The sequence below is a fragment of the Bufo bufo genome, chromosome 4, assembly GCF_905171765.1.
Source record: "Bufo bufo chromosome 4, aBufBuf1.1, whole genome shotgun sequence".
Taxonomy (NCBI): domain Eukaryota; kingdom Metazoa; phylum Chordata; class Amphibia; order Anura; family Bufonidae; genus Bufo; species Bufo bufo.
Window position 1 is genome coordinate 553,477,048 of NC_053392.1, and position 127,869 is coordinate 553,604,916.

The 127,869-nt window shown below is 44.4% G+C and overlaps 1 protein-coding gene and 1 pseudogene across 1 annotated transcript; both read right to left on the reverse strand.

Annotated features, from left to right (window-relative positions):
• Window positions 1-39,759: 39,759 nt before the first annotated feature.
• On the reverse strand, window positions 39,760-82,749 carry LGALSL (galectin like). The gene is made up of 5 exons (XM_040430117.1): window positions 82,531-82,749; window positions 67,663-67,734; window positions 58,925-59,013; window positions 57,683-57,860; window positions 39,760-40,585 (listed from the first exon to the last, which is right to left on the reverse strand). The coding sequence occupies exons 1-5, from the start codon at window positions 82,561-82,563 to the stop codon at window positions 40,442-40,444; spliced, it is 516 nt and encodes a 171-aa protein (XP_040286051.1). The 5' UTR covers window positions 82,564-82,749; the 3' UTR covers window positions 39,760-40,441.
• A 7,623-nt stretch (window positions 82,750-90,372) lies between these two features.
• On the reverse strand, window positions 90,373-90,905 carry LOC120999310 (annotated as a pseudogene).
• Window positions 90,906-127,869: the final 36,964 nt, after the last annotated feature.

Genomic DNA, 127,869 nt, shown 5'->3' on the forward strand with positions numbered 1-127,869 from the left:
AACCTTGGTGGTCCTGATAGTTTCCAACGTTACTGAGATGTTTTTTACACGCCACAGTGGGGGGGGGGGGGCATAATGGTCTGGGGTGCTTTTTCCTTCAGTGGAACAATGGAGCTTCAGGAAGTGCAGGGGCGTCAAACGGCCGCTGGCTATGTCCAGATGTTGCAGAGAGCATTCCTCATGACTGAGGGCCCTCGTCTGTGTGGTAACGACAGTTTTTTTTTTTTTAACAGGACAACGCTACAGTACACAATGCCCGCAGGACAAGGGACTTCTTCCAGGAGAATAACATCACTCTTTTGGCCCATCCTGCTTGTTCCCCTGATCTAAATCCAATTGAGAACCTTTGGGGATGGATGGCAAGGGAAGTTTACAAAAATGGACAACAGTTCCAGACAGTAGATGGCCTTCGTGCGGCCGTCTTCACCACTTGGAGAAATGTTCCCACTCACCTCATGGAAATACTTGCATTAAGCATGCCGAAACGAATTTTGGAAGTGATAAACAATAACGGCGGAGCTACTCATTACTGAGTTCATATTTGGAAGTTGGATTTCTGTTTTGGGGGGTTTCGTTTTTTTTTTGGAGGTGTGGTCCTAAACTTTTGATCAGCTGAAAAACTGCCTGTTTCAGTTTATTTGTTGTTTTCATTAAATTGAATGCTCAAAAAATGTTTTGTCTCACTCCCATTTCTTCTTGTTGCATGTTGAAGCTCTACTTGGAACCTTGTTAAGATCCAGCCATGCTAAATATGATTTTTTGCCATTTTTCAAGTGGTCTTAAACTTTTGATCAGGACTGTACGTCCTATCTGCACATGCCCCATGCAGATAGCACATATATACACATGCAGGCGGCGTTAATCGCAGCTCTGGGATTAAAGCTCCTGCTCCTGGAATCTAGCAGGAGCAGGTCGGGTCCCGGCTGACAGACACAGCAGGGACCCTGAGGAGAAGACAGGAGCGGTTTATTACCGTTTCTGCCTTCTCCTGTGCCGGGAGGAGAGCGCTGAACGAGAGCATGGTTTAGTGTCTGGAGCAGGGGCAGGAGCAGAGCTGCAGGGTCTAAGGAGACTCTGATCAGCTCTGCCTGTGTGTCATGCCCCCACAGGGGGCTGTTTTCTCCTGTAACTGGGGCTCCTGTGGATGCTCCAGTTACGTTGGAAACAGTGAAAAAAAAAGTTTAAAAAAAAGTCAGTGCCCTCCAGAGGTTTTTTAATGACCTCCTGGGGGACGTATTATGTGCCAAAAAGAAATTAAAGCATAAGTAAAAAAAATATATAATAATACTAATAATAAAAAATACAAATACAAAATGCAGTCGCTAACAGAAACCATCACCATAGTCGCCCCGTTCTCTCAAACCTATATATGTTATATATGAAAACGATCGTCACAAAATAGGGGACCCATTGCAATTTTAAAAATAAAAAGCTATAATTAAAACAAAAATTACTTTTTAATAATAATTAGCAGTTTTCCTCCAAATGAAACAAAAAAATAAAATAAAAACTCTAAAAAAACATTCTAATTAAAAATTATTTTAGTAGTCAAACAAATAAAAAAAGCTATGGTTACTAAACCACCACGTGCGCAAAATCACAAAAAGTTGCCTGGATATTTAGGCCTTTTTTTTGCCTGGTCATGAAAGGATTAACTAGTAAATGCTAGGAATTCAGGAGCAGAAAACTCCTTCAACATGGACACAGACTGGACAAATGTCTTCCTGATCAAACAAGCGTTCCAATATTTTTAACTATAGGGGTGCTTGTCGTCCGATAGACGTACAGGTGCGGCTGTTTAAGATGATGAGGATGAGGATGCCACAGGCAAAGCAGTGCTTATACTGTTAGAAATGCTGTATACAATGATTTTTGTATTTCTTCATCCAGCACTGTAGACTGTTCCTTTACAGTCCAGACAGCAGTATTAGGCTATCCCCATCTTCTAATGTAATGGCATGTCACTGTTTCCTCTGCATCAGAACTGATCTGAGTAGAGCGGGGAGGTTCCTGGGAGATTTGCAGCTCACCTTTTGTTTGTTATGGTAGTGGGAGAATACATGTTTGCACCCCCTGATCAATATTTGCTCATTTGCACTGCTTAAAGTGTAAATCTTTGGCCTCTTGCACACGAACGTTGGGTGCCCATGGCCGTATTGCAGCCCGCATACGGTGGGTCAGCAATACATGGGCACCGGCCCGTGTGCACTCCGCATCACAGATGCGGACCCATTCACTTGAATAGGTCCACAATCACGGAGATGCGGAACGGAAGCACGGATCAGAACCCCACGGAAGCACTACAGAGGGCTTCCGTGGTGTTTCTGACCGTGCCTCCGCACCCCAAAAAAATAGAACTTGTTCTGTTTTTTTTGCGGTGCGGACGGATCACGGACCCATTCAAGTTGAATGGGTCTCGATCCATCCCAGCCGCCGCACGGACGTTGCCCGTGCATTGGGGACTGCAAATTGCGGTCCCCAATGCACGGAACGTATGCACAACGTTCGTGTGCAAGAGGCCTTTCAGTTTCAACCATTATCAGGCTGTGTTCACACCAGCTCCCACTGCTGATTCTGTGCATGCATGCTGGTTTCCTCGTCAAACGGTTGAACCCCGGTGACCCCACCACAATTCAGTGGTGACCATTGGGCGCTGTGGGTGTACACTGTGCAACAGGTCCGACACAGCGCTGTGGCTTCTGTTACAAAGGGAAACCCAATGCAGATGTGAACAGAGGCGATCATGAGGCTTAATAGTATTCACAAAACCCTTCGTTAGTTTTATTATTTTTATAATTTTATTATTTAACAACTTTAAAGCAACCCTCCAGTTCAGTTTAAGACATTAAGATTAACAGGAGAATGAACAGAAAACTTACATGGTGCCCTCCTTTTCATCTGCAGATTCGCAGACTCCTGGGCTCCTTTTCTGCCATCGAAGATGGCGGCACGTCTTCTCAGACTACCTGGAGCTCATTGTTCATTTAGTAGCACAGGGCACTTCCTGTTTGTCCAGCCCTGCTCTTGGATTGGCCAGCACTGCTCACATGAACAGTGCTGGCCAATCCGAGGGAAGCAGGAAGTGTCTTGGGCTACTAAATGTACAGTGTGCAGCAGGTAGTCTGAGAAGATGTGCAGCCATCTTGGACGGCAGAAGAGGAGTCTGAGAACTGGCGTATCTGCAACTAAAAAGATGAAAAGGTAAGAGTTCTGTTCATTCCTCAGTTAATGTTAATTTTGTTCTTGAACTGAAGGGTTGCATTAAATTATGGTTTCTTTTTTACATTAATCAACAGAAAAATATGTGACAATGTGCACAGTTACACACCATTCATTACCACTAATAGACCCTCTACATGGAATGACTTTTCTAGACACTGATGGAGAATAGGTAACAAAAAGTCATTCCCAACAATCTGAACATCAGGATGATCCTCAAAGTCAACAGGGGAAAACTCTTTGTAAGGCCTCATGCACATGACCGTTGTTTTATTCCGTGTCCGTTGTTCCGTTTTTCGTGATTTTCTGCGGACCCATTGACTGTCAATGGGTCCGTTGAAAACTCGGCTAATGCACCGTTTGTCATCCTTGTCCGTGATCCGTGGTTCCGGTCCGTCAAAAAAATATAACCTGTCCTATTTTTTTCACGGAAAACGGTTTGCGGACCTATTCAAGTCAATAGGACTGTGAAAAAACGCGGAGGCACACAAGATTGTCATCCGTGTCCGTTTTTTTGCTATCATTTGCATGGCAAACTTGACTTCATGTCTGGTGATCCTCTAAAAATAAAGGAAGACACACGGAAACAAAAACGGATCACGGAACAACGGAACCACATTTTGCGGAACGGAACACAACAACTGTCGTGTGCATGAGGCCTTAATAGCAGCACAATATGTGACATTTACACAGGGCATTGCTGTCTGGTGTGTGAGCCCTCACTTCTTGCCAGCCCAACGAAGGGCGTTGTGATTGTGCCCCATGTAATTGTAGATGTCCCTATTCATTTTGTGCCTGAGGTGGTCATATTTAAGACACATAAGCCCCACAGGATATGCCATAAATGTCTGATAGGTGGAGGTCCCACCTTTGGGACCCACATGTATTACAAGAACAGAGCTCTGCATGCCCGGCCACCTCTCCACCCGTAGTGGCTGTGCATGTGTACTTGGCTCAGTGGTTAGCACTGGTTCCTTGCAGCGCTGGGGTCCTAGGTTTGAATTCAACCAAGAACAACATCTGCATGGAGTTTGTTTGTTCTCCCCAAGTTTTGTGTGGGTTTCCTCCGGGTTCTCCGGTTTCCTCCCACACTATTAATGGTACACACTCAGATTGGGTCACTGTCACTAGTGGGGTACCTCAGGGGTCAGTATTGGGCCCTATTCTCTTCAATATATTTTTTAATGATCTTGTAGAAGGCTTGCATAGTAAAATATCAATTTTCGCAGATGACACTTAACTGTGTAAAGTAATTAACACTGAAGAGGACAGTATACTACTACAGAGGGATCTGGATAGATTGGAGGCTTGGGCAGATAAGTGGGAGATGAGGTTTAACACTGATAAATGTAAGGTTATGCACATGGGAAGGAATAATGCAAGTCACCCGTACATACTAAATGGTAAAACACTCGGTAACACTGACATGGAAAAGGATCTAGGCATTTTAATAAACAGCAAACTAAGCTGCAAAAACCAGTGTCAGGCAGCTGCTGCCAAGGCCAATAAGATAATGGGTTGCATCAGAAGGGGCATAGATGCCCGTGATGAGAACATATTCCTACCACTTTACAAATCGCTAGTCAGACCACACATGGAGTACTGTGTACAGTTCTGGGCTCCTGTGAACAAGGCAGACATAGCAGAGCTGGAGAGGGTCCAGAGGAGGGCAACTAAAGTAATAACTGGAATGGGGCAACTACAATACCCTGAAAGATTATCAAAATTAGGGTTATACACTTTAGAAAAAAGACGACTTAGGGTCAATTCACACGTCCGTAATTTGGGTCCGCATTAGTTCCGCAATTTGCGGACCCATTCACTTTTTCGGGATCCGTTTTTTCGGGATCCGCAATTTTGTTCCTGGAAAAAATAGAACATGTCCTATTCTTGTCCGCAATTTGCGGACCAGAAAAGGCATTTTCTATTATAGTGTCTGTGATGTGCGGATCCGCAAATTGCGGATTGCACATTGCAGGTGTCCGTGTTTTGCGGATCAGCTCAATGTCAGATTTTTTTTCAGGACCCATTGAAAATGAATGGGTACAGAACTGGTCCAGATCTGTTCCGCAAAAAACGGAACAGATCAGGAAAGAAACAACGGACGTGTGAATGGACCCTTAGGGGAGACCTAATTACTATGTATAAATATATCAGGGATCAGTACAGAGATCTCTCCCATCATCTATTTATCCCCAGGACTGTGACTGTGACGAGGGGACATCCTCTGCGCCTGGAGGAAAGAAGGTTTGTACACAAACATAGAAGAGGATTCTTTACGGTAAGAGCAGTGAGACTATGGAACTCTCTGCCTGAGGAGGTGGTGATGGTGAGTACAATAAAGGAATTCAAGAGGGGCCTGGATGTATTTCTGGAGCGTAATAATATTACAGGGTATAGCTACTAGAGAGGGGTCGTTGATCCAGGGAGTTATTCTGATTGCCTGATTGGAGTCGGGAAGGAATTTTTTATTCCCCTGAAGTGGGGAAAATTGGCTTCTACCTCACAGGGTTTTTTTTTGCCTTCCTCTGGATCAACTTGCAGGATAACAGGCCGAACTGGATGGACAAATGTCTTTTTTCGGCCTTTATGTACTATGTTATGTACTATGTTACTATGTATGTTACTCCAAAGACATACTGATAGGAAACTTAGATTGTGAGTTCCATTGGGGGACAGTCTGATAATAAAGTCTGTAAAACACTGTGGAATATAGTAGCGCTATATAAGTACATAAAAAATTCACTTCTATGAAACTTCTGACAATAGCAGAGTAAGTGTCCTCAGCTTAGAACTCACAGAAGTGAATGGCAAGAACAGTGCCCCCCCCCCCCCCCCCCATTCCTAGCAACTTCTTTGCAACCCTCTCCTCCAGTGCAAGCCCCATTCCTGCTAAAGATTGCTCTCTCAGACCAGGTCTAGCAGCCGCTCCGTCCGTTTTCTACAGTGTCTCTGTATATAATGTCATTGTATAATACTGTTGGGGGGGCCCTGACAATAAAATCTTTTAGTCCTCCTCCTGGATGGGCCGCTTCTGAGTTTGGGTCCCAAAGCAGCCGCTTCCCCTCTAGCTACGCCCCTGCCGATGGGAATGCGCACACCCCTGCCGATGGGAATGCGCACACCCCTATCTCTGCATTCTCACATGGGACAGCTTTGTTTGCTGAAGCCTGGACTCTGCAAATCCCCACTCAGCTCCAGACATAGCACCTGGGGCCGTAACTCCCTGTCATTATTCCCCATGGAGAAGAAGCAATGAGGGAATCCACCACCAGCCAGCAAATAGTAGAACAAATACTAACACACAAAGTAAACATTATTTACACTAAGCACATTAGAACAGCTCAATATTCACACAACACACAGTGCAGCAACACAGCTGTAATGTTATAAAGACACAGTACACATTAAACGGTTTTTATATCAATTATTGCAACTAGAGAGAAAAATGCATTCCGGATTTTTACTTGGTACCATCTATTTTTAATAGGAGCCAAGATTTGTATACTAGAATGCCTCTATAAGGCCGCTCTCAGACGAGCGAGTATTACGTTCCGGACTCGCAGAGCAGTTCCCGTACTGAACTTCCAGCACTGCCAGGGGTCGCATAGTATTATATTGATTTATGATGCTATGTAACCCTTACAGTTCTGGAATATATTGTATAACACTGACAGCATTATGATGGAAGTTCAGGACGGGTGCTGCACTGCGAGTCCGGAGCGTGACACTTGCACGTCTGAAAGTGGTCTAAAGCAGTGGCGTAGGGATCGCCATAGCAACCATAGCAGTGGCTATGGGGCCCTACGCCACTGGGGGCCCGTCCGGACCGCATTCATTTTTTTATTTATTTTTTTTATTAACACACACAGGCAGCCAGGCCCGACCGCCCGCCCAGTGTAGTGGGTGGGGCGCGGGCGGTCCGCGGCTCGGGCCTGGCTGGGGGGAAGCCAAGGAGTAGTCAGGTCAGGACTGGAGCAGGCGGGCCCGGGGCGCACTGCCCCACGAGCAGAAGATGAGGTAGGCGGTGGAGGGGGCCGGAACGGGGGCGTACCTGTGGGTTGGCCACTCTGTGAGGTCTGCTGTAGTGTGAAGTACCTGCAAGGATGTCACAGTCATGTGATCAATTACAATAGGGGCGGAGTTTAGTGTGGAGGGGATACTAAAGAGTGAGTGAGTGGAGGACCTGTGGTGATGTCACCCGGAGGCGGAGCCAGGCACCAGCTCAGGAAGGAAAGATTTCCTCCTAGTAACTAGAGGGAGGAGGCGGACTCAGGCGGTGGAGGGGGCCGGGGGTGTACCTGTTGTGGAGCTGGAGGGACTGGCGCCAGTCAGATTCGCGCTCTCTGACTGAGATTGAGTGTGAGAGAGGAACCTCAGTCTCGCACTGCTACTGCTGCCAGCCTGTGCCTGCCTGCGCTATACTGGACTGGTCCTCTGCTCGGTGCTCCTGCCTCCTCCTCAACTGGTCTCCACTCCTGCCACTCCAGTCTGTGCCTGCTGTAACTCTAAATAAAAGTAAGAAGTCAAAGTGAATTTAAGAAAGTGAGAACTTATGATTTCTGAGATACTTAATCTAAATTCTGAAGTTAAAAAGAGCTGCCTGCAGAGTGGGGCCCCCAAGAGAAGCAAGGGGCGCTCTCCTTATCATTGCAGGTCTGCAGGCAGCTCTTTTTAACTTCAGAATTCAGATCATCAGACTCTCACTAATTACAAATTTACAGCACACACCCTGCGCCCTGGCCTGTAGTGTCCACCATCAGACAGGGGAGGGAAGAAACCCCAGAACTAGAGTGTGCCCCCCAAAAGAAGGAAGGGGCGCCCTCCTTATTACTGCTGGCATCTCTTTTTAACTTCAGATCATCAGACTCTCACTAATTACAGCACACACCCCTGTAGTGTCCACCATCAGACAGGGGAGGGAAGAAACCCCAGAACTAGAGTGTGCCTCCCAACTTGGAGGGCACACTGACACTCTAGTTCTGGGGTTTCTTTTCTTCCCTCCCCCGTCTGATGGTGGACACTACAGGGGTGTGTGCTGTAATTAGTGAGAGTCTGATGATCTGAAGTTAAAAAGAGATGCCAGCAGTAATAAGGAGGGCGCCCCTTCCTTCTTTTGGGGGGCACACTCTAGTTCTGGGGTTTCTTCCCTCCCCTGTCTGATGGTGGACACTACAGGCCAGGGCGCAGGGTGTGTGCTGTAAATTTGTAATTAGTGAGAGTCTGATGATCTGAATTCTGAAGTTAAAAAGAGATGCCAGCAGTAATAAGAAGGGCACCCCTTCCTTCTTTTGGGGGGCACACTCTAGTTCTGCGGTTTCTTCCACCCCCCCACCCCCCTCTTATATGACAGACTAAGGGTACTTTTACACTTGCGGCAGGATGGATCCGGCAGGCTGTTCAGCCTGTCGGATCCGTCCTGCCGCTATTTCACTGGACCGCTGCTCTGTCCTCATTGACTATAATGGGGATGGGGGCGGAGCTCCGGAGCAGCACGGCACTGCGCGGTGAGAGGCCACCGGACGAAAAAGTCGGACTTGCAGTACTTTTCGGCCGCCAGCCTTTTACCGCACACTGCCGCGCTGCACCGGAGCTCTGTCCCCGTTCCCATTATAGTCAACGGGGATGGAGTGGCGGCAAGGCGAAATAGCGGCAGGACGGATCCAACAGGCTGAACAGCCTGTCGGATCCGTCCTGCCGCAAGTGTGAAACTACTTGCAAGTGTGAAACTGCTCATGGCGGTGGGAGATCTAGGATGGGTGTTTGGGTGGGAGCTCTGGAAGGGGTGGTGGGAGGCCCGATAGATATGTAGGGGTTGGGGGGGGGCCCATAATTTTTTTTTGCTATGGGGCCCATGCATTTCTAGCTACGCCCCTGGTCTAAAGGATCTGCTGCTAACATCTTGGTGCCAGATACCACAGGACACCTTCAGAGGTTTTATGGAGTCCATGTCTCCAGGGGTCAGAGCTGTTTCGATGCACAAGTTGAACCTGTATTACTGTACAGCAATGGCGAGACGAAGCGCACGGCGTCATAGCTACCAATGACGCCGTGCGCTCCTGCACTAAGCAGGATGCCAGTCCGGTATCTCACGTACCATGTTCCATGGACGTGGGAATTAGGCTTTAGAGATTTAAGGAGAAGACATTTGATGGAATGATGGAAGGCTCAGCAGATGAGACCCCTCCATGCATGGGGGATGCCGGCTGTGTAATACCTATCCACAGTGACTGAGATTGGAGAGAACTCAAATCCCAATCATTTAACTCCTCAGATGCAGCAATCAGTAGCGACCACAGCATCCGAGCGATTAGTCAGAGGGAGCGGGCTAGCTCTGACCTCTGATCCCTCCCAACTCCCTCCCCTCCGTGGTGAAATTGTGAAGTGCTGATCAGTTGCTATGGAAGCCTGGGGCCTGGTTATGTCTTTCAGGTCTGCCATTGTAAACTGCCTATTACAGCAAAATACCCATAGGCTGCAATAGTAAACTACTGCAGTCTATAGTATAAGCGATTGAATGAGCTCATGTTCAAGTCCCCTAGGGGGACTAAACATTAAAGAAAAAAAGTTAAAAAGTTTTTAAAAATATTTAAAAAAAACAATTTAATTAAAATAACCCCCCTTTCCCAATTTTATATATAAAAATAAATAAACAATATAAAATAAACATAATCGGTATAGCTGTGCCTGCAAATGTCTGAACTCTAAAAATATAAAACTATCCTGCACAGTGAACGCCATTACGGGAGGAAAAAATGCTCGAATCTCTGTTTTTTGGTCACCTAATCCCAGCATAAAAATTTTCATAAAAAGTTGCATCCACTCCAAAATGGTACCAATAAAAAATACAGCTCATCCCGCAGCAAAAACAAGCCCTGATACAGCTCTGTAGCTGTAAATATAAAAATGTTATAGGTGTCAGAATAAGGCAACACAAACCAATCTTTTTAAGTAGTAACGCATAAGAAAAACTATATAAATTTGGTATCACTCTAATCACACAATGAAAGTAATGTTATTTCTTACTGCAAAGTGAACATTGTAAAAACAAAACCCCAAAAACAATGGTCGAATTGCAGGATTTTTCTTTCAGTTTCACTTCAGAAAGAATTTATTTCCCATTTTTCCAATACATAAATTGGCAAATTAAATGTCATTAAAAATCACATGTCCCGCAAAAAAAAAATCAAACTGGCATATGACTATGTGAATGGAAATGTAAAAAAGTTATGGCTCTTGGAAGACGGGGAAAACAAAACGAAAGCAAAAAAGTGTAAATAGTTTTTGAAGCCAAGGGTTTAAAGGAGGATATAACCTGTACCTCCTTACATGCAGACTAATCCTAGCCCTTTAGCCCAAATATCTCATAGAACCTCCTTCCCTAATTTATAAAAAAAAACTGAACAAAACTCCGGAGTATCCATATTGGGGGTTATGGAATATGTAGTGACTAGGGATGAGCGAATCGACTTCGGATGAAACATCCGAAGTCGATTCGCATAAAACTTTGTTTCAATACAGTATAGAGCGAGCACTCCGTACAGTATTAGAATGTATTGGCTCTGCTGAGCCAAAGTTATTACTTCACGAAGTCTCGCGAGACTTTGCATAAGAAATTAATTTATACTGTAAAAAAACATTTCCCAAATTCTGGTTTGGTTCCAAGTGGTACTGTAAAAAAACATTTCCCGAACTCCGGTTCGGTTCCAAGTGGTACCTTGGAACCGAACCCGAGTTCGGGAAATGGTTTTTTACAGTATAAATAATTTCTGAAGTTATTATGCGAAGTCTCGCGAGACTCCGCAAAGTAATAACTTTGGCTCAGCAGAGCCAATACATTCTAATACTGTACGGAGCGCTCGCTCTATACTGTATTGAAACAAAGTTTTATGCGAATCGACTTCGGATGTTTCATCCGAAGTCGGTTCTCTCGTCCCTAGTAGTGACATTCATAGAGAAGCTTATACCTATTTTAGCACCTCCTGTAGTAGAATTGGTCTATATTTCTATCTACAGAAGTCCCAGAGGAAGTAAGTTTGTGAGCTCATTGCACCAGGGATGGGGACACAATTTTGCTAGCCACATCATCCACGGCGACAAGCCACGTTATCTGTAATCCTTGAGAACTGTCAAAAGTCTGAAATATATTGAGCTTCCCAGAGTGAAGTATTAGGATTGTGCAAGAAGAGAACATCATCATATACCTACACACCTGATGGTTGATCTGGAAACCAATGAGGTCAAATACCCAAATATAGATCGTCAGCAAGCAAGGGGGAGAGCAGGCAACTCTGCTTAGTGTCTCCCCAGGATAAATGTCTCCAAGTCCATGGGTGGTAGTATAGGAGTGGCACCCACTTCAAGAAATTAGGGGTGATGGCAAAGCCTTTCAAAACATCAAAGAAGTAACTGCAGCTTTAGAGAAAGCAGAAGACTATGTAGAACATGCCACACTCTGGACCAGGGACAAGACAAGCTGTCTTGGTGCTCAAGGGTAAAGGCTCCTAAACCCCTCCCTTGAGGTTCAGTAGGGATAGCCAATACCCCTGCACTCAGATACCTACATGTGCAGTTTTTAATAAATTTAATCAGCTACTCTTCTCTATAATGAAAGGTGCCTGGGGCAGGACTGTTGGTGCCCAAGATGGTGGTTTTAGCAATCATTCCTTCAGGGGCAGACTGGGAACTTAAAGTGGTCCTGGAAAAAAACTAAAAGTGGCTCTATGTTGTAGGTGGGTCCAAATTTACAGAAGGCAGGCAACACAAGTAGGCAATGAAAACACATGCAGGCGGGGACAAGAAAAGTAGGGGGGGCCAGCAATACCATAGTGCAGCATAGAATACCGCCCCAGCAGAACCAAATACCACAGTGCAGCACAAAATACTGCTGCCCTCACCACAGTATTCAACAGTTGAATTCAGGAGGACACTTGTGGACACCAGCCAGATGCATAAGTACCTGATGCTCCTAGCATTAATTAATGCTGAGAGCATCTGATCGTTATGTACCCGGCTGGTGGTCATGAGGAGAGCTCAAGTGGCCCCATGGGCATTAGCCCACCAGGAAACTTCCCTGTAGGGTCTAAGGCCAGGAAGATGAAAAATCATTTGTATTGCTTTATTTTCAAATCCATGAATTGCACCTTTCCCCCTCAAAGGTGTTCTAGGCAACTTCATGTCCTGCCTCTGGTCTGGACTTTTCTTACAATAGTTGGTCCTATACAAGTTTATTCCCATTCACTGATCTTCTGAGGAACAGAACATGTAGGAGTTTTTTTGAGAGTGCATCTGATCATCTGGGACTTATTCCAGATAGAGGTGTCCCCGACTGACTAGTGGTCCACAGGGGACACCAACCTCAGGTTTCCTTGTATTCAAATTCACCAGCTTATTTGATGCAGTTCATATTGCTGGGCTCTGGGTTTGTCGGGGAACCAGGCACCATGCAATGTTGAGCTGATTGCCCAATGATGTGCTCCTGTCTGACCAGCCTTGAAGCCCTATTAGCGATCATCTGGCAGTGTTATACTGAATCTTTGACATGTTTAGAATTCCTGGTTTGCCGTCGGCAGATCACACGGGGTAATAGGCGCTCTGCTGCCAGCGAACAATGAGACAGTATAGGGACGAGCGATGCATTAGCGATCACTCATCCCTGTACTGAGGAGGAGATTGATGCAAGTAATAGCAGTAGTCTCCTCCTCTAGCGAGCAGGCAATTGACTGGAGGGAACGCTTCCCTCCCGACAATCGCCTGGCCGATCTGTCAGTGTAATAGTACCTTTAGTTCAGAAAACCCAGCGTGCTGACAACTTGTGATAAGACTCATGTGTCAGCTATGCACCCTGTCATCACACCCTGTGATTTGCGGTATTTTACGGACTGGGTTGCTTGGGAGTTGTATCGTGTTTACTTGAAATGGTAGGCGTGTAAAAGCAAAACCAAAAGCTCCTCACTAATTCTTTAATTGAGCATTAGGCACATAATCTGGCTCCACCTGATATAATCACTACTTAAGTGTTATCTTTTATATACTATGGTGCATTGTACTGTCAGCTACAGAGTATCACAACTTCTGTATTATGTCTGTGTGTCTGCTCATTACTGTCATAGATTTGTACACTTGAAATGTAAAAAAAAAACATCTGGACTAGTTCGTATGCTTAAAGGAACAATCCAGTCAAAATCTGTATGCCATCTCCATGACTGAAAGGGGTATTTTGATTTTAAATGATTCCCTAGCCACAGGGGCCCCTAATAATGAATGGAACAGCAGATAGGGCGTGCACACTATCACTCCATTCATCTCGATGGGACCTGCCGGTAATAGCAGATTATTGTATTTGGCTATATCTGCCGGTCCCATAGAGATGAATGGAGTGGCAGTGCGCATGCCCGATCTGCTGTTCCATTAATTACAAGGTGCCATGTGGGGTACAGGTTCTCATAATTAGTTGGGGTCCCAGCAGTACAACCACCACCAATCTAATAGTTCTCCCCAATCCTGTGAATAGGGAATAACTAGTGATGAGCGAAGTGAGTTTCGGATGTTACAACTAAGTTCGGTTCCAAGTTTTAAAGTGGTTTTCCACTGTAAAAATCAACTACCGAAGTTATTCAACAAAGTCACGCGCGACTTTGCAAATAACTAACTTCGGCTTATCGGAGCCCATACATTTTTATACTGTACAGAGACGAAGCTCCGTACAGTATTAATCCAAAGTTTTGAACTAAGTGACTTCAGATGGAACATCCAAAGCTCGCTTCGCTCATCACTAGAAAAAACAAACAGTCACTATACTTTCACACAATTTAATTTCATTTAAGGCTACTTTCATACTCGCATTTGGTGCGGATCCGTCATGGATCTGCACAAACACTTCCGTTCAGATAATACAACCACATGCATCTGTTCAGAACTGATCAGTTTGTATTATCTGTAACATAGCCAAAATGGATCCATCTTGAACACCATTGAAAGTCAATGAGGGACGGATCCGTTTTCTATTGTCCCATATTGTGTCAGTGAAAACGCTGTCCCAGCGTTTTGGTGTCCGCCTCCAGAGCGGAATGGAGGCGGAACGGAGGCAAACTGATGCATTCTGAACGGATCCTTATCCATTCAGAATGCGTTAAGGGCAAAACTGATCCGTTTTGGACCGCTTGTGAGAGCCCTGAAATGGATCTCACAAACGGAAACCAAAATGCCAGTGTGAAAGTAGCCTAATAGAAAATGGTGTAATTAGCAAATTTCAAAATCATTTTTATTTTAAAAAATCTGCCTGCATCCACCTGAAAAAAGCTATAAAGTCATGGCCACTAGGGTCTCTCTCTCCCACCTAATTAACAGTCCACTGCCTGTTGCCAGGCAGGATCCGTAACAGAGACTCAGGAGTCAGCCAAGAGGGAGTTGGGGGTGTCAGAGCTAGCTGAGATTGTGAGCCTGATAAAAGAGCTGCTTCTACACAACTTCTGAACATCACAGGAGCCTCCTGCCTTTCTGTGTGACTCATCCATTCTTTTCAGCTTTCTGAGCTCCCTATAGTTGGAAGTAAGGGAAGTCAGGTGACTGCATACAGTACTGGCAGAAGCAACCCCTGCTTATAAGAGAAATGCATCTTGCTGTGTATATGAAACAGGGAATAATATGACTCAGAGACTTTAGAGAAGACCAAAAAACACTTTGTGCAATCATAACACAGATATGATTGCACAAAGAAGCACAACCGTTATACAAACATTGTTTTGAAAACTCAGATGCGCTTTAAAATAATAAGAATGCCCCTTTAATTTTCTTCTGTCCAGTAAGGGCACATTCACAAAATGGATTTTTGCTGTGTATTTCCGCTCATGTTCAAGAAGGGGAGCTACAGTAGCTTAGGTATCTATTCACAAGCCAACATACTGAACACCCTCCCAACCCTAAAAAGTAAATTGTTGTAAGGTGAGATCAGTGAGATCACAGCACTACACATGCTCAAAGTGACCGTTCATGGTGCTGCTTATGACCACATCACTGCCGAAGCCAGTCATTGGCTGGAGTGGTGCATGTGACCATGCCCATGCACCACCCAATGTAAACAATACGGGGACCGGAAGATGAAGACAGTGGAGGACCAGAGTAGTGTGGAGTAAGTATAAATCTTCTTTTTCAGGAGGCAGGCTGGAGGCATTACGTAAAATGTAATTATTACTGGAAAACCCCTTTAACCACCTCCGGACCGCTGTACGCAGATTCGCGTTCCGGAGGTGGCAGCGCTGCGCACAATCACGCATATACGCGTCATCTCGCGAGACGCGAGATTTCGCTCCAAGCCGGCCCGCGCATGCGCATCGCGGGCCGGCAAAATTCAAAGAAGAAGTTCGTCACCAGCCTGCCAGCAACGATCATTGGCTGGCAGGCTGGCGATTTTTAAAAAATCCAATCAAAAGTCATATAACAGATCATATTAGTAAATATGATCTGTTATATGGCTTGTCTGCTCCTCTGCTGGTCCTTTTCGTCGGTTGGATCCAGCACAGGAGCAGACTGAACTGTAAGTACACCAAACACTTCACTGTAGCCCCTGATCACCCCCCTGCACCCCAATTAACCCTTTGATCGCCCCTGTCAATCACCAGTGAAAGGAAAAAAAGTGATCAGTGTAAACTGTCACTTTTTTTTTTTCACTAGTATTGGCTGTTAGGTTTTAGGGATAGTTTAGGCCCCTTGGTTAGGTAGTTAGCGTCAGTTAGCGCCCAGCCCACCGCACCGCAGTCACTTTTATTCGCTGAATAGCGTATCGCTAATCAGCATTTGTACTTTTATAGTATCTGTAAGTGATCAAAACTGATCACGGTCAGATCTATAATAGTATTAGTGTCACTTTAGTTCGCCCTCCACCCAAAACGCAGTGTTTGCCCGATCAGGCCTGATCGGTCGCCCACACGTGCGTTCACCCACGCCCGCCCCACCGCAGTGACAAAAAATATATATTTTTTGATCACTGCACATTCATTTTACACGCACTGCGGCGATAAAAAAATCAGTTTTGATATTTTTTATCAACCGCAGCGGCCTCCGGTACTTCGCTAGCCTCCCCTTTGTAAGACAGGCTTGCTTTTTTTCTTGGGTAGTCTCAGGGAATACCCCTAAATTTAGTAGTCCAAAATGTCAAACAGGGGGTATTCTTCTGAAGAGGCCTACAGGATTCTGACCCAGTCGGATGAGGAGTGGGAACTCTCATCTGATGAATCTAGCGGGTCAGAATATGAACCTGTGGAAAGCAGTGGCTCTCTGACCCAAAGTTCGGACGAGGAGGTGGAGGTCCCTGGCAGCACCAGGCGTACCCGGCCCCATGTCGCTAGACCACAGGTTATGCAGGATCCGCTTCAAGAGCAGCAGAGTGGGGCTGTCGCTGCCGGATCACGTGGTGAGGCATACACCAGCAGCGCAGCCCTCCCTGGACCTAGTACCAGCACTGCCGTACAACATGGTGACGTGGCGAGCACCAGAAGGGCAGTTGAAGCTGGTACGGTGGCACGTGCACTAGTTACCCCGTCGCAGCCACCGCACAGACAGGCCCGTAGAGCCCCTAGAATCCCTGAGGTGCTGGCAAACCCTGATTGGCAGTCACCAACTTCAGCCGCACCTGTAGTTCCCCCTTTCACCGCCCAGTCTGGAGTTCGGGTTGAGACGGCTCAAATCGGTTCGGCCCTGGGATTTTTTGAGCTGTTCTTGACTGCGGAGCTCTTGGACTTAGTCGTGGCAGAGACCAACCAGTATGCCACACAATTTATATCCGCCAACCCGGGAAGCTTTTATGCCCAGCCTTTCCGGTGGAAACCAGTCCAAGTTTCCGAACTTAAATTTTTTTTGGGCCTTCTCCTCAACATGGGCCTGACAAAAAAGCATGAATTGCGGTCACTTTGGTCAACGCACCCGATTCATCACATGCCCATGTTCTCTGCTGCTATGTCCAGGGCACGATTTGAGGCCATTCTCCGTTTCCTGCATTTTAGCGACAACACCACCTCCCGTCCCAGAGGCCACCCAGCTTTTGACCGGCTCCACAAAATTCGGCCCCTCATAGACCATTTCAACCAGAAATTTGCAGATTTGTATACCCCCGAGCAAAACATCTGCGTAGACGAGTCCCTAATACATTTTACCGGGCGCCTTGGCTTCAAACAGTACATCCCAAGCAAGCGTGCCCGGTATGGGGTCAAATTGTATAAGCTCTGTGAAAGGGCCACAGGCTATACCCACAAATTTCGGATCTATGAGGGAAAAGATCAGACCCTGGAGCCGGTCGGTTGCCCTGACTACCTGGGGAGCAGTGGGAAGACAGTCTGGGACTTGGTGTCACCCTTATTCGGCAAGGGGTACCATCTTTATGTGGACAATTTTTACACAAGTGTGGCCCTCTTTAGGCATTTGTTTCTAGAACGGATTTGCGCCTGTGGCACCGCGCGAACTAGTCGCGTGGGCTTCCCCCAACGGCTTGTAACCACCCGTCTTGCAAGGGGGGAGAGGGCTGCCTTGTGTAACGAAAAACTGCTCGCGGTGAAATGGAGAGACAAGCGTGACGTTTACATGCTCTCCTCCATTCACGCAGACACGACAATCCAAATTGAGCGAGCAACCCGTGTCATTGAAAAGCCCCTCTGTGTCCACGACTATAATGCGCTCATGGGAGGGGTGGACTTCAATGACCAGATGTTGTCTCCGTATTTAGTTTCCCGCAGAACCAGACGCTGGTATAAGAAGGTGTCTGTATATTTAATTCAATTGGCGCTGTACAATAGTTTTGTTCTCTACAGTAAGGCTGGGAGAACACGATCTTTCCTCAAATTCCAGGAAGAGATCATCGAGAACCTCCTTTACCCAGGAGGTTCCGTGGCCCCATCCACCAGTGTAGTTAGCCGTCTACACGAGCGACATTTCCCCAGTGTCGTTCCTGGTACCTCAACCCAACCGTCACCCCGAAAAAGATGTCGTGTCTGTAGCAGGAGTGGAATAAGGCGTGACACCCGCTATTTCTGTCCTGACTGTCCTGACCACCCTGCCCTATGCTTTGGTGAGTGTTTCCGGAAGTACCACACACAGGTACACCTAGCATAGGGATTGCATCTCACAGGACAGGCACACAGGGCTATTAGGGCCCTTTTACTCTCAGCTGCTGCAAACCTCTCCTTTCACCTGGGATAAAGTGCATAACGTACTTCGCCACATCTTTGGGCGATTTGCGCTTTGCACATTGTCCCATGGGGAAGGAGAGGTTTGTTCTATAAAGGTAAAAAAAACTAAACAAAAAAAAAATTACCGGCCAGGTTTTTTCTTTTTTGTTTTGTTTTTTTTACCTTTCAGGTGGACCAACCGATCGACTAGCTGCAGCACTGATGTGCATTCGGACAGAAGCATTGCGCTGCTGTCAGATTACACGCAAGTCGGTGTATGCGGCGCTGCAAGACGAGATTTCTCCTCTGCAGTAAAAGATATGTTTGCCGAGGCATATGAGCTGAGGAGGTGGCGGTGTTCATATACTTTGGCAAACACTTTGTATATATAAAAAAAAAAATCCCGGCAATGATTTATTCATCCACATCGATTGATGTGAATGGAGAAATCTGGTTTGCCAGGGCATACGAGCTGAAGTGGGTATGGATGTTGGGCGGAGCTCCTATGTCCTGGCAGACGCCTTTCCCCTCCTTTTTCTTTTTTTGGCAGAGATTTTTTCATCCACATTGATCGATGCGAATGAAGAAATCTGTGCCGTTCATTTTTTTCTTTCAGCCCAGAGGCTGAACGGAAAAAAAAAATCTCATTACCCGTATGCTCAATATAAGGAGAATAGCAGAAACTCCTAATGCTGGGCATACATGTAATGATTGCGGAGACCCTCAAATGCCAGGGCAGTACAAACACCCCACAAATAACACCATTTTGGAAAGAAGACACCCCAAGGTATTCGCTGAGGGGCATATTGAGTCCATGAAAGATTGAAATTTTTGTCCCAAGTAAGCGGAAAGGGAGACTTTGTGAGAACAAAATCAAAAAAATCAATTTCCGCTAACTTGTGCCAAAATTTTTTTTTTTCTATGAACTCGCCATGCCCCTCATTGAATACCTTGGGGTGTCTTCTTTCCAAAATGGGGTCACATGTGGGGTATTTATACTGCCCTGGCATTTTAGGGGCCCCAAAGCGTGAGAAGAAGTCTGGTATCCAAATGTCTAAAAATGCCCTCCTAAAAGGAATTTGGGCCCCTTTGCCCACCTAGGCTGCAAAAAAGTGTCACACATCTGGTATCTCTGTATTCAGGAGAAGTTGAGGAATGTGTTTTGGGGTGTCTTTTTACATATACCCATGCTGGGTGAGCTAAATATCTTGGTCAAATGCCAACTTTGTATAAAAAAATGGGAAAAGTTGTCTTTTGCCAAGATATTTCTCTCACCCAGCATGGGTATATGTAAAATGACACCACAAAACACATTCCCCACCTTCTCCTGAGTACGGCGATACCACATGTGTGACACTTTTTTGCAGCCTAGGTGGGCAAAGGGGCCCACATTCCAAAGAGCACCTTTCGGATTTCACAGGTCATTTACCTACTTACCACACATTAGGGCCCCTGGAAAATGCCAGGCAGTATAACTACCCCACAAGTGACCCCATTTTGGAAAGAAGACACCCCAAGGTATTCCGTGAGGGGCATGGCAAGTTCCTGGAATTTTTTATTTTTTGTCACAAGTTAGTGGAAAATGATGATTTTTTTTTTTTTTTTTTTTTTCATACAAAGTCTCATATTCCACTAACTTGTGACAAAAAATAAAAACTTCCATGAACTCACTATGCCCATCAGCGAATACCTTGGGGTCTCTTCTTTCCAAAATGGGGTCACTTGTGGGGTAGTTATACTGCCCTGGCATTCTAGGGGCCCAAATGTGTGGTAAGGAGTTTGAAATCAAATTCTGTAAAAAATGACCTGTGAAATCCGAAAGGTGCTCTTTGGAATATGGGCCCCTTTGCCCACCTAGGCTGCAAAAAAGTGTCACACATCTGGTATCTCCGTACTCAGGAGAAGGTGGGGAATGTGTTTTGGGGTGTCATTTTACATATACCCATGCTGGGTGAGAGAAATATCTTGGCAAAAGACAACTTTTCCCATTTTTTTTTATACAAAGTTGGCATTTGACCAAGATATTTATCTCACCCAGCATGGGTATATGTAAAAAGACACCCCAAAACACATTCCTCAACTTCTCCTGAGTACGGAGATACCAGATGTGTGACACTTTTTTGCAGCCTAGGTGGGCAAAGGGGCCCACATTCCAAAGAGCACCTTTTGGATTTCACAGGTCATTTTTTACTGAATTTGATTTCAAACTCCTTACCACACATTTGGGCCCCTAGAATGCCAGGGCAGTATAACTACCCCACAAGTGACCCCATTTTGGAAAGAAGAGACCCCAAGGTATTCGCTGATGGGCATAGTGAGTTCATGGAAGTTTTTATTTTTTGTCACAAGTTAGTGGAATATGAGACTTTGTATGAAAAAAAAAAAAAAAATCATCATTTTCCACTAACTTGTGACAAAAAATAAAAAATTCTAGGAACTCGCCATGCCCCTCACGGAATACCTTGGGGTGTCTTCTTTCCAAAATGGGGTCACTTGTGGGGTAGTTATACTGCCCTGGCATTCTAGGGGCCCAAATGTGTGGTAAGGAGTTTGAAATCAAATTCTGTAAAAATGACCTGTGAAATCCGAAAGGTGCTCTTTGGAATATGGGCCCCTTTGCCCACCTAGGCTGCAAAAAAGTGTCACACATCTGGTATCTCTGTATTCAGGAGAAGTTGAGGAATGTGTTTTGGGGTGTCTTTTTACATATATCCATGCTGGGTGAGATAAATATCTTGGTCAAATGCCAACTTTGTATAAAAAAATGGGAAAAGTTGTCTTTTGCCAAGATATTTCTCTCACCCAGCATGGGTATATATAAAATGACACCCCAAAACACATTCCCCACCTTCTCCTGAGTACGGAGATACCAGATGTGTGACACTTTTTTGCAGCCTAGGTGGGCAAAGGGGCCCATATTCCAAAGAGCACCTTTTGGATTTCACAGGTCATTTTTTACAGAATTTGATTTCAAACTCCTTACCACACATTTGGGCCCCTAGAATGCCAGGGCAGTATAACTACCCCACAAGTGACTCCATTTTGGAAAGAAGAGACCCCAAGGTATTCGCTGATGGGCATAGTGAGTTCATAGAACTTTTTATTTTTTGTCACAAGTTAGTGGAATATGAGACTTTGTAAGAAAAAAAAAAAAAAATCATCATTTTCCGCTAACTTGTGACAAAAAATAAAAAGTTCTATGAACTCACTATGCCCATCAGTGAATACCTTAGGGTGTGTACTTTCCGAAATGGGGTCATTTGTGGGGTGTTTGTACTGTCTGGGCATTGTAGAACCTCAGGAAACATGACAGGTGCTCAGAAAGTCAGAGCTGCTTCAAAAAGCGGAAATTCACATTTTTGTACCATAGTTTGTAAACGCTATAACTTTTACCCAAACCATTTTTTTTTTTACCCAAACATTTTTTTTTTATCAAAGACATGTAGAACAATAAATTTAGAGCAAAATTTATATATGGATCTCGTTTTTTTTGCTAAATTTTACAACTAAAAGTGAAAAATGTCATTTTTTTGCAAAAAAATTGTTAAATTTCGATTAATAACAAAAAAAGTAAAAATGTCAGCAGCAAAGAAATACCACCAAATGAAAGCTCTATTAGTGAGAAGAAAAGGAGGTAAAATTCATTTGGGTGGTAAGTTGCATGACCGAGCAATAAACGGTGAAAGTAGTGTAGGTCAGAAGTGTAAAAAGTGGCCTGGTCTTTCAGGGTGTTTAAGCACTGGGGGCTGAGGTGGTTAAAGGTGTATTTTAGCTTTTAGATATTGATGCCCTATCTTCTGAACAGGTCATCAGTATCAGATTGGTAGTAGTCCGACATCCAGTACCCTCATTAGTCAGCTGTTTTCGGAGCTTAGCTGCAGTACCCTACACAGCCACTACACAACAGATAGGTCATCAGTATCTAAATGCTGCAATACCCTTTCATTTCGATATGTAATTCTGGACAATGAACACAGTTAATATTGGATATTCCAATAAAAATATCCCATATGTTTTTGAATTAGCCGAATACAGAAAAATTATTAACCCACTGAAACAGAATCTAACTGGTTATCCTTACTGTATTAAGCCAGCTATGTTCCCGATAAAATACCTTAATATCATTCGGTCTAATAGGGTCTCAAGCCACAAATTCATGTATAGTCTAACACCAGAAGAGTCTTCTTATCCGCCGGCAAGATAAAGGTTTGAATACAAGATGCCCGATCCTTGTTTCCTACAACATTGGCCACGAGGAAAGTTGGGTAGCCGCCATACATAAAAAACTGTTGGTAGAGCCCATTGACATTATTCTGATATCAATGGGCAGCTTTAGATTATGAAAGGGGGCGGACTGGCTATCGACCCTACAGTAAAATTTATCGGTGGGAAGATGCCTAGTGGGCGGCCCGAGTCCTATTAATGGCTGCTAGCCAGGTACATAATTATCTGATGCTCTCAGCATTAATTAATGTAGGAGTATCCGGCACTTTTGCACCTGACCACAAGTCCCAGGTGTCCCTCTGAATTTAACAGTATCGCTATCCTCAGGACAATGATACAGTTGAATACTGCAGTGGGGGGCAGTATTTTTTGCTGCACTGTGGTATGGCTGGCCCCGTCTACTTCCGTTGTCGCTGCCTACTTATGCTTGCCCTGTCTACTTGTGTTGCCCAACCTTCTATCAATTTGGATCCGCCTACAACATGAGGCCACTATTATATTTTTTTCAGGGCCACTTTAAGATCCAACCCTCTTTCACATGACTGGTCCTACCATGATGTGGTAATGGTGGGGGACCTCCTCCTGATCACTATGCCAACCTTTTTTTGATCACCTATTATTGATGGGGGGAAGTGGCCAGTAATGCAGTAATGACGATGGCTCCTCCAGAGGGAGAGACGGTCTTTGTAGCAGTTCTCCTCTCTGGCTAACAGAGGAAGGTTCAGAGTGGGGTCCCCCCAATTACCTTCATATTCCAATTGGTTGTCTAAGGCAGACAACCCCTTTAAGCTGACTGTCCCAACTACTGCAGCCATTTAGCCCAAGTATTTGGTGATACGTTATATGTAGGTGGTAAAATCAGACACAAACCTTATATTTGAGAAGAGGTTCCCCCACAACAGGCAAAGAATACCTCCATGTTTATAATTAGAAACTGGGGAAGAATGTTTTGTACTAGCAAAGTATTGGGTGGATTTGCAGAAGAGTAGAAGATTATCCTAGTATTAATTGAAGAGCAGGAGAAGACACTGAATCACAAAAACAATGGATAATCCTTGCACCAGCATTTGGGTAGATTGTAAAAGTGAGAAGCAGAGAATAGAAGATTACAGTAATTAAGGGACAAGACAACTGTTTTCGTTTATAGCTTCTGAGCAGCACAAACAGATCCATGGTGAAAAATGTGCCAACATGAGGTGGATAACAAAAATTAAAGAGCAGCTGTCAGCAAAATCGATCTTATTAAAAAAAAGCATACTGCTTGGTAGGGTTGATCCTGCAAGTTGAAATGGTGCATGTCTTGTGAAAAGCAGTTCCTTGGCGCACCTCACATTACCATTGATGGCCACACACCTCAGTGCACTGAAGCTCTCAATGCCATTTTTCTCAGGAACGACGCAACAAATTTTCACAAGTTAAAAATCCGGGTCAACCCTAGCAAGCAGTATACCTGATTTAACAGGATTGATCCTGCTGACAGGTATTCTTTTAGTTTTGAAGCCTTTAATGGGTTTTCCAGGATTACTGTGGTTTTTAACAGATCTGCTCATATTTCTTCAATTTAGACTCTCCTGGCCTTTTTTACGATGAAAACCAATCCCTCTGGTTTGTTTCTATCCTGTATGCAGTACTTCATGTTGTTGTCTCCAACCAAACCCATGGTGAGGAGGTCCAAAACTCTGGAACAAAAGGTCAGAAGTGCTAGCTTAATGCATGTGCTCCTTCAGCTTTTCCTGCCTTTTTGGCTCTTATGGGAAAGGGAAGGTTACTAGTGTACAGACCACCAGGGGGTGGATTTGCCATAGACCCTACAGGGAAATTCCGCAGTGGGCCAATGCTGACCAGGTACATAATGGGATCTCAGGGGTAATTAACGCTGTGAGAATACAGTACTCATGTACCCAGCCAGCGACTGCACATGCCCTCCTGAATTCAACTTATGTGGTCCGCACCTCATCTGCTAAGCCCCCTGCTCCAAAGACAACTGGAGGAGGAGGACAGAAGATGGACACCACAGAGGGCCAGCTTTTGGGGCAGTATATTGTGCTACACTGTGTTATTTGGTTCTGCTAGGATGGTATTTTGCACTATGGTATTTTTGACCCTGCCTACTTGTGTTGGCCTCGCCCTCTGATAATTTGGACCTGCCTACAAAAGGTGGCCACTTATAGTTTTTTTTTTTTTTCCATGGTCACTTTAAGTTCTCAGTCCACCCCTGCAGACCACAGACTTTGTATGGACCAAAATGACCAAAGCTAAGGAGGTACAGCTCTCAATTTCATTGCTTCTGTCCCTTCCTTTCATCGATCATCGTGACGTGTCATAGGTTTATAGGAGATAACATTAACAATTAAAAGTCCACAGACCTGTTACATTCCGAATCTATTCAACATGTTTGCAAAATACAAAATTATCAAGCCCACATTAGAAGAAACTAGCTGATGATCTTATGTGTAGATGGCCATTCGATGGCAGATGTTGCTGTAAAGAAGAATCGGGCTTGTTGGATTTCAACATGGAGGGGCACATTTACTCTAGAGTTTGCGCCTGATTTTAGGTCTTATTTTTTTTAGATATAAACAGATATGTAGAGAAATCAGGCGGCACTCACCAAGAATGTGAAGTAATATTTCTTTATTCCATGAATAAAAAGCATTGGGCGGACCACACATTGCAGGCAAACACTTGTGGCGACAGCCGTTTTGCACCGCAGTGCTTCCTCAGGCCACTAACGTGATGACGCTCGTGAGTCACCTCTTATGCGCCAGGTCAACTAGTCGGGATTAACGAATACCGCCGTAGGTGAGTCGGATATCTATAATCCATACAAATTACAAAACAAGATATATAACAAAAAATAAATAAAAAACAAGCGCATAACAATTACAATGTTTACAAGAACACGCTCATATCATATTTATCATTCAGGCCTAAAGGGCCCATTGCTCCTGTGCGTATAATCCAGCTAGCTTCTTTTCTCCATATTAAGCGGTGTCGATCACCTCCTTGTGGGGGATTTTGGACAATTTCAATACCTGCAAAGCTCAATGCCCTGCTATCTCCATTATGAATTGACCTTACATGTTCTATGAGTCTAGGGCACCCCTTTCCTGTCACTATGGAATTGACATGTTCCCTAAACCTGTCACACAAGCATCTAATAGTTTTACCTATGTACAAACCGGATTCCAAAAAAGTTGGGACACTATACAAATCGTGAATAAAAACTGAATGCAATGATGTGGAGGTGCCAACTTCTAATATTTTATTCAGAATAGAACATAAATCACGGAACAAAAGTTGAAACTGAAAAAATGTACCATTTTAAGGGAAAAATATGTTGAATCAGAATTTCATGGTGTCAACAAATCCCCAAAAAGTTGGGACAAGGCCATTTTCACCACTGTGTGGCATCTCCCCTTCTTCTTACAACACTCTGGGGACCGAGGAGACTAGTTTCTCAAGTTTAGAAATAGGAATGCTCTCCCATTCTTGTCTAATACAGGCCTCTAACTGTTCAATCGTCTTGGGCCTTCTTTGTTGCACCTTCCTCTTTATGATGCGCCAAATGTTCTCTATAGGTGAAAGATCTGGACTGCAGACTGGCCATTTCAGTACCCGGATCCTTCTCCTACGCAGCCATGATGTTGTGATTGATGCAGAATGTGGTCTGGCATTATCTTGTTGAAAAATGCAGGGTCTTCCCTGAAAGAGATGACGTCTGGATGGGAGCATATGTTGTTCTAGAACCTGAATATATTTTTCTGCATTGATGGTGCCTTTCCAGACATGCACGCTGCCCATGCCACACGCACTCATGCAACCCCATACCATCAGAGATGCAGGCTTCTGAACTGAGCGTTGATAACAACTTAGGTTGTCCTTGTCCTCTTTGGTCCGGATGACATGGCGTCCCAGATTTCAAAAAAGAACTTCGAATCGTGACTCGTCTGACCACAGAACAGTCTTCTATTTTGCCACACTCCATTTTAAATGATCCCTGGCCCAGTGAAAACGCCTGAGCTTGTGGATCTTGCTTAGAAATGGCTTCTTCTTTGCACTGTAGAGTTTCAGCTGGCAACGGCGGATGGCACGGTGTATTGTGTTCACTGACAATGGTTTCTGGAAGTATTCCTGAGCCCATTCTGTAATTTCCTTTACAGTAGCATTCCTGTTTGTGGTGCAGTGTCGTTTAAGGGCCCGGAGATCACGGGCATCCAGTATGGTTTTACGGCCTTGACCCTTACGCACAGAGATTGTTCCAGATTCTCTGAATCTTCGGATGATGTTATGCACAGTTGATGATGATAGATGCAAAGTCTTTGCAATTTTTCGCTGGGTAACACCTTTCTGATATTGCTCCACTATCTTTCTGAGCAACATTGTGGGAATTGGTGATCCTCTACCCATCTTGGCTTCTGAGAGACACTGCCACTCTGAGAAGCTCTTTTTATACCCAATCATGTTGCCAATTGACCTAATTAGTGTTATGCTCAAATTTACTTTTTCCAGCCTCTTATTGCTACTTGTCCCAACTTTTTGGGGATTTGTTGACACCGTGAAAATTGGAATCAACGTATTTTTCCTTTAAAATGATACATTTACTCGGATTAAACGTTTGATCCGTCATCTACGTTCTATTACAAATAAAATATTGACATTTGCCATCTCCACATCATTGCATTCAGTTTTTATTCACAATTTGTTTAGTGTCCCAACTTTTTTGGAATCCGGTTTGTAAAAGCGGCTGCAATTACATTGTATGAGATAGACTACAAACTTACTTTTACATGTGATTAGAGAATTGACTCTATGCTGTGACCCTCCAAAGGTCAACACATCCCATAGGGGGTTAAACCTGCAGTAGGAGCAATACCCACATCTACGATTCCCTTTTGGGGTCCAATTCCCTAACCACAAAAGTTATATAGCTGGCGGAAAAAGCGGTCCGTTTATTTTGGACAGTCAGCTCCTTAAGATCATATAAAGAAAGCAACCGTGTCCCGAGGGGGGGTTAAGGATTTACGAAGATATAGAAGGTGCCGAATTTACAGTGGAATGGCATTCACTGTACTTAGAGTTTTCTACCCGGATTCTTGAAACAGTATTGAAAAGGAATGAGAAAGAATATGAAAAAACTAAAGAGGAATTGTCCCGGGCTAAGGTGGAGTTACAAACAAGACTCTCAGAGAACCAGTTACAGGCCATCAATAAAAGGACAGATATGAAATTAATAGTCATTTAGGCAGATATAAAAGAGAGACAAATTTTTGAGAGATAAACAAGACTACGAATCCGTAAAAAACAAAGAAGAAAACGCAATCCACGTCGGATGCGGAGTGACTATTGGACCACGGATTCGGACTCTAGAATCTTGGATGATCCCTCTACTAGCCGGACCGCAGCAGAGACTGGTTTGAGTGGTCAAAAAGCACCTTTAGGAGAAACATCAGAAGGGGTAGAGGAAAAAAGGAAAATAAGTACAAAACAAAGCTACAAAAGAAAGCAGGTTTCTTGGAGACGATAGTAGAGGAAGATGATGAGCAGGGGGAACATGTTATTGTAGTGAATCTAACTGGGCACAAACTGCCACCGGATTGTGTAAAAGTCCTAGAGAAGGGACTAAACTACAGCCTGGTGGAACAGTTTGTCCCAGTTACCTTTAAGGTAGATCTGTTCAAAGCAGTCAGGAAACTCAAACTTAATAGACTGTTTAATAATATACCAGAAACGAATGCAGATAGAAGGGAAAGAAAAGAGTGTGAAGTTCCAGCTAGCATAGGCCCGTTGGGTTTTAGTACATCAGCAGGGTTTAATGAGACAGAAGCATCATTTTTGGAATTGATGACAGGCTTGGACTTATCAAAAGCTCCTCCAATTGTACCGAGAACTGAGTTTGTGGGAGGGGTCGGGGCCACTTATTGTCCCCTCTTGCCCGCCGGGAGTAGCATTGACATTTTTCACAATAAAATGCTGGAGGGAATAAAGGCCCAAATTTATCCACAAATACATAAGAACATCGATAGAGGGGAAGAAAAGACCTTAAAATGGCTACAATCCCATGATGATATAATAGTGAAACTGGCAGACAAGGGGTGAAATGTGGTCTTGATGACCAGAGATTATTATGTAATGGAGGCCGAGAGGCAATTGGGTGACAGTTTTGTTAACGAGGGTTTGATAAGTGATCCTACTGCGAGATTCAGTCTCGGTTGAGAAGCTTGCTGCATAAATACGTAAAGTGTAATATGTTGTCCAAAAGCAAAGCAGAAAAGTTGTTGCCATTGTTTTCTTCCAGGCCCTCGTGGTATTTCTTACCGAAGATCCACAAGTCACTGACCCACCCCCCTGGGAGACCTATTGTCTCGGGGGTTGGGTCAGTGACTGAATCACTATCCAAATATGTTGGCTGCTCAGGCCTGTCCTAAAATATATACCTTCTTATCTTAAGGATGCGGGGGATCTACTCCTGGCGCTGAGATCCTTCCAGTGGTAGGAGGGATTCCATCTGGTATCACTGGATGTAGAAAGCCTTTACACCAGGATTCCCCAAGATGAAGGCATTGAGGCAATACATTAGGGGCTTATGTGCACTGAAAAAAGTGAAGTATTTAGGGTACACCAGTCGCATGTACTTTTGCAAATATATTTTTGGCTAGGTTTGAGGACAAGTTCATTTACTCTGTCGATAATCCTTTTGTTTCCTGTATTCGACTGTACCTGAGATTTGTGGACGATGTGTTTTATTATTTGGTCCGGTTCTGAACATCAGTTCACGGACTTTGTAGACTATCTGAATACAGGTAACAAGATGAACATGAGATTCACTCGTCAGTTTGGAGGCCACAGGCTGGAGTTTCTAGATGTATTGGTGATGGAGAAGGGGGGCTATCGTAAGCCCACCGCCACCAACTCGCTTCTCCACTACTCCAGTGCCATATGGCCAATTTATTAGGCTGAGAAGGATCAATGGCACGGATGAAAGTTTCCTGAGACAGTCAGCGGAGTTGAAAAAACGCATTTTGGCTAGAGGTTATCCTTTGGATTTGATAGAGGAGGCAAGGAATAAAGCCTTCTCCATGTATCAGTATATTTCAAATGTCTCACAGAAGGCTAGGAATTAAACTTTCATTTACTATGAATAGAAAATCACTTCATAACGCTATACAACATATTAGACAAATATGGACCAAACCACCACCAATGACATACAAAAACATATAGGGGGAAGGGCAGGTTCAATAACGTTGGGGAGAGTATACCCTACTCTATCCCTAACTAATGCCTCAACCCACAGGTGGGTGGCCTGTGGTCCCGTGCCTGCCATGTCTAACCCTTTAATTGCCCTACAAAACCCCAACGCGTTTCCCCAATCCTTGGTTCATCAGGGGAAAGATGGGGCAAAGAAAAACGTGATAGGTATAAATTGGTCCACACTTACAAAACCGCTATAAAAAAGGTAGTACATTTGATTGTAAATATCTGAGGCCTTATTGGTGCTATGTACGTGTGATTTGACCACATTTTTGAAAAAAAAACACACTGATACAGTTATCAATTCACTCGCACATCTACATCGAGACAGAACACATCGTGATCGCCATGGCAATTTATCAGTCATTATTCACGTGAGAGGTCCCTGGGACCACTATTGGTTTTCCTTTGTTTATGATCTTCATGTACTGGGCTTGGTATCTTCCCACTCCTCCGGCAATGTCTATCTGTATACCTTACTAACCGGAGGTGGAGGGGCTAGGTGGCTTTATTACATTACATACATGTACCGGGCTTTATTCTTATAAATATTTTGAACTCTGACATATCTTGAGCCGTTTTTTTTAATCTATGGTTACCGACTTAAATACATGTATTCAAAGTTTCTATGTACCGGGCATAATTAAGTGCTATCCACAGGCCTTAATCAGTATGTGATGATATTACACAGGGAGAGATTTCGTGATCTTTCATCTCTGCCTGTTCACTAGTCTACTATATACGTTCAGTCTTGAAATCTGAATTTCCTTATATGGTCCTCTCATGTGCTTTAACTACCGGTGTATTTATAGGCATATCTATATGTGGATTCATATCAATATCTCCAATTTACATTTATTGACTATATTGTGTTATCATCAAGTGAATTGATAACTGCATCAGTGTGTTTTTTTTCAAAATTGTGGTCCAATCAGATAACTGGAGTATACTGAAGGCAGATGGTAAAAATCTTAGGGGGATCAAGGGCACCAAACCATTGATAGCTTTCAGAAGCCATACTCCTAGAGACAGGCTAGTGAGGAGTCGTTTCACTGAGACAAAAATGAGCATATGGTTAGGGAATTGGACCCCAAAAGGGAATCGTAGATGTGGGTATTGCTCCTACTGCAGATTTAACCCCCAATGGGATGTGTTGACCTTTGGAGGGTCACAGCATAGAGTCAATTCTCTAATCACATGTAGAAGTAAGTTTGTAGTCTATCTCATACAATGTAATTGCGGCCGCTTTTACATAGGTAAAACTATTAGATGCTTGTGTGACAGGTTTAGGGAACATGTCAATTCCATAGTGACAGGAAAGGGGTGCCCTAGACTCATAGAACATGTAAGGTCAATTCATAATATTGAAATTGTCCACAATCCCCCACAAGGAGGTGATCGACACCGCTTATTATGGAGAAAAGAAGCTAGCTGGATTATACGCTCAGGAGCAATGGGCCCTTTAGGCCTGAATGATAAAAGGATATGAGCGTGTTCTTGTAAACATTGTAATTGTTATGCTTTCTGTTTTTTATTTATTTTTTTGTTATATACAGTGGGATGCGAAAGTTTGGGCAACCTTGTTAATTGTCATGATTTTTACGATTTTTTACGATAAAAAATGTCAGTTAAATATATCATATAGGAGACACACACAGTGATATTTGAGAAGTGAAATTAAGTTTATTGGATTTACAGAAAGTGTGCTATAATTGTTTAAACAAAATTAGGCAGGTGCATAAATTTGGGCACCACAAAAAAGAAATTAAATCAATATTTAGTAGATCCTCCTTTTGCAGAAATTACAGCCTCTAAACGCTTCCTGTAGGTTCCAATGACAGTCTGGATTCTGGTTGAAAGTATTTTGGACCATTCCTCTTTACAAAACATCTTTAGTTCATTCAGGTTTGATGGCTTCCGAGCATGGACAGCTCTCTTTAAGTCACACCACAGATTTTCAATTATATTCAGGTCTGGGGACTGAGATGGCCATTCCAGAACGTTGTACTTGTTCCTCTGCATAAATGCCTTAGTGGATTTTGAGCAGTGTTTAGGGTCGTTGTCTTGTTGAAAGATCCAGCCCCGGCGCAGCTTCAGCTTTGTCACTGATTCCTGGACATTGGTCTCCAGAATCTGCTGATACTGAGTGGAATCCATGCGTCCCTCAACTTTGACAAGATTCCCAGTCCCTGCACTGGCCACACAGCCCGCAGCATGATGGAACCACCACTATATTTTACTGTAGGTAGCAGGTGTTTTTCTTGGAATGCTGTGTTCTTTTTCCTCCATGCATAACGCCCCTTGTTATGGCCAAATAACTCAATTTTCGTTTCATCAGTCCACAGCACCTTATTCCAAAATGAAGCTGGCTTGTCCAAATGTGCTTTAGCCCACCTCAAGGGGCACTTTTTGTGCTGTGGGCGGAGAAAAGGCTTCCTCTGCATCACTCTCGCATACAGCATCTCCTTGTGTAAAGTGCGCCGAATGGTTGAACGATGCACAGTGACTCCATCTGCAGCAAGATGATATTGTAGGTCTTTGGTGCTGGTCTGTGTGTTGACTCTAACTGTTCTCACTATTCGTCGCTTCTGTCTATCTGAGATTTTTCTTGGTCTGCCACTTCGAGCCTTAACTTGAACTGAGCCTGTGGTCTTCCATTTCCTCAATATGTTCCTAACTGTGGAAACAGAAGCTGAAATCTCTGAGACAGCTTTCTGTATCCTTCCCCTAAACCATGATGGTGAACAATCTTTGTCTTCAGGTCATTTGAGAGTTGTTTTGAGACCCCCATGTTGCTACTCTTCAGAGAAAATTAAAAGAGGAGAGAAACTTACAATTGACCCCCTTAAATACTCTCTCATAATTGGATTCACCTGTGTATGTAGGTCAGGGGTCACTGAGCTTACCAAGCCAATTGGAGTTCCAATAATTAGTTCTAAAGGTTTTGGAATCAATAAAATGACAACAGTGCCCAAATTTATGCACCTGCCTAATTTTGTTTAAACAATTATAGCACACTTTCTGTAAATCCAATAAACTTCATTTCACTTCTCAAATATCACTGTGTGTGTCTCCTATATGATATATTTAACTGACATTTTTTATCGTAACAACCAACGATTTATACAGGAAAATCATGACGATTAACAAGGTTGCCCAAACTTTTGCATCCCACTGTATCTTGTTTTGTAATTTGTATGGATTATAGATATCCGACTCACCTACGGCGGTATTTGTTAATCCTGCCGAGTTGACCTGGCGCATAAAAGGTGACGCACGAGTGGCCTGAGGAAGCGCTGCAGCGCGAAAAAAGGCCGTCGCCACAAGTGTTTGGTCCGCCCAATGCCTGTCATATTTTTATCCGTGGAATAAAGAAATACTACTTCACATTCTTGGTGAGTGCCGCACGATTTTCTACATATCTGTTTATATAAAGGACTATGCAGCAGAGCACCGCCAGCAGTGAGCTGGTGTCGTAGTCCGGTCACGGCTGATCCAGTGTGCCTGTTTGTGACAAGGAGGCGGAGCAGTGCCACCCCTGTGTCTCATCATCTTTATATATGGTCTTATTTTATTTGTTGCATTTACTACTGAAATTGCGCCTGTTTTTGAGACTTTTGTGCCTCGTTCACCTATTTTTGATTTTTATACACTAATTCAGAAGTTTTCTAACTTTTGCGACTTTTTCCTGACCTATTTATGTAGGTGTGCCTTTTTTTGCTCCATTGATTAATTTTTGCATTAAAAGTTGCACTTTCCGGGAGACATGCGACTTTTCTATGCAAAGATGTGACTTTTTTTCATGTGCAAATAAATTAGACAAGTCTAAGTGAATATGAACCTGTCATACTGATAAAGAACCACCAGAGGTCAGACTAATAACATCCCTAGTCCAGTGATGCCCAACCTGTGGCCCTGCAGCTGTTGCAAAACTACAACTCCCAGCATGCCCGGACAGCCTACAGATATCAGGGCATGTTGGGAGATGTAGTTTTGCAACAGCTGGAGGGCTGCAGGTTTGGCATCCCTGGCCTAGTCTAAATCATCAACTCCTGTGCGACTTTTAATAAATACTTGGCAAAAGAAAGACAGCCGAATGAAATACACCAGTCTAGTTTTATGGCCAAAAACAGATGAGCTTGATAATTGGAGTTGGGAGAAATAACTGTCTGTGGAACAACAGTTCGACTGGGAGGGGTTTTCTGGAAGTTCAATATTGATTGCCAATCCTCAAGTTAAGTTATCAATATCGTATCTGTGGGGGTCCAACTCCTGGCACCCCCACTGCTCAGATGTTTGAAGAGGCTATGGCCTACTCACAGCCTATCAAACACAGTGCCTTACACTGTATAATGGCTGTGCTTGGTATTACAGCCCAGGTCTAGTCAGTTGAAGGGGACTTAGCTGCAAATAAGTCATATGGCCAATGAATGTCACATCACTGGCCTAGGGCAAGCGCTGCGACCTCTTCAAATAGCTGATCGGTGAAGGTGCCGGGAGCTGGACTCCCCACGATCAGATACTGATAGGCCATCAATACTAAACTCCTGACCCCTTTAACCTCCCTGACGGTATTCCCGAGCGTGACTCGGGGTTAATTTTCGCTGCCAGGAGCGGTAACCCCGAGTCACGTTCGGGGTAAGGCTACTTTCACACCTGCGCCTGCGTTAGGTGCGGATCCGTCTGGTATCTGCACAGACGGATCCGCACCTATAATGCAAACGCTTAGATCCGTTCAGAACGGATCCGTTTGCATTACCATGAACAAAAAAAATAATAAATTTTTTTTTTTTTTTGTTCATGATAATGCAAACGGATCCGTTTTGACTTTACATTGAAAGTCAATGGGGGACGGATCTGTTTGAAAATTGAGCCATATAGTGTCAACTTCAAACGGATCCGTCCCCATTGACTTACATTGTAAGTCTGGACGGATCCGTTTGCCTCCGCACGGCCAGGCGGACACCCGAACGCTGCAAGCTGCGTTCAGGTGTCCGCCTGCTGAGCGGAGCGGAGGACAAACGGTGCCAAACTGATGCATTCTGAGCGGATCCGCATCCCCTCAGAATGCATTAAAGCTGGACGGATCCGTTCGGGGCCGCTTGTGAGAGCCTTCAAACGGAACTCACAAGCGGAGCCCCGAACACTAGTGTGAAAGTAGCCTAACATTGCAGAGTCCCTTCACCTTCTGCTGGCGATGTCCTCCGCTGAGAGCGCCGGTGTTCTGCCAGATCTCTATACCCTACGAAAAGTCTATACCGGAAGTGACCCGGCCACACAGGAATCAGCTGGGGGAAGGTGTGCGCGGCACTGCACAAGCGCGGCGCTGGATAGATTTTGCAGCGCACAATGTTGCATCAGATCTCCCTACCCCTGACTGCGCATGCGCGCACAAATCGTCAGTTGCAGTTCATCCTGATTTGATCTGATGATTTGTGCGCACTCAGGGGTGGGGAGATCTGATGCAACATTTTGCGCTGCAAAATTACTATACCCCTAAGTGCGCACACGCGGTGCACGAGGTACTTCTATTGCTGCGCTGCAATTATTCTTTCCTCAACAGTGGATGTGCGCTTGCGCAGCGCCGCGCACACCCTCCCCCAGCTGATTCCTGTGCGCTCGCGTCACTTCCGGTATAGACTTTTCGCAAGGTATAGAGATCTTGCAGAACACCGGCCGGCATTTGACTTCCTGGTTCCGTTCCCTGCGAGCAGCAGAACTGGGCGGGAAATTCAAATAAGTATAAACATAAAAAGTGACAAACACACATAAAAGAGGTTATACATTGTAATTAGGGTTGTCCCGATACCACTTTTTTAGGACCGAGTACAAGTACCGATACTTTTTTTCAAGTAGTCACCGATACCGAATACCGATACTTTTTTTAAATGTCATGTGACCGTTTTGGGGGATCTGTGGATGACGCACTGTCATGTGGGGGATCTGTGGATGGCACTGTTATGGGGGACCTGTGGATGGCACTGTTATGGGGGATCTGTGGATGGCACTGTTATGGGGGATCTGTGGATGGCACTGTTATGGGGGATCTGTGGATGGCACTGTTATGGGGATCTGTGGATGGCACTGTTATGGGGGATCTGTGGATGGCACTGTTATGGGGGATCTGTGGATGGCACTGTTATGGGGGATCTGTGGATGGCGCTGTTATGGGGATCTGTGGATGGTGCTGTTATGGGGGATCTGTGGATGGCACTGTTATGGGGATCTGTGGATGGCACTGTTATGGGGGATCTGTGGATGGCACTGTTATGGGGGATCTGTGGATGGCACTGTTATGGGGATCTGTGGATGGTACTGCTATGGGGTGGGATATCTGTGGATGGCATTGTTATGGGGTGGGGGGATCTGAGGATGGCATTGTTATTTGGTGGGGGATCTGTGGATGGTGCTGTTATAGGGGATCTGTGGATGGAACTGTTATGGGGAGGATCTGTGGATGACACTGCTATATGTCATCCACAGATCCCCCTCATAACAGTGTCCCCCAATACACCGGGCCCCGCCGCTCACCGAAGTATTTATAAACGTGAATCCTTATCCTGTTATTAAGTTGAACTAACGCTGCCCTCTCCCATGTTCCCCTGTATCCCCCTGTATCCCCACAGCACTTACTTAAGCTTCCATAGCAGGCAGAGCAGACGGCACCAGTAACGTCACTCACTGACGTCGCGCGTCTGCTCCGCCTGCTTCACTCATAAAGTGGGCGGAGCAGGCGCTCTACGTCAGTGAGTGACGTTACTGCTGCCGTCTGCTCTGCCTGCTATGGAAGCTTAAGTAAGTGCTGTGGGGATACAGGGGAACATGGGAACATGGGAGAGGGCAGCGTTAGTTCAACTTAATAACAGGATAAGGATTCACGTTTATAAATACTTTGGTGAGCGGCGGGGCCCGGTGTAAGAGTACAGTGACTGCACCGGGCCCCGCCCATAGTTACGCCCATAGTATTCTATTTATGTATCGGGGCGGGGTATCGGCGGCTGAGTACCGCCGAGAAAACTCGGAATCGGTCCCGATACCGATACTAGTATCGGTATCGGGACAACCCTAATTGTAATCTAAGAGGATTACACAGTATAACCTCAGATCTGACATTTGATGACTGTACAGTGCCCCTTGCCTGCCATTTTACTGTCATTTGTGCCCATAAAATATTTATGCAAAAAATTGTACCACTTTTGGTACACAATTCCTGACATAATCATACCGACAGGGAGGTTAACGTTGTATAGGCAGCATAAAACCATATCACCTGTCTGATCAAATGACGCACACTGCAAATGTCACAACGCAATAAAAAATATTTCACAATCCCAGAGATACACCTGGATTTTTATCTATTTACACAGCACGTATTCAATGTTCTCCACGGATCATCCCCATTTTCAGTGTTTTTATTTTTCAGAATAGACTTTTTGTGGAATCGCTGTCAGAATTCTTAACAAATTACAAAAAAAACGGCAACATCGTCTCAACACTTGTGAGTCAATACAAAAATTTAGAAAGCATGAAAATCACATTCCTCAACCAGAACGACTAGCCAAGTATATCCAAAATATCTATAAATATTCTCAGTACATGAGATGCTTAGTATGCACAGGTGTACATTCAACTTGTGATTTTTCTTTTTTGTATCCTAAAAAAGGGAAAATATTGCTTGCCGATCTAACGCTACGTACAATGGATAAATAAGCAACAAAGGAAGCGTCATAAAGGTGTAGACAACATACTGTGCAAACAAACAATCTACATTCTATGCAAATACCCTGACGATAGAGAATATATCATTGTGCTATGCTAATTCACTTCAGTGCAAAAACAATGAATTCACACAAAACCTCCTTTATTTGTATGAACGCTGACTTTTTTTTTTTGCATTTAAGTTAATAGAATGAAGCGCAACTACCCTGAAAATCGTGAGAAACGCACTAGTGTGTGCCGTGGCTGACGAGCATGGAAGAAGTGAGTAACAACTGGGTGACGATGACATGATGGTGACGCAATGGTGATGAAACAATGGCAAATGTTTTGTTTGCAAGCCTGTAAATGGGAGGAGGGCTTGATTTTAAATTAAGATATAAACTTTTTAAAATGGGCAAATGTGTGAACACATAGGTATATATTTTTTTTTTCCATTAAAATTAAATAAAAATTTACATATGACTGCAGTCAAAGGGGCTGTCCCATCTAGTCGACATCTTCTCTAGCCAGGGACCCTCTAATGATCGGGTTGTGATCACCAAGGAAAGCTGTGAGTGTCTACACGTCTCTCCTATGGCGGCCACTGCAGGAGAAAAGCGGTATTACACATATTCAAATGAATGGCGAGCTGAGCAATACAAGGTCACGCTAAGTCCTCCAGAGCTGAGGACACAGCAACTCTTTGTCTAGCTAATAAGGGGGGCGTACTAAGTCAAGTGTGTCTTATAAAGATAATTTAGGATGAATGGAGATATATTTTACATTGTAATACTGTAGTGTATATGGCTGGGACAACATGAACAAGTCAGTAATCTGTACCTGCCCACCCTGGAGGCAGATACTTGGTAGGCCGTTGTATTTGCAGCATATAAGTAATCTCGGAACATAGAAGTAAGGGGAAATGAAAAGCTTAGAAATATTGCTTAAAGGCGTTGTCCAAGTTCGATAAGATCTTGTAAAATAACAAATTAAGTCAAACCCCTTTTCTCACCTTCGCTGATGTCATCTTCCCGGCTGCAGGGGTGACGTACCGTGCAGCCAATCACTGGCCTCAGCAGTACACAGGACATAACTGCTGCAGCCAGGAAAACAAACATGACCGGAGTGTAGGGCTGGATGTGGCAGGGGAGGAAAGGGGTGAGTAAAATATCTCTTCTTTTGTCTTTTTTAGCACATCTAAAAAGGCTACCTGAATTTTTATTGAACTCAGACAACCCCTTTAAGACTAGAAATGGGCGGAATAATGTCTGACCCAGCAGTAGAAAATCTGTATGCATGTCGAGCTATCTGTCTATGAGTCAGGAATAAATACTGGCCCTATACTTGCTGCCACTTCTGGTGCATGTCCCCCTAGTGTGTATACTGTACATGCAGGCAGCACAATATTTCGTGGCCTGTATTCAGCAGCCAGTTATTAGTGCAAGGGGATCTTGAGTAATCAAAACTTGAACTGGAAAATGGAAAAAAAAAAAAATTCTTTTTTGTTCTGTTCCATTTTTGCGTTCATATCTGGATACTGAATTACAGTTTAGTCACTTCCTTGCCATTATATTATTATGATAATGCAGCCTGTTGGTTTGCTAGAGCATTTTTACATTGCTACGACAAGTGCATTCATATCTTGCTCTTGAGGACCTTTCACCTCTTCTGACATGTCTGTCCCCCATGTAATAACAATTTTGGAGCATCTATTATAATGCCTCAGTAATGTCCCTGTATTTATAATTTTTGTTTAAAATTATTTTATTATTCCTGCAAAAAGTTATGAATTGCTAACAGTTTACAACGAAGGTCTGGCTGGTTGTTACCAGTTGGGGGTGTGTCTCTGCACTCAAAATAGGTAGCACTGATTGGATAGTGTCGGACTGTACAGGGACACCCCCTTCCCAACTAGTGACACCCATCTGGACCTTCACTGCAAACTGCTAGTAATTCATTCATAACTTCTAGAAATAATAATAAATATATATAATATATATAAAAAAATATATGCGCCAGAATTCCTAGTTACTAAACAGACAAGTCAGGAGAGGTGATGTGTCCTCTTCAAAGACGAATTACAGAAAAGGTTGAAGTAGAACTTTTGTATCCCAGTTTGCAGAATAATATTTTCTGGCTCCGTGCACTGTCTGTACGTAGGTGCACTGGGACTCCAAACACCCAGATTTTAATTTTTTTTTGCGGCATAGGTATGGAAATTTGTTGATTTGGCTCTCTACAGTCCAATATTCCTATTTTAATAGTTCAGACTGAGAGCAGAGCCAGGAAGTGTTGTCATGGGGACATAGGTACCGAAGCTGTCATCATAGATGACTGCAGCTTCAATCACCAGTAACATTTTTTTCAGATTTAAGGTTATTTAATATGGATAGTAAGTTTCCAGCTCTAGAGAAATGCTAATTCATATTTCCAATCTAACAGTTTGCTGCAATGTAAGAAAAAAAAACCTATATAACAATCCAAACGTGAGATAGATCTTTACTCAACATTCACAAGATCAGTGTTCCCGTTACTGACTGGCTTTATTGTGGGCACCATGAATGGGTAAGTATGAAGACGATGCACAGATGAGAGATGACCTCCTAAACGCCATTTCATTCAAGTAAAAATAAAAAAGTTACAAATAATGAAAAAGAAAATTGAAGAAAAAAAATGAGCTGCTGCGTTATGAAAAAAGATTATTCCAAGCCAATAACTTTTGATTTTACAGACAGCCACCTCTGATATGGCAAAAACAGAATGGCCGACGGTGGCTCCGTTAGTCCTGCAGTCCCACAGAAATCACTGCAGAGGGAGTGAACACTGTCTCCTCACGTGCTGGAGGTTCGCTCTCAGTCCACTGCTGACATTAGACTCTTCCAAAAAGATCAACCAAGTTTAGTAAGCTGAAGATCTCCAGTGATCTTAACAGTGTCAATAGAAGAAAGTAGTTCAACACGATGGTAAAAGTCAAAAAGCTGGTGTCCATCAACAAATAGCCTGAAACGAGGATGCTCGCAGAGAATCTCTACCTACAATGAAAAACAGATACAGGAGTTAAAACATGGTGCCGTGAAAATGAAAATTGCTTAATGGGGAACCAAGTCAAAACTATTTTCTAATATATCATAGACAGACTATACAACTCTTAAAGGGGTTTTACTGGTACACAAAAATTAAATAACACCCGCATTCAACCATACAGCATTATATACAGCAAGTCAGATGCATTTTGCGGGCAGCAGCACGACCACGGGCCGCACACGCCAGTGTGAAAGAGGCCTAAGTCAGATGCATTTTGACTCCTCCGACATGATTGTGTGTCTGTAGCATAAGGTACAGTCCTGATCAAAAGTTTAAGACCACTTGAAAAATGGCAAAAAATCATATTTTACATTGTTGGATCTTAACAAGGTTCCAAGTAGAGCTTCAACATGCAACAAGAAGAAATGGGAGTGAGACAAAACATTTTTTGAGCATTCAATTAATTGAAAATAACGATTAAACTGAAACAGGCTGTTTTTCAGCTGATCCAAATTTTAGGACCACATGTCTTTAAAAGGCCAAATCTGTGCAAAGATGTGGATTCATTGTCTTTTTCTGTCAGGTAGTCACACGTTGTGTTGGCAAAGGCAAAAAGACTCTCCCTTTTTGAACGTGGCCGGGTTGTTGAACTGCATGAGCAGGGTCTCTCACAGCGCGCCATCGCTGCTGAGGTGGGACGCAGTAAGACAGTCATTTGGAATTTCTTAAATGATCCTGAGGGTTATGGAACAAAAAAGTCAAGTGGAAGACCCAAAAATATTTCATCAGCACTGAGCCGGAGGATCCAATTGGCTGTCCGTCAAGACACTGGACGATCCTCGACCCAAATTAAGGCCCTTACTGGTGCTGACTGCAGCCCCATAACCATCAGACGGCATCTGAGACTGAAGGGCTTCAAAAACAAAAAACGTCTTCAAAGACCTCATCTCCTTGAACGCCACAGAACTGCTCGTTTGGACTTTGCAAGAGAGCACCAAACATAGGACATTCAAAGGTGGAAGAAAGTTTTATTCTCTGATGAGAAAAAATGTAACCTTGATGGTCCTGATGGTTTCCAACGTTACTGGCATGACAAGCAGATCCCACCTAAAATGTTTTCTACGCGCCACAGTGGAGGGGGCGCCATAATGGTCTGGGGTGCTTTTTCCTTCAGTGGAACAATGGAGCTTCAGGAAGTGCAGGGGCGTCAAACGGCCGCTGGCTATGTCCAGATGTTGCAGAGAGCATTCCTCATGACTAAGGGACCTCGTCTGTGTGGTAACGACTGGGTTTTTCAACAGGACAACGCTACAGTACACAATGCCCGCAGGACAAGGGACTTCTTCCAGGAGAATAACATCACTCTTTTGGCCCATCCTGCGTGTTCCCCTAATCTAAATCCAATTGAGAACCTTTGGGGATGGATGGCAAAGGAAGTTTACAAAAATGGACAACAGTTCCAGACAGTAGATGGCCTTCGTGCGGCCGTCTTCACCACTTGGAGAAATGTTCCCACTCACCTCATGGAAACGCTTGCATCAAGCATGTCGAAACGAATTATTTTGGAAGTGATAAACAATAACGGCGGAGCTACTCATTACTGAGTTCATGTTTGGAAGTTGGATTTCTGTTTTGGGGGGGGTTTAGTTTTTTTTGGAGGTGTGGTCCTAAACTTTTGATCAGCTGAAAAACAGCCTGTTTCAGTTTATTCGTTGTTTTCATTAAATTGAATGCTCAAAAAATGTTTTGTCTCACTCCCATTTCTTCTTGTTGCATGTTGAAGCTCTACTTGCAACCTTGTTAAGATCCAGCCATGCTAAATATGATTTTTTGCCATTTTTCAAGTGGTCTTAAACTTTTGATCAGGACTGTATCTGCCTCTCCTTTCCCTCCCAGCTGGAACATCACAGATCCAAGAATGTATATACTGTCTCTGTATATTATGTCATTGTATAATACTGTCGAGGGGGTCCTGACAAAGTCTTCTATTTCTCCTCCTGGGTCGGCCCCTTCTGAGTTCAGGCCCCAAAGCAGCTGATCCCCCTATAGCTACGCCCCTGCTTGCAGCTTTTTAAAGACACTTTTCTGGAGCAAGGGAGATGATAAATCTCCCCCCTATAAGGCCTCTATAGAGGCGTACCTTCTGTCCTCGGTATATGTCAGGCAATACTTCCGATACATCCAATGGAAGGCTCTAACATGATGTGAACAGGGCCCTAGCTTTGTGCATGTGCAGATAAACTGCCGACAACTAAAAAGTGCTAACACCTGGGCTATACCTGGCCCCGCAGTATAAGGCCTCATGCACACAAGGCGCAGCAAAGATCTGTCCCATCATGGGTGTCCTCGTTTATGTGAGGATCCACATTTCCTTTAGAACCTCTGAAATTACGGAGAATATGGCCCAATGTATGACATCCATTGAAGCATGATGTGCTGTACACGACCCTACTGGAATACACTAACACCATTAGTGATCCAAGTGGTATGATATGGTTATGATCACAGACCGAAAAATACAAAAAACACACATAAAACATGTTGATAGTAACAAATGAATTTGGTTTACATGTTAGAAACCCTATTTGGTATTAGTAAGGCTATATTCACATGACAGTGATGAAAAAACAGTTTTTCCACAGATACCTTTCTGAAAAACAGTCCCTTGAATTGCATTGGGGCTGTGAAAATGGACAAAATTGGACATGTCATATTTTGTGACAGCCAGTATTCATGGTCCGTTAAAAAAAACCGGACATGTAAGTACATTTTTTAGTCGTGTGAATAAGACCTAAGCACGAGCACTGTTGTAGGGTATAGGGGAGGTTACTAGGTGGTATAAATTACAAAAAGAAAGTGCCGAGGAGGCAAACCTTTATTTCTGTACCATTCTGGCGCTGCAGGCGAGAGATGTATTCACTGCAGGAGAAAAGGCTCTTAATTCAGTCTAATTTGTGTGCGAAGTGCGTTCACTTCACACGATGTAACCGCTCTCACAGACAGAGAGGAACCTACTGAAAACGCCATGAAACCTCCAGCTATCACTTATAATAAGCCCAGTGTTCAAACATGTACAGTCATGTGTAAAAATTAGGACACCCTTTGAAAGCATGTGGTTTTTTGTAACATTTTTAATAAATGGTTATTTCATCTCCGTTTCAACAATACAGAGAGATTAAAGTAATCCGACTAAACAAAGAAAACTGAAGAAAAGTCTTTTCAAGATCTTCTGTAAATGTCATTCTACAAAAATGCCTATTCTAACTGAGGAAAAAGATAGGACACCCTTGCCCCTAATAGCGAGTGTTACCTCCTTTGGCTGAAATAACTGCAGTGAGACGGTTCTTGTAGCCATCTACCAGTCTTCGACATCGGTCTGAGGAAATTTTACCCCACTCCTCAATGCAGAACTTTTTCAGCTGTGAGATGTTTGAGGGGTTTCTTGCACGTACAGCCCTTTTCAAGTCACCCCACAGCATCTCAATGGGATTCAAATCTGGACTTTGACTTGGCCATTCCAGGACTCTCCATTTCTTCTTTTTCAGCCAATCTTTGGTTGATTTACTAGTATGTTTTGGGTCATTGTCATGTTGCATGGTCCAGTTCCGCTTCAGCTTTAATTTTCTAACTGATGGTCTCACATGTTCTTCAAGCACCTTCTGATACACAGTAGAATTCATCGTGGATTCTATGATGGTGAGCTGACCAGGTCCTGCTGCAGCAAAGCAGCCCCAAACCATGACACTTCCACCTCCATGCTTCACAGTTGGTATGAGGTTCTTTTCTTGGAATGCTGTGTTTGGTTTACGCCAAACATGTCCTCTGCTGTTGTGTCCAAATAATTCAATTTTGGACTCATCTGTCCAAAGAACATTATTCCAGAAGTCCTGGTCTTTGTCAACTTTATCTCTGGCAAATGTCAGTCTGGCCTCGATGTTTCTCTTGGAAAGCAAAGGTTTCCTCCTTGCACACCTCCCATGCAAGTTAAACTTGTACAGTCTCTTTCTGATTGTAGAGGCATGTACTTCTACATCAACAGTAGCCAGAGCCTGCTGTAGTTCTCGAGATGACACTTTAGGGTTTTTGGAGACCTCTTTTAGCATCTTGCGGTCTGCTCTTGGGGTGAACTTGCTGGGGCGACCAGTCCTGGGCATGTTGGCAGTTGTTTTGAAAGCCCTCCACTTGTAGACTATCTTCCGGACAGTGGAATGGCTGATTTCAAAATCTTTTGAGATCTTTTTAAATCCCTTCCCAGACTCATAGGCTGCTACAATCTTTTTTCTGAAGTCCTCTGACAGCTCTTTTGCTCTCACCATGGTGCTCACTCTCACTTCAACAGTCAGGAGCACACCAAACTAAATGTCTGAGGTTTAAATAGGGCAAGCCTCATTCAACATGCAGAGTAACGATCTACTAATTATGTGCACCTGGTGTGATATACCTGTGTGAGATCTGAGCCAATTTAAGAGGGAATACATGTGAGGGTGTCCTATCTTTTTCCTCAGTTAGAATAGGCATTTTTGTAGAATGACATTTACAGAAGATCTTGAAAAGACTTTTCTTCAGTTTTCTTTGTTTAGTTGGATTACTTTAATCTCTCTGTATTGTTGAAACGGAGATGAAATAACCATTTATTAAAAATGTTACAAAAAACCACATGCTTTCAAAGGGTGTCCTAATTTTTTCACATGACTATGTATACAGAACAGATATACAACAGCACATACACTGTACAACACAGCACATACACTGTACAACACAGCACATACACTGTACAACACAGCACATACACTGTACAACACAGGACAGATATACAACACAGCACATACACTGTACAACACAGCACAGATATACAACACAGCACATACATTATACAACACAGCACATACACTATACAACACAGCACATACACTATACAACACAGCACATACACTATACAACACAGCACATACACTGTACAACTGACACCTTTTTCTGGGAGGTCATTATCACCTACTGACTCCAATTAGGATAATGGAATCAACACCTTTGACCCCATGCTGGGTATAATGACCTCTGACCCCATGCTGGGTATAATTACCAGATGTTGATTCAGTTACATATTTATTCCCAGAGAATTCTTGTACAGTCACTCAGAATTGAGAAAGCTTGTTGGAAGAACGAGTAAAACGTTTTCAAGAAATCTACAGTAAGTCCAGTTGCCTTGATTTATTCTTTACAGATATACTGTACAACACAGCACATACACTATACAACACAGCACAGATATACAACACAGCACATACACTGTACAACACTAACACTGTACCACACAGCACAGATATACGATACAGCACATATACTGTACAACATAGCACAGATATACACTGCTCAAAAAAATAAAGGGAACACAAAAATAACACATCCTAGATCTGAATTAATAAAATATTTTTTTGAAATACTTTGTTCTTTACATAGTTGAATGTGCTGACAACAAAATCACACAAAAATAAAAATAAAAAATTTTAACCCATGGAGGTCTGGATTTGGAGTCACACTCAAAATTAAAGTGGAAAAACACACTACAGGCTGATCCAACTTTGATGTAATGTCCTTAAAACAAGTCAAAATGAGGCTCAGTAGTGTGTGTGGCCTCCACTTGCCTGTATGACCTCCCTACAACGCCTGTGCATGCTCCTGATGAGGTGGCGGACGGTCTCCTGAGGGATCTCCTCCCAGTCCTGGACTAAAGCATCTGCCAACTCCTGGACAGTCTGTGGTGCAACGTGACGTTGGTGGATAGAGCAAGACATGATGTCCCAGATGTGCTCAATTGGATTCAGGTCTGGGGAACGGGCGGGCCAGTCCATAGCATCAATGCCTTCGTCTTACAGGAACTGCTGACACACTCCAGCCACATGAGGTCTAGCATTGTCTTGCATTAGGAGGAACCCAGGGCCAACCGCACCAGCATATGGTCTCACAAGGGGTCTGAGGATCTCATCTCGGTACCTAATGGCAGTCAGGCTACCTCTGGCGAGCACATGGAGGGCTGTGCGGCCCTCCAAAGAAATGCCACCCCACACCATTACTGACCCAATGCCAAACCGGTCATGCTGGAGGATGTTGCAGGCAGCAGAACGTTCTCCACGGCGTCTCAAGACTCTGTCACGTCTGTCACATGTGCTCAGTGTGAACCTGCTTTCATCTATGAAGAGCACAGGGCGCCAGTGGCGAATTTGCCAATCTTGGTGTTCTCTGGCAAATGCCAAACGTCCTGCACGGTGTTGGGCTGTAAGCACAACCCCCACCTGTGGACGTCGGGCCCTCATATCACCCTCATGGAGTCTGTTTCTGACCGTTTGAGCAGACACATGCACATTTGTGGCCTGCTGGAGGTCATTTTGCAGGGCTCTGGCAGTGCTCCTCCTGTTCCTCCTTGCACAAAGGCGGAGGTAGCGGTCCTGCTGCTGGGTTGTTGCCCTCCTACGGCCTCCTCCACGTCTCCTGATGTACTGGCCTGTCTCCTGGTAGCGCCTCCATGCTCTGGACACTACGCTGACAGACACAGCAAACCTTCTTGCCACAGCTCGCATTGATGTGCCATCCTGGATAAGCTGCACTACCTGAGCCACTTGTGTGGGTTGTAGACTCCGTCTCATGCTACCACTAGAGTGAAAGCACCGCCAGCATTCAAAAGTGACCAAAACATCAGCCAGGAAACATAGGAACTGAGAAGTAGTCTGTGGTTACCACCTGCAGAACCACTCCTTTATTGGGGGTGTCTTGCTAATTGCCTATAATTTCCACCTGTTGTCTATCCCATTTGCACAACAGCATGTGAAATTGATTGTCACTCAGTGTTGCTTCCTAAGTGGACAGTTTGATTTCACAGAAGTGTGATTGACTTGGAGTTACATTGTGTTGTTTAAGTGTTCCCTTTATTTTTTTGAGCAGTGTACAACACAGCACATACACTGTACAACACAGCACATACACTGTACAACACAGCACAGATATACAATACAGCACAGATATACAATACAGCACATACCGTACACTGTACAACACAGCACAGATATACGATACAGCACATACCGTACACTGTACAACACAGCACAGATATAAGACACAGCACATACACTGTACAACACAATCCAAAAGTAATTAGCATTTCTGACAATGCTAGAAATCAGTAAAGGGTAGTGTGCACCCAGCAAATTCAAGATATTAATTGTATAAAACAAATTACAATATACAATTTCTGATATACTTTATGTCTCAATTCCCCTTGTTGCTCAAGATCTCTGCTTGCGGTCATTCATTGTGTACTTACAGTGAATCTGTGCAGGTCATCTGCCGCACACACAGGTGCAGGGCGTGCTACAGATACAGTAGATATTGGAAATCTGTCTCTGAATAAAACAGGGTTTGTCCACAATAGACATAACCAACGGCCAATGTGAGTTTATTAGGGAATTATCTGTAATGCAATTTCTAATATTTTATCCCAGGATTCCTGAAGTCTACAGATACAATTTAAAGTGTCCCTTGTACTTTGAAAAAAAAAAAACTTAAAAAAATTCATAGCAACATATCAAAGGTTTTGATCGGGGGGGGGGACGGTCTGAGAGCTGAGACCTCCACCGTACGGTAGAATGAGGAGAAAGAAATGCTCACACAGAGCGCTGTAGATGGACTATATAGTACGTCTATGAAGAGGAGAGACAACGCTCTCTGGGAGTGCTTCTATCTCCTTGTTTCAGCGATTGGTGGGGGGTCTCACAACTTGGACCCCCACCAATCAAAACCTTTCATATGTTGCCATAAGTACAGGTACACTGTAAAAGGTTTGGCTGATTTCCTATATTGATAACCTAACCTCAGGATAGGTCATCAATATCAGATCGGCGGGGGTCCGACACCTGGCACTCCTGGCGATCAGCCGAATTGGGCGGAGTGTAAGGGTGGCTTCACATCACCATGATGGATTCTGTCATTGTTTTCCGCTATAACATGGTTATAACGGAAAATAACGGAATCCATAAGACGGAAGTCAAAACGGAAGCCTTTAAGAGGCATTCCATTTTGATCCTTCATAATACAAGTCCACGGGCAGCAGAACGGATCCGTCCTGGTTTCCATTATGCAGGAGTCCATTATGCTGCCCATAGACTTGTATTATGACGGAATGCAAAACGGAAGCCTTTAAAAGGCATTCCGTTTGCTTTCCGTCATAATAGAAGTCTATGGGAATCATAACGGATCCGTCTGGTTCCCGTTATGCAAGACTGAAAACTAAGTTCTGTTGACTTGGTAACGGAATCCATAACGCAATTCACATTTTACCACCAAATGAAGTGTGAGCGAATTTCATAAGCGGAAATTCGCTCATCTCTAGTTATAACCATTTTATAACGGAAAACAATAACGGAATCCATAACGGTGATGTGAACCCGTCCTTACCACAACTGCTTCCCCCCATTCAAGTGAATAAGACGGCGTAGTTGTAATTACACTGCTCGCCGCTGCGGGGGTCCTGAGGGTAGGTCATCAATATAGGAAACTGGACAATCCTATTAACACAGCACTGCCAGTTTTTACCTTTATTTCCCTTCTCTCTAGGCCGGTCTTATAGCAGACCTAATCTTATAATGCTGACAAATCCGCACAAAAGGAGCTTACATGACACCTGTCATATGCCTCCTACACATATAAGTGTACGAGGCAGTATATTGGCCCTATGCCCTCACTTTATAACATGGGAAAACCAGGCCAATTTTCATTGGATGCTGAATGAAAGGAGCTGTTCTTCTCTAAATCCAGGCTTGTCGGGCAGAACACTTCCATAATAAGATGCCATATGGAGGCACTATATGATGGAACACAAGGAAGAGATTTATCATGAGGGGCATTTATTTAAGCCCGTTCTGCAGGAGTCTGTATTAACGTAATTTGTAATAAATTTATCAAATGTTGCACAATAAATTTGGTGCATCTTTAAGGGTACTTTCACACTAGCGTTAGTTTGATCCGGCAGGCAGTTCCGTCGTCGGAGCTGCCTGCCGGATCCGCTGATCAGTGTGACAACTAACAGCATTTGTAGACGGGTCCGGGTGCGGATCCCTCTACAAATGCATTGCAAGAATGGATCCGTCTCTCCGCTTGTCATGCGGATGGACGGATCCGTCTTGCAGTCTTTTTCACAGTTTTCCCGGTCTGCGCATGCCGGATCCGGCACTAATGCAAGTCAATGGGAATTAATGTCGGATCCGGCATTCCGGCGATTGACCAGGCATTTTGGACGGACATAATACCGCAGCATGCTGCGGTATTATGTCCGGCCAAAACGCCTGACAGTGACTGAACGGAAGACATACTGATGCAAACTGAACTGATTTTTATCCATTCAGAATGCATTGGGATATGCCTGATCAGTTCTTTTCCGGCATAGAGCCCTTTTGACGGAACTCTATGCCGGAAAAGAATAACGCAAGTGTGAAAGTACCCCAAGTCTAACGCTTCTGTCCTGAGATGTTACTCAATTTTCTATGCCATCCCTTTACTGGAATAAGGCTACTTTCAGACTTGCGTTCAGAGCGGATCCGTCTGGTGTCTGCACAGACGGATCCGCTCCTATAATGCAGACGTTGGAATCCGTTCAGAACGAATCCGTGTGCATTATAGTTTAGAAAAAATTCTAAGTGTGAAAGTTGTTCAGACGGATCCGTCCAGACTTTACATTGAAAGTCAATGGGGGACGGATTCGTTTGAAAATTGAGCCATATTGTGTCAACTTCAAACGGATCCGTCCCCATTGACTTACATTGTAAGTCTGGACGGATCCGTTTGCCTCCGCACGGCCAGGCGGACACCGCCTGCTGAGCGGAGCGGAGGCCAAACGGTGCCAGACTGATGCATCCTGAGCGGATCCGCATCCACTCAGAATGCATTGGGGCAGTACGGATGCGTTCGGGGCCGCTTGTGAGAGCCTTCAAATGGAACTCACAAGCAATGTTAGGAAACCGTCTAACTAGAGATCGCCTTGACGTGCGGCAGACGGGCTCAAATAATTTTGTACAAAACGATTTGCCATGCATCTCTAACTTATTAGTATAGCATTTGCAATTATGATGCAATTTTGTACTTTATTTGATTTGCAGTAAGCTGTTGCATTGCATGTTTTGTTTAACAGTCTTGTTCTCAGCCATAGCAACGTGCCCCTGCGCTTTGGGATGTGCTGACTGACCCCCTTTTTCTTTGCAGCTTGTGCTGGAGGTGTGGCTGCCTCCTTAGTCGTGCACTCCTGACCAGCTCGTCTGCCCATTGGTTGATTTTAATTAGTGTTAGTATATAGCTTGGCCTGCTCCCCCTCACTCACTGAAGCCATCTGGCACCAGGAGAGAGATAGTGTGTGGACTCTCATTGCAGTCCTTGGTGACCTTTTGGCACCAGGGGTGGTGTGGAGTGGGCTCGGCATGCATGCTGGTAACTGCTTTCCGTGGATATAATGGAGGCCATTTTGGCACCAAAAATGACAGAAATTCAGGCGGATCCAGCATGCATGTGGAACCTGCACTTTCTGAATTATATGATAGCCGTCATGGCACATAACAGGTAAAATTTAGTGTTAGGAACCCGTCTAACTAGAGATCGCCTTGACGTGCGGCAGACGGGCTCAAATAATTTTGTACAAAACGATTTGCCAAGCATCTCTAGCTTATTAGTATAGCATTTGCAATTATGATGCAATTTTGTACTTTATTTGGTTTGCAGTGAGCTGTTGCATTCCATGTTTTGTTTAACAGTCCTGTTCTCAGCCATAGCAACGTGCCCCTGCGCTTTGGGATGTGCTGACTGACCCCCTTTTTCATTGAAATGAATGGGTCCGCATCCTATCAGCAAAAAAAATGGAACGGACAAGGAAACAAAATACAGTCAGGTGCATGAGGCCTAAAGGGGTTCTCTCACTTCAGCAAATGGCATTTATCATGTAGATAAAGTTAATACAAGGCACTTACTGATGTTTTGTGATTGTCCATATTGCCTCCTTTGCTGGCTTCATTCTTTTTTCCATCACATAGTACACTGCTCGTATTCAGGGGTTATGACCACCCTGCAATCCAGCAGCAGTGGTCGTGCTTGCAGACTATAGAAAAAAGGCGCCGACCTCTCTGGTGGCCAGGACCGTGGGAGTGCACATAGGCTGGTGCTTTTTCCTATAGTGTGCAAAATGCAAATGCAAAATGTCACAAAACTGTTGCACCACTGAGACCAAAAAGTTGCAAAAGTTCTGTTTTGTGACTCTTTTAATCCAGAATTCTGGAGCGCAGGGCTTGATAAATTCTCCCCAAACTGCTTGCTGCTCTGTAGTACCGAACCATATGGCCTAAGTACAGAATATACTGGTGGCAAGTTATAGCCATCCATAGGAGCCTATATAGCAATATTTGGAAAATATTAACCAATATTTTACAGGTGTTGCCACTAAGGCTATGCTGGGAGGATCCAATTCCGCCAGATGTGTGCAATATATCAGACGCTTTTAGCATCTATCGTACACTGGATATTGCAGAGGACTGAGACTTTTATTTATAATTGACATAGAGGTAAAGAGAAACTTTTTTTGTATTTTTATTTTCTATCATTTTGGTTCTACTTGCTTGTGCTGCACTGTTGAAACCCCGCTGACTGCAATTTCCACCAATCACCATAAATAATATGTTCACTATATTGTACAGGTTATAATGATTACGGGGATGTAAAATACTGTTTTGTTATATTTAATAAAACAAAACAGTAATATCATAAAAATCCCATCTTTACAGCAGAGCTTTTCTATGGAGGAGTGGATAAAGTGCTAACTGTACAGAAGGTCTGGGATTCAAATCTCAGACCTGTAAAATAAAATCTTTATAGTAAAAGTTATGGCAGAAAAATATCATTTTTACTTTCCAGCTTTATTATTTTACATCAAAAGTTACAATTCGGCAAAGTTGTTGTTACAAATAAATTTATGTTTTTGTAACATACTTAGTACGAAATATCACAAACAGTATTTGGTATCCTTGTAATCATAATAACCCGTACAATATAGTGAACACATCATTTATGGTGATTGGTAAATGGTGCCATTTTTTTGATTAATTTCAGCGAAATGCTATTTATTTTGTGTTATTACTGTGAAGAAAAAAGCCTTTTAAGCACAGAAAATGCTTCTCTTCCCACTGAGCAGGTCTGTAGTTTAATGGTGACTCCTCTGCTTACCATACAGAAGGTCTGGGGTTCAAACCCTCATGTATGTGCTGGAAGAGGGCCATTCCTCCAACCCATAACCAACACAGCTTCATTAGGATTCACTGCACTGAAGTGAATACTAATGAGGCTCCGGCCCTGCTTTCTTGGATCTATGATTCTCCAGCTGGGAGGGGAAGGAGAGGCAGATACCTGATGCTACAGACTCTCCCCGTGAGTCTTGCTCTGGGATGTAAACACAGGGTGTAGGTCTCACAACGCAAATACGCCGGAGGAGTCAAAATGTACTTATCATGCACTTCATTATCTGACTTAGGCCTCCTGCACACGAACGTATGGCTTTTTCAGTGTTTTGCGGTCCGTTATTTACGGATCCGTTGATCCGTTTTTTGTTTCCGTTGTGTTTCCGTTTCTGTTCCGTTTTTACGTATGGCATATACAGTATACAGTAATTACATAGATAAAATTGGGCTGGGCATAACATTTTCAATAGATGGTTCCGCAAAGAACGGAAATGGAAGACATACGGATGCATTTCCGTATGTGTTCCGTTTTTTTGCGGACCCATTGACTTGAATGGAGCCACGGAACGTGATTTGCGGGCAATAATAGGACATGTTCTATCTTTAAACGGAACGGAAATACGGAAACGGAATGCATACGGAGTACATTCCGTTTTTTTTGCGGAACCATTGAAATGAATGGTTCCGTATACGGAACGCAAAAAACGGCCAGTAAACGGGGGGGAAAAACGGTTGTGTGCAGGAGGCCTTAGGTCTATTGCACACGACCGTATGGCTTTTTCAGTGTTTTGCGGTCCGTTTTTCACGGATCCGTTGTTCCGTTTTTTGTTTCCGTTGTGTTTCCGTTTCTGTTCCGTTTTTCCGTATGGCATATACAGTATACAGTAATTACATAGATAAAATTGGGCTGGGCATAACATTTTCAATAGATGGTTCAGCAAAAAATGGAACGGAAACGGAAGACATACGGATGCATTTCCGTATGTGTTCCGTTTTTTTGCGGACCCATTGACTTGAATGGAGCCACGGAACGTGATTTGCGGGCAATAATAGGACATGTTCTATGTTAGAACGGAACGGAAATACGGAAACTGAATGCATACGGAGTACATTCCGTTTTTTTTGTGGAACCATTGCAATGAATGGTTCCGTATACGGACCGTATACGGAACGCAAAAAACGGCCAGTAAACGGGGGAAAAAAACGGTCGTGTGCAATAGGCCTTATATAATGCAGTAAGGGTGAATGCTGGTGCTATATTTTTTTTTGTGCAACAGGAAAACTCCTTTAAATGGTTGGATAGGTAACTTATAATCAAAGGCCTTCTGGTTTACCAATACACGCAGTTGTGATACTGCTAATACAGAAAGCAGTGATGTCATTTATGATAACATTTATGATCATTCTTTAATATGAATAGTGTTGCTAATTAGAATTGCTTGCAGAGGTAAATTACTACTCAGCTGCTCGACTCCGGAAGTGAGAATAAGCCTCTGGGCAAAGAAATTCTCTGTAAAAGCTATTTGTTTCAGCAATATTTTTATTTTTAAATTGTGTTGGGTAATTCACTGGAAAGATTTATTTCTCTTGCAGAGATGTGAGTGATAGCACAATCCTCAGAAATACTGCTAGGACACATTAAAGGAGTTATACAGTAATTTATATTCATAACCTATCCTCTGGTCCGACACCAGGACCCCATGATCAACTGTTAGAAGAGGGTGGCACTCTTCCTAGGCCATGTTACGTCACCGCACATCGGTCACATGGCCATAGAAGTGAATGGGGCTGAGCTACAATACCAAGCACAGCCGCTATACTATGTATGGCGCTTTACTTGGAGAGCTGCTGGGAGCCTACAGCACTCACCAGAGCTCCGGTGAGCGCGGCGCCTCCCTGAAACAGCTGATCGGCGGGGGTGCCAGGACTCGGACCCCTGTCAATGTGATAATGATGGCCTATCCTGAGGAAAGGTCATCATCACCTTTACCTGGATAACATCACACTTCGTACTTGCAGTCCTATGTGCAGGCAGCATGTTATAGAGCAGGAGGAGCTGAGCAGATTGATGTATAGTTTTGAGAGAAAAGATTCAGTATAAGGGTCCATTCACACGTCCGTAGTGTATTGCGGATCCGCAATACACCCAGCCGGCACCCCCATAGAACTGCCTATTCTTGTCCGCAATAGAACTATTATTTTCAGGCGCTGAGGACTAGAAGATCGGGACCACACTCCGGAAATGCGGACAGCACACTGTGTGCTGTCCTCATCTCTTCCGGCCCCATAGAGAATGAATGGGTCCGGATTCGTTCCGCAACGTTGCGGAACAGATCCGGACCCATTCTACGGACATGTGAATGGACCCTAACTGTATTTTTTCCATTCCCGCTCATTAGGAGTCCAGTGGGCAGTCTTATCAGTGATTGACAGCCGTTCTTGTATCATTGTGCATGCAGAGGTCTCTGCCAATGACTGACCAGACCGTCCACTGGACTTCTAAGCTCAGAATGAGCATTGATCTAAAGGAAAAACTGCAATTATATCAATCTGCTCAGCTTCCCCTGCACTGCACTGTAACCTGCTGCCTGCAGATTGGACAGCATTCTGGCACATTTTGATTTATGAGTTATTTATAACAATATACATGGACTACCGAGACTTAGTACTACTGACAATGCATGAAGTTGAAGTAAACTTTCAATGATTTGCAAAGCCTTGGTCTTCCTTTCTGGACAGAGCCAGTACCTACTACTTACTGTAGTGGATCGTTATATTAAAAATTTAAACCAACTTAATGACTCCATGAATAAGTAAATGACATGTGCCAATTTATTATGTATTTTCAACATCCCCCCTTCCCAACCGAAAGTTAAAAGTGTCTGAACAAGGGACGTGACCAAAATGAGTCTTTGCACAATAAACGTCAGAACTTTAGATTTCTGCCGCAGGGTTTGTACTATGAACGCCTAAGATCCAACCATGGACACCCGCTATGATTTTACATGTAGTTTGCATGGACACAGTTTTGAAATTCATGCGGAAAAAAAACAGAGGTTGTGTAAACGTTAGCATTGACTCCCACTGAAGACAATTAGAGACGGAGTGGTAACATCAAAATCCGAGTGGAAAATCTACCAAGTGAACGTTCACTTAGGGTATGTTCAAATGGCTGGAAAAAAATATATCATTATTATGTAAAATTGTAGAAAAATTTCCCCCACTGCACTGAAAGTGTTAAATTCAGAAGTTAATTTGAAGTGAAGCTGCACTTTACATGTACCAAATGTTATTGTAACGCTTGTAGATAGGGACAGACACGGACAGTGAGCCCTGACCTGGAACCCAGCACGCTTTCCCTACCTACTTGCAGTTCAAGCCCTAGGTAGCTAGACCGCAACTGGTCGATGGTCCCTATTCTACTAAGGTGCAGAGACAGACAAACACCAAGAGACAAAAACAAAACAAAGTGATAGTCGTAAAAATATGAGTCAGAACCAGGCGGACCACGCAGTACAAAAACAAGAGACAGAGAGTGGTCAAAAGACAAGCCGAGGTCAAAAACACAAACAAATCCAAATGAATCCAAGAACCTACCTACTGGCAGTTCAAGCCCTAGGTAGCTAGACCGCAACTGGTCGACGGTCCCTATGCTACTAAGGTGCAGAGACAGACAAACACCAAAAGACAAAAACAAAACAAAGGAATAGTCGTACGAAAATGGGTCAGAACTAGGCAGACAACGCAGTACAAAAGCGAAAGACAGAAAAACCAGCAGAGGTCAAAAACACAAATATATCCAAATTAATCCAAGAACCAGGAACCTAGCTGGTGAGCCCAAACCAGACTATCACTGGCACTGGTATATGGCCAGGAAGGGGTTTAAAAACAGCACTAAGTAATAGAGCACACACAGTCCGAGCCACACAGGAATAGAGCAGCTGAGGAATCAGTCCACTGCTAATCTCCCCCAGAACACGCCTGCTGCAGGGAGAAACAAAGCATTACATTCTGTTGCTAAGGACGCTATCGCGTCACCAAGGGGAGTGGCTTAGCAGCGCGTCTCTCCCGACGCGGTTGTGCCGAAGCTGGAGATCTTGCCGCTGAAGCCTTTACAAATGGAAGTGAGTCAAATAACAGAACAGCAGCAGCAGTGGGAAAACCAAATATCAGACACCTTGGGCACCTTTTCTGGCACCTGTGAAATGTGAATGGCCTGAGCAGAACTGATATCTGTCAGCACATATTAATGGGCATCTGTCCGCAGATTTGTACCTATGACACATGTGCACTTGGCAGCTGAAGGCATCTGTGTTGGTCCCATGTTCATATGTTCCTGCATTGCAAGTTTTAATATATGCAAATGAGCCTCTAGGAGCAAAGGGGGCGTTGCCATTACACCTAGAGGGTCTGCTCTCTCTGCTACTGCCGCGTCCTCTCCCCTTTGATTGACAGTGCTGAGTAGTGTAAATGTCATGACACCTGGCCCTGTCAATAAAGTGGAGAGGGTGCGTGAGCTGGAAAGAGAGCGGAGCCTCTAGGAATAAAGGCAACTCCCTCGTTGCTCCTAAAGGATCATTTGCATATATTAAAATTTAATTTTTCTCAGCAATGCAGCACATGTGAACATGGGATCAACACAGATGTCTTCAGCTGCCAAGTGCATATGTAACAGGTCAGCCAGTGTCATAGGTACAAAACTGCTGACAGATGCCCTTTAAGGCCAATCAGTTAAGACTGCCATACAAAACACTACATGTCTGCCATAATGTTAATATTCTGGCACTTTTATGGGAAAGCAGGCAGCTGTATGGTCCCGCACTATTCATATACGGTCTTATCACTTACCCTGAATGGCTGATCAGCAATAAATGGAAAATAAGGGATTGCAGACTCCTCTTCTCCCCACTCTCCCGATACACAGGAGTTCCTGAGCAGTTGCTTATCGGTGAATTCTGCTTTCATCTCAATGGCCACATCCGCTGGTGGATATTCTGAGTCTCCACATGTCAACTGGATTTCGAAACTGAAAAAAAAAAAAATGTCTCAAATGTTTGAGGAAATGAACATTAAAGGGGTTGTCCGACCCCATGACATATTCTGCAAACCGCTTACAATGGTTACAAATAATAAAAGAAGTAAAGTTCTGACCCCTCCCTGGTCTCCCTCCGGTCTTTGTTCACTGGGCTCCAGCAATGATGTGGCATGTTGACATGTGATCACTGCAGCCAATCAACGGCTGTAGTAGTGATGTGTCGACACCACTGAGGTTACCGCTGTGGCCAGTGATCGTCTACAGTGGTCTCATGTTGTGTCGACACCACTGAGGTTACCGCTGTGGCCAGTGATCGTCTACAGTGGTCTCATGTTGTGTCGACACATCATCGCTGGAGGACTAGCGGGAGACAAGGGACGTGTTAGCACCGCAGCAGCAGGGGATTGGTAAGGTGAGCATTACTTTATACCATTGTAAGCTGGGATCATGGGGTTGAACAATCCATTTAAGGCCTCTCGCACGGCCGTAGTGCTCCAGCCCACATACGGCGGTTCCGCAATACACGGGGCACCAGCCGTGTGCATTCCGCATCACGGATGCGGACCCATTCATTTTTACTATTTTCAAGGGCCTGACATATACGGAGGATTTGGACTACCTCTCTAAAATAAATGGCATTAGGCTATATGCGCACTAGAGAAGCCGTGCTCAGGTTTCATAATGTGATTTGCTCTTCATGCGTTGCAAATAAGGGGCCCGTGCTGCGGAGTGCAAATTGCAGTCTGTAATGCACAGGCACCGACCGTAGGGCCGCCGTATGCGGACCCATTCACTTTTGCGGTGCGGAGGCACAGACAGAAGCCCCACTGAAGCACACCATAGTGTTGGTCTCGTATATTGCGGACCCGCTGTTTGCAGGCCGCAATAAGGGCCCGGCCGGCACACGTTCATGTGCATGAGCCCTAAGTAAATGAAGTGGCATATACAGTAACAGTATAAGGAATTCCCAGAGCACGGCTGCTTCTATCCCATCAGCAGTATCACACAGATCAGTCCCGCAGTTCACAGATACAGCCGGGGCACATCAGACTCACCTCTCTGGGTTCATGCCGACGATTCCCATTATGAGGATCTTCTTCCCTGGTCTCAGGCCGCCTTTTATGTGACCACAGAAAGGAACTGTCTGAAATATAGAAGTTTGGTTAAAGAAGATATATATAACATACACACAGAAGCACTACATCATATATATCATGCCGTTCAAATCCTAGAAATATTGAAAGTCCTGTTATACCTTTAAGGGGCTGTCCAGCCCTGCATCAATTTTTAATCCCTACAGCGGTGACGTGTCCGCACAAGCAGCACATCACTGGTCACAGGCTCCTTGGGGGACCCATCACTGCTGGGGCCAGTCATTGGCTGCAGCAGCCCATGGGATCCCTGTCCATACCTGATGTTGACATGCAGAGCTGGAAGTCACGATCAGTGGAAGCGAGGGTCGGGAGTAGCTAAGTATGCCTCACCGACACAGCAAGGTGGGGGAGTGGGGTTAAAAATTCACATGGGTCGGGACATCCCCTTCAAAATGCATTCCCATAATTCAGTGCAGGAATCTAGTTGCATGTCTCTTTTAGGGCCCTTTCAGACGAGAGACATTTCCATTTGGGTGCTGTCTGAGCACCTGGACTGAACACTGACCCATTCAATGAAATGGGTGTCCTCACATGACCATCACCCCGTGTCAGGAACATCACAGCATGAGAGTATGAATGGGTCTGCAGGAAAAAAAGGGGTGCAGTCCTCTAAAACGCGTCTGAGTTTCCTATCAGCGGTATGAAAGGGACATGACATAAAAAAATGTTACTACATTTACTGTTAATGGAACAATCAATGAATCCAGGGGCGGATTGGCCATAGACCTTACTGGGAAATTACCTGGTAGGCCGATGCCCAGGGGGCCGTCTAGTGGAAGTTTTTGGAGATGTACCGGTATTTTGTGCTGCTGGCGGCAGTATTTTGTGATGGACTGTGGTATTTGGCTCTGTTGAGGTGGTATAATGTGCCACAATATGGTATTGCTGGCTCTGCCTTCCATCAATTTGGACCCAACTACAAAACGGGGCCACTTTTAGTATTTTTTCCAGGGCCACTTTAAGTTCCCCGTCCGCCCCTGAATGAATCCCCTATTCTAAAGAGGATAATGCGAAACAGCATAAGTTGTATCATTGGAGGAAATGCACTGATTGAAATCCTCATATTTACCGAAATCATGTTGTAATGCAGTGGTCTGCAACCTGTGGTTATTGAGATAACTCTAATCATGGCATGTGGATGTCAGGGCATGTTGGGAGTTGTAGTTTTGCAATAGCCACAGGTTGGGGAGGTAATGGATTGATTCTAGGTTCACCACACGTCTTTTCATCCACTTTAAAATGTCACTTTTTTGTAATCCCGTTAAAAAACATGTCCGCCTGTCCTGTAGCATCCTGTTCTCATAGACTTGAATTGTACAAAAAAATCCATGGAGATCCCGTTGTTCAAAATGAGACATTGTCTGTCCTTATGAGAAAAAAAATGACCCTGATGGAAACTTGTCAAAACGGAGAGGAAGGCTGGGTTTACGTGTGCGCTGTGAATGCCATCTTCCTGCTCTATCACAGGAATGCAAGCTCTTATGGATCCACTAATGGTGCCCAATGAACCATGCTGCCTTAGGTTTTTTGGGTTCTGTCTTGGCATCCATCACTTCACTAGTAAGGCACACGAGTGCGGGTGAACAAATTCCAAGCGGATTTATGTGCATTTCTGCACCACATCCACAATCTTTAACAGCGGTTTTTAGTGCGGATTTGATGTGGTTTCGCTGCAGATCTCACCCTTCATTGGGAAAGGGTGAAATCCGCAGGTAAAACCGCAAACTTACTGCAATTGACATGCTGCGGATTGGGAAATCCATTCCACACAGCAGGTCCATTTCCGAAAAAATCTGCAAACTGTACATGAGATTTGTGTAACCTTATACACTTTACTGGTACTGTAATACACAGCGGTTTTTCTGCACGGAAATTCTCGCAGAAAAAATGCCCGTATTCCGCAACGTGTGCAGGTGGCCTAATGGGCAATTTTTTCCCCCATCGGATGTGATGAAATATGCAACACAGGTGTGAACAGAGCCTAATTAACCATGAGGCACTGAAAACATATGGATCCATTAAAGGCCCCATGCATCTAACCGTCTTTTCGGTCCCCATCCGATCCGCATTTTTTGTGGATCAGGTGCGGACCTATTTATGTCAATGGGACCGTGTGCTGCCTGCATCCATATATCAGTTCCGCGGCCTTACAAAAAAAAGAATAGAACATGTCCTATTCTTGTCCATTCTGCGGAAAAGAATAGGCATTTGTAACATAGTGCAGGACCTGTAGAAGGGGAAAATGCAGATGCACACAGCTGGTATCCGTGTCTTGCGGATCACAGATTTGTGGACAGCAAAAATGGATACGGTCATGTGTATGAGACCTCAAAGAAATCAAACGACATTTGAAAAGGATAGCCACACGTCATGTGAACAGGCGGTAATTCATACCCTAATAAACCACAATGTGCAGCGGCAACAATCAGGTCTTGAATCCTCACAGTGTAGCCTAGGAGGAATCCTAGTAAATACAGCATAGGCAGAGCACAACCCGTCTACTGCACCGCACTAAGCATAAAATGATTATAAGGGCCGTTCCGGAATAACCAGAGCACCTTCCGCTTATAATTACAAGTGTACGACAGGTATAATTATCTATGTAGATGTTCCAAGACAGGACTTCATCCTGAGGTTTTTCATCTTTTTAAGAGCTGTGGGGACTCGCTCTGGTAGACAGGATTAGCGGACGCAGTATGGAGGCAACAACAGGTTCTTTGGATCAAACAGTTCAGTGTTTTATTCACACTTTAGGCAGGTGACAAAACAAGCAGTCATAAAGTCACCTTGTGGTGTTGGTGGTAATTCACACCATGCAGCAATTCTGCCTCAAAGAGTCCTTGCTGATAGCAGCACCAACCTGTTTTCACGCCAAACAGGTAACAAGGCTCCGAGATCCCAACACAGAGACATCGCTTCTGAGCACAGCTGCCTATTTAAGGACAACCAGGTGCTGCCAAAACCCGGACCGGCACTTAAAATCCGGTCCGGTATTTGACCTCACCTGGCTGCAAATCAGCCCAGCAGCACATGCTGGGAGGAAAATACCTGTTTTCCCAGACAAAACCTCTCACTGTGTCACAGAGCACATAAATGGAAGAAAGCTGCTGCTTGTCTATATGTTTTATGGAATGCATTACTGTAAGGATATGCTGATATTGGGCTAGGTTACACTGACCCTAGAGCAGGGGTGGTGAACCTATATGGCACATATGCCAGAGAGGCCACGCAGGCGCAGTGAATGTCTGACCACTCCCTGCACAGACATCTCCACTGCGCCTGCGCCGATGACCGAGATGTCTGTGCAGGCAGCGGTCAGACATTCACTGCGCCTGCGCCGAATACAGACGCGCACGGCGCAGGCGCGAGAATTCGTCCGCTGGCTCAGATGGAGGATGGCATTCAAGAGGAGATGGGCGGGCTTAACGGACGAGTGGGGCGGCATACAGTGTGAGTAGACGGAGCCTCTAGGTGCTGAAAAGACGCCCCCATAGCACCTAGAGGCTCATTAGCATATTAATAAAAGTTTGTTTTTTAGTGAAACGGATCCACACACAGGTCTGAGAATAGCATTGTTAGGTAGATCAGATACTAGCAGATCGCTAGTGTCTGAGAGCTAATTAGGTCAAAATGAGGTGGTAGAAACCCTTTAAGTAGATGATGAGCTATGTATTATACTTATATATTTATATAGATTATGTAAGTAGATTATGTAAGTAGATGATGAGCTATGTAATATACTGCCTTGTATAAGGATGATGTATATATGGATGTTGTAAGGAGGTGATGAGCTATGTATTATACTGCCCTGTATATGGAATCCATAAACAGGGCAGTATAATACATAGGACATTGTCGCGGCCCAAATCGCTGTGCAGCCATGTTATGTTTGTGGGCTAATGAGGTTTGCATGCCAGGGCTGCCCATGTTAATGTATGAGTTGTTTTTGCTAAACTAAAATATCAGTATTCAGGTTAAATTTAGGTTAAATTGCCGTGTTGGCACTTTGCGATAAATAAGTGGGTTTTGGGTTGCAGTTTGGGCAGTCGGTCTCTAAAAGGTGAGGTGGTGAACTCGGAGCTTGCTTCACTGGGTTTATATTCAGCCCCAAATCCAACAAAAGGGCTCATGCACACGGCCATAGTTTTAGTCCGATCCGTGATTTTTGCAGGTTGGATGCAGACCCGTTCATATCAATGGGGCTGTAATATGTGACGAATACCGCACCTCCCGACTCCCCTGACGCCAACCACGTTGAGCTCACGAGATACGGTATAGTCACTGGTTACCGAGACATGATGTTACGCCGTCCTGGGAGTACGTAAGGTCCGCTTGGTACAGTTTACACAGACGCCTCCTGTCCACGCGGGCACAGAAAGGGCACAAGCTGAGAAAGCATTTTCACTGCCCCAGTGAAACATCGCTTTCTCAGCCCGGGTAGACTGCCACCAGTTTCTCGTTTGATATAAGCCCAATCCGCTAACAGGATTATATAGGGTGAGAAACCAACCCGCAGTAGCGTTTAACTATGCCGAAACACGGATGTGGGATTTCGTGGATCGAGACACCAGAACAGCATATATATTTAATTGCCTTTAGGGCGCACTAGATAAACACTATACACACAGAGAATATATACAGTGGTCTTAGGTTGCAAATACAGATGATGTGGTACAAACAGGGTTAAACAGAAAAGGGTCAGTTACCAGTAGTCCTTTGGGTGTTGATGAATAAGGTGTTGCTGTAAGGCTTGGCTGTAGTCACATAGGGGCACGTTTCACGACGTGACCCCCCTCCAGGGAAAGACGCGGGACACTGCTTGCCTCATTTTCAACTGTAGTCGGCCCCTCCCCTCCCTGACTCTGGGAGGGTTCCCCCCTCCGTGCTGGTCCTGGCAGCCCAACGACCTGTGGGGAGATCTGTGTATCTCCCCTTCCTGGCACCCTACTACCAACCAATGACCAAGGGCATGTCTGTCGTGGCCCCAGGGTCGCAGATATATAACTGACTTATGCCTGTGATGGACGGGCGATTCATAATTCCTTATGAATCGCCGGTTCCATGATGTCTGAGGGATCTGATTGATCTGGGCAATGGTTGAGACCACCAACAGAGAGGTTTTTCCTGTTAAATTAGCTGGGTTCCTGGCTGGCTGGGTGAAGGTGTGAAATGTACGCAAGTGGCCTGCTTTCCAGGACCCCCTGCTGAGTTCTCTGCTATCTGACAGCAGATGGCTGCATTTTGTTACCCTGTATTTATACCTGTTTACTGACAATAAAGTTGAATCAAATCAAAATCATGGCTGACATTAAATCATAATTTCCATATTCCTCACAGGGGCCACAAAAGATGTGGACAGCACATCCATAAGTCCGTTCTGCGGCCCCGCAAAAAAAACGGAATATTTCCCATTCTTGTCTGTTTCGCAGACAAAAGTAGGACATTTCTGCAGGAGTAAAAAAAAAAAAAAGAGCGGCATGCACTTGGCCAATATCCGTGTTTTGCGGATCCACGATTTGCAGGCGGCAGAACGCTTACGGCCATGTGCATGAGCCTAAATCCTGAAATCCGGAGTACTCACTAGGATGGAAACTAATCCGCATGGCAGAAATATGTAATTGTTGTGGTGATGATGGTGATCCTTACAGGAAATATTTGAAGCGCGCTGAATCATTCTATAGTTCAATGGATCCTATAATCCTGAGCATTTACGCGCAGCAATGATTGCCACAATCTGCAATTTTCACTGAGATCATCGCAAAAATCTCTCATTTTTTTTGCTTCAATGCATAGAAAAATAATAAAGGAACTTTGCACATGGTCTTGTTTTACATATGGACCATTCTGTGTTTACAGCTCCTATGCATTATTAAGTGTTTCCATGGTTACGGACTACCAACCCACTGTGTAGTCTGATCCTGCAGTCATACTTCCTTCCCTCTGTTCCATGCTTCTTGCTATCCTGATGAACATAAGTTAGCAAGAAAAAGGGGACAGATGGATGTATGACTGCCGGATAGGACCACTCGGGGATGTTTAGAAACCATGCAGACACACTAGTCTGCATATGAGTTGTATAGACAAGACGGGAGGATATTTTTAATTAAAGGGGTTTTCCGATATTTTTATCCTCAGGGGGTCCGACAACTGGGACCTCTGCCGATCAGCTGTTTAAGAAGGCACCGGAACTCCTCAGCCTTCTCTCTGCTTTTCCTAGGCCAGTGACGAGACGTTCATTGATCACGTGGCCCAGGAGCAGCTCTGCCCCATTCAAGTGAATGGGGCTGAGTGCAATACCAAGCATAGCCACTATATAATGTACAGCGCTGTGCTTGGAAAGCTGCGAGAAGTCAGCGGTGCTGGCAGAAGCACCGGTGCCTTCTCTAACAGCCGATCGGCGAGGGTCTCAGATGTCCAACACACACCGATCAGATACTGATGACAGACTCACTCTATCCAATCAGTGCTGCCATTTTCAGACTTTGCAGGTACACCCCCCCCCAACTGGTTACCTCCCCTCTGTACCCTTACTGAAGGCTAATAGCAATTCATTCACAACTTCTAGTGCAAATAATAAAGGAATGGCACAACATTGAACTTGATGAACTTGTGCCTTTTTAACCCATATAGCGGTATTTTTTCTACCGTAGACTTTTTGCAGTATATGAAACAAACCCTAAGTTCTCCTTAGCTGCCACGGGAAACACCAAAGTTTCTTATTTTTTTTCCGTATAATGAACCAGAACATGTTTTTAAAGTGAATGCAGATGATTTGCAGAGTGTAATTTGTCTCCCCACAAACATCATTCATGCTGCATTATATATTCTTCTGATCTTTGCACGCTCAGAATTTACTTAGCATTCAGTCCAATGACAAGTCTGAGTGAGTCATTCCTGCACACGAGACAGATTTACCATCCTGGACCTGTGCTGTCTATACAGCGTAAGGCTCTGTTCACATTAAATTCTGCCATTTATGTGATACATACGTTTTTAGTTTTTTTTAAGTTGTTAGTCTATATTCAGTCTGATCTTCAGATTGTCGTCATATAAAAATTTTTGTTGTGAGCTTCATGTAACTGCAGCAGCATTTTTGAGAAACCATTTTTGAGAAATTCCATGAATTATTTTCATAACAAAATTTCTAAAATGATGTTAAGGTCATTTTAAGTGTTTCTAGTGTAATGTGTCCCCCATGGTGCTACTGGGGGAGGGATCTGGACAAAATCTGCCTCCTTCTCCCTCTGGCAGCTGACAATATAGTCCCTTTATACCAGCCCTGGAGTGTTCTCAGCTATACCGCTGTGCTACTGCAGATGCTCTGCTCCTTCCCTGACAAGCAGGGAAGAAAGCAATTTCTGATGGATGGTAAATCTTTCTCACGGGTGGTCTCTCAACAGAATCAGTCTTCTTCTCCCTCTGGCAGATGACAATATAGTCCCTTTTTACTTGCTCTGGAGCCTTCCTAACTATACTGCCGAGCTACTGCAGATGCTCTGCTCCTTCCCTGACAAGCAGGAAAGAAAGACATTTTTGATGGGTGGTAAATCTTTCTCACGGGTAATCTCTGGACAGAATCAATCTCCTTCCCCCTCTGGCGGATGACAATATAGTCCTTTCTTATTTGCCCTGAAGTCTTCTCAGCTATATCGCCATGCTACTGCAGATGCTCTGCTCCTTCCCTGGCAAGCAGGGAAGAAAGCAATTTCTGATGGATGGTAAATCTTTCTTACGGGTGGTCTCTCAACAGAATCAGTCTTCTTCTCCCTCCGGCAGATAACAATATAGTCCCTTCTTACTTGCTCTGGAGCCTTCTTAACTATACTGCTGAGCTACTGCAGATGCTCTGCTCCTTCCCTGACAAGCAGGGAAGAAAGCAATTTTTAATGGGTGGTAAATCTTTCTCGCGGGTAGTCTCTGGACAGAATTAATCTCCTTCCCCCTCTGGCAGATGACAATATAGTCCTTTCTTATTTGCCCTAAAGTCTTCTCAGCTATACTGCCATGCTACTGAGATGTTCTGCTCCTTCCCTGACAAGCAGGGAAGAAAGCAATTTCTGATGGATGGTAAATCTTTCTCGCGGCTGGTCTCTGGACAGAATCATTCTCCTTCCCCCTCTGGCAGATGACAATATTGTCCCGTCATATCTGTCCTGGAGTCTTCGCAGCTATACCACCATGCTACTGCAGGGGCTCTGTTCCTTCCTTGACAAGCGTGGCAGAAAGCAATTTCTATTCTATCTACTATTGGCTGTTCTGCAATGAACAAAGCATTGAGGGTGAATACCAGCACTCAGCTCAGTTGGGTACACATTAAACACCAGGTGGCACTATACTACGTAAGCAGTTGTCATAACGTCACTAGAACAACATTAGAAAAACATGGCTGAATTTTTCAAAAACAGCCTTACCCTTGTCCTTAGATTGTGTGTGGTATTGCAGCTCTGCCCCATTGAGTCCAATAGAGACGAGCTGCGATACAAGACACAACACATGGACAGAGGTGGTGCACTTTTTTCAAGAAAGCAGCCATCTTTTCTAATCCAGAACAACCCCTTTAAGAGCATGTACATGGCAAACATATCTTATGATCTATTCAATAACTATGATATTGTCTGCTGAAGAAAGCGTTGACTTACCAGTCGTGGGAAGATGACCTCCGCCTGCACCGGTGACCCTAAGGGGCTGCTTAGTCGTCTGCTGTCCATCTGCTGCAGAGAGAACACATTACAGACATCATTATAATCTACATCTATTATAACGCCCATGATATATGGCACATATCAGCCATGCACTAGTGAATGAGAATACGCTTTAATTTTTTTCCTGTTTGAATGCTTGACCTTCATCGTCACAGAGCAGGCCTCCGGGGGTGATAACAGGCATTACCACCTTTGCACCTGTTCTAATAGATTACGGCGCTTGGAATATGATCCCTGAAGAAAGTAAGTGACCCTCCGCAGTCCGCCGAGGACAGTCACATGAACTTATAAGTGAAAGCTGAGAACTCATGCGGAAGTCAGCACCACTAGTGCAACAGGGGTGGTGTTGCCTCGTAAAGGGATTTTCTGGGGTTAGTCAATAAGGCCTAATTATTGTTATTCTGAGGGTATGCACTTTGGGTGGAGGGGGGTCGTCTTACTAATATAAATGCTGGAGAACCCTGGCTTAATTTGCACCCAAAAAGTGGCATACACCACATTTTTTCTGTGTTTTAGAGACTTTTTGTGGACTGTCTGATGGGAAGGAGGGCTTAACGGTACAGGGTGTGGCTTAAAGGGGTTTTCTAACTTCAAAGTGTTCTTTAAACTACCCCCCTACAAGCGGGACCTATTAAAAGAAGCACACTTACCTTCTCCCCAATGCTCAATTCCGCCCCCATGGTTCAAGTCATGTCTTCACTTGATTTGGTCCTCGCATGTAAACTCCTGGAACGGACGGGTGTCACCTGCACCTCTGCAGCCAATGACTGGTCACAACGGTGTTGTATCCCCCAAGCTGCACATGATCGCAGTGAAGTGCTGTCCAGGGATATTTCACCTCGGCAGCAAGTCATTGGCTACAGTGCTGCTCATCGTCTGTGCCGGGAGTTTATATACGGGAACCGAAGCGCAGTGAAGACAGCGGTGCACCCTCGGAGCCGGAACCGAGCGCCGGAGAGCAGGTAACTATTCTTCCCTTGCCAGGCCCCACTGAGTGGAAAATACTTTTAAGATGTGCCAAGTGCCAAAATTTAGTTGCACATTAAATCAGCCAACAAGTGGGATAAACTTAGACAGAAGACCCTAAAAATATTCCAAATGTATCATCCAGCATCAGCCACTTCAATAGATTTGGCATATCTTCAGACTGCCTGGCTCAGTTTCTATGTCTATCTAACACAATTAGTAAATCTGACCCTTTATGTAGCTATTTCTCATGGTTTTTAGGATCTCTGCTTGGAGTCTGTGAATGGGAACCTTTGTTGTTTAAAGGGGTTTTTCCGAGACTTATACTCTCTATAGGTCATCAGTATCTGATTGGTGGGGGTCCAACACCCAGGAACCCCACTGACCAGCTGCAGTCATGTTGCAGCCTTCTTGGAGCTTAGCCTAGGCCATTGGATGTCACGTCATTGAAGTAAATAGGGCCGAAATGCAATACCAAGCTCCGCCGCTATACAACGCACTGTGCTGTGCTTGAGCTGAGAGTGGTCTGCGGTGCTACTGTGAGTGCCGATGTCTTCTCAAATAGCTGATCAGCGGGGGGTCCCGGGTGTTGGACCCCAACTGATCAAATACTGGTGACCTATCCAGAGGATAAGTCATCAGTAGTAAAGTCTCGGAAAACCCCTTTAATTCCAGAAATGAACATTAAGGCCTCTTTCACACGGGCTTTGCGGGAAAAGGTGTGGGTGCGTTGCGGGTACATGCGCAATTTTTCCGCACGAGTGCAAAACATTGTAATGCGTTTTGCACGCGCGTGAGAAAAATCGGCATGTTTGGTACCCAAACCCGAACTTCTTCACAGAAGTTCGGGCTTGGGATCAGTGTTCTGTAAATTGTTTTTTGGAGGATCCACGGACATGAAAAATGAAAAAGAAAATCTAAGTCAAGTTTGCCTTTGAAATGATAGGAAAAAACGGACACGGATCACGGACACGGACGACAATCTTGTGTGCGTCCGTGATTTTTCACGGACCCATTGACTTGAATGGGTCCGTGAACCGTTGTCCGTGAAAAAAATAGGACAGGTCATGCCAGGCTATGTCATGCCAGGCTATGAGCTGAGCGCTGCGATTGGCCAGCGCTACAGCATAGGAGAAGGAGACTGCGGCAGGTTCCCCTGGGTGGAGCCTAACTACGAATATACCGGAGGCTATAACCGGAGAACGGAGCGGCGCCCGGGGATAACAGTAAGTGCAGGGGGATCCCTGGGCGCCGCTCTACACGTCTGTATAGTTAGTTTAGATACTTTCTTCTGGTGAAAGGTCCTCTTTAAGCTAAAAGTAATTTTTTAAATTGGTCTTTATTAAAAATATGGCATCCTTTTTCTATACAGAGCTGACATGCTCTAGTAGCACCCCTTGGATTTTCTGTCTTTTCCATCATTTTGGGAGAAGACGGACTCCTTATCTCTGCTCTCTGACATTATAAACACTCATGATAGCTCAGTTCTTATGTTACTGGTAAGAATGTGGCTTAAATAAGTGTTTATGACCTCTCAGTAGTTTAAAGATGAGGGTTATTAGATGACCGGCACAAAGTGAAAGTGAAAGTACCAGTCACACAGCTAGACAAACAGTTAACCCTTTGTGACAGAACAGCTCAATATTTTTAATAAAGGCCAATTTGAAAAAAAGATTTTTAGCCAAAAATGGGTAACATGCAATCATAAACAAAAATTGTCTCCACAGGTGTACATAGCCTTTAAATAAACTGGGAATGGAGTAAATTTCCGGTTTAACGCGCAGCGGTATTCTACATAAATGAGTCAGGTGCAGAGCTCCCACCCGATACCTCTAAGTGAGAATTTCTAGGAAATGCAAGGAAGGAAAAATACATTTTATTCCCTAAAATACCTTTGTAGCCAGAATTAGTTATGCCAGTGAACAGTCTGTTTTAACACTTTTATGTTAAAGGGGTTTTCCAGGCTTTTAATATTGATGATCCCCGCCGATCAGCTGTATGAAGAGAAGGCGCGCGCCGTGCACACATGCCGTGTCCTGTCTCTCTTCCTGCTCACTGTAGATATAGCAGTGGCGAGCAGGAAGAGAGACAGGAGACGGCACATGCGCACGGCGCGTGCCTTCTCTTCATACAGCTGATCGGCGGCGGTGCCGGGTGTAGAACCCCCACTGATCTGATATTGATGACCTATCCTGAAGATAGGTCATTAATATTAAAAGCCTGGAGAAAAAGACAACAGTATTATAGCAGTGATACCTTTATTGACTAACCAAAAAGACTTCTGTTTGCCAGCTTTCAGAGTACAGAGGCTCGCTCCTTCATCAGGCAGTTTACAAAAAAACAACTTTTAATACAACTTACATTTTTAACACAAGTATTTAACATTACATACACTTTTCTGTCAGGTACCCCGCGATTTTGGCCAGTGAACAGTCGTGTTCTGCACCAGATGGGCTGTTGTCTAGTAGAGGTCAGTTTTATAGACCATATTCGCGCCACATTTCACTAGATGGCAAATCCTATTACAGTATGGGCCCCGGAAGAAAAATAGAACATGTCCAATTCTTGTCCGTTTTGCGGACAAGAATAGGCATTTCTACAATGGGCTGCCCGTTCCGTTCTGCAAATTGCGGAAGGCAAATGGACGGCTTCCGTTTTTTGCGGATCCGCGGTTTGCAGACCGCAAAAAACAGAACGGTCGTGTGCATGAGTCCTAAAACTGATTCTGGTACTGGACCGTCTCATCGTGTGGACTGCAGAAGAGATGCCTTTTGCATATTACACTACATGTAGCCAATAATAAAGTAATGATCCCAGATTATTACAATACTGTCAGCACAAGTTTCCAAAAATAGGGTCTTTGCCGCATACACACTGATAGACTATCCTTAGGATAGGCCTTCATCATGTAATGGTTGGAGATCGTACAACCGGAAACCCTACCAAGCAGCAGAATCAAGGGGCTGCCATGTTGGGAGTGGTCCAGTGCTGGGGCGCCCATCCTGTTAATGTGTATACATTATATACAGTACAGACCAAAAGTTTGGACACACCTTCTCATTTAAAGAGTTTTCTTTATTTTCATGACTATAAAGGCATCAAAACTATGAATTAACACATGTGGAATTATATACATAACAAACAAGTGTGAAACAACTGAAAATATGTAATATTCTAGGTTCTTCAAAGTAGCCACCTTTTGCTTTGATTACTGCTTTGCACACTCTTGGCATTCTCTTGATGAGCTTCAAGAGGTAGTCCCCTGAAATGGTCTTCCAACAGTCTTGAAGGAGTTCCCAGAGATGCTTAGCACTTGTTGGCCCTTTTGCCTTCACTCTGCGGTCCAGCTCACCCCAAACCATCTCGATTGGGTTCAGGTCCGGTGACTGTGGAGGCCAGGTCATCTGGCGCAGCACCCCATCACTCTCCTTTATGGTCAAATAGCCCTTACTTTCAAAGTTTTCCCAATTTTTCGGCTGACTGACTGACCTTCATTTCTTAAAGTAATGATGGCCACTCGTTTTTCTTTACTTAGCTACTTTTTTCTTGCCATAATACCAATTCTAACAGTCTATTCAGTAGGACTATCAGCTGTGTATCCACCTGACTTCTCCTCAATGCAACTGATGGTCCCAACCCCATTTATAAGGCAAGAAATCCCACTTATTAAACCTGACAGGGCACACCTGTGAAGTGAAAACCATTTCAGGGGACTACCTCTTGAAGCTCATCAAGAGAATGCTAAGAGTGTGCAAAGCAGTAATCAAAGCAAAAGGTGGCTACTTTGAAGAACCTAGAATATGACATATTTTCAGTTGTTTCACACTTGTTTGTTATGTATATAATTGCACATGTGTTAATTCATAGTTTTGATGCCTTCAGTGTGAATCTACAATTTTCATAGTCATGAAAATAAAGAAAACTCTTTGAATGGGAAGGTGTGTCCAAACTTTTGGTCGGTACTGTATATTATCTGCTTGTGATCTGTCTCTCTACCAGGACCTCTGTCATATAAATTTCCACTGGCATGAGAAAATATTTCCTACAGAGCAGATCACTTTATAAAATTAAAATCGGTTAACCCCACCACCACCTATTTGACACGTGCCTTCAAGGCTTCGGGCCCGAGGCCTCGATGACTTTGGAGAAGGTGGATTAGCAAAGCGCGGCTTGACCTATACAGTTCTGGATAACGTTTCAAGTATCTTAGCATGCAAGGAATTGTCAGCATAGACGAGCAAGGGACAGCTATCTTCACCCGGCCGGATCACGGCTCCACACACCCTCTAACTTTCAGAGGAACGTAAAATGGCAACTAAAGAGGCGTATGGGCTCAAACTGGAACTCTGAGGCACAAGGAAGCATAAAAGACTTATTTTCCTGATTCCATACAAATATGCCAGCAAATAAATTTAGGCAATACTCCACCAGACACCAGAGATGTTCTACAGGAGAATATCTCCATAATCTGGTGCCATACGGAGTGTCTCCATACAGGCAAAAATGAATTAATCTAGAAGATTGATGGAAATATTACAGAAATGAGCAGGGTTAGGAGCAGGCACAAAGAAGTGATTGCCCAATCCACAGCAGTGCAGGTGCAGATACAGGACCAGTTTTTGGAACTCAGGATTTACGCCCATTGCTTTAAGCCTAAACAGTATGGCCGCAGCCGAGCAGCACTGAACGGCTTATACTGGAAGCTGCTTTAAATTCAGAAAGCGTTAAATCCCTCAAACAATCCATGATAAAGCCCAGATTTCTCCTCACAAATGCTGGCCACAATTCTCCTTCTGATCTCTCATGGACAACAGCGACATTTTACTTGTCACTACTTCTACAGGCTGCTGAGATGGACCGGGTCACAACTGGTACCTTATCTATAATATGTTTAAAGGGCATCTGTCAGCAGATTTGTACCGATGACACTGGATGACCTGTTACATGTGCGCTTGGCAGCTGAAGGCATCTGTGTTGGTCCCATGTTCCTATGTGTCCGCATTGCTGAGAAAAATGAAGTTTTCATATATGCTAATGGTCCTCTAGGAGCAATGGGGGCGTTGCCATTACACCTAGAGGCTCTGCTCTCTCTGCAACTGCCACACCCTCTCCATCTTGATTGACAGGGCCGAACAGTAAAAATTTAATCACACCTGGCCCTGTCAGTCAAAATGTAGAACCCCGTAGGTGTAATGACAACGCCCCCGTTGCTCCTAGAGGCTCATTTGCATATATTAAAACTTTATTTTTCTCAGCAATGCGGGCACACCTAAACATGGGAGCTTTAGATGAAAATATTAAAGGAGTTCTCTAGGAATCTGATATTGCTGGCCTATCCTCGGGATATCAGACTAGAGAGTGTCCGACGTCCGGCACTCCTAAAGATCAGCTGCTCCAAATGGCTGTGGTGGTCAGTGGGTGCTGAGGCCAGTGATGTCACTATACATCGGTCACACGGCCTAGTTTGGACTCTCCTGACCTGTTTACACCATTTTAAACCAATCCCTCTGGTTTCCACCCTGTACGTAGCACTTCCTCTTGCTGTATCCAACCAAACCCATGATGCACCGCCCCTAACAACGCCCGGCTCATTTATAGCTCCTCCCACCCAGCTATTTACATAGACACTCCCCTATCGCTGCCCCACCCATGGACATGACATCACAGGAAACAGCTGCATGGACATGGTCATGTCACCACAGCCCAGAACGGGGGATAGGAGCAAAAAAAGGTAAAAGAAATACATGACAAAATTATAGCGACTTTCCTAAATTATTATTTAAAAGGATGTTGAAGTAAACCGGAAAACCCCTTTAAGTGTAGCGTGTAATGTATTCACCGACACAGATCGGAAAACGAAAGCTTCCAGAAATCACAGGGAAACACCGACACATAAAAGAACCATCATCTGTAGGTGCTGGGGGTTGTCAGTAATATGGAGTAGTAATAAATCTGCCCCGATGTCTCCCACTCAGTCACATATACCGTAGATACAGAAATCCCGTCTCTGCCCTGTATATGATGCAAATACATTCCCTGTTGTACTAATCAGAGCACTTTAATTATTGATGTATTTTTGGGAGCCCGGCCCCGAGGGGGAAAGACTGATTTAATTACTACGGTTTAATTACACAAGAAGGATAGAGATTAGTTTGATCATTTCAGAGGCACATAAACTACAAGTGGCTCGATATGACGGTAAAGGTGGCCTGGTGACAGTGGGTTATGCCACCACACTACCTTCCTTCAGCAGGTGTACAGGGTCCAATTGGCTGCCATATAAAATCAGAGGCAGAAGACTCTGGGCCTCGCGTATCATGGCGTCCTTGACAAAAAAATTGGGGCAAGTATGTCATTAGACATTGGGCTCAGATCTTTTGTCCCATTCATGCAGGTAGATTTTCCCCTCATATAGTCTGGAGAACAAGTCGCAGCATCATCCTATGGCTATGTTCACACAGAAAAATCTAGTGCAAAATCCCATGCAGAAGAATTGAGGCTGACATGCTGGGTTCTTCCCCGGATTCACGATCTTATGTGGCGCAGAGCCACATGTAATCCGCATTTAATGGGGTTGATCCGCACGTGGCAGTTTCTGCACTAAAAGTCCAGCAAGAATAGATATATCCAATCCGAACGTGGGAAAATCTGCGCTGTATAAACTACCACGTGGACGTATATTCAAAGGGGTTTCCCGCCTCAACCTCTGTGACATATCGCTAGATGTTAGATAGGTGAGGGTGCCACCTCTAGGACCTACTCCGAAATCGAGAACAGGGCCTCGAGGTAAAAGGCAGTGCACTGCGCATGCGCAATATCCTCTCCATTCACTACTATTGGACAGCGCCCAACTATTTTCCGAAATCCCTTAGCGGTTGAATGAAGGGGCGGCCGCACATGCACGGCTGCCCTCTCTTTAATTCGGGAACCCCAATCTAGAAATTTGTCACTGATTCCAAAGGGAAGTATATCTGGGCTTTGCTAACAGAGGGGAGTCTCAAGTACGGGGCAGCCCCTTTATTTCTCCGTAGTGGAGGTTTTCGCCCTTTCTTGCCATTTCTGTGTAATATACGTTGTATACAATGTTGTGACAACTGACAATATGTCAATCAAAACCTTCAGAAGGGCTCCATCACACAGTCGCATTTTCTGGTGAGTTTTTAGCGACATTTTTTATTTAGTGTCATTTTTATATACATTTTCGTGGTGTTTTTAAGTCCTGTAGAAAAGCCTAAGGCCCCTTACACATGAGCGAGTTTTCTGTGCGGGTGCGATGCGTGACGTGAACGCATAGCACCGGCACTGAATCCTGACCCATTCATTTCAATGGGTCGGTGCACATGACCGTTTTTACACATCAGTTCTCCATTGCGTAAGAATCGCAGCACGTTCTATATTCTGCGTTTTTCACGCAGCCCTGGTCCCAGGACTTCAGTGAAAAAGGCATTGTATCCGGATGCAATGTGTTTTCCACTGATGGTTGCTAGATGTTGTTTGTAAGGGCACTTTCACACTTGCGGCAGAGGTGTCATCCGGAAAAAACGGATCCGGTATTTATTTATTTTTTGCACTTTTAAAGGTCTGCGCATGCGTAGACCGCAAAACCAGATCCGTTTTGCCGGAACACTTAATGCCGGATCGAATACATTTCAATGGAAATTGATGTCGGATCCGGCATTCCGGCAAGTGTTCAGGATTTTTGGCCGGAGAGAAAACTTCAGCATGCTGCGTTATTTTCTCCGGCCAAAAAACATAAGAGGGACTGAACTGATGCATCCTGAACAGATTGCTCTCCATTCAGAATGCATTAGGATAAAACGGATCAGTTTTTTTCCAGTATTGAGCCCCTAGGACGGAACTCTATGCCGGAAAACAAAAACGCTAGTGTGAAAGTACCCTAAACCTTGTTTTTTTCACGCGCATGAAAAAACGCATCCAAACTGATTGCACCTGCGCGGAAAAAAACCTGAAACACTAAACGCAAATGCGAACAAAACTGACTCAACTTGCTTGCGAAATGGTGCCAGTATCACTGAACGCACCCTGATACAATCCGTATCATTCGTGTGAAGGGGGCCTAAGGGAAAAAACACCTAGCAAATGCTGCGGTTTATATAAAAAATGCTGTTAACCCAAAAATCCAAGCAAAATAACTTAAAATTTACAGTGCATTTTTTTTTAACACAGACCTAAAAGTAAGGCTACTTACACATTAGCGTTTTCAATTCCGCTATTGAGATCCGTCATAGGATCTCAATACCGGAAGAAAACGCTTCAGTTTTGTCCCTATTCATTAGGGGTGCACCGAAATGAAAATTCTGGTCCGAAACCGAAACCGAAAATTCAGGATGCCCTTGACCGAAAACCGAAACTGCCTTTTTGCCCAAATACTTTTAAAATACTTTTTTTTTAATGATTGGCGCTGTTATGGAGAGGGGGATCTGTGGGTGGCTCTGTTATGGAGAGGGGGATCTGTGGGTGGCTCTGTTATGGAGAGGGGGATCTGTGGGTGGCGCTGTTATGGAGAGAGGGATCTGTGGGTGGCGCTGTTATGGAGAGGGGGATCTGTGGGTGGCTCTGTTATGGAGAGGGGGATCTGTGGGTGGCGCTGTTATGGAGAGGGGGATCTGTGGGTGGCGCTGTTATGGAGAGGGGGATCTGTGGGTGGCGCTGTTATGGAGAGGGGGATCTGTGGGTGGCTCTGTTATGGAGAGGGGGATCTGTGGGTGGCGCTGTTATGGAGAGGGGGATCTGTGGGTGGCGCTGTTATGGAGAGGGGGATCTGTGGGTGGCTCTGTTATGGAGAGGGGGATCTGTGGGTGGCTCTGTTATGGAGAGGGGGATCTGTGGGTGGCGCTGTTATGGAGAGGGGGATCTGTGGGTGGCGCTGTTATGGAGGGGGGGGATATGTGCACTGTTATGTGCATAACAGTGCACAGATCCCTTTCCCCATAACAGTGCACAGATCCCCCCTCCCCATAGCAGTGCACAGATCCCCCCTCCCCATAGCAGTGCCATAGACCGATCCCCCTACCCATAACAGCCCCGGCCCTGCTGCTCACAGCATCACTCACTGCATCTTTATTTTACCTTACAATCGTGACGCTCCAGTAAGAACTCTGCAGGCAGAGCGGAGGGCGGCGTAACGTCACTTACTCACGTGACGCACCTGCTCCGCCCACTTTATGAATGAAGGAGGAGGAGCAGGCGCGTCACGTGAGTAAGTGACGTTACGCCGCCCTCCGCTCTGCCTGCAGAGTTGTTACTGGAGCGTCACGATTGTAAGGTAAAAAAAAAGTTGCAGTAAACCGCCCGCCCGCAGATGGTGGGTGACAAATCCTACACCCCATATTTTCGGCCGATATGTAACAATATCGGCCGAAGTGGATTAGGTACATTTTCGGCCGATATTTTCGGCTGCCGGAATTTCGGTGCACCCCTACTATTCATTGTCAATGGTGACAAAACTGAACTGAATGAAACGGAGTGCGCCAGAATGCATCCTGTTTCTCTGACAATAGAAAACAGATCCGTCCCCCATTAACTTTCAATGGTGGTCAAGATGGATTTGTCATGGCTATAGAAGACATAATACAACCGGATCCGTTCATGTATGTATGCGGTTGTGTTATTGTAACGGAAGCGTTTTTGCAGATCCATGACGGATCCGCAAAAAACACAAATGTGAAAGTAGCCTAACTTCTGAATGCAAAAGATAAACATTAAAAAAACTAATGAAAATGTCTGAAACCAGCCTTAGGCCTCCTGCACAGGACCGTATGGCTTTTTCAGTGTTTTGCTGTCCCTTTTTCACGGATCCGTTGTTCCGTTTTTTGCTTCCATTTCCGTCCCGTTTTTCCGTTCCGTTTTTCCGTATGGCATATACAGTATACAGTAATTACATAGAAAAAAATGGGCTGGGCATAAAATTTTTAATAGATGGTTCCGCAAAAACGGAACGGATACGGAAGACATATTGATGCATTTCCGTATGTGTTCGTAATAGGACATGTTCTATATTTCAATGGAAAGGAAAAACGGAAACAGAATGCATACGGGGTGCATTCCATTTTTTTTTTTGCGGAACCATTGAAATGAATGGTTCCATACATGGACTGTATATGGAACGCAAAAAACGGCCGTAAAAGGAAAAAAAAATGGTCGTGTGAAAGAGGCCTTAGGACATGTTCACAAGACAGCATCAAATTCCGCCTCGTATTCTGCGACAGAAGCCGCAGTTTCTCACTTTCAATGCTGATTAGCCGGTTTAGCCGCATTGAATGGCGCTATACTCTGAGTGGACACCAGCTGCAGCTTCCAGGGGCGTCTGTCCGGACACCACGCCAAGAAGGGACATGTCCCTTCTTAGCGCGGTTTTAAACCGCAGGCCATGCAGAGCTGCCTCTTACCGCAAACAAAAGGAAGAGGACACCGCACAACCGCCTGCGGAATTTTTTTGGGTGGAGTCTGTGCAAAATTGAGATGGCGAATTTCACTGTGGTGTTTTTTGCACCTGCGTTGTGGTAAAAATGCCAGCTCCAGAGGTTAGATGAAAGTTTACAGGAAACATGAAATTCTGGGTTTTGCCGTAAAAACCGCATGTGGTATGCAAAAAATAACAAGCGGTTTCTATGGCGTGAACAAAAAATGTCAGAACAAATTGGGTACGAAAAGCAGATCTGTAAACAGCAACAACATAAGTGACATTCTCCGCATAGTCAGACGGGCGGACAGGGATTTGCCAGCAGCAAATAAACCAAGTATTTGGTGTTCCCACGCGTTTTATACATTTGGTGTTATGGAAAACTCGGATAGGAGGGAAGCATCGCGTTATGGTCCGGCAGTGTTGGAGAATATACAGGGAGTGCAGAATTATTAGGCAAGTTGTATTTTTGAGGATTAATTTTATTATTGAACAACAACCATGTTCTCAATGAACCCAAAAAACTCATTAATATCAAAGCTGAATATTTTTGGAAGTAGTTTTTAGTTTGTTTTTAGTTTTAGCTATTTTAGGGGGATATCTGTGTGTGCAGGTGACTATTACTGTGCATAATTATTAGGCAACTTAACAAAAAACAAATATATACCCATTTCAATTATTTATTTTTACCAGTGAAACCAATATAACATCTCAACATTCACAAATATACATTTCTGACATTCAAAAACAAAACAAAAACAAATCAGTGACCAATATAGCCACCTTTCTTTGCAAGGACAATCAAAAGCCTGCCATCCATGGATTCTGTCAGTGTTTTGATCTGTTCACCATCAACATTGCGTGCAGCAGCAACCACAGCCTCCCAGACACTGTTCAGAGAGGTGTACTGTTTTCCCTCCTTGTAAATCTCACATTTGATGATGGACCACAGGTTCTCAATGGGGTTCAGGTCAGGTGAACAAGGAGGCCATGTCATTAGATTTTCTTCTTTTATACCCTTTCTTGCCAGCCACGCTGTGGAGTACTTGGACGCGTGTGATGGAGCATTGTCCTGCATGAAAATCATGTTTTTCTTGAAGGATGCAGACTTCTTCCTGTACCACTGCTTGAAGAAGGTGTCTTCCAGAAACTGGCAGTAGGACTGGGAGTTGAGCTTGACTCCATCCTCAACCCGAAAAGGCCCCACAAGCTCATCTTTGATGATACCAGCCCAAACCAGTACTCCACCTCCACCTTGCTGGCGTCTGAGTCGGACTGGAGCTCTCTGCCCTTTACCAATCCAGCCACGGGCCCATCCATCTGGCCCATCAAGACTCACTCTCATTTCATCAGTCCATAAAACCTTAGAAAAATCAGTCTTGAGATATTTCTTGGCCCAGTCTTGACGTTTCAGCTTGTGTGTCTTGTTCAGTGGTGGTCGTCTTTCAGCCTTTCTTACCTTGGCCATGTCTCTGAGTATTGCACACCTTGTGCTTTTGGGCACTCCAGTGATGTTGCAGCTCTGAAATATGGCCAAACTGGTGGCAAGTGGCATCTTGGCAGCTGCACGCTTGACTTTTCTCAGTTCATGGACAGTTATTTTGCGCCTTGGTTTTTCCACACGCTTCTTGCGACCCTGTTGACTATTTTGAATGAAACGCTTGATTGTTCGATGATCACGCTTCAGAAGCTTTGCAATTTTAAGAGTGCTGCATCCCTCTGCAAGATATCTCACTATTTTTGACTTTTCTGAGCCTGTCAAGTCCTTCTTTTGACCCATTTTGCCAAAGGAAAGGAAGTTGCCTAATAATTATGCACACCTAATATAGGGTGTTGATGTCATTAGACCACACCCCTTCTCATTACAGAGATGCACATCACCTAATATGCTTAATTGGTAGTAGGCTTTCGAGCCTATACAGCTTGGAGTAAGACAACATGCATAAAGAGGATGATGTGGTCAAAATACTCATTTGCCTAATAATTCTGCACGCAGTGTATTGCAGCTACTTGAACACACTGTACCCAGCACGCTGCACCAGAACAGCGGTGTAAAAACGTAAAAATACCCCCTCTCCTTTTTTTTCTGCCACCAAAGAAAATTCCATTAGTATCGCAAAAGGAGGATGGGCGCGATACATGTGGCGTCCATATCCACAGTCAGCGCTTATTTCTCCATTACATCTGAACGCTGATGTCACTGATGAATCCCCCCATACGACTACAACTACCGTAATAATAGTCAGCGAAGAACACGAGTCAGATAAAACCGCTATATGCCAGGAAGCGTCCATGTTATTAAAAGTGACCCCCCCCCCCATTTAGGTTTATCCACAAGTCAAGTTGTATTGTGACTTTTGACACGATTTTCATGACAGATATGACCGCAATGTGTGAATAAACACGTACAGACGTCTATGGTAATTCTCCGCAATTTATCCACCGCAGCAATATACAAAACACACAATATGGCGCATGTACACCGGGTGTCCTGTGTCTGAGGCTCAGCTATTGCAAATCGCCATTAATAAAGTCATATCGCAGGTGACTGCGCCGAGATATCATGAGAGACCGCCAAATGTCACAAGCGATATGTCACCGAGGAAGGAAACCTGTAATAAGAGGGGCCGTGCGGGTCAGAAACGCGTCAGTCACTTGTGTGTGAACCAGGCCTCAGGGAGAACTGAATGGGATAGATAGATAATAGATAGATAGATAGATAGATAATAGATAGGAGATAGATAGATAGATAGATAGATAGATAGATAGATAGATAGATAATAGATAGGAGATAGATAGATAGATAGATAGATAGATAGATAGATAGATAGATAGATAGATAATAGATAGATATGAGATAGATAGATAGATAGATAGGAGATAGATAGATAGATAGATAGATAGATAGATAGATAGATAGATAGATAAATAGATAGATAGATAAATGATATTAGATAGATAATAGATAGATATGAGATAAATAGATAGATAAGTGATAGATAGATAGATAGATAGATAGATAGATAGATAGATAGATAGATAGATAGTGGATAAATAGATAAATAGATAGATAGATAGATAGATAGATAGATAGATAGATAGATAACAGATATTAGATAACAGATATTAGATAACAGATAACAGCCGCAGCCTGTCCCGCAGTAGATGACATGGCGGCACACTACTACTACACACATGTACACTCAGGCAGATGTCCTGTATATGCGGCTCCCATTCCTCCACTGGTGACAGGTTACTGCTGTTACTGGTGAGGACGTGGTGCTCTTGGCAGCGGATAAATGGGCAGAAGATGACAGGCTGGGCGGCGGAGCTGGCAGTAGGCTGCAGGCAGGGCGCCACCCCGGTACCTACCTAACACCCCCGTCTTGTTCTGCACCCCTCAGGAAGGCACTTACCATCGTCTCCCTTTCTACCAGGGACCCCGCCATTTTGCTGTCGGTGCAGTGGTGCGGGCTGCGGAGGGACTGGATCAGCTGGAGCCCGGCGGGGAGGCGGCGGCTGCGGGCACAGGAGGGCAGGTCTGACTCTGAGCCGGGCTGAGCTCGGATCACACCACAAGGCAGGAGCCGGGGCTGACCTGGCAGACTGGAAAAGCTGACAGGAGGGAGGCGGTGATGGCGGAGGAGGAGCCCTGCACAAGTGGCTGCTTCTCCCTATATCTCCAATGTGTGTGCTGTGATACAGGCCGGGCATGTGTCAGGAGGGCACCTCTGCTGCCAACACTGCTCACAGGTGAAGATACAGGCCGGGCATGTGTCAGGAGGGCACCTCTGCTGCCAACACTGCCCACAGGTGAAGATACAGGCCGGGCATGTGTGAGGAGGGCACCTCTACTGCCAACACTGCCCACACAGGTGAAGATACAGGCCGGGCATGTGTGAGGAGGGCACCTCTGCTGCCAACACTGCCCATACAGGTGAAGATACAGGCCGGGCATGTGTGAGGAGGGCACCTCTGCTGCCAACACTGCCCACACAGGTGAAGATACAGGCCGGGCATGTGTGAGGAGGGCACCTCTACTGCCAACACTGCCCACACAGGTGAAGATACAGGCTGGGCATGTGTGAGGATGGCACCTCTACTGCCACCATATCCCACACAGGTGAAGATACAGGATGGGCATGTGTGAGGATGGCACCTCTACTGCCAACACTGCCCACACAGGTGAAGATACAGGCTGGGCATGTGTGAGGAGGGCACTTCTACTGCCAACACTGCCCACACAGGTGAAGATACAGGCTGGGCATGTGTGAGGAGGGCACCTCTACTGCCACCATATCCCACACAGATGAAGCTACAGGCCGGGCATGTGTGAGGAGGGCACCTCTACTGCCAACACTGCCCACACAGGTGAAGATACAGGCTGGGTATCACCCATTCTTGAAGAGAATATACTTGCAAATGCCATCTTCATCCCTCAGTTGAGGTGACGAAACTCCCACAATTTCTAACCAGGGTCACAGTGCCCCCAGGACAGAGACAGCTGTAGTGCCCTGATAAGAATAGCCACAGTGCCTCCATGACAGTGCCAATCATAGTGCCCATTATGACAGCCGCAGTGCCCCATGTTAGTGTCAACCATAGTGCTTCCATTATAATGACAACCGCAACACAGTCTTTATCAGTGCCAATCATAGTGTCCTCATAACAGAGCCTCAGTGTCCCCATAAGAGAAGCAGCCACTGTGTCGTCATAAACAGGGCAAAGTGACTTCCACGGCAGGATGAGCCACTGTGGCCCCATAATAACACAGTGGCCCCAAGAAAGTGCAGTCATTGCTGGCAGTGTGAAAATAAAAGGGGCTGTCTGAGATAAATTATAACTCAGTACATGTCATAAAAATACTCCTTTTCTCCCTTGCTGCTCCCAGTGCACCACTCTGGTGTTTTCTTTCCTGGCTGCAGCGGTGACGTCCCTTATACTGCTGAGGTCAGTGATTGGCTGCACAGTGACCTGGTGTGTACGGGACTGGAGCATGGCGCTGGGAGCAGCATTGCAGTAGGACTTCTGAATGTTATATTTACTGCTGCTGCTGAAGCTTTTATTTATCTCAGACAATCCCTTTAACCCCTTTTTGACTGGAGATCTGTACATGTATGGCATGGGATTAAAGTTCCTGCAGTCTAGCGATATACAGTTGTGTTCAAAATAATAGCAGTGTGTTTAAAAAAGTGAATAAAGCTCAAAATCCTTCTGATAGCTTTTATTTCCATACACACAAATGCATTGGGAACATTACACATTCTATTCCAAATCAAAACATGAAGAAAAATATATCAAATTTGTGTTGTTAAATTTTTAAGAAAAGTGAATATTAGACTGTTCAAAAAAATAGCAGTGTTTGTATTCTTCTTTAGAAACTCATTCACTATATAAACTGAAAAATTATTTTGCTTTCCTTTCAATCACTTAGGGGTCACTGAAATCCACCATCTAAAACATAACTTTTATTAGTATATTACAATAAGAACCTGTCCCCATATATACACAAAAAAATGAAAAAAATAATGATAAATAAAATGAAAATAGCTATCCCATAAGGGCAATGAAGTATAGGGTGGGTCGGGTAGACCAATGATGGAAATAAGGGAAGCTGACCCTAGTTTCACCCTATACTAGATGGCCCTACCTACAAACGGAATAGCTGCCCCGATAGGGGCGATCCCGTGTCTCGTGCCTCCTATAAACCCTAGGAGACCCTAAACAGGGGGATGGGTACTGCCAATAGATCAATGGCAGGCAACCTATTCCTAGGCAATAACGTACAAAAAACAACAAAATAGTGCATGTATCTCAAGTGATATAGACAAAGACACAGTACCAAACATGTGAGCACACGTGAGGTCTGAGAACAAACCCAACGCGTTTCGCCTAATTGATGATAGGCTCATCAGGGGATTACTATGAGAGTGTTGTCAGAACAAACATAAGAGAAATATGAATGGACTAAGATGCAGCCAATCAAAGACAACAATTGAAAACTAAAGTATTGTCGATTTGGTTCCCAAATCTGGATAAACTAAGTGGTAGAATCCCATATGCACTTCAGGGGATACATAGATATGACTCCCGGCTAACAGTCAGGTGGTCAATACCCCAATGTGTATGTAAGATAATGCCGATATTGATGTATCAGGACATGGAATGATGATAAGCAGCCATATAAAGACAAATTAACAACATGTTACAACCAAAGAAGTACAAAGATGGCTGGATAACTGATATACAATCCAAGTCTATTCAAATAACAACCCCTTATTGGTATATTCTGTGGTGCAAATAGCGAAAACAATGTCCATAAGATAGAACCACAAGCCAATTCAGTAACAACAGATATTGGTAGAATTCTATATAGACAAAAGGGGATATATAGATATGACCCCCGGTTGACAATCAGGTGGTCAATACCCCCATGTGTAGACAAGGGAATACCAGTGTTAATGTCTCAAAACATGATGGTAAGCAGGCATATATAGGCAAGTTGACAACATGTTATAACCAAGGAGATGGCTGGATAACAGATATACACTCAGCTAAAGAACTATTAGGAACACCATACTAATATGGTGTTGGACCCCCTTTTGCCTTCAGAACTGCCTTAATTCTACAAGGTGCTGATAGCATTCTTTAGAAATGTTGGCCCATATTGATAGGATAGCATCTTGCAGTTGATGGAGATTTGAGGGATGCACATCCAGGGCACGAAGCTCCCGTTCCACCACATCCCAAAGATGCTCTATTGGGTTGAGATCTGGTGACTGTGGGGGCCATTTTAGTACAGTGAACTCATTGTCATGTTCAAGAAACCAATTTTAAATTATTCGAGCTTTGTGACATGGTGCATTATCCTGCTGGAAGTAGCCATCAGAGGATGGATACATGTTCTCATTCTGTTTATGCCAAATTCGGACTCTACCATTTGAATGTCTCAACAGAAATCGAGACTCATCAGACCAGGCAACATTTTTCCAGTCTTCAACAGTCCAATTTTGGTGAGCTCGTGCAAATTGTAGCCTCTTTTTCCTATTTGTAGTGGAGATGACTGGTACCCGGTGGGGTCTTCTGCTGTTGTAGCCCATCCGCCTCAAGGTTGTGCGTGTTGTGGCTTCACAAATGCTTTGCTGCATACCTCGGTTGTAACGAGTGGTTATTTCAGTCAACGTTGCTCTTCTATCAGCTTGAATCAGTCGGCCCATTCTCCTCTGACCTCTAGCACCCACAAGGCATTTTTGCCCACAGGACTGCCGCATACTGGATGTTTTTCCCTTTTCACACCATTCTTTGTAAACCCTAGAAATGGTTGTGCGTGAAAATCCCAGTAACTGAGCAGATTGTGAAATACTCAGACCGGCCCGTCTGGCACCAACAACCATGCCACGCTCAAAATGGCTTAAATCACCTTTCTTTCCCATTCTGACATTCAGTTTGGAGTTCAGGAGATTGTCTTGACCAGGACCACCCCCCTAAATGCATTGAAGCAACTGCCATGTGATTGGTTGACTAGATAATTGCATTAATGATAAATAGAACAGCTGTTCCTAATAATTCTTTAGGTGAGTGTATAATCCAGACCCATTCAGATAACAACCTCTTATTCGTATAAGTGGCAGAACAAATGGAACCACATACAAACTCAGTTATAACAAGCGTGAAATGGTTCTAGGTTTGCGCCATGATATTTAGTGATACTTGCATGCCCAGGCACTATCGGGGAAGGGGGGAGAGGTCCCACCAACAATACATGCTGCCGCGCTGATGATGTCTGCGCAAACCTAGCACCATTTAACGCTTGTTATAACTGAGTTTGTATGTGGTTCCATTTGTTCTGCCACTTATACGAATAAGAGGTTGTTATCTGAATGGGTCTGGATTATATATCTGTTATCCAGCCATCTCCTTGGTTATAACATGTTGTCAACTTGCCTATATATTCCTGCTTACCATCATGTTTTGAGACATTAACACTGGTATTCCCTTGTCTACACATGGGGGTATTGACCACCTGATTGTCAACCGGGGGTCATATCTATATATCCCCTTTTGTCTATATTGGATTCTACCAATATCTGTTGTTACTGAATTGGCTTGTGGTTCTATCTTATGGACATTGTTTTCGCTATTTACACCACAGAATATACCAATAAGGGGTTGTTAGGGTACTTTCACACTTGCGTTTTTCTTTTCCGGCATAGAGTTCGGTCACAGGGGCTCTATACTGGAAAAGAACTGATCAGGCATATCCCCATGCATTCTGAATGGAGAGTAATCCGTTCAGGACGCATCAGTCTGTCTTGAGTTCAGTTGTTTTGACTGATCAGGCAAAAGATAAAACCGTAGCATGCTACGGTTTTATCTCCGGCGAAAAAACTGAAGACTTGCCTGAATACCGGATCTGGCATTTTTTCCCATAGGAGTGTATTAGTGCCGGATCCGGCATTCAGAATGCCGGAATGCTGGATCCGGCCTGCGCATGCGCAGACTGAAAAAATGTGAAAAAAGATACAAGACGGATCCGTCTGTCCGCATGACAAGCGGAGAGACTGATCCATCCTTGCAATGCATTTGTGAGACGGATCCGTCTCACAAATGCTTTCAGTCAGCGGCAGATCGGTGGGGAGTTCCGACAACGGAACTGCTTGCCGGATCACACTGCCGCAAGTGTGAAAGTAGCCTTATTTGAATAGACTTGGATTGTATATCAGTTATCCAGCCATCTTTGTACTTCTTTGGTTGTAACATGTTGTTAATTTGTCTTTATATGACTGCTTATCATCATTCCATGTCCTGATACATCAATATCGGCATTATCTTACATGCACATTGGGGTATTGACCACCTGACTGTTAGCCGGGAGTCATATCTATGTATCCCCTGAAGTGCATATGGGATTCTACCACTTAGTTTATCCAGATTTGGGAACCAAATAGACAATACTTTAGTTTTCAATTGTTGTCTTTGATTGGCTGCATCTTAGTCCATTCATATTTCTCTTATGTTTGTTCTGACAACACTCTCATAGTAATCCCCTGATGAGCCTATCATCAATTAGGCGAAACGCGTTGGGTTTGTTCTCAGACCTCACGTGTGCTCACATGTTTGGTACTGTGTCTTTGTCTATATCACTTGAGATACATGCACTATTTTGTTGTTTTTTATACGTTATTGCCTAGGAATAGGTTGCCTGCCATTGATCTATTGGCAGTACCCATCCCCCTGTTTAGGGTCTCCTAGGGTTTATAGGAGGCACAAGACACAGGATCGCCCCTATCGGGGCAGCTATTCCGTTTGTAGGTAGGGCCATCTAGTATAGGGTGAATCTAGGGTCAGCTTCCCTTATTTCCATCATTGGTCTACCCGACCCACCCTATACTTCATTGCCCTTATGGGATAGCTATTTTCATTTTATTTATCATTATTTTTTTCATTTTTTGTGTATATATGGGGACAAGTTCTTATTGTAATATACTAATAAAAGTTATGTTTTAGATGGTGGATTTCAGTGACCCCTTGCATTACTATACCACTGTTAATATCTTACCTCAGACTGGTACACGTCTGCTCTGTGAACTTTGAATCACTTAACTAATATTTAGTTGTATAACCGCTGTCTCTGAGAACTGCTCTACATCTGAGTTGCATGGAGTCAACCAACTTCTGGCCCCTGTGAACAGGTATTCCAGCCCTGGATGATTGGACTACATTCCACAGTTCTTCTATATTTCTTGGCTTTTCCCTCAGAAACTGCATTTTTGATGTCACCCCACAAGTTTTCTATTGGATTAAGATCCGGGGATTGGGCTGACCACTCCATATCGTCAATCTCGTAGGTCTGGAACCAAGATGATGCACGTTTACTGGTGTGTTTGGGGTCGTTGTCTTGTTGGAACACCCATTTCAAGGGCATTTCCTCTTCAGCATAAGGCAGCATGACCTCTTCGAGTATTCTGATGTATTCAAACTGATCCATGATCCTGGTATGCGATAAATAGGCCCAACACCGTAGTATGAGAAACATCCCCATATCATGATGCTTGCGCCACCATGCTTCACTGTCTTCACAGTGTACGGTGGCTTGAATTCAGTGTTTGGGGGCCATCTGACAAACTATCTCCGGCCACTAGACCCAAAAAGAACAATATTACTTTCATCAGTCCAGAAAATGTCTCTTTAGGCCGTCAATGTGCTCTTTGGCAAATTGTAACCTCTTCAGCACATGTCTTTTTTTTAACAGTGGGACTTTGCGGAGGCTTCTTGCAGATAGCTTGGCTTCACATAGGCGTCTTCTAATTGTAACAGTACTCACAGGTAACTTTAGACCTTCTTTGATCTTCCTGGAGCTGATTGTTGGCCGAGTCCTTGCCAAGTTTTTCGCTTTCTTTCACGTCTTTCAGGTTTTGGTTGCCATTTTAAAGCATTTGTGATTATTTTAGCTGAGCAGCCTATCATTTTCTGCACTTCTTTATATGTTTTCCCCTCTCCAATCAACCTTTTAATCAAGGTACGCTGTTCTTCTGAACAATATCTGGAACTACCCATTTTCCTCAGAATTTCAGAGAGAAATGCACTGTAACCATCATGTATAACATTTGCTGCCTTCCTTCCTTAAATAAGGGCAATAATTGCCACCTGTTTTTCAAAGAATGAATGACCTCTCTCATTGAAATCCACACTGATATTATTTTGAACATGACCCTTTCAATTAGTGATTGAATTACAGAGAATCAGCAGCAGAACGCCGTACATGCACGGCGTTCGTTTAAATGCTCCCCTGCCGAGATCGCGCACCTGAAGCGCAAATTACCTGACTGTGTCGGGGACCGAACAGCTCCCCCTTGACAGCCAGGGACCGATCAACAGTGGTCCTGGCCGCAGATCACCGCCACACATCTTCTTCTCCCAACGAGCGATCTCGCGTGTGTGCGCTTGCGCGCACACATCTCCTCCTCTTCTGGCATCTGGCTCGGAGATGAGAAATAGCTTTCTGTACATAATTCATTGTGATTGGTCCGTTCCTGACTGTGGACCAATCACAATGAGTTATGTACAGAACGCTATCTCTCAGCTTCGATCCTCTCATTTCAGTGAGAGAAGTGATCAGAGGCAGAGTGAAAGTTAGACCTGTGAAAAAAAAAACACACACTCCAAAAGTGCCCCTCATTTGTCCCCTGTGACCCTCATCACCCATCATTTGTCCCCTGTGACCCTCATCACCCATCATTTGTCCCCTGTGACCCTCATCACCCCTCATTTGTCCCATGTACCTGTGTGCTGTCTGCCAATAGTGACAGTACATCAGCACCCACGTCCATACTGTCAGTAACCTGTTTTTGGCAAATCATTAGGGTTAGTTAGGGAGTTATCAGGGTTAGAGCTCTTGTTTTAGGGTAAGTTAGACGTTTATTGGAAAAAAATTATAATATTGAGGACGTCCGTACTTGTCCCCGATTATAAATACTCCGTTTCCTGATTGCCTGTTCCCGCTGAGCCTTTCGCACTTCAGGCTTCTGGTTTCTCTTGGCCATAATTTCAGCCAGAGGCAACAGTGATAGCCCTCTGGAACATTACAGCACGATGGGAACGTTTCTTCTGGATTTCTTCCGACTGCCCCTTCTTGTGCTTCCTCCTGTACAGGACGGTCCAGTTGATCTGACGAGCGTTCCTCTTTGAAAGGAACGCAGACTCGCATTTTGCATTGAGGAACTGGAACACCTTCCCGTCAGTCCTGGCCGTGCCTCTTGTAGCCGCTGAAGCTGCACAGCTCGACCTTCATGGCGCCGGCTAAGATGGCGAAGAGCTGTCTGGGCATTTTAATATTGATGACCTATCCTCAGCATGTGCAGTGTGCATGTGCCATCTCCCTTCTATCTTCCTGCTCTCCGCTATATGTCTATGGGACAGCAGCAGGCAGGAAGACAGACGGGAGATGTCACATGCCCACAGCACGCGCCGTCTCCTCATACAGCTGATCAGCCGAGGTGCCAGGTGTTGGACCCCCGCCAATCTGATATTGAGGACCTATCCTGAGGATAGGTCATCAATAGTAAAAGCCTGGACAACCCCTTTAACTTTTTCACTTTTTATGTTTTACTGATTTTCTACAATAAATACTCTAAAAAAAATCATTTGCTTTTGTGTTGCCAAACTCTGCCAAATTTGTTGAGGGGTACGAGCTGTAGCTTCTGCTCGTACCATTTTGTGTTACATACAACTATAGCTCGCTTTATTATTCCATTTCACTTTTTAGGTTTTCTTACTGTTTTCACAAGCAATACCACATTTTTATAGTTTTATATATTTTTATATTTTACTAATTCTGTGCAATAAAAACTCTGGCTCAGGTTTACTAATATTTCTGTGTTAAAAATTAGTCTAATGAGTGGCACTATTTTCACATCTAGGGTGTCTACGCTTTTTTCCTACATGCTCAACAAGGAGCGAGGCTTAGCAGAAAGGGGCAGAGCTTCCTGGGAAGGAGTGGGGCCTAAGATGCACCAAAATTCTGGCATAAAAATCTGTCTCAAAATAAGCCAACCAATATTTGTTACAGAGTCAAACAAAAGTGTCTCTCCCATTGATCATCCAGCTGGAGCCCCTGTGATAAATCCGGTCTAGGGCTAGACAGCCAGTCTAAGTTTACGCCATCTTCAGACTTATTAAATCTAGGCCACTGTAGGGTTGTCACGATACCAAAATTTTGATTTGATTTCAATACCATAAATAAGGATTGTCATACTCGATACCACGCGAAAAAAAATATTTAAAAAAAGCTGCGTGCATTCCGAATTTTATGGAACATCCGGCCCATAATAGAACAGTCCTATCCTATTTTTTGGGGGGAAATGGTGACTAAAAATGGTGAATCACGCATTTTTTTTTTTCTTTTTATGGCGTTCACCGCATAGGAGATCTTTTTTTATATTTCAATAGTTTGGACTTTTTGGACGTGGTGATATGAAATATGTTTATTTTTTATTGTTTATATATTTTTTATGTAAAATTGGAAAAGGGGGTGTTGTAAACTTAATATTTTGGTGTTTTTTTTTTTACTATTTATTTAATTTCTATTTCCCCCCTTAGGGACTAGAACCTGGGATCTTTTAATCCCTTGTCCTATTCACCCTGATAGAGCTCTATTAGGGTGAATAGGATCTCACACTCTCCCTGCTGCCCTGTGCCTAGTGCACACAGCAGCAGGGAGATTACCATGGCAGCCAGGGCTTCAGTAGCATCCTGGCTGCCATGGTAACTGATCGGAGCCCCGAGATTACACTGCTGGGGCTCCGAAGAGAAGCTACCACTGCACTAATGAGGAGGGGAGAGGGGACCCTGTGGCCACTGCCACTAATGACTTTAATACTGTGGGGGTTGGGGGTACACTGCGCCATCAATGACTTTAATTCGCTGAGAGCGGCGCGTGCCATGTTATCTGATACTAGGCTGCACAGTAGCGCAGCCTAGTATCGGTAAAAGGTATTGAATTGATCCGGGTACAAAAGTATTGATTGGGTATCGATAATTTGATACCCGGTGCAACCCTAGGCCACTGTATTTTTTTGTGTTTTGTGACGCTGTCAAAGACTTATAAAAGTTATATGTTACAATTAACCCCTTAATGACCAGGAAATTTTCCATTTTCTTTTTTTTTCATTTTTGATTTTTACTCCCATCCTTCCCAAAGCCATAACTTTTTTTTATTTTTCCATTTACATAGCTATGTGAGGGCTTGCTTTCGGATGCCGACTAAAAACACATTCGTGTGCATGAGCCCTAACACAAAGGAAGGTTTTCACCAAAGCCTGGAGAACCCCTTTAACTGGTATTTAGAACATGGTATCAGTGAGATAGTTCATATCTCCTCCAGTTCCCAAGAATAGTTTCCAATCCTTGCTGCTAAGCGTCTGTCTCAGTAGGCCTGAAATATACTAAGGCTACTTTCACACTCGCGTTTGGTGCGGATCATTCATGGATCTGCACAGATGGATCCGTTCAGATAATACGACCGTCTGCATCCGTTCAGAACGGATCCGTTTGTATTATCTTTAATATAGCCAAGACGGCTCCGTCTTGAACACCATTGAAAGTCAATGTAGGACAGATCCGTTTTCTATTGTGTCATAGAAAATGGATCCGTCCCCATTGACTTACATTGTGTCCCAGGACGGATCCGTTTGGCTCAGTTTTGTCAGACGTACACCAAAACACTGCAGTCAGCGTTTTGGTTTCCGCCTCCAAAGCGGAATGGAGACTGAACGGAGGCAAACTGAGGCATTCTGAGCGGATCCTTTTCCATTCAGAATGCATTAGGGCCAAACTGATCCGTTTTGGACCGCTTGTGAGAGCCCTGAACGGATCTCACAAACGGAAAGCCAAAATGCTAATGTGAAAGTAGCCTTACTGACAAAAAAAAACAATGCTTCAAGATGGAAATGTTGGATTGCTGCAAAACTCAGCACACATTTATGTTTCGGGCAGATATGTAACTGATTACAGATGTGGTCTGATTAGACACTGGATCTTGCCACTGCAGGATGCAAAAGTGCTTTATGCACTGTCCTATTTAAAAAAAAAAAAGGTTCTCAGAGGCTACTTTTGGGTGGTGTACCTTTTGGTGAGAGATTGTTGACTGCTAGACACGTGTGATGTCACCTGTGACACTAGGCGAGCAAGTCACCATTGCGGCCTGCTATTGGCTGCACCCCCCGTCGCCAGATGTTGTGATCTGCACGATGGGGAGATGTAGCGGTGGCTGTGTAGGGACAGAGGTGTTGGGGACCAGATAAGTATGTTTTGTATGTCGGACCCAGGCATTTCGAGCGGTGTTCACAGGATCGGATAACCCCTTTAAATGTACATTGATAGATGTTTAATATGAAATCCTTTTCATTTATAAAAAAAATGGCTGGAGCGTCCATGAATCATCTTTAGAAAATAGCCTCTTATTAGAGATTTTAATTGGGAATGATACATTTAAGGTTGCATAATGTCTTTAATATCTTATTTCCCCATAGCAGTAGCATGTATTTGGCATTACACTGTCATTTTAATATATAACATCTGATAATTATATTCTCCACCAAATGCTGACATTTGTATAAGTGCGGCTTTAGAACTTTTTAGTGGCACACCTTGATGAATATTCATAATAGTATTTACAATCTTTCCAAAAACTGAATTTTAGGGTCATTTTAAGGCACATTGTCAAGTGGTATTAAAGTAGGCGTAGTGCGTTTTGTGGCGCCTAGAGTGCCGTCCTTAGTGGTAGATCTGGCAGCACACCATTACACATGCAAACAATAGAACTAGGGATTAGGGATTATTCTGCATTAAAGTGGTACTATACCGACTATACAGTACATGAAAAATGGAAGCTCTTTGCGCACATTTTTGACCAAGCATGTAAAAGGTTTGGTCAATTCGGCAGGCAATTTATACAGGTTTGGAGATTCTTCTCTAGTAGGGCGCCTTCACACGCGGCAGATTTTTTGGCAGAAAATCAGTTCCATTCACTTTAATTGAGCCTGCAGAAATCCATGTGCATGCTGCCCTATTCAAATGAATGGAACTGATTTTCAGGAATTTTCTGCCACAAAATCTGCCACGTGTGAAGGCACCCCTAGTTTTCTATGAAAGAATGTAGCTGGCGTGTTATTGGTCCTTTTTAGCCCTGATCTTTGATGTGTAGTTTTAATGTAGGTCGCTTGTGTTTAGGGTAATTTATCAACGGGACCCAGTTTTCGTTGTTAAAGTAGGATCAGAGAAAAACCTACCGTAAAAAGAAGGATTTTTCTTTTAATTAAATTTTTTTAATTTTTAAAGATGCTTTTGTATATATCTCTCTAAAAAAATACTTGTGGGAAAATTTAAAAAAAGATCTGGGTAATTAACCATACTGGAGTGAGATCATAGATTTTACTTCTACTTCTTGTTCTTTTTGTTTTTTTGTTAATTATACATAAAATGTGGTGTGCACATGCTTTCAATGTTATTTTATTTATGTTAAAAATATTTTATGGTAATAGTTTTGGGATATATTATTGTGATAAAAGTAAATCTACTTTCACATCAGCGTTTTTGCTGTATCCGTCATGGATAATACAACCATCTCCATCCGTTATTAAAGTATCCGGTTGTATTATCTCTAAAATGGCAATGACGGATCTAGCACTAAAACCATTGTCTTTTTTCTTTTGTGTCCGAGACAACGGATCCGTCTACATTGTTTTTCATGCCAGATCCCTCTTGCTCCGCATCCCATGACGCACTCAATAAAGCCGCTTGCAGCGCTTTTGTGTGTGTGAGATTGAGAAACAGCTCCCATTGTTTGAACACTGTTTGTGTGTGGATTAAATTAAATGTTCTGGACTGACGTTCTGCTGTTTGGCCACAAGATGCTGCTGTTTTTTTAGGCACAGCTGACTGACTGCATATATATTTCCATATTCATAAGAGGTGTGGTTTTCTCAGAGCATGGAGAAGGAGCAGCCATCTTAGGAGAGAGCTGAGAGCTGAGGAACTGTGTGTGAGCAGAGAAGCTAATGGATCCAGGAGTGAGAGGACCTCCTCTGTGACCACAGCTGCAGCTGAGTGAAGCTGATAATTGTCCAAGACCCAGATCCTATCCAGGGAAAGGAGGATTGTTTCCAGGAAGGCTGACAAGAGCTAAGGAACAAGCTGCATACCCTGTGGGACCTCATGTTTGCTGGAGAGACTGGTTGTTCGGTTTAGAGACATCAGTGGATAAAGAGCAGACCCGGGTCGGTAAGATCGTGCACGCAACACACTGCAGTGTTGGCGCCTAGAGACTTAGACCAGGCCTGTAGTTAGATAGTTAGGGTCTCTGCTTTGTGTCAGGTCTAAAAAGTTGCTACTGGTTCTACAAGGACTCCATTACTAAAAGGGACATTGCACATTTGGGAGCTGATAAACACCCCCACGAACTCCATCCATTTCAGCGTTTTGCTCAGGAGTAATAATCAGGTGCGTGCTACCGGACTAGTTATGGGAGGGGGAATAATATAGAGCACGGTAAGATTGTGAACTGTTGTGTTGCACCGCATGGCAGCCCGTACTAAGCACCCAACCAATTGTTCGTGTTTGTTTCAGGGTAGTAATAGGTACAGTGAGGCAATTTTAGTTGTGCTCGCCAGTAGGTAAATCACTGCAAAAATTTCCGCTGGCATCTATCAGGGGGTGTCGTGCTGTGCAACACAGGGATCTCAGCCTTTGGGCTGGGTGTATGTGAATTTATTTTATGTTCTCAGCTTTTGTGGTTGTGTTTATTATCACGTGTTTTTGCAAAAGCTGGTGTCAGAGTTGCTTTCCTCGTTCGTAACTTCGCTGTATCCTGGGGAGCCCACCCCGGTACACGGCTTACATGTGTGTCATGGGAACACAACCAAACGGAACGGACTGCATTCTGGTGCACTCCATTCAGTTCAGTTAAGTTTTGTCCCCATTGACAGCGAATGGGGACAAAACGCAGATGTGAAAGTAGCCTTAATCAGATTTGTGTATAAATACTGTTTCCTGGCAATGGATTGTAAGCCCCAGGGGAAGCTGAATTGCAGGTGAAACTTGAGTCGGGCAGATTACTGTTTGTCAAGTGGTTTGTAGTTTGTACTACAGTACATGCAGTTTCAAAGTGCTCATTTGTGAGCTAATTCTTGAACTGTCCTCAAGTGTAGTTCTCCTTTTTCTTGTCTTACTGAAAAGTGGAGGCATGGAAAGGAACAACTGGTGAGCGGAGTGTTGGCTGAGACAGACGCCTAGCAGCAAGGATTGGAAACTTTTCTTGGGACTCAGAGGAGATTTAATTTCTCCTTTTAGGGTACTTTCACACTTGCGGCAGAGAATTCCAGCAGTCAGTTCCGTCGCCGGAATGGTCTGCGCATACACGGACGGAAAGAACGGATCCGTTTTGCCGGAACACTTGGGTCCGGATCCGACATTAGTGCATTTCAATGTAAATTAATGCCGGATCCGGCATTCCGGCAAGTGTTCAGGATTTTTGGCCGGAGAGAAAACTGCAGCATGCTGCGGTATTTTCTCCAGTCAAAAAAACGTAAGAGGGACTGAACTGATGCATCCTGAACAGAATGCTCTCCATTCAGAATGCATTAGGATAAAACTGATTGTTTTTTTCCCGGTATTGAGCCCCTGTGATGGAACTCAATACCGGAAAACAAAAACGCTAGTGTGAAAGTTTCCTGACACCATGTATTGAATACCAATTGAGTGGAACAAGTATTACCAATGGAAGAATCCTCAAAGAAACCCTATGCTTTCTTAAAGGGGTTATCCCATCTTAGACAATGGGGGCATATCGCTAGGATATGCCCCCATTGTCTGATAGGTGCAGGTTCCACCTCTGGTACCCGCACCAACAAGGAGAACGGAGCCGGGGAGAGTTGTGGCTGGAGGACCCCCAGTTTCCCGGGGTCCGTCCACCACCAGGCGCAGCTCCCCACCTCTCACATTCAAGTGAATAGGAGCGCACCGCGCATGCGCGGCCACCGCTCCCATTCATGTCTATGGGGCCGATGGAAATAGCCGAGCCAGCTCGGCTATTTTCAGCGGCTACATAGAAAAGAATGGAGGGCGGCTGCGCATGCGCAGTGCGCCCTCCTCAACTTTCTCCGCTCCGTTCTCCTTGTAGGTGTGGGTCCCAGAGGTAGGACTCGCACCTATCAGACAATGGGGGCATATCCTAGCGATATGCCCCCATTGTCTAAGATGGGATAACCCTTTAATTGGTAATGCATCTGTTATTTCTTGTATGTTATGTGGGTGGACTGCCGTATATTATACAGTTTTTACTGCATACACATTGTCGTTTTTATCAGTAGTATCTTTATGTACGTACAACTTTTTTGTCGCTTTATTGGTCAACTTTATTTATCTTTAAGGCTACTTTCACACTAGTGTTTTTCTTTTCCGGCATAGAGTTCCATCAAAAAGGGCTCTATGCCGGAAAAGAACTGATCAGTTTTATCCTCATGCATTCTGAATAGAGAGTAATCCGTTCAGGATGCATCAGGATGTCTTCAATTCAGTCATTTTGACTGATCAGACAAAAGAGAAAACCGTAGCATGCTACGGTTTTATCTCCGACGAAAAAAACTGAAGACTTGCCTGAATGCCGGATCCGTCCTTCCGGATTGCGCATGCGCAGACCGGTAAAAATGTGAAAAAAAGATACAAGACGGATCCGTCTGTCCGCATGACAAGCGGAGAGACGGATCTGTTCTTGCAATGCATTTGTGAGATGGATCCGCATCCGGATGCGTCTCATAAATGCTTTCAGTCACATCCAGATCGGCGGATCCGGCAGGCAGTTCCGACGACGGAACTGCTTGCCGGATCACACTGCCCCAAGTGTGAAAGTAGCCTAACTTATTTATTTATGTATAACTTTATTTATCAACTTTATTACATTTTTTTTTAATTGTTTTATGGCTTTCATTGTGTGGGTTAAGTAGCTGTAGCTGAGTTTTTTTTACATAAGTTTTTTTTCATTATTTTTATATACTTTTGAATAGGGAGAGACCTATCAGAGCATGGAGAAGTCAGTGGGGACCCACCTCCATTATTCTTCTCTCGTACCCGGCTCGTTTTAAAACTTTCTGAAGCCCCACCTTTTTTTCACAGTAAAATCAAGCTGTTTTTGCAGCATGCATTTTAGATCATCAATGAATTTTCTGGAAAACTGTATTTACACCCTGAAACTTGAAAACCAACCACGCACTGTAGATGCCAATGGAGGTTTGTCTAGATCTGTGTTTTGTGAAATCAGGTATATAGAATTTGGTATATTTTCTTCCTGACAGGAAGATCAGAGGTGACAACTGTAGACAGTCATCTTGTCGCCATATAGGATTATCCGATTTGGCATGTGTATGCAGCGTTGGACTGGCCCACCAGAGGATCTTCTGCTGGACCCAGGCTCTGATACCCTAATCGGTCACAAAGGTCCAGGAGAATAAAAGAAGTTGCCAATAAGGTTTATTTCTTTGAATCAAAACCTACTAGACTTATGGTGGTTGGGCCCTGAGAATAATTTTCTCTGGTGGGCCCAAGGAATCCCAGTCCGACCCAGTGGTGTCACTGGATGAAGAATTATTAGGCCTTGTCACAGTCCTTAACGCTATCATGAATATAAACTTGTATTGCTTTTTTTATTTTTATATAAGGATGCTGACATAATGGTATCTAGAAAACACTTCACGTACATTCCCGCCCTGTTGCTAATTAACTACGAAAAGTCTGTATAATGACGTGTTTAACATAGCCCTGTAGGCAGGGATGGTTAGTGGTACGCCTAGTTTCTGGCAAAGCTTGCTTTACTTGCCAAGCAATGAACAGGTTAATATAGCAACATGATCACAATGTTCTCTGAGGTATGGCAAGACTTTCCACTTTATGTACAAAAGTATCCAGCCTCAGCTTCTGTTGGGCTCACACGTAGGACATGTCGTTGGCATATTTCTTTATCCATGCCAATTATATTTTAGGAGCCAGACTACAATAATTGCAGCGGTGTGTGGCTTCTGAACGCAAACTTGTAAGTGTTACATAAAGCAAGAAACTTGCATAAAGCTATCACAAAACTAACCATGACTAGTAAAGTATTCTGCCAAAATAGCTCTTAGAAAAGGACCATGTAACATGTAAAAATTCACAAGCCAGTTTTCTGACACAAACGAGCGAAACAGATTAAAAGAGAACACAAATACCCATCTTATTGGGAATATTCAATATGGTCTACGAGTAGATTAGCTAAAGGCTCACCTAGAGGAGTAGATGATCGTCCAGGTGGTTGACGGACCTAACGATAGCAGCAGCGGGCATGCTTGCATAAGGAAAAAGCGCCGACCTCTCTGGTGGCTGGGATCGTGGGAGCGTGCATAGGCTGGCGATCTTTCTTATAATGTGCAATGATGGCCACCACTGTTAGACTGCAGGGTGGTCGTAACATGGAAACATGTAGTGTATAATGTGATGGAAAAATTAATCCAGCCATCAAAGGAAGCAATATGGACAATCACAATATATTAGTAAGTGGCTTGGTTTGTATTAAAGGGGTTCTGCAGTTTGTTTAAACTGATGATCTATCCTCTGGATAGAGCATCAGCATCTGATCGGCGGGGGTCCTGGGTGTCGGACCCCCGCCGATCAGATGCTGATGATCTATCCAGAAGATAGATCATCAGTTTAAACAAACTGCAGAACCCCTTTAGCTTTCTCTACATGATAAATGCCATTGGCTGAAGTGACACAACCCCTTTATTGCTGTACCACCACCATGCAAATAGAAATTGGATGAATGACCAGATCCCTAGCCTGGATTGGGAGTGTTAATGCCTCTCACTCATATAAAAAGTTTATTTATTCGCATCAAGATAGCCCAAATTCCATAAAATCAAGACCTATTGGCAACAGTCTCCACACACATTATCTAATGCTGAATCGTAGATTATTATGGCCTTTGGTTTTATTCAGCTTTGTATATTCTGTTGCTTTGTATTATTTGTATACTATACCTACTTCTATTTATTAAAGTTCAATGTTTCTGGATTTCACTCTGGTAATATTGGACTCCTTACATGCTGTGCTGCTCGTCATACAAACAAATATGCTGGCTACTATCATACATGTCTCTTGAGATGGGTTTTGTGGATTTTTTTCATACATTACCCTCTTTACTCCCTATCAGAAATAATGACACGACTACAGAAAAGAAATGGATTGGCTAGTTTATTAAATATGACCTAGTAAGGGTCCAGTCACACGACTGTAGGCCGTTCATGCTCATATTGCAGACCGCAAACAGCAGTTCCGCAATATACAGGCACCAACCACGTGAATCACGAATGCGGACGCATTGACTTAAAAGGGTCCGCATTCCTCAACATGCGGTGTGGAGGCACGGATCGGAAGCGCTTCCGTGGGCTTTTTGATCTGTGATTCCACACCGCAAAAGATAGGACATGTCAAGTGAATGGGTCCGCTCCTCAACACAGGATTCACACGGCTGGTGCACGGGCTTGGGCGGCTTACGTTCGTGTGAACGGACCCTTAATAACAGTAATTTGTTACCTCAATTCCATGAGATCGCTAACCCCAAAAATACAATCCAAAACACTTTCGCAATGCATAACATTGTACTACATGTGCAGCTCAATAAACTTGAATATCATTAAAAAGTTAATTTATTTCAGTAATTCAATTCCAAAATTAAAAAAATATATATTATTCATTATACACAGAGTGATCTATTTGAAGTGTTTATATCTTTTAATGTTGATGATTACCGCTTATAGCTAATAACAACCCGAGAGTCAGTATGTCAGAAAATCTGAATATTGTGAAAAAGTTCAATATTGTAGACTCATGGTGTCACACTCTAAACAGATAATCCACACAAACGCCTGCAAAGGTTTCTTAAGCATTTAAATGGTCCTTTAGTCTTGTTCAGTAGGCTTAGACAGGGATGGGCAAACTGCGGCTCTCCAGCTGTTGTAAAACTACAACTCCCAGTATGCCCAGTCTGCCTACAGCTATCAGCCTACAGCAGGGCATGATGGGATTTGTAGTTTTACAACAGCTGGAGAGCCCCAGTTTGCCTATCACTGGGCTACACCATTATGGGGAAGACTGCTGACTTGACAGTTGTCCAGAAGATAGTCGTTGACAGCCTCCACAAGGGGGTAAGCCAGAAAAGGTCATTGCTGACTGTTCTCAAAGTGCTGTATCCAAGCATAGTAATGGGAAGTTGAGTGGAAGGAAAAATTGTGTTAGAAAAAATTGCACAAGCAGCATTGATAACTGCAGCTTTGAATGCATTGTCAAGAAAAAGCCATTCAAGAATTTAAGGGAGATTCACAAGGAGCGGACTGTGGCTGCAGTGAGTGCTTCAAGAGCCAACACAGACAGACGTATCCAGGATATGGTCTACAACTGTTGCATTCCTTGTGTCAAGCTACTCATGACCCACAGATAATATCAGAAGTGTCTTACCTGGGCTAAGGAGAAATAGGACTGGGCTGTTGCTCAGTGGTCCAAAGTCCTGTTTTCAGATGAAAGCAAATTTTACATTTCTTTTGGAAATCAAGGTCTCAGAGTCTGGTGGAAGAGTGAAGAGGCACACACTCAAAGTTGCTTGCGGTCCAGTGTGAAGTTTCCACAGTCAGTGATGGTTTGGGGAGCCATGTCATCTGCTGGTGTTGGTCCACTGTGTTATATCAAGTCCAAAGTCAGCAACGCTGTCTACCAGGAAATTTTAGAGCACTTCATGCTTCCCTCTGCTGACATGTTTTATGGAGATGCCTATTTCATTTTCCAGAAGAACTTGGCACCTGCCCACACTGCCAAAAGTACCAATACCTAGTTTAATAACCACGGTATCACTGTGGTTGATTGGCCAGCAAATTAGCCTGACCTAAACCCCTTAGAGAATCTATGGGGTACTGTCAAGAGGAAGATGAGATTCAAATACAACTAGCAAGACTATATAGAAAAGAGTTGCACGTCCAAATTGCCACCATGCTATGTCACATTGATGCAGCAATTCTCGCAAAAGAAGCCCCGAATTCCACACCACTGGTGGTAAACCCTCCCACACAGCTAGTCTTATTACCGTAGTGTACTACCACTGGAACTTAGTACTAGACTTTGTGTGTCTTCACATTGTAAAAACCCCTTTAGGCCAATGTGTGGGTTCCCCCTCCCTATCCAATAGAGGAAACCCTAAACCATCTGGTGAGTCCAGAACCTTGTCAGCATCCTCCCCCAACATCCAACACTGTCCTCAATATGCTCAACTTCAAGGATAGCCTTGAAGTTGGGCATCATGACTACTTCCAAACTTCACCTATTACCCAGCCAAAATAATACAACATAAGGGAGGGCGAGAGTGTTCCTCCAGGATCTCATCCAGAAAATGGCTTCTAACCCTCCTAACTGTGACTTCTTTAATCCCCTTATCCCCCCCACCCCTCCATGTTACATCATCACCCCCCTTCTTTTGCAGCTCACATTTCATTCCTGCCAAAATGCTGTCATGCTGGCCTCCCCCAGTTCTGACCTCAGTCCGGCCTCTCTTTTATGCCTCATTTATTTTGGGTAACAAGTTGAATTGTGGCTCTACACAACGGTTTCCATTATTTCTTTAAAAAAAAAAAAACTGCACAGAAGTACATTCACTTTTTTTTTTTACAGCTGAAATTTTATAAAGGTCGCAGCTCTGGGAACACTTGCGTCGGACTGTGGAACACAGCATAGTGTGGAGTAAAAATTATATTTTTAATTAAAGTTGCAGTTTCTGCATTATTATCACTAAAGGGAGAATTGTATAAGTTTACCTTAAAGGGAATTTATCACCAGCGACCCACCTATCCAGCTGTTTGCATAGAAACATAACTGTGTTTCACCTGATTAAAGCACAGTTTTTATTTTGTTGATCCAAGGATCCATTCCAGTTATGATACTTTTTCTTAATATGCAAATTAGGCCTTTGGTGCAATGAGGGCGACACTATTGCTCTTGTTGCACCCAAGATCTGCTCCTTTCTGTGTCCAGCCCTGCCCTCTCTGCTTTGATTCACCAATTGACCAATCACGCAACGTCAAGAGGAAGTGGATTGCAGCTGGAATACCCCTTTAACCGCTTCACGTCCGCCCATAGACTATAAACGTCCTATGGGTGGACGTCTATTTCTGACAGCACGTTTTAGAACGTCCTGTCAGAAATAGCAGCTGCACGCTAATCGTGCAGCTGCTGATCGGGTTGCCCGCTGTCAGTGACAGCAGGGCAACCCTAAGGCAAGGCAGGGACAGTTCCCAGGTGTCCCTGCCTTCACGATCGCTGCAGACACAGCGCTCACCGAGCGCTGTGTCTGCAGAGAAGGAAGCGCTGTGCGCTTCCTGTTCCGGCCCGGCGGTCATGTGACCGCCGTGACCGGAGTGTGCAGGAGCTGTGTGAGGTCTCTCAGAGACCTCGATCAGCCCTGCTGTGAGGCTGTACAGCGCTGGATTGCTGCTGTACAGCCTCTCTAGGGGTGCATTTGTCCTGTAACTGGGGCTACTATCTCAGCCCCAGTTACAGGAGAAATCAACTGTGAAAAAAAAAAGAAAAAGTGAAGCAAATGTCCCCCAGAGGTCTTGTATGACCTTATGGAGGACGAAAAGTGTAAAAAAAAAAAAAAAAAAAATAAAGGGTTGAAAAAATAAAATAAAATAAAGTTTCACATGTAAAAAAAAAAAAGTTCCCAAGTAAGGAATAAAAAAAAAATATTAAAAATAGAAAAAATAAAATAAAATAGACATATTAGGTATCGCCGCGTCCGTAAAAACCAGCTCTATAAAAGTATCACATGACCTAACCCCTCGGGTGAACACCGTAAAAAAAAAAAAAAAACTGTCAAAACAAGCAATTTTTGTCACCTTGCATCACAAAAGGTGCAACACCAAGTGATCAAAAACGCGTATGTCCCACAAAATAGTACCAATAAAACCGTCACCTCATCCCGCAAAAAATGAGCCTCTACATAAGAAAATCTCTTAAAAAATAAAAAAACTATAGCTCTTAGAACATGGAGACACTAAAACATCATTTTTTTGGTTTCAAAAATGCTATTATTGTGTTAAAGTGAAACAAATAAAAAAAAGTATACATATTAGGTATTGCCGCGTCCGTAAAAACCAGCTCTATAAAAATATCACATGACCTAACCCCTCGGGTGAACACCGTAAAAAAAAAAAAAAAAAAAAAACTGTGTCAAAACAAGCAATTTTTGTCACCTTGCATCACAAAAGGTGCAACACCAAGTGATCAAAAATGCGTATGTCCCACAAAATAGTACCAATAAAACCGTCACCTCATCCCGCAAAAAATGAGCCCCTACATAAGAAAATCTCTCAAAAAATAAAAAAACTATAGCTCTCAGAACATGGACACATTAAAACATAATTTTTTTGTTTCAAAAATGCTATTATTGTGTAAAACTTTAATAAATGAGAAAAAGTATACATATTAGGTATCGCCACGTCCGTAACAATCTGCTCTATAAAAATGTTACTTGACTGAACCCCTCAGGTGAACGCTGTAAAAATAAATAAATAGAAACTGTGCTAAAACAACCAATTTTTTGGTCACCTTGCCCCATAAAGTGTTATAATGAATGATCAAAAAATCATATGTACCCAAAAATAGTACTAATAAAACTGGCACCTTATCCCCTAGTTTCCAAAATGGGGTCACTTCTTGGGAGTTTCTACTGTAAGGGTGCATCAGGGGGCTTCAAATGGGACATGGCATCTAAAAACCATGTGGAGTTCCTTTTCTTCTGCGCCCTGCCGTGTGCCCATACAGCAGTTTATCACCACATGTGGGGTGTTTCTGTAAACCGCAGAATCTGGGTAATAAATATTGAGTTTTGTTTGGCTGTTAACCATCGATGTGTTAAAGAAAAAAATTGATTAAAATGGAAAATCTGCCAAAAAAGTGAAATTTAAAAATTTGATCTCCATTTTCCTTTAATTCTTGTGGAACGCCTAAAGGGTTAACAAAGTTTGTAAAATCGGTTTTGAATACCTTGAGGGGTGTAGTTTCTACAATGGGGTCATTTATGGGGGTATCCACTATGTAGGCCCCACAAAGTGACTTCAGACCTGAACTGGTCCTTATAAAGTGGGTTTTGGCAATTTTCTTATAAATTTGAAGAATTGCTTCTAAACTTCTAAGCCTTCTAACGTCCTAAAAAAATAAAATGACATTTCCAAAATGATGCCAACATAAAGTAGACATATGGGGAATGTTAAATAATAAATATTTTATGAGGTATCACTTTCTGTTTTAAAAGCAGAGAAATTGAAATTTAGAAAATTGCGAATTTTTCAAATTTTTGGGTAAATTTGGGATTTTTTCATAAATAAAGGTGAAATATTTTGACTCAAATTTATGACTATCATGAAGTACAATGTGTCACGAGAAAACAGTCTCTGAATGACTTGGATAAATAAAGGCGTTCCAAAGTTATTACCACATAAAGTGAGATATGTCAGTTTTGCAAAATTTGGCCTGGTCAGGAAGGGGGCAAATGGCCCGGATGGCAAGTGGTTAAAGCATGTCTCCAGTTACAAATAGAATTTAGAAAGTATCATTACTTTATACTGTACTATGTATAAAGTCATTACTAGCCTGTGGGTCTTCCTTAGCTGGACACCATATTGCCGATACAAAAACTGCCTAAAGGCAGCAGCACAAGATTAGGGATGAGCCAATTATTCCAAAGTTTTCTTCTCTGAATTCTACAAAAAAAATTGTTTCGTGACAAATTACTTCATCACGAAGCGCATTTCTTTTCTTTGTAAGTAGTGGATGCAATGACAGGAGCGGCGATTGTACCCCTCAGAATGCCGTGTTCATACATGATCGCGGCATCTGATCCAAACAACAGAGTCAATTTGTGGTAACGAATCAATTTAACATGAAATAGTGTAAAACACAAAAAAATAAATCATACCTGATCCATTTGCTTGAGACAGGCCTATTGCCGCCATCTTGCTTGAAGATATTGCGTGAAATCTTGCGCTGCCTGTGATGATATCACGCCAGCTGGTGTGGTGACATCATACGTCACCGCGCACGGGATTTCGTGCAAGATCTTCAAGCAAGATAGCGGTGGCCGGCTCGTCGCGAGCAAGTGGATCAGGTAAGTATGATTTTTTTTATGTTTTACACTATTTCAGAATAAATCGATTCGCTACCACGAAGCATGGAGAAATTCGGCTTTGCGGCGTATCAAATTTATCCTGAAATTCGGATTGAAGTCCACTTTGTGGACTTCAATTCGCTCAACACTACGAGAGATCATGACCAATGTAATACTTGCCCATGATACCCTATGCCACTGCCAGTGTGATTACATGACGTACACAGTTTATAAAAGCCATTCTATTACATGCTAATACAATGATTTTCTTTATTAGGTTTTTAGGGATGTTTTAGTCATACAACTTGAAGCACTTTTGGCCTATAATCTATACTCTATGCAGGCAGATGTTAGAGTATCACTGAGTCCTATAATCCTTTTAATAAAATGGATTACATTAAAACAAGACAACCTTCATCAGGAGCACATTAGAGACAATTACCACTTACTGGGCCATAATTGTTACTAAAAACACTTCTAAAAAAAAGATCAGAGTATTCAGTCATACACGTGCAGTGTGTATTTGACATAAATATACAGTATTTGCACCCTAGTAACCCTGTATTATAATTTACAGGTAATAGACACCACGGTAGGCCGATCCTGTTCCCAACCCAGTGTGCTGAATAAACTGCAGAATAAGGCCTCATGCACACGGCCGTTGTGTGGCTGTTCCGTGCATTGGGGACCGCAATTTACGGTCCCCAATGCACGGACAACATCCGTGCGGCGGCCAGGACGGATCGAGACCCATTCAACTTGAATGGGTCTGTGGTCCATCCGCACCGTAAAAAAATTGAACATGTTCTACCTTTTTGCAGTGCAGAAGCACAGACGGAAACACTCCATAGTGCTTCCGTACGTTTCCGATCCGTGCTTCCGTTCCGCACTGCACAGCATCTCCCGGATTGCATCCGTCATGCAGGGTGCACACGGCCAGTGCCCGTGTATTGTGGACCCGCTGTATGCGGGGCCAATACGGCCACGGCCAGGCAATGGCCGTGTGCATGAGCCCTAAAGCTGATTCCAATCTATCTTGAGGAATTTTGTAGCCTTAGGCCCAAGAAAGAGGACCGCGCAGTGAAAGGAGGGCACACCCTTTCTTCCGTATCTGGGGCTCCTGCCTTATGGTAGTTGAGGTGTTCGTATGGATGCATGACAGGGCATGTAGAGTGCAATGGCCAGAGTATGGTGTAGGAGCAAGGTCCGATTTAGCAGAATAAACATCTCTCTTTACTGAAGTGCAAAATAGGAGTTGTAGTACATAAAACAATAGCAAAAAAACTGTTCCAACTGTACACAGTGCAATTCTTCCCAGATAACAATGTATGGATTTAGACAAGAACAGGACTTTTTCACCCTCTTCCCTCTCTTAATGTCTCAAGTCTCTTCCTGCAGAATCTGTAGTGGGCAATAGTACTGTACTCCTGGTGGGTATAATGCCCACTGAGGGATACAGGGTTATAGAGATATGACGGGCCAGGTCATGTTCAGGTGTGAAGGGTGTCTTAACAGTATCCCTTACTGCAGTAAAGTCTTAACAGCTTTCGACAGCAGATTACTGTACTGACTTCAATGATCGGCCATGCAGACTCTAGGTTCTCTAGTTCTCTCTTTCATCTTACCCCTTCTCTCCTTCTGTAGATCATGCAGAGATCGGTGAGTCTCTGTAGCTTTTTGGGCCTAAGAAGAGGGAGCACAGGTCACAGCTTCCTCTCTTCACAAAAGCAGGGGCGGACTGAGAACCCTCAGGGCCCCCGGGCAAAATAAATCAAGGGCCCCCTTCCAGGCCCCACCCATGTTCCACCTTCAGCCACGCCCATGCCCCACCTCCAGTCATGCCCCTATCCCGCCTCCAGCCACGCACTACACTGGTTTCCTATTGGGAGATCTAATGCGTGCATGTCATTTGGCAAGCATTAGCACCTGCTCGTTGTGGGACGTCGGAGGGTGCGAAGCATCAACCCAGTGCTGAGGGATATTGGTGCAGGGATCAGTTAAATAAATAAAGGGTCTTTATTTAACAGGGAGGGGGGTACGAGGCAGAGGCAATGATCGTGGGCCATCGAGGGCGGCCTTTCTGGCAGAGGCTATCTCAGTGTCCTTTAGAGAGTGTGTTAGAAAGAATCCCCTCCAGGCCCCATTACAATGGAGTCAGTCTAATAGACTTGGATGGGGGTATTTCTAACAGAGGCCATCTCAGTGTCCATTAGAAAGAATCCCCTCCAGCCCCCATTAGAGACTACAACGGAGGGGACTCTTTCTAATGGGCCATCAAGGGCGGCCTTTCTGGCAGAGGACATCTCAGAGAGTGTTTTAGAAAGAGTCCTCCCCAGGTCACATTAGAGACTACAATGGCGTCTAATGGGTCCTGGAGGGGGGTCTATCCAACACTATGGTTCCTATTCACAATATAACAACACAACATAGCTCACTGCTACCTAGGCCAAGTTGGCTTCTACCTTAATTACGGTTGGTGGATGGCAGGCTGTGGCTTCCTGATTGGTAGGCTCTGGGCTTGCTGGCTGTGGGCTCGCTGGTTGGCAGGCTGTGGGCTTGCTGGCTGGAGACCTGTGGCTGGCTGGCTCTGGGCCTGGCTGGCTCTGACTGGGCCTGAGGCCTGGCTGGCTCTGGAGCTGACTGGCTCTGGGGCTGGGGCTGGCTATAATTAAAAATATAAATACCTAAATAACAATAAAATATAAACATCATGGGTATCACCCCGACTGAAAATGCCCATACTATTAAAATAGAACAAAAAAAATGGAACTTGGTCTAGGGTCTTCACTCACAGAGGTCAGCAGGGAGACCATGACCGGTCTGTGGGCTATATAGCCCCATCTACAGCAAGTCATGATGCCTTGTGTGTTCTTAGGTGGCCGTGGCCTAAGAAGAACACATCACAAGGCAATAAGACATCATGACTTGCTGTATGGGGCTGTATAGCCCACAGACCAGTCATGGTCTCCCTACTGACCTCTGTCCCCAGCAAAAAGCCCCTCCAATGACCTAAGTTGGCCCATAACCAACATTAACTTTGTTTTTCTTTTAAGCAATTTACGCTGCCTGCCTGCAGTAGCTTGTGCCAGAATGGAACTTGGTCTAGTGGGTCTTCACTAGTCACCAGGTCCATACACATCAATCAGCCATGGCACACCATTCACCCCCCCCCCCCCCGGCCGACCCTTCCTGGCGGCTTGGCCCCATTCCCATGTCACATACAGTGACATACTCAGGCTACTTTCACACTAGCGTTCGGAGCGGGTCCGTCTGATGTTTCATCAGACGGATCCGCCCCTATAATGCAGACGTTTGCATCCGTTCAGAACGGATCCGTCTGCATTATAACTTAGAAAAATTTCTAAGTCTGAAAGTAGCCTGAACGGATCCGTCCAGACTTTACATTGAAAGTCAATGGGGGACGGATCCGTTTGAAGATTGAGCCATATAGTGTCATCTTCAAACGGATCCATCCCCATTGACTTACATTGTAAGTCTGGACGGATCCGCTCGCCTCTGCGCGGCCAGGCGGACACCCCAACGCTGCAAGCAGCGTTCAGGTGTCCGCTCGCTGAGCGGAGCGGAGGCTGAACGCTGCCAGACTGATGCATTCTGAGCGGATCCGCGTCCACTGAGAATGCATTAGGGCTGGACGGCTGAGTTCGGGGCCGCTTGTGAGAGCCTTCAAACGGAGCTCACGAGCGGACACCCGAACGCAGGTGTGAAAGTAGCCTTAGAGTACAGATATTTACATTGTTCCCCCGGCCCTCCCTCCAGGCTCCATCATGTCAGTGTCATGGTCACACAAACTAGCGCCAGAGCAGAGGCGCTCAGGATTAGCAATAGCACGGCATCACCCCCCCCATAAAAAAATGTAAACACATCATTGATGCTGTGCAGTGCTAATCCTGAGCGCCTATTAATTTTAAATCATTAAAATGATCATATTAATTATTATAAAATAACATTTAAAAATTCTATTGGGACCTACCCTAAGTAACAAGTCCTGACCAAGTCTGCCGAGTGCTGTTGTCTCCTGAGCTGCTGCTGATGCTGCTGGCTGCCGTCTCTGCCAGAGTGCCAGTGACAGTGTGCGTCTGTCACCTGTCAGATGGTCTAACTCTGCTGAATTTATATGACTGACTACTGAATGGATCAGGTCTGATTCTGATCTAATCTGATAATTCTCACACAGCCAGCAGCCACAGCCCGCACCCGCCAGGGCCGGCCTTAGGTGTCCAGGCGCCCTGTGCGAGCTAACCTTGTGGCGCCCCCCCCCCCAAAAAAAACAAACAAACACTGCTTGTTGCTGGCATCATGGCATAGGCTGGCTGACTATCCAACCAAGTAGTTACCAGCCCACACACCCCAAAGGCCGGTGTAATGTCATACTTCCCTACTTCGTGAGATTTCCCTACCCTCGTCACTTCCGGTCGCACCGGACATGACGTGAGGAGGTGTGCAGCGCCGCGAGGGCGCACAACGACAGGTTAGGGAAGTTTCACAGCAGAGTGCGCATGCGCCAGGAGTCTCGCCGGCGGTTAGGGTAGGGAAAAACTATGGGCCAGTGTGCAGGCGCAGTGATCGGATGGATGTTCTCAGCTGAACACCGGCCGACACTGCGCATGCACCGGGAGCCTCACCAGCGGTTAGGGAAGGGAAAAATTACGTACGGGCCAGTGCTTTTTCCCTACCCTAACCGCTGGTGAGGCTCCCAGCGCATGCGCAGTGTCGGCCGGTGTCCTGCTGAGAACATCCATCCGATCACCGCACCTGTGCACTGGCCCATAATTTTTCCCTACCCTAACCGCCGGCGAGGCTCCCAGCGCATGCGCACTCTGCTGTGAAATTTCCCTAACCCATCGTTGTGCGCAGTGCGCCCCCCCAATATAATAAACATTGGTGGCACAGTGCGCCCCCCCCCCCAACACCCCAGTATAATAAACATTGGTGGCGCAGTGCGCCCCCCCAACACCCCAGTATAATAAACATTGGTGGCGCAGTGTGCCCCCCCTCAATATAATAAACATTGGTGGCGCAGTGCGCTCCCCCCTCAATATAATAAACATTGGTGGCGCAGTGCGCCCCCCCTCAATATAATAAACATTCGTGGCGCAGTGCGCCCCCCCTCAATATAATAAACATTCGTGGCGCAGTGTGCCCCCCCTCAATATAATAAACATTGGTGGCGCAGTGCGCCCCCCCTCAATATAATAAACATTGGTGGCGCAGTGCGCCCCCCCTCAATATAATAAACATTGGTGGCGCAGTGCGCCCCCCCCTCAATATAATAAACATTGGTGGCGCAGTGCGCTCCCCCTTCAATATAATAAACATTGGTGGCGCAGTGGGCAGTGCCAATGAGGGTTAAAAAATAAAAAAATAATTAACTCACCTCCTCCAATTGATCATCTTCTGTTCTTTCTTCATGACCTGTCAAAGGACCTGTGGTGACATCACTGGGCTCATCACATGATCCATCACCATGGTAATGGGTCATGTGATCAGCTCAGTGACGTCACCACAGGTCCTGAAGAAAGACCGGCAGCTACGCGATCAACTGGAGGAGGTGAGTTAATTTTTTAAAATTATTTTTTAACCCTCATTGGCACTTCCCACTGTGCCACCAACGTTTCTTATACTAGGGGGGGGGGCGCACTGAGCCACCAATTATGATTCTTATACTGGGGTGTTTGGGGGGGGGGGCGCCCGCCATTTATTTGAATCAGCATTATCAGATTAGATCAGATGATTCATTAAGTCACTGACTTAATGAATCATCTGATCTAATCTGATAATTCTGATTCAATTAATTCGGGCGCGGGCCGCGGCTGCTGGCTGTGTGTGTCTACTCACGACTCCCGAGTCACGCCCCCTGTGCAGAGGCAGCCTGAGCGGCGCGCTGAGCGCCAATGAATGAATCTCAGACAGACTCTGCCTCAGACTGTTGTCCTGACTAAGTGACGTGACGTCTACGATAAGCGCCGGAGGGTGGCGGGTTCAAGTAGGTGACAGGTCATCACAGGTCACACTCACAGGTGAAAAAAAAAAAAAAAGGCATTTCTTTTTTTGCGGCCGCGGGCCCCCTTCCCTGCCGGGCCCTCGGACCACGTCCGAAGTACCCGACCGCTCAGTCCGCCCCTGCACAAAAGTCCAGACAAACCTAAGGTTAGGGGTGGGACCAGCCCATATCTAGCCTCCTACAAGAACTGAGCCAGGATTGTTAACCTCGGCTTTGCCATCCATGCATAGTTACAGTGGCGTGCTGGGGGTCGTTTGCCTCAGGTTCCAGCTGTCAGGGAGGTGCAAGCACTCATTGCTAGAGTGCCAAGGAGCTGGTGGTCTTTTCACTTACTGAACCAGGGAGCTGGTGGTCTTTTCACTTACTGAACACACAACACCCCATGCACTCCTCCAGGCCGGTCTGCTCCCTGCTTCACAATTTAGCCCTGCAGGCACAGATCGCACAGCCGGACTGTGTAGAAGCCTGCAGGCCCAGGAACCTGCCTATGCATTCATCTCACACAGTGCTGCAGTGCGATCTGTGCCTGCAGGGGAGTGCTGGGGGTGATCATCAGGAACGGGACAAGGTGAGTAGATGCTGTCTTTTTTAATTTTATTAACACTGAGGATTACAGAGAGGGCATAACTACTGTGAGTGGGTATTACAACTGTTATGGGGGCAAAGAGAGGGCATATCTACTTTGAGGGGATAACTACTCTGAGGGGCACACTGAGGGCAACACTACTGTGAAGGGGCACAGAGAGGACATAATTACTGTGAAGGGGGCACAATGAAGGGATAACTACTTTAAGGGAGCACAATGTGGCATTACTACTGTGAAGAGGCACAATAAGGGCATAACTACTGAGAGGGGGGCACAATGAGAGCATAACTATTGTGAGGCAGCACAATGAGGGCATTACTACTGTCAAGAGGGCACAATGGGGGCATAACTACTGTAAAGGCATAACACCTGTGAGGGGGCACAATGTTTTAAATTATGGGGGGAGGGGTGCCAGAGAAGGTCCTAAACACCTTAGGCATGCCACTTCATACAATGCATAACATGACAATACATAACATCATATTACATACCAAACAATTTGCAGATACCCCCTGCCCTGGAGTACTGCAGTAGCCCTAGGAGGTCAAGTTGAATCATTTAGTTGTAGATACTCAATCCTATATTCTTGATATAAGCACTCAGCATATGGTATCAGCAAAGAAGATGGTGGCACCTGATAGCTTTCATGGGGTCAATACTAAACTGTGATGACCTGAGTATTCTAACTGTACAGGCTTTACATGAAGCACAGGTACAATAAAATAATGTTTTGTTGCAGCTTCAATCCTTTCTCAACAACCCTTCCTTCATAAGTATTATTTAAGCCCACCAGTCCACCACCCTTCCTGTGTACGTCTGTTTTTTCAAGCTTCTGGAAGTCCCTCCGATGCACTATTTACTGTGCCTTGTAAATGATTTCACCTTCCTCCAGTCCACTGAATTTTTCTACATAATGTTTTGTTATGGGTCTTGGATGGGGACTAAGAGAGCTAAAGCAGCGCTGCAGCCCTTTCATTCACAGGGTGTTGGAGATCCAACACCCATCACTGTATAGCACAGGAAATCCCCCTTAAAGGGGTCGTCTCACTTCAGCAAATGGCATTTATCATGTAAAGAAGGTTATTACAAGGCACTTACTAATGTATTGTGATTGTCCATATTGCTTCCTTTGCTGGTTGATTTAATTTTCACATCATACACTGCTCGTTTCCAGGGTTTATGGACTGCACTCATAGTTGGGAACTTCTGAAACATAAAGAGCAAGAGACTGAATGCCTTTGGTCAATTTGGAGAGATTGCTAAGTTCTATAGAAAGAGACTCAGGGAGGACCATCATTACAGCCACCTCCTATATACTACTCTTTGGAAAAGCCTACCGTATTTTTCGGCGTATAAGACGACCCCCAACTTTTCCAGTTAAAATATAGGGTTTGGGCTATACTCGCCTTATAAGACTATGCAACCAGGGGTGTGTGGCTAGGCAGCCGTTCGCGATGGCCGCATGAACGCATTGCTCCGGCACAATCTGACTTCAAGTTAGCCAGTTCCCCTCTCCCAAGCCATAAAACCCCTGCCAATTGTGCCCGGCTCCCTTAGTAAACATACCCTACAATGCCACGGGGGAAGAAGACCCAAGCCAAGCAGGGCAGGCTGGACTTTTACTTTGATAATGGCGCGGACGCAGCACCGCCTGCCTCAGCCGTCCGAGACCCATCCTCACTGTAGTGGCCCCTGCACCCTCCACTCCAGGGCAGCGTGAAAACCACCCGCGCCACTCGCCCTCTTGCCCAGCTCATACTTCAGAAGGTTCGGTCAGAGCGGGTCCGGCCAGAGTCTCTTCACAGCAGGGACACGTGGAAGCTCAGAATGACAAGACTATTCGCTGTTGTGAGATTGTGAAAACTCAGATGCGATGGTATATTCTAACCCTGAGGCGTTCCCATGGTGATGGGGACGCCTTGGGGTTAGAATATACCATCGGATCTGAGTTTTCAAGATCTCACAACAGCGAATAGTGTTGTCATAATCTCCAGTCCGACTCGGAAGTGAGTACCATAAGTTTCAGCACGCCGTATACCGGCTTATAAGACGACACCTGGCGTATAAGATGACCCCCGACTTTTGAGAAGATTTTCATGTGTTAAAAAGTCGTATTATACGCCGGAAAATACGGTACTTTGTGAACTTTTTGCGAGCTGTGCCTACTTCTTGTATTTTTACTGCAACCTCCATAATTTATTCAGTAAAGATTGACTTTATTTGTTCTAACTAAGTAGACCTGGTCACTTCCTCTATCATTCCCCGGTCCCGCACCTGCTCTCCATGTATTGCACCCTGCTACACATCCCCTTAAAATCAATGGCACCCCAGCGACCACCAGACAGGAAGCCCCAAAATTCCAAGGTGTGACACAAAGGGAGGAAAGGTTGTGTCCCTCCATCCACTGGGTGCTGGAGTGGGATTAGCTACTTTGAGGACTACAATCACCCTCATTGCCACTGCCACTACTCCCATCCTCTTCAACTCTAGCCACCACTCCTCCCCTGTGGGCTGACGAGCTGCACTTACAAACCCAACCCTCCCTCCAACACACGTTTAGAAATAAATAGGGATGCAAAAGATTGAACGAGAGAAGAATGACCATGGGTGATGATGCTTTCACACGTACTGTTTAAGGATGCATTCGTACGACCGTATAAATGGATCCGCATCCGCTCCGCAATTTTGCGGAACGGGTGCGGACCCATTAATTTCAATGGGGCCGCAAAAGATGCGGACAGCACACGGTGTGCTGTCCGCATCCGTTGTTCCGTTTCGCGTCCCCGCAAAAAATATGGAGCATGTCCTATTCTTGTCCGCGGACAAGAATAGGCATTCTCTATATAGCGACGGCCATGTGGGGTCCGAAAAATGCGGAATGCACACGGCCGGTATCCGTGTTTTGCGGACCGCAAAACACTTACGGTCGTGTGAATGCACCCTTAATGCGGTTTTTGAAGCCACTGTCAGGGGTGCATAGTAGCGAAGGGGTTAAATAGAGGGGATTCTACTTTTTCAAGATTTGAATATATAGGATATATATAGTAGGATGTATATATAGGATAATATAGTAATACTATTACTCATATGAGTCTTGTAACCAAGCAGTTCTTCCAGAGTATGCATGTAATATTACTTTAGTTTTTTGTGCATTCCTATATCTTGGGACAGTTAAACATCTCCGCATAAAATTAAAACTCAATGAGCAAAAATAACTTGGTTCAGCTAATGGAAACATCGGAGTTGCTCATGGGGAGTGCTCATCAGTAGTTTCTACAAGAACAAGATCACACAGAACATGCCAAGAGTCTGAGGCTTCATTTACTCATGGTTTTGGTTAACGAACAGCTAAGAAAAGATGTTGGCATTGAGACGAAAAGTCAGCAAACATTTACTGCCAACTTCCAAAAGTTCTAAAAAAAGAAAAGAACATCGGACAGATTTTCCTTTTTGTGTTTCATGAAAAGATTAGTCATTGTACGGTTTTTCATAGAAATTTCAGAAGAAGGATTTTGCACCCGCAAAACATCTCCCTATACTCACAAAATAGGTGATGGAATATCATCCTATGTCATGTGTTTATAGTAGGTGTCTATAAGGTAGACCCGCTATAAAATACTCTCAGTGGTCTCAATTGTCTATTTATTATTTACTGAGTATGCCTTGCTATACTTATTTTAAGATTAAACTTTTATTCTTATCATTTAAAATTATGATGAGACGACTGAGTTTAGTGAAACTACTGCGGTATTTGGTTAGAGAGAGAGGAGAGGGACTAATTAACTAGTACTGGGTTAGAGTGATGTTCCTGTATAATAGGCCTATTGCATATAGGGAGAGAGCCTAGTTAATTTTACTAGAAGTCCCTATGCACTTACCCTACTTGACCTAATCTAGTCAGTGTGATAGCCTAAGTGGCTGTTGTCGGGGCACTCGTCTTTAAAAAGACGACCCCCAGCCTCAGGAACCTCGGGCCTGTACTACAGGTCCCTATGCTCTTACCTCTCTACGGTTGATTTCCTTTTTCATCCAAGGAAATCAACCGTAGAGAGGTAAGAGCATAGGGACCTGTAGTACAGGCCCGAGGTTCCTGAGGCTGGGGGTCATCTTTTTAAAGACGAGTGCCCCGACAACAGCCACTTAGGCTATCACACTGACTAGATTAGGTCAAGTAGGGTAAGTGCATAGGGACTTCTAGTAAAATTAACTAGGCTCTCTCCCTATATGCAATAGGCCTATTATACAGGAACATCACTCTAACCCAGTACTAGTTAATTAGTCCCTCTCCTCTCTCTCTAACTAACTAACTAACAAGCGCAGTAGTTTCACTAAACTCAGTCGTCTCATCATAATTTTAAATGATAAGAATAAAAGTTTAATCTTAAAATAAGTATAACGAGGCATACTCAGTAAATAATAAATAGACAATATCATCCTATGCTTTCAAGAATCTTTCTCCACGTCATCAGCACAGGATGCCTAGCTGTTATTTAATCCACTGAGTGGGAGGGATGATGTCACATAGGACAAACAGTGTAAATGTTTTTAAACTACCACTTTACGACAACCCCACCTCAAACATGAGGCTTTTTCTGTCATTAATCATTCGGAGAGGAGCACGGAGATGTGAATGATAAGATTTCCTTCCTGACAATGCAATGACAGAGCAGCATTAAAGGGACTGTGTCATCAGAAAATGACCTTTTGTTTAAATGACGTTTTTATACTGAACATTATTTTTAAAGAATTTGTAGTGGCTGTTTTTAATTTTCCATGTCAATATCTGATTTTAAACAAAAACATAAAATCCTGCAGTTTTCGCACTGGCCACTGAGCCTAATAATAGGCGCCACTTCTTGGTCTGTACAGTCAGATCATTGTACTGCAGTTACCTGCTTATCTGGCATTCTAATCCTGCCTGTAATGATATCAACTCTGTGTACAGATAAAACAGGACCCACCATTCACAATAGGTGATATCACAGTTTATCTATTCTTTTCTTGTACAATGACCTCTGCACAGGTCACAGAGCATGCCTAGAAAACTCTCCCATAGAAGTCAGTGATCATTGTATCTACGGCCCATGTGGCTGCCATAAAGCAATGTTCTTATTGATTTCTAAACTCTGTTAAGAACAGCTCAGGCAAGATGGCCGCCCCCATATTCATATTCAGGAAATAGAATAAAGAAATCTGAAATAATTTTTTTTTTTTTTAAATACACCACTTATAAAATACGCACATTTGCAACTTTCAATGGAATTTGTGCAAAAAAGTGCATGGTGAGGACAAGGAGGGTGCAGGGACAGCAGCCCCACCAAATGTATCATCTTCTATGCCATTTTTCTGGCGTAGAAGAAAACCGGCAGGCTTAGATTTCACCTGAGGTGCACAGACTGCCGGATGCAGCACCTAATTTGTAATGAGGCGTACGCCTTGTCATAAATCAGACGCAGCATCCAGCAGCGCGCTTGGTTATCGTAGACCGGTATACACAACTGCATACAATGGTCCCCAATGTCTTTTCTTCTCATTACTTGAAGATAATGCATAGCACGTCAACAGGACTTATTGTGTGGGCAGAAAGGAAAGTAAAGTTATTTGAAGGTGACATGGTCACATGTATAGCGCCATCAAACAACTTTTTTTCCCCTGTAGAATATGGGCAGTGCTAAAGATTCCTGAAGGGAACAAAAGTAAGTTGATCATGGTTGATCATAACCTTTCATTTCCGAAGTTGCAACACAGATGGCTCCCCCTACTAGCAACAAAGCATTGGGCATGGCGTCCTATCTCTCAGTCTGTAAATGCAGTCTAATCTGTGCGTATCTTGTTATAGAGCGGTAGGAGCTGAGCAGAGGGAAAAATATATATTATAAGGCTACTTTCACATTTGCTGTACGGTTTTGAGATCAGGCGCAGGATCTTAAAAACGCCGTAAAACGCTTTCGTTTTCTCCCCATTCCTTTTCACTGGGGCCACAAGTGAACGGACTTGAACAGAGTGCATTAGAATGCTCTCCATTTCGTTTCGTTGCGTTCCCATGTCATACACAAAAACGTTGCAAGCAGAGTTGTGTATGGCATGGGATACTGAGCAAGACGGATCCGGCGTGAAACACAATGTAAGTCAATGGTGTCGGATCCTTTTTTTTCGGACACGGAAAAAAAAATAGGGATCCGGCACCCATTGACTTACAATCGTTTCAGTGCCGGATCCGTCTTGTTCATTTTGGAGACGATACAACCGGATCCGTTCTGTAGCCTAATTTGTTTACTTTTCTGTAAATCTCTGCTCCTTCTGGACTTAGTAGTCCGTCCGGGGTCCTACTTAGTGACTGACAGCCTTCCCTGTCATAAACAGAACTACCCACTGGACTCCTATGTCCAGAATGAGCAGAGGTTCACAGAAATAATTAAAAGTTATACTGAATCTTCTCCCACAAAACTATATCTATCCCTCTGCTCAGCTCCTCCTGCTCTATAACATGCTGCTGTCAGATAGGACTGCGTTTACAACGTGGCAGGTTTTCCTTAATGTTTCAACTCAACTCAAAACACTAATTTCTCTGACAATTCCCCTTGCACATGGACGCTCAGCTAGGCCAAGAGTGCATGTGCTATCAGTGGAGAGAGAAAAGAAAGTGGCTGGGAGAACAAAAGGATCAGGCATTGAAATTCAACATGCCTGATCCTTCTCCAATATCATCTGTCAGGAGCTCCTTGTACACATTAGATTGTCAGCTGGTCCTGCCAAAAACAACAGATGTTTGTGGGCTTTTAGACAGCACAGTTTAAGGCATCATTCACATCTCCGTCAAGCAGATGAAGCTGCCTGATCCGTTACAAATGCCGGCTGTTTGGCATGCAATGTATTTTGAGCCGGAAAGCGGCCAGATCACTGCCAATAGCGATCCGGCGGGGATGTGTTGAATCCCGCAATAGCGGATCTGGTGAAATCCTGCAGGCTGTTCTCTGCTGGATCTGCTTGGCGGAGATGTGAGCGAGGCCTAATATTGATGAGTTGACTAATAATAGCAAAAATGTGTAATGTTAATTCACTTATAGTTATTTTGGTCGGATTATTTATTATGTTCTGATGTGTACTGAACTGTTACTAGGGAGGTTCACTTTGTCATTACCATATAGGACAATGCACTGGGAAAGGGAGTAGACACAGCATAGAGACTAAGGTAATACTCTCATGAAATATAGATTGTAAATAAGGTAGGGTACACCCATGATCCAATATAAAGAATACATTATCTCTGCGGTTTCACAATTATCATAACATTGCATAACACAAAAAGTTATTAATTAAACCTATTTATATTTCGTACCCAAAGTAGAATTGCTAATGTCTTAGATTGCCTAATGTTGGTGCGCAGTGGGTGACGTATCTGCCACGAAGCACTCGGCACCAGTAGTAGGGGATCAGTAGGGGATCAGGCATATCCCAGATTCGAAAACCAGTGCTTGGATGTGGTGCATTTCAGTGGCAGATCTCCACGCCTGTCTCTTCTCTAATGTTGATCCCTGATGTTAAAGGGGTTATCCAGCCTCTACAACAACCCGCCCCCCCCCCCCCCCCCATGCCCGGATCCCTCATAGCTCTGGATCCCTGCACGGCCGCTGCTGCATCTCTCCGTCACTTGGATCAAAACATCCGGTCGCCGGAGCAGCCAATATCAGGCCGCAACGGGGACGAGCCTTCCTTAGCATCGCAGGTGCAGGTGCTATTGCTATTGGCTGCCCTCCCTGTCGCTTGGATCAAAACATCCGGCGATGGGGGGTAGCAAATAAAACGGATTTTATTTTCCGCCAAAAAATAGAACATGTCCTATTCTTGTCCATTTTGCAGACAAGGATAGGCATTGTTACAATGGAGCTGCAAAAAAACTGATGCAATACAGATGTCACACGGATGTCGTCCGTATTATTTGCGGATCCGTGTTTTGCGGACAGACACACTCAGTTTTTCATGTCCATTTTGCAAAAATGTGTGCATCCGTTTCCAGTTTTTAACGGCCGTTTTGCATCCATTTTGCATTTGTTTTATCCATTTTTAACACCTGTTTGACAGTGCTCTGCTGTCTAAACGGCCATTTATCACAGGCCATTTGATTTCAATGGGGTACTTTTGGACATGAAAACGCCCAAAGATAGGACTAGCCCTATTTTTTGATGGCCGATATTCACTGGCCATAAAAAAAAATGGCCATGTGAATAGCCCTATAGACACTGTCATGTGATTGCTGTTTTTCCCTTTTATGTGTGTTCAGCTTTAAATTGCTGCCAGGCTTCTCTTCAGTGTCGTATATAGCACGGGAATGAAGGATAGGCATCTTGCAATCTCGATTTCAGACTATGCAAACTATTAAGTGCAAAATAAGCTCCATTTTCAATTATGATAGCATTCTGCTGCAGTACCAGGCACGTGTACAGTCATGCTTATGTGCCTGGATAAATGGAGAGAGAGAATTGCAAAAGTATTCCGCCCCCACCTCAATGTTTTTCCAGTTTTGTTGCATTCCTACCACTTTGAAGTTGTAATTTTTTTTTTTTACTGTGACATAAACAATAATTGAGACAAAAAATAGAGAACTTTATAGGGGGTATTCCCATCACAGACAATGGGGGTATATCACTAGGATATGCCCCTATTGTCTGACAGGTGCAGGTCCCACCGCTGAGAATGGAGCAGGGAGAGTGGTGGCTGGAGGACTCCAGTCCGGCCACCGGCAAGCGCTCTCCCCATACTCCAGTCCGGTCACTACTCCCATTAATTTCTATAGGGCCGGCGGAAAGTGCTGGCTCGGCTATTTTTGGTGGCCCCATGGAAATGAATGGAGGACGGCTGCACATGGGCAGTTCGCCCTCCACCACCTTTCCCAGCTCCATTCTCAGCGTAGCTGCGGGTCCCAGAGGTGGGACCCACACCTATCAGACAGTTGGTCTACAACATGCTGTTTGATGAACGCCAAACGTACTTTCTTATGTTTTTCTTTAAGCAATCTGATTAATACCCTCCTTGCCCGATCTGTTGGTGTGTGGCCTTCTCTTGTCAAGTTTGTAGTTGTGGATATTCTTGTCATCTTGTAATAATGGGTTTAACCCCTTAGGGACCCATGACGTACTGGTACGGCATGGTTCCCGAGACCTTAAGGACCCATGATGTACCGGTACGTCATGGGTTTAAAACTACATTGCGGCGCGGCGGGGGTTAATCGGAACAGGATGTCCGCTGAAATCATTCAGCGGGCATCCTGTCACAACGCCGGGGGAAGGGGGGTCATGTGACCCCCCCCGTATCGGCGAACGCAGCATACCGCAGGTCAATTCAGACCTGCGGTTTGCTGCGTTTCCGGTCCATTCGGGTCTCCGGTGACCCGATGAACAGGAAAAGGACGGTGATCGGTGGTGTGATTACACACCACCAATCACAGTCCGAGCATTTGGGGCAGGCGGTGCTGGCCGTGGTGCTGATGGCTGCTGTCCATGGTGCTGATTGGTCCTGGAGAGAGGCGGGAGATTCAAACTCCCGGTGCTCCTCTCTCCCCTCCTCTTCCTGCTGCTGCACCTGCACCGTCCAGCACCGTCCTCACCAGCTCCTGCGATCCCCATCACCCTCCAGGTAGGTTAGGGTCAGTGAGGGAGAGGCACCATTAGGCAGGGATAGAAGGGAGAGTTAATTAGGGGGAAAAAAAAAAAACTTTAACTGATTTATTGTTTCTGGTGGTTGGGGTCCACAGCACTTAGCAATTTAACCTGAATAGCAATATAGTATATTTTCCATGTATCATTTAGCTATAATAGCCTGCCTACATTCAATGCACTGCCTGTGCCATTCATAGTACGCACTGCGCTGATGAAGGACAGGAAAAATCGAAGGCATATTAGTACACCAAAGACTTTTTCAAGGGTGTGGGTGCCCACAGAGAGGGCTCCGAGTGCCGCCTCTGGCACCCGTGCCATAGGTTCACCAACACTGCCCTAGACCCACCCAGGGGTGCTGCCACTTGCCCCCCCCCCCCACACTTTTTTTTTTTGCGTGTGCTGTTAGCGCATCGCCCGCCCCACCGCTGCTCAGCGTTGTACCGCTGATCAGCAAGTTTAAACTTTTTTTTTCTTCTAACACACACTTGTCCATTTTTTTTATTTTTACTTTTTAGTACGTGAACACCCGTGCCCCCACTCACACGCACATACAATAAAGTTTTGCACATACACACGCACACACACATACCCATGGCCTGCCGGATGTTCTCGTGGAGGAGGCATACGCCCAGCTTGCCTCCGACTCCGAGAGCCCCAGTGAGGATGACCCCACGTTCCTCTTGTCATCCGCATCCTCCTCATCATCATCTGATGACGATGAGCCCCCAAGGCGGCGGAGACGCCGTCAGGCGGAGCCAGGGGCCCCACATGCTAGGGACCCTGTGGCCCACACCAGTACGAGCCGCCCTGGGGCTCGTACTGGTTTCCCGGCCCACCAAATAAGCCCACCGGAGCCCCCTGCCGGTGAACTTAGCTGGTGTCCCCCAGTGGATTTTGAGCCTGAGATTACGGATTTTGTTGGCAATCCAGATTCAAACAGTGGGCTTCACTGAAATGGACTTTTTTATGTTTTTTTTCAGTGACCCATTTGTGAATCTGATGGTGGAGCAGACGAACCTGTACGCCCAACAGTTCGTTGCTTAGCACCCGGGCTCCTTTTTGGCTAGACCCGATGGCTGGACGCCGGTCAGTGCAGCCGAGATGAGGACATTTTGGGGCCTCGTGCTGCACATGGGTCTAGTGCAAAAACCCAGTGTCAGGCAATACTGGAGTGGGGACGAGGTGATCCTGCCTATGACCGTCTGTATAAGATACGGCCGGCCATCGGTCACTTTGGGGCCAAATTTGCGCAGGCCTACGTACCTGGAAGGGAGGTCGCGGTTGAGGAGTCTCTCGTTGCGTTCAAGGGGAGACTCAGTTTCCGCCAATACATTCCCATTAGGACCACATATGGGGTGTTTTTGAAAACTACAGAATCAGGGCAACCCATATTGAGTTTTGTTTGGCAGTTAACCCTTACTTTATTACTGGAAAAAATGGGTTAAAATGGAAAATTCTCCAAAAAATAGAAATTCCAAAATTGTTTTTCCATCTGCCATTAACTCTTGTGGAACACTTAAAGGGTTAACAAAGTTTGTTAACCCAGTTTTGAATACCTTGAGGGGTGTACTTTCTTAGATGGAGTCACTTTTTTGGAATTTCTATTCTAGGGGTGCAACGGGGGGCTTGAAATGGGACATGGTATAAACAAAACCAGTCCTGCAAAATCTGCCTTGCAAAACCCATATGGCGTTCCCCTCCTTCTATGTCCTCCCGTTTGGCCAAACAGTAATTTAGGACCACATATGGGGTGTTTCTGCAAACTACAGAATCAGGGCCATAAATATTGAGTTTTGTTTGGCAGTTATCCCTTGCTTTGTTACTGGAAAAAATTGATTATATTGGAAAATTTTCCCAAAAAAATCGAAATTCTTAAATTTTATGTCCATTTGCCATGAAGTCTTGTGGAAGACCTAAAGGGTTAAAAAGTTTGTAAAATCAGTTTTGAATACCTTGAGGGGTGTAGTTTCTAAAATGGGGTCATTTTTGGGTGGTTTCTATTACGTAAGCCTCACAAAGTGACTTCAGACCTGGACTGGTCCATAAAAAGTGGGATTTGGAAAATTTCAGAAAAATTTAAAAATTTGCTTCTAAACTTCTAAGCTATGTAACATCCCCAAAAAATAAAATTCCCAAAATGATACAAACATGAAGTAGACATATGGGGAATGTAAAGTCATCACAATTTTTGGGGGTATTACTATGTATTACAGAAGTATAGAAACTGAAACTTTGAAATTTGCAAAATTAACTTTTTTGACCCAATTTTAGCAGTATCATGAATTACAATATGTGACGAAAAAACAATCTCAGAACGGCCTGGGTAAGTCAAAGCGTTTTAAAGTTATCAGCACTTAAAATGACACTGGTCAGATTTGCAAAAAATGGCCAAGTCCTTAAGGTAAAATAGGGCTGAGTCCTAAAGGGGTTAGAGGGCATCTGTCAGCAGATTTGTACCTATGACACGGGCTGACCTGTTACATGTGCGCTTGGCAGCTGAAGGCATCTGTGTTGGTCCATGTTTATATGTGCCCGCATTGCTAAGAAAAATTATGTTTTAATATATGTAAGTAAGCCTCTAGTTTCCATTACACCTAGAGGCTCTACTGTCTCTGGGCGTGCCCTCTCCATTGTCATTGACAGAGCCAGGCAGTGAAAATGTAATCACGCCTGGCCCTGTCAATCAATGTGCAGGCTTATGCAATGCACTATGTATTGTGTAGTAATATGGTCTTAAAGAGAGGTTGCCTCCTTAGGCTACTTTCACACTCGCGTTTTGCGCGGATCCATCATGGATGGGTCCGTTCAGATAATACGACCGTCTGCATCCGTTCAGAACGGATCTGTTTGTATTATCTTTAACATAGCCAAGACGGCTCCGTCTTGAACACCATTGAAAGTCAATGTAGGACGGATCCGTTTTCTATTGTGTCATAGAAAATGGATCCGTCCCCATTGACTTACATTGTGTGTCAGGACGGATCTGTTTGGCTCAGTTTCATCAGACGGACACCAAAACGCTGCAAGTAGCATTTTGGTGTCCATCTCCAAAGCGGAATGGAGACGGAACGGAGGCAAACTGATAAATTCTGAGCGGATCCTTTTCCATTCAGAACGCATTAGAATGCAAACTGATCCGTTTTGGACCGCTTCTGAGAGCCCTGAACGGATCTCACAAACGGAAAGCCAAAACGCGAGTGTGAAAGTAGACTTAAAGAACATGGCTAGTGCACATGAGATGTAATGAAAGTAAATATGGGTCATGAAATAGCTGGTCTAGATTAGCCAATAGAGTGGTCTTCTTGTATAGGTTGTCTTTTGGAGAGGTTTCACATTTTAAAATTTCCTGTATGTAAACAGCTTTGTCCCTTGTTGTAAACCCCTGTCCATATGCCCTATTAGGGCACAATGATGTGATAGAAGGGGGTCCCCCAATTTGAACGCCCTTCTATGAACCTTCTATGGTGGACCTGAATGGCAGCTGAAAGGCCACTATGTAATTCTGCAGTCCCTCCATAGCGGCTGCAAGAGTTGTTACTATAGTGGGCAAAGCAGTTCTGCCGATCACAAAAAATCTCATTATCTAATGTAAAAAAAAATCCCTGATTGGACAGTTTTTTAAATTTATTGCCAGTATTAGATTCTACAAGGGAAAAATTACTGTTCTATCATGTTCTCTCAGATAACACAAAACTACACCTAATTACAAGACCTTAGTGTACTGTGCATAAAAGCATTGCTAACTATGCGTCGTCTTAGGTTCGAATCCCACGAGGACCACATCTGCATAGAGTTTGTATGTTCTCCCCATGTTTGTGTGGGTTTCCTCCAGGTACTCCAGTTTCCTCCCACACTCCAAAGACATAGTGATAGGGAACTCAGATTGTGAGACCCATTGGGGACAGTGAGTGATGATAATGTCTGTAAAGCGCAGTGGAATATGTCAGCGCTATATAAGCGCATAAAATAAATAAATAGAAAATACCTTAGAATAATTAGCAAAGTATTGTAAGGATTGTAGGAAGGCTTTACACCACCACCTGCTGGACGTATATAGCACTGCCCGGATCTGAGACACCAGGACCAATTGACCTCCTATTCAGGTAGAAGCAAGAAAGACGGCACAGCTGTCTTCAGGTTGTCAAAAAGAGGGAGTTTAGTAACACATGACTGCAGGATCAGATTGCATGCCATGTGTATGCAGTTGTTTTCCATGGAGATGTATAGGTTTTCATAAGAGCTGTAAACATAATACATCAGGACATTTTATAATGTTTACACAAAATTGATACATTTTGGTTATTTCGATTTGAAACAATAAAATGGCTGAAGAAGTTCACATAGCTTTTAACGAGGTTCTCCAAACTTGTGTGCTTGTAGTGTACAAAAACTTTTGATATGTTATAGTGACATATGAAAGATTTTGATTGGTGGGGTCCGAGTGCCGAGAACCCCATCGATTGCTAAGACAAGGAGCCGCTCTCTCATCACTGATCAAGACAAGCTCAATAGAAAGTCACCAGTCCACAGCGCTTCGGTGTGAGTGCTTCTGTCTCATTTTTTAGGCAATGGGGTCTCAGTATTCGGACCCCCACCAGTCAAAATCTTTGATATGTCACTATAGTACACTTTAAGCTCCTACAATCCAAAGAGCAGAGGTAACGTTTCATGGCTACATCTCTCGCACTGGTATTATTACACACATCAGGCTCCTTCTCAATTTACAATCCATGCTAGCTTTTATTTTTATATAGTTTTTTT

Coding starts and splice junctions, on each gene's coding strand:
- LGALSL (XM_040430117.1), bottom strand. CDS start 82,563: ATGGCGGGGTCCCTGGTAGAAAGGGAGACGATG. Junction 59,014..67,662: donor AGGTCATCTTCCCACGACTG/GTAAGTCAACGC, acceptor TCTATATTTCAG/ACAGTTCCTTTCTGTGGTCA. Junction 40,586..57,682: donor TTGCTGATCAGCCATTCAGG/GTAAGTGATAAG, acceptor TTTTCATTGTAG/GTAGAGATTCTCTGCGAGCA.